The sequence below is a fragment of the Astatotilapia calliptera genome, chromosome 6, assembly GCF_900246225.1.
Source record: "Astatotilapia calliptera chromosome 6, fAstCal1.2, whole genome shotgun sequence".
NCBI lineage: Eukaryota > Metazoa > Chordata > Actinopteri > Cichliformes > Cichlidae > Astatotilapia > Astatotilapia calliptera.
The window spans coordinates 4,621,443-4,764,535 of NC_039307.1; the positions used below are offsets into that span (position 1 = coordinate 4,621,443).

Here is a 143,093-nt window from a genome sequence, read left to right on the forward strand (position 1 = left end):
ATTGTAACAGTCTTTTTCTTTGTTTGAGCAAAAGGAATCTTGACCGTCTCCAGTTAGTCCAGAATGCTACTGCAAGGCTTTTAACTAAGACATGAAAAAGAGAGCACATTACACCAGTGTTACGCTCATTACACTGGCTTCCAGTACATTTTAGAATTCATTTTAAAATCTTGGTACTGACTTTTAAAGCTTTGAATTGTAATGTATTTTATGTATTTCTGTTTTATATTACTGTGAAGCACTTTGTGGTTTTTATCCTGTGAAAAGTGCTATATAAATAAATTGATTTGATTTGAAGATGATGTGATATCATTCACGAGGGATACATTTGACATATGTTTCACATATTATAGACCAACAAGTTATTTATAGCAGTTTAAATACAAGCAGTCAGTTTTTGGCAAATACCGGAAATCAGTTTTTGGCAGACAATCACTTTTTGGCACAACACCTGTTCAGCCAGCCAGAGAACCCCCGGCCGCCCCGCTCCGATCGGTGCCCATGCAATCCCCAAAATGTGCTGGCATGATGTCGGGCAGCATGGGTGCGAGCAACTTTTTTTTGCCGATGCCCATGATGCGACCCACCACGAGGCAGCCAATGTCCATATCAAAAACCGCTGCTGTCTGTACCACGTTTCTTGTTAAGGTAAAAGGTAAACTGTTCTGCAGTAAATCAATCGACCACCAGATGAAGACAAACACTGTGACTTCCACAGATGAATCTAAATACTTTCTGATTTTGTGACTGTAAATTCATCTTAAATATTAATAACTTATTGTATACTTAAGTATACAGTATTTACACATTTACCCGTTTATCTTTATTATTTGCAAATGTTATAGCTGTTTTTGGCTCGAGTTGTAAACAGAACAAGCACTTCCTGCAGCACTCATCATTTTTGCCAACATTTTGAGTTGTACAGACATGCTGCTTTGTGAAATACTTCTTTTGTTGTGCTTTAAGAATACTTCAGCACCAGCAAAGATTAATTTTACTGTTAATGTTTAACTTCAAATCCTGTTGTGATCAGTATTCGTGGTTTTCAGGGTTTTTATGGCCAAGAACGGTGTTAACGTATACAGAGCAACCTTGACTGAGACTCTCTGTTGTCACTGAGTCCAGATCAGTGCCCTTGTTGTTCAAATGTTAATAAAAAAAAGTATTCTTGCAACTGCACAGTGATAAACCTGAGATTACTGCCTCTTATCACATAATGTAAATAGCCTTTTAAATAAAGGCTAAAAATTAAATGGACCCCTTTTACTTTTAAACTAGTGTCAGGTTAAAGGTTGATTATAGTTCTAAAAGACAGCACACACATTATAAACACTCTCAAACTTCAGTTACAGTTTTTCTTTTAAATTTTACATTTAATTTTAATTATTTTTTTTTATGTTGAGGCAGTCAGTTTTCATTGATTACGTTTCAAATTTAACCGCATACAGTCAAAGCATATTTTCAATACCAAATGCCCCCGGCCACTAGAGGGCCTGGACGAAACAAGACAAAAATGTAACTTTCAGTGTTTTCACACACTCAGCTCTTTATAGGACAGCTGTGGCTACAACCGTAGCTTGCCTCCACCAGTGTGTGAATGCGAGAGTGAATGAATAGTGGCATTGTAAAGCACTTTGGGTGCCTTGAAAAGCGCTATATAAATCCAATCCATTATTATTATTATAGAAACACAGATATAAGCATGTTGATACTGTATTAATGTTACTGTGTGAATGTGATTCCTATAAAACCACTTCCCAGGTATTTTATAGCTTAAAGAACTGGAGAAGTGAACTAGAGGAATGTTCCCAATGAAAAATCTAAAGGTCCTGCTGTACTCCACCATTGCTTCCCACAATTAGAAAGACAACATCTGACTATATTGCTGGCAGTTCACCCCACTGGTACACAGAAATACCCTGCAGGTGTGTACGAGAAAAGAGCAGCATGAGAGCAGGAAGTGGTTTTTATAGTCAGTTTCCTGTAGCTTTGACAGGAAACTGACTCTTAACTGTCAACAGCTTGTAAACTCTCAGGTAGCTGATACCACATGGATACTTATGTTTATTTCTCACAGATATCAGTTTAGTGGTCTTACTAAAAAAGTAAGACTGGGTCCAGAGTCTTCCATACAATATTTTTCACGTATATTTGACAAAAAAGATGTTGTCCTTGGTGGTTTATTTCATTCAAGTTACCAAGAAAATGAATCTTATTAACTGTATAGGGACTGGTGATTTATTAGATTCATTAAATATCTTCATATTACACATCTTGCCTAATATTGTCTCACGATGGATTTCTACTACTTTGTAACATGCAAAACTACATTTCCCTTGCTCATAATGTGACAGACTGAATCTGACAAGTAGGCTTCCTTTGAGGTCAAGGTGGACAACCTAAAACACACATTTTATTATAACATCTGTGGACATTTCTTTGAGTTTCACACAAATTGAATGCAGATTTGTTTTATTTTTTTTGACAGAACAGGAAGAACGGATGACAGGAAGTATTAAATGAAAACACTGAACTTCTCTGTGTCATTTCATGAGGAAGCCAACAGCCCAGAGAGATGGGAGTAGTGCAGCAGCACAGCAACCACAGGCAGAGCAGCTAAGTCGCGTGTTGTTGATCAACGTTTTTGCAAGACAGGAAATGAGAAACAGACAGTTAGAGGAGATACAGACTACGCTGTCTTCCTTTTGCACACGCAGCAATCTCCAAAGCGGCGGTAAATTAGGAGGGAGACAGGTGAATTCTCTTGTGAAGGTTTTTGATGCGACCTTAAAAAACAGAGAGAATTTTAGTTACACCCTAAAAGTGTGAAATGGGCACTGAGGAGAAAGATCCAGAGCCTGCAGCTCAGCCAGCATCAAAGGAGCAGGGATCACCTGAGAAGGAAAATGAGCCTCCACAAACATCTGAGACCAGCGACCCTCTCAACACATACAAGTGGCATACTGGCTCCAAGGGAACCCTCAATGAGCAGAAAGAAGAAGGAGAAGGAACGCCGGCATCCTCCACATCCACCATGGAAAAAATTCAGAAGGCCTCTAGCAACAAGTGGAGCAAGATGCAAAACTGGCGCAAGGCCTTGAGCGAGGACCCCGGAGAAAAGAATTCATCCAATGGGAAAAGCAGCGATGCAGCCAAGCCTGAAAAAGCCTCCGGAGGAACAAGAAAGAACCCCTTCAGGAGGGCTCTGTCCGAGCCTCCTGGGTCGCTGTTTGCAGCCCTCTCTACTGCCAATTCGGCTCACGCAGGTTCATCCTCTGCTGCAGCCACTTCTGCTGGCACAGAAGCCTCGGGGGCTGCCTCCAGTGACCCCTCACAGAAAGGGGGCGGAGGGGCACTTTTTAAAAAATATCTTCGGAGTGTGTCCCAGAAGCTCAAGAAGCCAAAGCTACAGCCCCGCAACAGCACGCCATCCCTTGCAGGTAAGACTACTACAACAAAAGTACAGCGTACACACAAAGCCCTGCGCATTAAGGTCATTACTCAATCCAAATATTATGTGAAATATCAGAAAATGTTTCCTATTTCCTATTTGCGATCACACGATTTGTGATTTCTTGTTAAGTAGGTAGGACCATTTAATAACACTCAGCAGTATGAGTGGTATGGGTGACCTCTGTCAAAAGTGCATCTGGAAATTTCATCTGCAATGATACTATTAAGACTATTTTAGCATCTGGCTCAGTATTAAACACATGTAGAAATAATTAAAGAGAGAAGCTGAGAATTTAAATAGGCTTACATTATGTGAAAATACATTATAAATATAAATCATTTATAAATCACAAGTAAAAGAGTGGATCTCAGAAATGTTACAGGTTATGAAAGTGATGAAAGAGTTAAATACAGCCAAACACCAGTGAATGACTTTGACACTTCCAAAAATATCTTAAACATCAGCAAACAATTTAAACAAAATGTTGTAAAGATATTTGAGCCATTACCCAGTAAGCTAAACGATAGTGTGATCTCGGATAATGTGACAAATCTGATGTCTATTGATGGCTATTTAAAGTCCCCTAACCTCAAGAAAGCTCTTTTAGAAGATTTGTAGATGCAACATTTACATCCTCAAATAAACAGTAAAAAATGATCAGTACAAAGACAAAAGGAAAGTCTGTAACTGTTGGAATATTTTCTAAACAAACAGTAAGTATAGGCCGAGATTAAAACATTAGTAGTAGCAGCAGTAGTGGTAGTAGTAGTAAATCTGTGAGGCAAGTGTGGAGTCATTGGACAAGCTTAAAATCTAAGCCCTGCGCCCTTCAAGTCTATGTTTAAGGGCTCTCTCCTTGTAGGTAACAGATTTCTCTCCTTCTAAAAAGCAGAACCCAGACAATCGTCATTATCTCATTTCAGACATGAATCATTGCGAGACCAAAACCGCCAAAACAGCAGAGAAATGACCCAGAAATTCAAAGTAACTGAAGAACTGCAAACCAGCACCCACACTTAACTAGATTCACTAACCAACTTCCCCAGCGCTGAGAAACAAATGCATACTAAGAGGTACATGGCTAAAAATGTACAGCAACATAATGTGTTGTTGTGACACAGACGTTTCTGTGCCCCTTATATGAAAATGGTAGGCAAATCCAACCAGAAGCCTACCTGCTGTTCAGATACAAAATATGAACTCTAGTCAGATTTGCACGCACTCCTGTACTTGTGCAGAAACTAAAAAGGAGTGCCCTCAGACAGCTAATACAAATGATGTCTGAACATTTGTCTAATGACATCAGAAACCTCAATCCACCTCAGGACAGATTCAAATAGTTGTACCTATACAGAAGTTCTCTAGACGTCTTTCATCTCAGCTGACAGGAAGTGAGAGAAACATCTGCAACACACACAGACAGATCATGCAGGTGTGAGCCAAATGAGGCATGGCTGCATGAAGAAGATACCATATTTTATTATTAAAAAGAACAAGAAGAAAATATAATTGCTTTAAAAACAAGCATTACTTTCCTGCCACCTTCTGCTCTCCTGGGCTTTTATGCATGTTTTAGTGATGCAATATTATCTTTATGTTCTGCTGGCGTTTCAAGAACAGCATATACTTGATAGTAAGATAATGTAAGCATTAAGACGACATAAAAGCACAATGAATGTTGACATCGAGTAAAAAAAAAAAAAAGACACAAAAAACCTAACGACAGCCCACAGGATGTGCGCAGGCCTTCATGGCGTGTAATAAAAAAGAGAGACCAATAGCGTCAGTGGCCAAGGCAACACCTCAAATGGGAGTGGCCAATCGCTGTGTGAGATAAGTGTCATTACCAAAAATCAAAAACAAACCAGCCCGGCAGCATACGCCTCCAGTTAAACAGTATCTGTACATCATAAACAATTTACTGTCAGTTCTTCAAAGTGAGAGAAATCAGCACATATTTAGCACGTGATTACATGTGTATACTGACCTTACATGATTGATCAGTATCAAAATGTGTTTGTCTGTGCAACGTTTACTTGAATTGCAGGTTTGAATGAGGTTGTGCCGACACCAGCCGGACCCTGCGAACTCTCAAGACTGCAATGGGTCCCGCCTCAGGAGGTCCCCTTATGGGACATCAGCAACTGTTGCCTGGAAGATGGGCAGATTCTCATTTCCCCAGAGGAAGAGGTACCCACAGATAACAGCATGTTATTTACACTGATTTCAAATCATGTTGTCATAACCACGGAGAGTAAAAAATGCCCGTTTTTGTGTGTCCGTCTTAGCCAACAATGTGGACTCGAAACCGTGTCAGCAGCTGCTTGTCCAACCTCAGCATGCAGAACCTTGTAGACATTGACACAGGTCCGTATACACATGCAAAGCAAACAAAATGATGTGCAGATTAAAATGCAATGAAGAAAAATCATCAAACACCCCCCAGCTTAACTGTTACTGACATCAGCGATGACTATTGCACTATTTCCGCAGAAGACACAGAGGAAATAGCTAAATGTTTGTTCGTGGCAATGTCTGTAAGATCGCTTCCTCTGTGTTTTTTTTCCCTCTGGGGAAGATAGCATCAAGACAGGGTTTTAGCAGTCCAATGAAAACTCGCAGAAAGACAGAGCGAGATGATATAGTCGGTATCTTCCATCCATGCAGTTTATATATTTTGCTTAGAAGAGTGGAGGTGCTGCACTGTGGAGGTGTTCGATTCTGCACCGACTGGCTGAGTGACTCAATCGGCTCTTTTGAAGACGACAGAAAGGAAATGATAAAGACACAGAGACTGAAGTAACAGGGCTTTTGCACACACCTCTGGACTAAATGATAGGATTTAAACGCTGGATTGTTTGTGGTGGGAATTTGGGTAAGCAGCGAAAAGAAAATCGGACACCTGTGTTATCTTGTAATTAAACACATCAATATCGCTGAGTATAAATAAGCAAAAGAGGATATCATGATCTCCAGTTAGAGATATCAATTTTCTGACTAAAAGGTTAAAATGTTCACACAGAACAGGAAAAATCAAAATGGGAACATTTACGTTTGTTCTATGTAAAGCTGCAGTACACTATGTGTTATTTAGTGACATATGTGCAATTAGTTAACTTTACTGAGATAGGTCTAGCTATCGGATTACAGCTTTAAACCACATCCTGAAATGGCTCATCTGAACCCATCTGGAAATATTAAAACTTTTTGCTTGATGTTTTTGAGAGTCTTCAGTAGAAGTTATTTGTGTTAGATGAGTGAAAAAACACTCATCTAACTGCTTGAAAATTAGTCATAAGATGGTGTGCATAACTACTTATTTTACTGCTTTGTTTTCATATCAGCAAAAAATCACAGGTTATTTAACCCCAGGTGCTCTCATATGACCTGGAAGTCACTTACCGTAATGGAACTTAGCCAATTTTAATTGTATTAATATTCGTGGTATTCCTGCTTCACCAGCACACAATATCTGCTCTAAAGTTAGCCTGGCAACCATTTGATTTGACGCCTGGAAACAACTGACTCACAAAAAGGAAGAAATACGTAGAAGTACTGACCACAAACTCTAAATGGAAACAATGAGTACTGCCTATAATTTCATTTAGTTAAGCCAACTTGTCCTGCCAACACTAATGAAAAACTGACAGAGAATTCCATTTTCATCCCAATCCCTAGAATGCAGCCCCGACCATGGGGGCCAGCTTGGTCCTCGACCAAAGGCTCAAGATGGCGGTGTGAGGGTGAGTGCAGTATGCGCCAGAGACAATCTTTGCGCTAGTTTTCCTTTTCCTGTTGATACAACACATAATTGCCCAAATGCACTGTGTTTGCATTCTTCACCCGTAGGGACTGATCAAGCGACGTCTTGAGAACAAAGCCAAGAGGAATAGCAACACCCAGCTAAACCAACAGGGACTTAACAAAGGACGCAGGTAAAGTGCACTGCTGTGTTTCTCAAAGCAGATATACTGCACTCCATATCCACCTTTGGTCTAAAGTAACTTCTCTCATTGTCTTTCATAATTTAAGGCCAAACTCTTATCTTCAAAAAACCCTGCCTATAATTCATCTATCGTGTTCTTAATCACTTCTTCAACAATAAACTAACCGATCAGTTTCATAGTAAACCTCACTAAAGGTCCAAGAAGCTTGCAAAGAAAGCAACTGGATGTCTTTAAGTTTTGGAAACTTAAGAGTTCAGCATGACCTGGTTGACCTGGTTGAGAGAGAACCTACACACACATAAAACCTCACTAAAGAATAATTCAAACATGTTGCAAATAAAACTTTGCAAGATGTTCTTTTTAAAAACAACCACAGTGTTAATGTAATGTGTCGATGGTAAAACAACCTGCAGGTAGTGAAAGTGTACATTGTGAGTACCTTTGACAAATCTCCATCTCGTTTTTTTGACTGAATTCTTCCACTGTGTTTAATTTTAAGGCTCTATGAATCCCGAGAGTCTGTGTCAATTCCAGTCAGTCCAGTGGGGACACTAGATCTGAGTGCAGACACCAGCACCGTCATCAGACCGGTCCACAGCTCCATTCTGGGGGAGAAGTACTGCTTTGAGGTAGACTTTAAAGGGCACTCCCATAGATTCATTAACGAGTACCGTAAAGTATTCCAGTACCACTAACTGTTAGTTTCAATGTGCTATAGGTGATAAACTCTGAGAACACCCACTGCTTCGGCTGCTCCTCGGCTGCTGAACGTGACCGCTGGATTGAAGATCTGAGACGAGCTGCACAGCCCAACAAGGTGAGCTTTCAGCCGCCGGTCCCACCGGTCACGCAATATTCAAATTGTGTTGTGCTACTAATAACATTCATTATATTCACAGGACAACATCGAGCGCACAGAGAACTCGCTGAGTCTGTGGGTTAATGAAGCCAAGGATCTGCCACCCAAAAAGCGTTATTACTGTGAGGTACACCTGGATGGCACCTTGTTCGCCCGCACGACCAGCAGAGCTGTTGGCAAGCTCCCAAACCGTTCCAGCCTGGCAGCAGATGGCTCCGCTGGATCTTCGGGAGGCCTGGGGGCCAGTGGAGGTGCGACTGGAGGGTGCCAACTGTTCTGGGGAGAATTCTTTGAGCTCGACAACCTGCCTTGTATCTCCCAAATCAGCCTGCACCTCTTCCGGGAAGAAGACCCCAAGAAAAAGCGGCATTCCCGAGACGACTCCAGTCTACACCCTCTGGGAAGCGTGACCATACCTCTAGCTGACATTCGAGGGAGGACCTATCAGGAGAAGTGGTACCCCATCACTCCATATAAGGCGTCAGGCTCAGCAGGGAACAAAGAAGCTCTGGGGCCGCAGGCTTCACTTCGCATAAAGGCCCGTTTCCAGAACTTGCAAGTTCTGCCAATGGAGAAATATAAAGAGTTTGCCGAGTATGTGACTGTGGATTACGTAGAAATGTGCAGAAACTTGGAGCCACTTCTGAATGTGAAGGAGAAGGAAGAGCTGGCAGGAGCTCTGGTCCACGTACTCCAGAGCATCGGCAAGGCCAAGGTAAAGAATGAGATTAAATTTAAAAAAATTTTAATGCAATTTATGAATCAAACGTTATTTTTTCACAATATGTATCAAAAATACAACCAGAAGCATATTCAGAAGTAAGTTTTTATTCCTTAGGAATTCCTCATTGATTTGGGCAACGATGAGGTGGAGCGTCTTGGAGAAAAAGAAGCAATGATCTTCAGAGAGAACACACTGGCCACTAAAGCTATAGATGAATATATGAAGCTGGTTGGTCAGAAGTACCTCATCGACACACTAGGTAGGGCAGATCAGTCGTAAAGGTGGCTGCTTGTATTCAATCGTACTGGGTTTTCCTGAACTCTATGCTTTCTTTTCAATGCAGGAGAATTTATCAACCGTCTATATGCATCGACCGAGAACTGTGAAGTTGACCCTCGTAAATGTCCTGCGGCTGAACTGTCAAGCAACCAGAAGCACTTGAGGGAAACCTGTGAGGAGGTGGTGCAGAAGATCATTGAGCTCCATGGGTGAGAGAAATCAGCTTAACATACAATAAATGATTTGGGCATCTCTCACATTCAGAGATCTCATACTTGACATGCTTCTTTCCACTAGGCCTTTTCCTGAAGAGTTAAACAGGATCTTCTCCAGCTGGGTGGAGGTGTGTGAAGACCAGGGCAAACCGGAGATTGGCCATCGGCTCATCTCTGCTTCCCTCTTCCTTCGTTTCTTGTGTCCTGCTATCCTCAGTCCTTCCCTTTTTGGTCTGACGCAACCGTACCCGGAGCCAAACACCCTGCGTACCCTTACGCTGACAGCCAAAGTCATCCAGAATCTGGCCAACTTCACCTTGTCAGTAGTTTATGTCACGTTTGTGCATTTGTTCCTGAGCAGATTGTTTGCTTTTGTTTGTTTGTTTGTTTTGGCACACTGAAAGACATAATCTGGGAATATGGATAAAGATATTTTTTTGTTGCACATGTACAATAACAATAAAGGGCCTGAAATAAATACCTAAAGTAAATTAAATTTGTTGTTCTTACTTAGGTTCGGGGAAAAGGAGGAGTACATGCTCTTCATGAATGAATTCCTGGAGCAGCACTGGGATGGAATGAGAGGCTTCCTACAAACGGTGTCGAGTGGAGACACTGAGATTGCAATGACATCCTTTGATGGCTATGTGGATTTGCCTCTGCGTTTGGCTGTGCTCCATGGACTGCTGGTGGACATCATCTACCAGAAGGACCAGGTAGGCAGGCAAACATTAGTCCAGTTTGGTAGTTAGTTTTAAAGGAATTGTGTGACTTTTGTATTGCATGGCTCCACTAGCTAGCTTAACCACAGTGGAAGACAATTTATAAGCAGCTATCAGGGGGATACTTATAATTATAGAGTTTATATGAAGATTTCATTTCATTTATTTATTTATTTATAAAGCACATTTAATAACAACAGGGAGTTGACCAAAGTGCTGTACAAAATAACAATTAAACAATGACATTAACAACAACAACAGGTAAGAAAATTAAAAGAAAATTAGATAAGATAAGATAAGATAAGATAAGATAAGATAGAACTTTATTAATCCCTCGGGTGGGTTCTTCTGGGAAATTCGACTTCCAAAAAGCACAGCAACGACCGAAGTTACAGTTACAGAATTGTTATATATATATATATATATATATATATATATATATATATATATATATATATATATATATATATATATATATACACACACACACACATATATAAATACAGAGACAAATATAAATAAAATATACAAAGGGGATAAATAGAATAAATAGGAATAAAAAATAAAAATACAAGTGAATTGCACATTTCAAGTATTGAGTCTATTGCACTGTTGACTATTTACAAAAAGTATTGCACAAGGTATTGTACAGTGAGGTGAAGAGGCACTACAGCTTAGTTGTTCCCCCCTCCTTTGTCCTCCTGTTTCCCCTCCCTCTCCCCTCCAGAGAGGAGTTAAACAGTTTGATGGCGTGTGGGACAAAGGAGTTTTTTAGGATAAAAGAATTGGTAACTCTCATACAGTTTCGAAAGCCAGAGTAAAAAAATATGTTTTAAGATGCGATTTAAAAAGAGTAACAGTTGGGGCCTTTCTAATGTGGAGAGGTAGATCATTCCACATTTTCGGTGCCAAAACCGCAAATGCCTGATCTCCTCTATGAACCATCCTAGACTTATGTAAGGTAAGGAGCAGGTGATCACTTGATCGAAGGGCTCTAGAGGGCGTATAAAGCTGCAAAAGGTCAGACAAATAGTCCGGTGCCTGGCCATTTAGCACTTTATAAGTCAAAAGTAAGATTTTGAATTTAATTCTAAAACGCACTGGAAGCCAATGAAGGGAAGCAAGCACCGGAGTAATATGTTCTTCACACGAGTCAAAAGGAGAGCTGTAGCATTCTGTACAAGCTGGACTGACTGATACCCACATATAGATCACTTCAGTTATACATGGTGTACTCACGCACTAATTCTACCCTTTAAGATTGTGTTGACAAGATGGAGGCTGTACAGGACAAAAAGCTTTTGCTGTGGCCCCCAAGTGGACTATGGGGGTACTGCAGATAAAGTCACAAGAATGACATAAATAGCTGGATATTATTAGAAGATATAATTTTTTATTTTTCTGACACCCCCCCCCCCCCATTTTTTTAATCTGTCAGGTGACCTAAGTAAAACTATTGATAGTGAACTACAGACACAGAAGGAAATAATCTTATTCTTGTGATCAGAGCTCTGATTAAAGATAGGGTTTGATTTTTGTTATCTAGTTACACAGATTTAAGAGATTCACAGCTACCCCTTTATCCCATATAAAGATTTGTAAACAGAATCCTAATTCTAACACTGGTAGGTTAAGGGATTAAAAGGCCTTGTAGAAAAAATGTGGTGTGTGTGGTGTGTATCGCTGTGTTGTGTGGTCATAGATGTAGTTTTTCTCTCAAGTTTACCAGAAGCAATTATGTATCCATTCACTATATAAATATACTTATTTCATGCTTTGTGTATAAGTGAAGGTTAACATGCTACTTGTTTCTCCCTCAGCAAACAGTTGACAAGCTGCACCCTCTGCCTTCAATTCTGAACCAAATAACAGAGTCACTAGGCCCTGAAGCACCTCGGATAGATATTAACAGGTATGTTGATTTGTGTGATTTGTCCATCATATTAGTTCTGTTGCATGTTACTAAAACAGTGGTATTCCTGCAGCCAAACAGGACACATCAAGCCAGCGTATATTCCACCTAAGGACTTGAGCAAGTACAGCCCTCTCCAGTCGTCTCTCCAGCATATTCCTCAGGAATCCAAAAGCACACGTGACAACAGGTCAGTTTCAAAGGGGCACAGTGGAGGTCAGACGCAGCTCCTCCCAATGTCAGTGTGGAGGAAGGACTCTCTCAAGCTATTCAATTACAAATTCAGTTTGGGTCAGATAGATTTGATTTTTTTATTCCATTTAGGATCCTTTGTCTGTGCATTTTAAACATTGTATAATGTGTTCATTGGCATTTAAATAATTAACACTGATCCGTTTATTCACCGTGGATGTCAGGAGTCAAAGGAGGAAACCGATCGCCAGAACTCAGAGTGCCCCACACAGACGTCCGGCACAAGTAAAACGTGAGATGAAGAGGCAAACGAGCTCCGAGGCTCTGCCGACATCTGACCAGGAACAGGAGGCGGAGCCCAACCAACCACTTATCTCACCACCAAATACTGTGAGTATAAACAGGAACTGTGAACTGCCTGTAATAGCAACTGAGCTGCGCAGCTCATGTTCTCGTGTTTATGCAAAAAGGACTTCAGCTTTTCACAGAGGAGGCTATAGTTCATACTCTAAAGCCTTTAAACAATAAACAGCCTTGGCCATTTTTAATGACCAAGCATGACTAGATTTTTTACAGAAATAATATGAATCTGTTTTTGTTTATCACATCTCTACTGTATCTTTTGTCTGTGAAAGAAATGTTGTAATATAATTACAACATTAAATGTTTAAAGACACAAATTACAAAACATAATTACATTTATCTTCTTAAGTCTTGCAAAAAAACTTTACTTTATTGTAATAAAAGTAGAAAAAAATTAATAAAGTTACATCTGAGTCATATTACAGTTTGCATACGTCATATATCAGTGTAACAGCAAAATACAGATAAATTTGTGACTCTGTAATATTCTAATCAACAACAAAGTACGGTTGTTATCACAGTCAGGCTGTTTTTTTTTTTATCTGTTGTTACTTCCTTTCTTTTGCTCAAGTTAAATCTGGATCAGATTGTTTCTAGATTTGTAATATTTGAATATTTTATGCAGAAACACTCAAAATATTCAGATTAATGGAATTCCTGAGAGCCGTACATTATTGCAGTACATTGCATTGATTGGAAGTGGACAAACACTTATACTTGCCACACTTATCGGCCAGGTCCAAGTTTTATGAGTAGTGGATAAAAAAAATCATCATAGGAAACATTTTTATGTCTAGGAATATCACAACAGCATACATAAACACAGATCAGGGGTCTTAAGTAGCACCTCTGAGTCACGCTTCTGTAAGTGCACACATATTTTTTCAAGTTTCACTGAGAGGAATAACGCAGGGAGTTTCTGCTCATGTTTTCCCAGAGCGTCTCTGTCAAGCGTGCACCTGCACCGGTTCCCTGGATTAAACCCGGGGACCCCAACCCACCAGGCAGCCACACCCGGCAACCGAGCGAGATCAAGACTGAGAATGAGCAATTCAGCTTACTGGATAAGGTATGGCAAGCCTCCTACATATTATAGTGACAGTGTAAAGTGTTTGCTTTCAATGCTACAGTTTATATGATGTCTACGTGTAATGACAGCATGCTCAGGAGCTGTCAGAGCTTCGCCTGGGCATAGAGCAGGTGACGGAGCGCGAGCTGGACATGGCTAAGCGCCTGGAGGACTTCATCATCCAAAGTCAGGACCAGAATGCAATACTGCAGGAAGAGGTCAACGAGCTCAGGAATGTGCTGGCTATGCGTGAGGAGCAGCTTGCCAGCGCCACCTTCAGGTTAGTCTGTGCATTAACGTGTGTGTGTGTGTTCCATTTGAAAGTAAACACAAGGTGTGACTAAAGAAATTGAAAAAATCTTTATCCAGTTTAAATTTGGAGGATCTCATACTTAAAACCAGAAGGTCGTGCATCTCTGGACAGTGTTGAGAGCACCTACTATTTTAGATCTCTCAGTGACAGTCATGTTCGATCAGCTTGCACTCGTGCAGTGGGATCTCCCTCCACGTGTCGAAATCTTCTGACCTCTGAATCCTCTTTCTCACACTACACAAAAAGCTGCACACTTGTAAATCACGCTCATGCACCGCTTCAGCTGCTCCAGAGCACTGGCACCAAGGCATCATCCTGTCTTCCCTAAAGTACTGCACCTAAATTCTATAGCTACCTAAAATTTGATCCCACAATGAACCGATCAGTGTCGAGCACACACATTTGGTCTCTAGAAAGGTCAAGATCTGAGGTGACCACACGCAGAAGAAACAGCCAAATTGAAATCAGGAAAGAGTTTTTAGATTTGAGTTTTTTATCGACCAGTTCTCAGAATGTTTTGATCACACCTCATATATTCTGTTTTTAAAGCATGCATTTTGTTTGTGCTTTATCCTGTTCAATCTGCAACCTCAGTGTTTCTCTCTTAACAGCATGTCTTCTTATCTGTGTGTTTTGCAGGCTGGGTGTGATTGAAGAGGAAAGGGAGGAAGATGAGAGGAAGCTGAGTGTTGCCATTGCAGCAGCCGAGAGAGTGAATGTGCTGGTAAGTGAGATGAAGAAAGTCCACTGTCAAAGAACAGTGCTTGTAAATAGTTCACTTCAAGATCCACATTTTATTCTCCTGAACCCCACAGAGCAGTGTGCGCTGGTGCTCCCTGGTGGGCTATGATGGTACTGCAGGTCACCTGCATTTGTTATTCCTCATTTATCTGCCTTGATTTGATCTAGAGCACAGGTGTCGAACTCCAGGCCTCGAGGGCCGGTGTCCTGCAGGTTTTAGATGTGTCCTTGATCCAAGACAGCTGATTTAAATGGCTAAATGACCTCCTCAACATGTCTTGAAGTTCTCCAGAAGCCTGTTAATGAACTAATCATTTGATTCAGGTGTGTTGACCCTGGGTGAGATCTAAAACCTGCAGGACACGGGCCCTCGAGGCCTGGAGTTTGACACCCCTGATCTAGAGAGTATCCGGTATTTTGTCAGTCATCATGAAGGAAGTCCTTATTCTTAGCCTAATGAGTTGATCAGAGATGAGGTTTAAGGGTCCAGTGGGATGCAAAAGATTTTCGCATTTTAAATTGAGATAGAAAAATAGAACCAAACCACTGATTTTTAAAATTTTCAGAAATCAAAAACTTTCTGGTAAAAGAATTTATGTCCATAGAGAGAACGCTAACATAAAACAGTTCACTTAAATTATTAAGTAGTAACATTTAGTACTTTTTTATATAATTATAAATTTAATGGTTTTATTTTCTGTTCTGTTCTGACCTAGTTAGACTATTCTAACATGTGCAGCTACCGCAGGCTTTGGAATTTAGCCTAGGAATACCTACTTTTTTACGCTCTATATGAAATTTAATTTAATTTATGAGCAATATAACTGCATGATATTTATAAATGACACTTTGAGTCATGCTACCAGTAGAGGTGGTCACCTCTCTTTGCAAGCCCATTCAGTGGAGGAGTGAAGACAGCCAGAACTGGCTCAGAGCATCTCAGTCCAGCCCTAGGGGGTCCTTAAATTAAAACGTAGCAAACTAAAAGGCAGAAATATATTCATTAGTCTCTTAAAAACTGTGATGGAATCTGCTATTTAATAACAGAGGGTGCAGGTTATGTTTACTATGCAGGCAAACACAGTCTGCCTCAAATAGTAGAAGCTACCTGTATTACCTTAATCATCAGCAGTCACTGAATTCTCTGAGATTTGTGATTGTTTCATAAACAACAGTGTATTTTATGCCTGATTAAATTAAACCCTCAAAATATTTAACAGAATGCCGGTGACTTTACTTTAGGGGGAGGCCAAAACCTTATACAGGAAAAAGCCCGGATCACTGCTGATAGATAAACATCCTCTGCATATTTCAAACACTGCCTCTATTGTTATCAGTAGGCTAAAAGATTACAGTTTCATATGCTGTAGACCCATAAAAACTGAATATTTAAAAAGCAGTTAAATGCAACTATGCTGATTAAGTTTTATAAGAAATGATCTGAGAGTGGTTTAAGTGTATTTGATGCCCTTTAAACAAGCTAATTTGTATTTCTTAACCAAATATGTTCCCTTTAAGGTACTGGATATTTAAAGTTTAGCGACAGTGGTTGATTTCAGCATATTAACAGCTGTTTTTAATGTGCTCACACAGGAGGAGCAGTTTGCAGGTCTGCTAAGTGACCTTCAACAGCTCAGCGAGGCGTACAAGAGCAGCCAAAACAACACACAGCATCCTGAAAAACCACTCAACACCACCTGAACCCTGAGAAAAAGGGTTACGCTTTGGGCTTCATAGTTTTTATACACATACACACACACACACAGCCTGATGCCACAATCATGAATTCCTGGTTAGATATAAGTTTATTTTATAAAGATACCCATAATGAACTCCAGTTAAGGTGAATATGAAGGCTGAAGGATTTGTTCGCATTTCCTCTTTCACTGTATCTCTGCTTGTAAACCCTTTTTTTTAAATAAAAAAAGCTGCTGCCTAATGTTTTTCTATTTAAGGAGTCTATTTTGCATTTGTCATGGTAAGTGGTCTATTTTGTGTCTATTTTAATCAAGAATAATCACTGTAACTTGATTATGATTATGGATTTGCAGGGACAGGTAACCCCAAAATCTATAGTTTTTCTTGCCTGTAGTCATAGACTGTATATAAAAAAAAGGAGAGCCACTATGATGTTACCCATTGGTTAGTGAAGAGTGTTTTCTCTGTCACCATCTCAGTGTATTAAAACTGTATGGGAAAAATCCACCACAAAGCCAAACAATCAAACAGAAAAGTAATACAATTCTAACAGAAAATAAAAATTAAAAAAGAAAAAAACAAATGAAGAAAAACACTTTAAAATAGGTTTGTAAAAATTTTAATGTGCAAGAACCTCCTGCCCCCAGAAAGCTGCATTAGTCAACTTTGCTGTCAGATAGAATGACAAAATGTAGCCTGGTAAAGACTACAGTATACATATTGAATTTAGCAGTGGGTAGTAGTGTAGAGCAAGTGACAAGGAAAGGACAGCATCAGCAGACGGGTCAAATTTCTTTTAAGTGTACTATATTTCCTTGCATGTCCATTCTACCATTTTAAAACAACCCCGGTTGTCAAAATCTCACTTGTTTTATATAGAATTTTACACACATCTCAATGTCATTATTCTCTACCTTAGAAATAGGTTAGACCAAACAAGATAATCGAAACAAATAAACAGGAATAAAATTATTCATCCAATTGACAGACTCGTTTACACAGCTAAATGATTTGAAAAGTAAAACACTGCATATAGTACAACTCAAACGTTACTTTAAAGAAAATAAACAATACTATCAAAAGGAAAAAACCCTTCATTTGGTTGTGCCCAGTGAATCAATCACTGACCTCATGACCTTATATAAACAGGAAGTGCTGGGTTGGCCCCTCCCACACACCTGCTTTGGATATATGACCAGAACAAAGGGACAGACAAAGGTAAGTATAGCCAAAGCAACATAAGCAAACATAATTTACCAGAAATTTACCTGTCAACAGAAGAAGAGTCAAATCACCTGATGGTTAAGTAGTATTTGCTTTAAAAGAATATGCGTGCATATAATATAATGCTACCACAAACAAACCCGGGATAGTATTTAGAGTAAAGTTACACCAGCAATATCTAAAATAAAGCGTTACGGCCAACTGTGAAATAACATGGGATAAATTATCAAGATGTTTAAGGAACAAGAGGTAAATAAGTTCTACCACTTTTGGATTTTTGGCTTCACAACCCCCCTTCATGGTTCATGCACGTCGAAGTTCAGTTTGCTCTTCGTGGCATTTCATTCCAATGACACAAAATGCCATCATGTGATGGCGTTGCTGGATCCACTGTCCACCCAGTGTGTGATGACCCTCCTACAGGATTGCCCCCGCCCAAGGGAAATACACCGCTCTCAAGGGCACTGCTTCTGAGGTGCTACTCCCTCTCTGATGAAGAGCAGGCTGAGAAACTCCTCTCTCTCGCGCCTGGGTGATGGTACCGCTCTTGGAGAGCATGCTGTCCTTGCTAGGAACAAATGACGGAGGATTCCTCTTCACCTACCTCTTCCTCTGCCAGCTCCAGTGCGACCTGGCCTTGCCAACTCCCTGCTGCTGGCTGCGAAGGATTACCACTTGCGACTATGGAGCGCCTGGGCATTGTGCAGTGCCTGGGCTTCCCCGTTACAAATGGTGGCCAAATCTGACGGTGGGAGGCGGCCTTATGAGAATTTTCGCCGTCTTAATAACGTCACAGCAAACAATCGCTATCCCATTCCCCACATCCAGGATTTTTCCGTCCATCTTCACGGGACCTTGATTTTTTTTGTAAGATTGATTTAGTACATGGGTATCACCAGGTTCCCATGCGTGCTGAGGATGTCCCCAAAGCCGCCATAATTACTCCGTTTGGCCTTTTTGAGTTTTTGCGCTTGCCTTTCAGCCTGAAAGATGCCACCCAAACGTTTGATGGTCTTGGTCTTGCGCGGGCTGTGTTTCGTTTTTGTATATCTAGATGATATCCCGGCGGCCAGCAGTTCGAAGAGACAGCACACGTCCCATCTGCGTCAGGTTTTTCAGCGCTTGGCTGCATGTGGCCTAATCATTAACCCGTCTAAATGCCAGTTTGGGTTGCTAATTCTAGACTTCCTGGGACACTGTATTTCCGCTGAGAGTGCGGTTCCATTGCCAAAGAAATTTGGGCTGTTCAAGACTTTCCGCTTCCGACATCTATTAAAGCACTGCAGGAATTTTGGGGGATGGGAAATTTTTACAACCATTTTCTCCACAGAGTGGCACACCTGCTGCAGCCGCTATATGGCGCATTGAAGAGTAAAAAGGCTAATGTCTACAAGTGCAAAAAATAGGATGGTTGGTCACCCTACCCCTATGGCCACCCCTATGAAAAAAAATCTGGATGCGCCCCTGCTGCCCGACAGTTTTAAAATTAAAGTGACTGAAGGTGACTAAATAACTGCAAGTGACTAAAAGTGAATAAAGTGTCAGCAGTGTAAGAAGAGTGTAGTTTATGGGTGTGGGAAATGTTCTTATCGGCTGGAGTTAAAAAGCAGAGTGGTTTTGGGGACAAAGGTGGCTCTCCTCCTCTCAGTCCTGCAGGAAATGCAGCGGAGGCGTCGTCCAGAGGGGAGCCATTGAAATGTGGGGTGAAGAATGTGAGTGGGGTTGTTGATGATTTTGGCTGCCTGTCTGAAAACCTGTGCCAGAGTTCTGACAGGCAGGCCAATGATTTTAGAGCACACTGATGCAGTGTGCTGCAGTCTGTTCCTGTTCTGGAGGCTGAGGGAGTGGAAACAGCAGGTGATGGACAAGGTCATGATGCTTTCCAGGAAGGCATAGTAGAAAGTCATGATGGGTGTGCTGACTCCAAAGGAGTTGAGTTTCCTAAGAAGGTATAGCTGTTGGTGGCACCTCCTGAGAATCTCCTCTGTGTTGGCAGAGAATTTCAGGAGGTTGTCAAAGATGCTTCCCAGGTATTTGTACTCCTCAACTACCTCCACTGGCTTCCCATGGATGGTGGTGGTGACTGAAGCAGCCAGATCCCTGTGCATACTGGAGAAGGTCACCACCATCTCCTTGGTTTTGCTCACGTTCAATTCAAATTTAGAGCTGTCACACCACTGTACAAACTCCTGCAGAGCGGGCCCGTGGTGTCATGAGGGGCCTGACAGCAGTGACAGGAGAACTGTGTCGTCAGCATATTTCACCAGGTGACAGTTGGGCTATGTGGATCTGCAGTCATCGGTGTAGAGGATGAAGAGCAGGGGGGAGAGCTCACAGCCCTGGGGGGAGCCAGTGCAGGTGGAACAGAGACCAGAAAGAGACTTGTTGACCTGAACTTTCTGAGTCCTGTTGGTCAAAAAGTCCAAAATCCACAGGATTAGCTGATCATCCAGGTGAAATCAGGTGGAAAGTTTAGTGGCCAGGATATGAGGCTGCAGAGTGTTGAACGCTGATGAGAAATCTGCAAACCGAAGTCTGGCAGAGGAGTCAGGGAGCTCCAGATGTTTGTGGATGGAGTCCAAGATGAAGATTTTGGCATCATTGACACCTCTGCATGCACGGTAAGCAAACTGGAGTGGGTCCATCAGGGGGTCAATTGCTCTTACGATGTGCTGTTTTATGATCTTCTCCATGGCCTTCATCATCAGGGAGGTGAGGGCCACAGGACGGAGATCATTCAGAGACTTTGGGTTGTTTCTTTTGGGGATGGGGATGACTGTGGAGTGTTTCCACAGCTGGGGGACGGTGTGACTGTCAATTGAGTGTTGAAACAGAGTCCAGAACACACTTCCTAGTTGCACTGCACAGTGCCTCAGAACTCGACTGCTGATGTTGTCAGGGCCGGGTGAGCTCTTCTCCCTGGTCCTCCTGAGGGCTCTCACCACATCTTCAGTCCTGAAGGTGAGTGCAGAGCTGCCAGGTTTGAGTGAGGATCTGAACTCTTTAAGCTGGGCCGTGTTGTCCGTCTCAAACCTGGTGTAGAACGCGTTGAGGTCGTCAGGGAGGGAGGAGGGGTTGCTGCCCTCCACCTGGATGGTAACCTGGTATACCACTGGCCACGTCGGTGGTCCGACGCACTTTGTGGCCGATGGGACTGGCCTGAAGTGCCTCTGCGCACCTTACACGCTGACAGTGGCCCATTCATTCGTTTTCATTACTGACACTAGATTGCCCAATCAAACCTCTTAAAAGCCCCTCAAGTGTTGTGAGGGGTCTCTCCCCTCCCTTCGCTGTCCGCTAGTGTGCGCCGTGTAGAAAAAGTTAAGCACGAAAGTGGCCAAAAGGTGGAGTAGTAGGCTGAGAGAAAACAATATAAAAAACCAAAAATAAATGCAGCAAATGTGTAAAATTAAGGACTGCTGCATCAGCTGCGGAGAAATAAGGAAGCGACTGAGGAAGCTGAAATGAACGTGGTGAGAAATTAGATGGAGGGAGAGATTAACAGGATTCAGGCAAAATGAATGGCTACTTTGGTGAAAAGCTAAGTGTAGCTTTTAATTATTGTCACGTGCTGCATGACTAACCCAACAACAACTGTACCAACCTGATTTAAACCTGTTTCAATACCAGTTATTTGGCCGCCTGGACCAAAAATGCCACGGCCGATTTTTATTTTTTTTATTTTTTGTCTCAGTCCAGCCCTGATGGCATCCTTGTCATATGAGTCAAATCAGAACGATTTCTTTAAACACCGCTAATAAATAAAACACAGAAATTCTATTTAATGTGTAGCAGTTATTCAATTTATATGATCAACTTAGCTTCAGGTAAAATATTGAATTCATTTTTGCACAAAATGACTTTGTGGATAAACCGGATCACTGATGGTGCTGACACAGCGAATGCTACTAAAAGTCTAAACAATGATGACTGCACACAAAAACAGGGAGAAGCTTTCCTCCTTCCGTTCTTTTGTCATTATCCCTGTTTGCGTGTGACCTGTCACGCACTTCCCTCGTGTGTGTTAGTTTGGTTTCAGGTAGAGAGATTATGTATGTAACTGGTTTCTGCCTGTGGTCCACTGCGTGTGCGCAAGTGCGCTTTTGAGTCACACGTACAGGGTGGGAGGAGTGACTTCCGCAGGAGCTGTGAACTGCGTACAACACGGCAGCGTAAAGTCCGAAGTTGTTTATCCATTTGGACTGCGTGCTGCACACCCAAACGAATCCAGGTAATGACGGATAGTCCGAATATATTTAAGCGACTTTAATTTTGTGATTTATGTAAAAACGTGTCGCGCTTTATATTCAAATATATTATAGCAGGGTGGTTTATGTTACATTAGCGGATTTTTATTCTTTTAAAAACAAAATTTACCGAATGTATCGAATATTAGGTTCAAGGAAATAACGCGAAAAAATTTACTTTCGTTTTCCGCCTCCTCAAGTCAGTTTCGTTTGTGCCTCACAGGCTCACTCACGTCAGTCCCATCATGGCCGAAGTGGACGAGTCTCAGTTTTCTATCATGAGTCTGGAGGATGAGCTGACCTGCAGCATCTGTCTGAGCACCTTTGACTGTCCGGTGACCATCCCCTGCGGACACAACTTCTGCCAGGACTGCCTGCTCGCCACATGGAAGGAGTCGTACAGCTGCCCTCAGTGTCGGACCCTGTTCGCCACCAGACCCGAGCTGAAGAAAAACACGGTCCTCACCGCCGTCGTGGAGACCTTTAAAGTGAGATCGAGCAAGAACGAACCCAACCTGACTGCAGAGGAGAGCCAAGTGAAGAAAAAGGAGATCCTCCGCTGTGATACCTGCATGGAAACAGAGGCGTCGAAGACCTGCCTCACCTGCATGGCGTCTTACTGTGAGGAGCACCTGCGCCCTCACCGGGAAAATCCTATTTTCCGTCTGCACAGCTTGAGCGAGCCTGTCGGGGACCTGTTGGAGCGCATCTGCCCCGACCACCACAAGCTGATGGAGCTCTTCTGCACCCAGCATGATCGGCCAATCTGCAGCTTCTGCCTCCAGCAGGTCCACAAAGGATGTTCCTTCACAACCCCTGATGAACAAAGGAGCCGGAAAGAGGTGTGTGTTTGTCAGTATTCACCTGAGAAGTTTAAAGAGCCACATCTAAACAAAGATGGGTTTATTTTTCCTGTTAAAACATAATTATGTCTTAGTTTCTGTATTTTCATCAGGATGGCTAGCCTGAGTTTCACGTACTTGAGAAAAGTGGTAGATGCCATGGATGAGTAGTTGTTCCAGTTCCACTTTTCAATCCATCAATCAAAATTTATTTATATAGCACATTTAAAAACAACAGTTTTGATCAAAGTGCGTCACAAGTTAGGAAATAAATAAAATAAGACAAAATTACCAAACAATACAAGACAAGACAAACATAGAAACCAACCAAATGATAATCAAACTATTTTACGTCAGAGCCAGAGTAAAAAGATGGGTCTTTAAACGAGATTTAAAAGACTGAACAGTCTCAGAAGAGCGAATGGCAATCGGGAGGTTGTTCCACAGTCTAGGAGCTGCAATAGACTGGACTTTTGTCCAGTACCTGGATACAGTCTATGGATGTAGCTATCATGACATCTCCCACTATTTATAAGAGTCCTGCAAAGCCTCAAGCTGTGTAGTTTTCCAGATGTCACAGATCTAGATAAGAAACTGAAACACGGATGATTATTGAATAACATATGCCTAGCCTGATTCATCCTCCTTTCTGACAGCAAATAGGACCATAATTCACAAAATGAGCATCATATTTTATTCATTAAGAGCTCAAACTAGCAATTTAAACCAGTGACCAGTAAAATGTGTACTGAGCTGAAGTAAGCTTCAGCTTGGTACTCAGTTGTAATGGAAAACGACTGAAATCAAGTAGAGTAAAGTTGAGTCGAGGCGAGTAGGTTCTAATGGAAAAGAGATGTTAGACATGGCCTTTACTTTTCAGACATGGAAGCTACGTCCATCTTTTAACTCAGTTGTAGCAGTGCCTTGTGGACAACTCAGAACAGATCTTTGCATTCACCCACGCAGATCCTCAAATAGTATAGGGCCTACAAACCGCACTCTACAACCTGATGAGGTCGAGTAGTCATTCCTACGTTTTGAATGTCCGTTTGGAGGCTCAGAAGGATCCATACATAATTGCTACATCATAGTGTGGCATTTCACAGAAACACAGGTGTTTGCACAGAGCCTTACGTTTACCTAAGAGACAAAATTGATGAACCTTAGTAGTCCTTGCACAACTGCAGATGCAGAAACTAAGGCTACGTTCACACTGCAGGTCTTGATGCTCAATTCCGATTTTTTTTTGATCAAATCCGATTTATTTTTTTATTTTTTTTTTATTTTTTGTCTGCTTGTTCACACTACAAATAAAATGCGACAGCAAACGCGCTCTAGTGTGAACGCTCAAAGCGGCCCGCAATGCGCAAAAGAAGACTTCACACACAACGCGCTCTGTTTAGACCCAGACCAAACAATATTGTTTGACTGATGGCCCTTAATATAAAGACGTCGGACTTTACGTTTCCCAATTTTTGCTTTAAGTTATTTTGTTATTTACATAATAATGTAAATAACCTAATAATGATCCTTATTGCTGTTTTAGAGGAGTGGTGCTTCAAAGGATAGTTGCAGATTTCTGTCAGAATCTTCAGATTATACAGTACAAATAAAATGTTCACGTTGTCTTCCCAACAGTTTCACTGGATGGCCAGGAAGCGTTCGCGATGTCTTCTCTGGTGCTAATAATTGGCGTCTGTCTTGTGTCGGTGACGTAAAAGACAGATTTAATGACCGTTCAAACAGCAGTCGCTTTCTAAAACATCGGATATGTATCGGATTCAGTACCACATACGAAAGTGACCCAGATCGGATTTGAAAATATCGTATTTGTGCCGTTCACACTGTCACACCATTATCGGATATGGGTCGCATAGGGTCAAAAAAAATCGGATTTGATGCGCTTTCGCCTGCAGTGTGAACGTAGCCTAATACTGGCAGGTGTCTCACAGTTTGAGAACTGCTTTAAAATATGAATGAGTGGAATTCCTTTTTAGCTGCTCACAGCTTTAAAATTTTGGGTTGCACGTCTGTTATCTTTCGATATTGGTTATGCTGTCATTAGAATATCTGAATTATGAAAAGAGAGACTTGATAACCTGAGTATAACCATAGCATCCATTTAGGAGTTTACCCTCATTGTGAAGCCAGAAAGCCAAGGTTACGGCCAAAGTTATCACTTATGCCAAAAAATTTTTTTTTTTTAATTTATTTTTTTTTTTTTTGTAAAGAGACAGGGCTAAAGTAAGTGACTGTATCATGTTTCCCTCTTTGCAGTCTGACCTGAGGAGCAATTTGGGTTTGCTAGATGGGAAGATTGTGAAAAATGAGACCATCATATTTGAAATGAAGGACATGCAGAACAAGCTAAAGGTAAGACTTCTCATAAGCAAAAACAAAGATGAGGCTAAAGGAACATTTTGTATTACTTTGAATTATTTCTTTGCTGATCCAGTTATGAATGTTTTCTCACTCCTGTCCTCCAGGACTTGGCGACCAGCAGGAAGAGAGCTTTGACAGCTGAGTATCAGCAGATGAAGGAGATGTTGGTCCAAGATGAGCGCGAAGCTCTGAACGCAGTGGACCGAGAGGTGGAAACTGGTCAGACCAAACTCAGAGTTCTTATGAAGAAGTTTGGTGACAACGTTGACAACATGACGAAAGCTAAAGAAGAAATCCACAGCCTGCTGAGTCGCTCTCAAACCCAGGCCTTCCTGCAGGTGGGACGTCTGTGATTGTTAATTCATACAGCTGCTAGTAATGATAACATACTAACACATGATAAAAAGTGAGTAATGGTTCTAAAACAGACCTGAATCACGATAAAAGCAGCCGCACCCTCATGTTGCCTTTCCCCTTCCTGCAGTGTGAGCCGTAATTTACAAAGTGAACAGCATGTTCATTTTGCTTGGCAAAGTATAAGAATACCAACTTGACCCATTCAATCGTAGACTGATATCAGGGTCTGGCCCTCTACTAGTTAAATGTTCTGTGTGGAAAATTGCTGGAAGAATTTCAAACACCCCACTTACTTTGATGACGAATGGCTTTTGTTTCCAAGGAACAGAGGGGGTAACGAATAAGGTCCATGGTGATGTTGGCCAAGAATTTCATAGTCGGTGTGTCTCGAATCTAAAATGCCAAGCAAACCACATTTCAGAACCTTGGACCTTGATGTTTGAGTTTTATTGCTTGAAAATGGGTGAAATGTATCAAATGGGAATTTTAAAAAAAGTTGACCGTTTCCCTATGACCCCAAAAAAATAGCAAAAATTCAAAGAAGAATTCCTTGGCTATCATAACTCTAATCGCTTCCCCTCTGTTTTGGAGAACCAACCATTGCCTTTATTATGAAAAGCTTTGATAGTTTTTTTTTTTTTTTTCCTAAACATGTTAGAATATTTCAGGCTCCTTGAGCTCCCTAAACGGCACTTACGACCTTTAGGCCACAGATCTGTCGGGCTTATGGGGCTAGGTCAGTTTTAAATGAGGTAGTGTTTTAAATGTTGGGTGGCAGCACACCCAACATCGGTTATGGATAGACACTTTAAACAAGAAGTTAGGGTTAGGTCAAGCTGTTGGGTTGGCTTTAAATGCCATTGTTGGTTCGGGTTGGACACCAAACCCAACCTGTTGAAGGTCAGGTTAAACAATTGGGTCACATAATTGAGTTTTGTAAGCTAGGTTTGGGTACAAAGCCTAGGTGACTGGGCTTAGGTTCAGAGTCGGCAGCAGACCATTTAAACTTGAGGGGCAACTAACTGTAAACAGGAGAGTATTTGGCTTACGTCTCTCTGCTGTTCCAACCAAAAACAACCATATACACCTAATATACTCACAGAGAAATGTAACCACCCAAAATGATAAAAGCCCCAACCAGTCAGGGCACATAGTTGCCCCTCCTTGAGCCTGCTTCTGGCGTAGGGTTCTTCCTGTTAAAAGGGAGTTTTACTTTCCCACAGTCACAGAGTTGTTGGAGTTTTCTCTGCTTTATTTTAGTGTCCTAACCTTACAATATAAAGCACATTGAAGCAAATGTTTTTGTGATCTGGTGCGATATAAATAAAACACTCCCTATATATGTTTTATTCAGCGAGACTCGAAACTAGCAAATGAGGTCCTACAATCAGCAGTAAAGCATTTAGAACCAAACTCGTTAAAAGTCAGAGGAGTCTCCGCTTGCTAGGCATTGTCAGCAACGTCTAATCAATATATTGCATGTAAATAGTATTGTTTGGGGATGATGGCTGCCCCCACCTGAGCCTGGTTCTGCTGGAGGTTCCTGTTAAAAGGGAGTTTTTCCTTCCCACTGTCACCACCTGCTCATAGGGGGTCGTTTGATTGTTGTGGGTTTCTCTGTATTATTGTAGGGTCTTTATGTTGCAACATAAAGCCCCATGAGTCAACTGTATTTTGGATTTGGTGCTATATAAGTCAAATATAATTTAATTCTAAACAATTGTTGTTCTCTAACAGAGATGTGATTTCTGATTTTATGATAGTTGTGTTAGAGGGATATTTTAACACAACCATCACAAAAACCCCACATGTGTACACATAGATCTGTTTGTTTATTATAAATGTATTACATCACATAGTAGTTTATTACATTTTGTAAAAGGGGATATGATTATCTTGACTGAGCGTACAACATTGTGTTCCTCTCTTCTCAGGCACCATTTAACCTCCCCCAAGCTATTAACTTTGAGCCTTACTCCCCTAAAATCAGCCTGGACTCCAAGAAGGTTTTGGCATCACAGGCCTTTGCTGCTGCCCTGAAGCAGCATCTGACAGAGATCTTCAAACAGCCCGTCGAGAGCCGACTACCATTAAATACACCAGGTGAGTGCATGGACCCGTTTTGTCTGACGTTTTAAAGTTTAAGGTTCATTGAGGAAGTTTAGTGAAGATGGTGTCCAATTTTGTTGCAGAAGTTAACCCTGATATTTTGGCAGCTGGTGAGTTGTTTCATGTGGGGACCAATGAAAACAGGATTCCAATCAAACTGCTCAAAAATTTAAGGGAACACTTAAATCGTGTATCGGATCTTGTTGAAGGAAAATTTCAAGTTGAACATCTTTACTGAGAGCAGGATAAAAATCACACCAACTATCAAGGCAGTTAATATTGTTCAAGTGTTCCCTTAATTTTTTTCTGAACAGTATATTTTGAAAATACTCAAATTGATACCGCGTTCTGTGGTCGAGGTTGAATACATTAAGTGTTGATAAAGAGTCAATACTGTAATGACTCAATGTTCATGCTTTCATTGAAAAACCAGGTTCAGCCTACACTACTCTGTGGTCTACAGTGGGGTCTCCACTGGGCTCCGGAAATTTATTGGAATATGGTAAGTCAATTCATCTGTCCAGTACCAGGTTTATAAAACAAGATTTTTATAACCGGTCAAGCATAAATGTCTGTTCTTTTATTTACTGCTTCTTCAGAGGTGGAGTCCAGTCCAGGTCACCTTAAACTCCCCAGGTCTCACAGTCCAGGTCCTCAGGCCAAAACAGCCCAGAAGAAAAAGACTCCAAGTATGAAAATGCTTTCATTTTCATTTTGTGTTGCCGTCTTGTGGTTGAACTATATTGTCGATACTGAGCACATAATGATATGTTTGTGGAGATTTTTCATTATTTTAGTTGTATGGTCATGCAGTTTTTTTAATGAACTACAGGTGTACAGGAAATGACTTTAGCCTCTGCATTTACTGATGTGACTTGTACAGTACCACCATTAATAATGATAAATTATTCAGACATTTTATATTCATGCATTATTTGTAATTTAACTCATAGTTCAAAGAATTTAGTTAATTCACTTCATGAAATCAGTCCAGATTTGTAGTGTTTGATAAGGAAAAATGTCATCTTCCATTTAATTGGCACAGCAACTCAAAAACCAGCAAAATGTCTATAAATGTTATTCATATCTAATAAGACTAAAATAGATTTTATTGTAATCCTAAATTCTGTTATTTGTTTTGACTTCTGTGATTTGCAGTCAGCACAGAGGGCTGTCAAAGTCTCTTATTGTGAAAGGCAATGACAGGAAGAAGCACTTTTATTGCACAGAAATGGGTTTCTGGTATGGGTCAGGCAACAGCCATTAAAGAAGTATTCCTCTACATCAGTGATTCCCAGAGTGTGGGCTGGGACCCCCTGGTGGGCTGCAAGAAAATGTAATCCCATTACATTAGAAAATGTATTGTGTGACCCAGTGGCACTTGGGTTGCACATTGACCTTTACACTTTGCGTATGACTGCGTGGCATTATCAATTTATAGCCAACAGCCTGTGTTGTTTATGGTTATTGGGTTTTTTTAATAGCATTTTTTAGTAAATACATCTTTTTATCTATATTTAGCATTATCTTATCTTGGGGCAGCACGGTGGAACAGTGGTTAGCACTGTTGCCGCACAGCAAGAAGGTCCTGAGTTAAAATCCACCGTCAGGCTGGGGTATTTCTGTGTAGAGTTCGCATGTTCTCCCCGTGTTTGCATGGTACTCCGGGGACGCCATTAAAGACACGCAGTTTGCGGGGATGGGTTAATTGATTAATCTAAATTGCCCATATGTGTGAATGTCGGAGTGATTGTGAGCGCGACTGGTTGTCTGTCTCTGTGTGTTGGCCCTGCGATAGACTGGCGACCTGTCCAGGGTGTACCCTGCCTCTCGCCCTATGACAGCTGGGATAGGCTCCAGCAACGCTGTAAAGGATAAGCGAATGATGGATGGATCTCTTTATCTTGTATTTTGATCAGTGAAAATTTAGATTGAGTGGGAGAGATGGGATTTTCTTGTTTAAGTTGGCTGCAGAACTCTTGACTTTGGGAATGACTGTTCTACATGTTTGCTTCACATTTGTACTGCGCTTAATTTGAAGCTCCTCTCTAAATGAATGGGAGCAGTTCCATACTGTAAATTTGTTAGTCAACAGGATAAAAAAAAAAAAAAAACTCCCACATATTTGGAATCATCATTCATTTCTGATTTAAAAAAAGCCTTTAAAAATATTTATACTTGTAATTTAATATTTGTACTTTCTACTGTGCACATGCAGCTGTCTGCAGCTTCATTAGTGGCTCATTTCAGAATGCTGATGTCTGACTCACCCACTGAGCACACAGAAAGCTGAGGCAAAATATGCTTTCCTATATCATTACAATAAAAAGCAGATATACCTGATATCACTGTTTACATGGGTGAAACTACACAAATGGCTCACTTGCTTCCTGGTTTGACTCTTGAATGAGGGGGGACAAAAGACCGTCGTTGCTGTTACAAAATCCTCCCACAAATTTGAGGTCCATGCCGCTCTTTCGTTTAAGAGTTTGTCTCTTAAATCTGATATATGCACATTTAATTTTATAAATACTTCTCTTGTTTTTCTAGAACCCAAACCAAAAAATCCTCAGACCACTGGGGACGGTATGGGTGATAAAAATACTGGCCGTTCAATGGAAAACCTGTTGGAGTTTGGAGGGAAACCCAGAGGCCGTACTCCTGCAGCTGAACCTAAACAGAAACCAGGTAAACATCAGATTTTTGCGTTTTATGCTAAACCTTGCTTAAAGCTCAGAAATGGACTAGTTTATGGGAGCCTGTTCCTGTTGTTTGAGATCTAATCGCATTTGTCTTTAATTGTAGAAACTACAGATATTCCCCCAGACATAAGCACAGCTGAAAAGAGAAGTGAACTACTGAAATGTAAGTGTAGCAGGTGTCTTTCCATCATGTGGTAACAGCAGCTGTGGCTGTTGTGAAATGATCTTTCTTTTTGTCCGTTCCAGATGGCACAGTACTCACCTTCAATCCAAGGACCGCCCATAAACGCATCGCGCTGACTGAGAACTTCACTAAGGCCTCGGTGTCAGACGATCACATAAACTACCCCGACTGCCCCGAACGCTTTGCTGTCTGCTCCCAGGTGCTCGCCTCCAAGGGTTTCTCTACAGGGCGCCATTACTGGGAAGTGCGACTGAGCAGCAGTAACTTCGTTGGCATAGGCTTGGCTTACAACAGCATCGACCGCAAAGGCCCCACCAGTCGACTGGGCCGCAACGCCCAGTCCTGGTGCGTCGAGTGGTTTAATGTCAAGTTGTCAGTCTGGCATAACAGCAGCGAGACCGTGCTTGTTAATCCAAATCCAAAGCGCGTAGGCGTGCTGTTGGATTGCGAGGCCGGCACTGCTACATTCTACAACGTGGCTGACAGGGCGTATCCCTTCCACTCCTTCATGTTCCCCTTCGCTCAGGCTGTCTATCCAGCCTTCTGGATTTTCTCGAGTGGCTCCTTCATTACTTTGTGCAAGCTGCAGCAATGAGTTTGCAGTCAGCCAGTCGGCTCTTTGTTAAAGGTGCCCAGTGGAGTTTTCTTGTAAACACGTCACTTATTGTCACTATGTAACTATACGTAACTGTAGAATATTCATTAAATTTTTTTTAGGTCTAAAAGTGCAGGAAAGAAATTTTGCAAAGCTAATTTATTAAAATGCATTATGTAATTAACAAGCTAATTATTATGGTTAACAAGCTGCCTTCTACTTAACTGCATGTGTAGGTGTTGGTCGCTGCATTTTTTTGGCTTGTTGGATTCATGAACTGGTTCAGTAAATAACCATGAAACTAAATTGAGGCATCATAAATTCTATGCATCAGTGCTGACAGTAGTTAGAAGCTCCACAGGGCACCTTTAATCAATCGCTCGTTATTACAGACTTAATCTACATAAAATTATATACAATTATTTAAATGGAGGAACAAAAAAAGATTGATTAGAAAAAGTAATTAGTTAGCAATAATTTTTTGAATGTTTTAAACACCAAAAAGTTGAACCACGATATTTTTCACATCAGGACCGATTATAGCTGCTCTCTGGGAACTATTTGTTCAGCTGTTGTTGAAGAGGAAAATGTTGTCTTTACACAACTGATTAGCATCTTTATTGACGTTTGATCAGGTTAAATATCACTGTCTCATAGAGATTTCTGTTACTGCTTTTCATGTACATCAGGGGTGTCAAACATGAGGCCCGTGGGCTAGGATTGGCCAAACAAAGATTCCAAACTGGCCCACTTTGGAAAATGTGAAGAAGGGCAAATATTTTGGACTCTTAACTGTATTTTCATAGGTTTTACAGCTTTTGCTGCGGGTATAGACCTTCCCCATGCCGATTCAGCTACATCAAAGTACATGGGTAACTGATAGACATGAGTAGAAATGTAATTATTTTTACAATGGGTCCACATAAAAAAAAATGCATTTTCTGTGAATTAATAAAAAATATTCTGTTTTATAATTACAGTCTGGGCAGTGAGCAATGAGCGCCTTCCTGTAATTATACACATTTATTAATTTTCATTTTAAGCCCAGAGACATGCTGACAGATTTCTGTTGTTTGCTGCAGCAGGACTTCCTTATGATGTAGAAAAAGAGATGTGCTTTTGAAACTGCATCTTTATACTGACAGAACTGGGAGTTTCACAGGTTCAGCCCACTTAAGATCAAAGTGGTCTGTATGTGGCTCACAGTGGGAAATGAGTTTGACATTCCTGATGTACTGTTGCTCTAGTTGCCAAATCTTGGGGCCGTTTCCAACTTTTTTTGAACCTCTGACCGCCCCATGTCCATCCACCCGTTTACAATAACGATGACATTGCCACAGCACGTAATGTTAATGCCTAAGTTAGGCAGCAAAGCATTCTTGTTGCAATCAGTGCTGTCAATGCACTCTCCTGCTACTGAGTGATAATTTCTTGGTGGTATTTGAGGGTAATAAAACGTTCAGCTACACGTGTGCATCCAAATACTTGCTGTGCAATGCGTGTAGCTGTACTTGCCAATCTCAAAATGGCAAGTGGGAGAACAGAAATGCTCGATTTGAGACGCAGAATGTGAATGTCCTGATTAGTAGTGCTTTCTGCTAATAACGTCTGTAAGATCTGAGGAATATATGGCAGCGGTTTCTCGGTCCTATCTGACAGTACTAGTAGACAGAGTTACGCAAACAACCGAAGTGGGTATCAAGAGTTAATAGCATGTCATATCTGATGTTATTAACTTTTATTATCTGTGCTGGATGTGATATTCAGCAGCTGATTCATTTAAATGAATTTGTCTCAAAACGCAGGTAATGCACTATATCCTGTATTTTTCTAGTGACTGTGAAGCAAATATGTGTTCAAGTCACTTTAAGAAAAGTATTTAAAAACAAAGTTTGCTTTTAAAACTGCATCAAGTCAAAATGAAATGTCTTGGTGTCGAGAGAAAGCAGGATAGAAAACAACATCAGACCTAAACTCAAAAGATAAAAACCATATAAATGTATGTTGGTTTTTTTTAATGTATACAATAATTTCACTTTCAATGGTGTCAGGGTTTCCTTGTGGTGTTTTTATTTTTCGGAGAGTTTATTTATTTCCTGCTTTTTCTGCAGTTCTTGCAGAACACACACATACAGTGTGTGTCCTGTGCAGGTTATGTATCGTGCACTGTTGAACAGATGTGACTACAGCTGGATCAAGCAGGGAGTCTACCTGTGACGCACATGTTTGCATAGTGTTTCGATATCAATTCTGCATGTGGAGACTTTGTTTTAGAGTGTGGGAACTGAGGTTCTAAGACTGGGTGATGCAGCGGTTTTTCATGATATGAACAATGTGTGGTGACTTTAAAGATTTGCCTCAGCGTTACGTTACAAAAATGCTCAAATCTGTCCAAACTGTAAACGAAGAAATTATTTGTAAATACCTGACATCTGAAGATTGATATGAAGCTAGAGTGACTTCCATTTGTCAGTTTCTAAAATATGTTTCTGTGACATGATTGGCTGCTTAATGTGCACAAGCACCGCACATGTCATGGAAATTTTATCAGCATAAGAGAATCTATGCTGTAGCTTGTATCACCCAGCTCCAAATGCTCACTTCTTTCAACTGATGGGAACAGAAGCCATGTTTCCTCTGTTTTCATCATGTTCTGAAAGTCTCTCTCCTCTTTTGTATTTGGGTTGTTTTTATGGCAAGAGTCACCGATTATCTGCAGCTGATCAGATCCTGGATTTGATCTTGGGATATCATGCTTGCATGGGATGCCCCATAGAAATAAAATGCTATACACGTTTTTCTATGGTAGGCATACTAAACTAACAAGCCATCAGAAAACCTTGTTGGCTTTAAAAAGGTGGAGGAAATGTAGCAAAACGTACGGTTTCAAAGGGGTAAATTATTTGTTGTAGCAAAGTTTACTCCGGCCTGTAAGAACAACGACTCTCTTCCTGATGTGGCATACTCCAGTCCACCAGGTGTTAAAGTGTTTAATATAGTGATCACTTTAAGAGTCAGACGTGCATCTTATAGAAATGAGACTAAGTGTTGAACATCTTCGGTGTGCTTTAACAGTGAAGTTTGTGGTTCAGTCACAGCTCCTAACTTTGTTCTTTTTGACAAAGTTGGACAAACTTTACTATATTTAAAAGGTTCAAAAGACACTTTTGTTCAGACTGAGTGATAAGCAAGGAAAGGTTCACACAAACAGTGTGCAATCCATAAACTAAGTATAATTTTAGGTTGTACACTGATATTGGTGTACTGGATCTGATCCTGTGTGGTGCAATCAGCTTATCACAGTGGAGAAAGCATAGAAGGGTTTAAGAAACTATCAATACCTTTCCTGGACCGTGGTGACACTTGTGTACTCTTACTACCTTACGTTGAAATCACATAATAGTGGTGTATACAATTAATCAAAACATTTTTTTTTTTTTTTAACTTCCTGTAGTACTTTTCGAGTTTAAGCAGACTCCAGGACTGAGATGATTTGTTCTGTGTAAATTAGTGAATGTCAGCTTAACTGTAGTCTTTGCATCACACAGAAGTGTAGCAGTACGTGTGTTTCTGTAACGCTTCAGTGGTTAACCATCTTGTGCTCTTACTGTCTTTGAAAAAGTGCTTGTTAGTACATTATATTTAAGGTGTTCATGCTGTATTCTCTTGAATTGCTATATTGCATAATCAAAAACTGCATTGCAAGTTAACCAGTGAATATTGCTAATAAAGGGTTTTTCTGATTCTCAAATGGCTTTGTTTCTTTTAAAGACACTTTAAGCCAAATAAGATGCAGGTCAAAGAATTTTGCTCTTTTGCTGCCACATATCGACATCACCCGCCCACATCTCATGTCTAGTTCAGATGTTAGACCTGAGGCTGCCAGGAAGAGCAGCTGATTAATGCTGCCCTGTTATGGATGCCAGACTGTGGATTATATGGCGCTGATTAAGGCAAAGTTCTGACAACAGCTGCTTTTTTTGCACAATGTATATAAATGTGAATTTTACAAATTTTAAATAATATTTTTAAGACATTTAGACAGAGAATTATCTTCAGTTTGGATATCCACTTTGTCATAACGCAATCTTTCCCTTTCCTGTCATGATTTTCATAACTAACCTTTATAAATATTATTAAACACTATTATTTGTCTATTGTCACCTTGAATACTTCTCAAATGTATTTAAGCTGCTGTTTAATTGATCCTGTTATTCATTATAAACACTCTCAACCTGTGTTATATATTCTTTACCTGCCTAGTAGCTCCATATCCAACATCCTTTATCCAATATACACCATCCTTCCTCTGACACACACGCTTATCTCTCTAACTTTGACTACAAAACACTCAACCTCAGCTGTCTCGCTGATGTATTAATTACTAATCCTTCGGTTGTGCTCACGCAAACTTAAAATCTTAGCCTCTTCACCTCTGCCACCTTCGGCTTATCTTTTTTGTCAGTGCCACTGTTTCCAGCCCAGACCCATCACTGCAGGTCTCACTACCATATTTAAAACCTTCCCTTTCATTCTTGCTTTTATCATTCATACAAATCACCCTGACACTCATCTCCTCCCACTCCACCCTGTCCTCACCCCTCTTATGCCCTATCTGCTGCTGTAGATGGTTTACCCCAGGTATTTAAACTCATCCGCCTTCACTATTTTGACTCGTTGCATCTTCATTGTTACATCTGTCTCCCTCTCATTCACACACATGTATACCGTATTGCTACTACTAACTTTCATCACACTCCACTCCCGGGCATACCTCCACCTCTCCAGGCTTCAAGTCTCTGTGTGTTAACAACTAAAAGTACTTTAAAAAGTACTCATCTGAAGTATATTTGTTTTCCCATCCTTCCACCATCCAGTTTTTCTCCAAGATTGTATGAATATAACTAATGATCTCTTTAGTCATTTAAACATTAAAGCTTTTTCAGCTAATGGGGTTATTATCACAGCAGTATTCTGGAAGATCTTAAATATGTAAGCAAAAAAACCTGCATAAATAAAGATATAAAAGAGCTGGAGAAGTCATCAGTTAAAACTCAGCTGGCTGTCTTTCAGCATGTGATGCAGGGCCAGTGTCCTGTAGGTTTTAGATGTGTCCTTGATCCAACACAGCTGATTTAAATGATCTTCTCAACGTGTCTTAAAGTTCTCCAGAGGCCTGGTAATGAGCTAATCACTTGATTCAGGTGTGTTGACCCAGGGTGTTAACTAAAACCTGCAGGAAACAGGCCCTGGAGGCCTCGAGTTCCCCACCCCTGTATGCATTCATAGCCTGTTCCTTGTATTTATATATTAAATTAAATAATGTAATTAACAATCAAATGTTAAAAATGATTAAACATAAAGATCTTTCATTTTCTTTCCTAATGCTTGATTTCTTTGACAGCGCCCTAAAACAGGATATCAAATAAGTTAATATATCTGTCTATTCATTTATTCATTGTTCAGGTTGAATCTGTGTTTATGAAAAAATAAATATTCAGGCAGATGTTGTGGTGACTTTGTCATAAATCCTGTTACCGTAAACATAATAATGACACACGTCCACTTCCATAATAATTCCGTAATACACACGCCCCCCACTGCCACTACGGTAAACCCCAAGGCACAATAAGCACGGATTGCACACATTGTAAACAATACAACAAGTATTGTTATTTATGGTTATTTATGTGCAACGTCATGAACTTTACTGCAGTAAAATGACTGTTCTCGTAGTACAGAAGAGGATTAGGGCCACTGGAAAAAAAAATTCTGACTTTTTTCTCTGAATTCTGAGAAAAAAGTCAGATTTTTTTTTTTCCAGTGGCCCTAATCCTCTTCCGTAGTTCTGAGTTTTGGTGCGAGTGCGTTTGCCGTTGTTTAACTTCCAGAGGGGTTGGCCTTCGTTGATTATCTGATGTAATGATAAGTTTCGTTTGTGCCTCGCAGCTTCATTCGCGTCAGTCCCATCATGGCCGAAGTGGACGAGTCTCAGTTTTCTATCATGAGTCTGGAGGATGAGCTGACCTGCAGCATCTGTCTGAGCACCTTTGACTGTCCGGTGACCATCCCCTGCGGACACAACTTCTGCCAGGACTGCCTGCTCGCCACATGGAAGGAGTCGTACAGCTGCCCTCAGTGTCGGACCCTGTTCGCCACCAGACCCGAGCTGAAGAAAAACACGGTCCTCACCGCCGTCGTGGAGACCTTTAAAGTGAGATCGAGCAAGAGCGAAGACAACCTGACTGCAGAGGAGAGCCAAGTGAAGAAAAAGGAGATCATTCGCTGTGATACCTGCATGGAAACAGAGGCGTCGAAGACCTGCCTCACCTGCATGGCGTCTTACTGTGAGGAGCACCTGCGCCCTCACCGGGAAAACCCCATTTTCCGTCCCCACCAGCTGAGCGAGCCTGTCGGGGACCTGTTGGAGCGCATCTGCTCCGACCACCACAAGCTGAAGGAGTTCTTCTGCAGCCAGCATGACCGTCTGATCTGCAGCTTTTGCCTTCAACAGGTCCACAAAGGATGCTCCTTCATAAGTCCGGAGGAGCAGAGGAACCTGAAAGAGGTGTGTCTGTTAGTATTCACCTGGCAGTTCCTTATATTCAGGATAATATTAGAGTTTTATGTACAGTTTGTGGTCACAATGAATGAAAATCGGAACTTAATGGTTAATTCTAAAATGTGTCCAAATGCTAGCAGCCAGTAAATTTAGGTTAGACTTGTACTTCATATTAAAGGAGGGGCCTGTCTTTAGCTTTCCCCTTCTCAGGTCATAATCAATGGCTCCTCTAATCAACATTCCAATGCCAGAAATTACCTTGTACGACGTTTTAGTATCCTTCCTGATATAAGCCGCCTGATATAAGGTCAAAGCGTACAGTAGACATACCGGTCCACCTTTTACATTTTATTAGCTCTCCAAAGAGTGAAATGGACACACTTTACAATGATACTGGTTTACACATTTATGATGGGAAACAGTTATTATTATTATTATTATTATTTATGGTCAAAATATGACAATCTTGCATATGAATCAGAATGAATCATTTAGTTGTTGGATAATCCCCACGGGTAAGTCAGTTGATCACACCCTACTGCGTTGTCAGCTTTTAGCAGACAACGCGTTCAAAGTGCGAGCAGGGCTCTATGACAGTAGCACCCCTCCCTGTGTGTTCAGTGGAGTAGAGCGCTGTTCCTCTTTCCATTTGCTCTTGTTGGTTGTCAGCTTAAGGTGGTGCTCAGTCATGTGCTTCACCTGTCTGTAATTTGACATAATAGAAGAAAATGTCACTTTCACACACCGCTCCTCACACAAGAGCAGTTTTTATACATTAAACAGGTTCAAGCCTGTAGTGATTGGCTGTGCAACTGTTTTCAAACTAGGACAAGCTTATTATAGTAAATTCTAAATTCATCCTTGCAGCACTGTTTGTCAAGGTCAAGGTCAAGTTTATTCATGTAGCACATTACCAACAGTCCATGCTGCACGAAGTGCTTAACAATGTAAAATGCCACTAAAATAAATAAAATGCATAACAATGATGCAGGAAAATATGAAAACAACATAAAACTCTTTATCTCCAAGTCTGCAGCCTCCAGCTCAGCCTTCTTGCCTTCTTGTCAGTTCAAACCTTCTCTAAACAATACATCATAGCAGGTCTCACTGCCTTTTATCACAAATTCTCTCCTGACTTTCCTCTTCAACCACCATTCATGCACTCACTTCTTCACCTCACTTGTGCACGGTCTATTGCATTGGATGGTTGATCCCAGGTATTTAACCTCATCTACCTTCATTATCTCCTTATCTTCATTGTCCTTGCATCTTCAAGCATATCTTGGCACGGCTGCTTGGGTTTATTGTTTTCTCTTAGTGTAGTATTGCAAGCCATGGGTCTTTATCAGTAAGATAGCTGCAAAACTGACCATAATTTAGACTTCTGGCTAAGATTGAGAGTTTAAGCAATGACTCTTATGACATGGGATGGTATAAGCAAAGGGCTCCCTGCTGAGAAAACAGTAAAAAGAACAAGTTTTTTTTTTACTTCTCAGTAGCTTTTACACTTTGTAAATCCATCCACCAGTCAGAATGGATCCTGTTACAGCAGACACGATAGCCCACTATCTCTGGAATGTGGTTCAATCCTGTCCCCGTGTATTAATGTCCGATCAGAGACATGAGATGATGTCACTGTATCGCAGAACTTTATTTATCGCTGCCACACATTAAGCACACAACCTTGCTGGTGAGTAGAAATGTGCTTCTGAAACTGATGCAAGTAGGAAATAATATAAACATCTCTTTCAATAATTCAGCATCTTTCAGATGAAGTATTACAGTTAAACCACAATAAAATGTAATGTTAACCATGGGATAGAAGCAGATAAGAGCAGGATAGACACAGAATCAGAGCTAACTTGTATTAAATCTCTTGTTTGTGGATCAGCACGGCCCTAGTGGACCCAGGAATTCACTCAAGTGCCGCTCTGAAACATAAAGCTTGTCAGCACAGGTGCACATGTTATCACACTAAATTACAACAGATAAGACTTTCTTGCAATCACTAACTTTACACAATAACAACAATCAGCTTATTCATAGAAATGTAGCATGTGAAGCAATGCTATCACACAAACCAGCATTATGGAGGGTCTCAAGTACCAAAATTATTTTTTTAAAATTATATCTTTATTTGGAATGGACATAGCAATATATGAGAACAGAGTCCTTCCAGGTTTTTCGAGTTAAGTCCAGGAGAGCAAATGTTAAACACAGTGATCGACAGGTGCATATTATCCCCTAATGGATTTCAAAATTAATTAATTGTGTCATTAATGAATTAAAATAGGAAATAATTAATTAAATATGTACATAATTAATTCAATGTTCATTTCATTTAAAATATTTACTAAATTATTTATTTCCAATATTAATTAGTTAATGAAACAATGAATCACTTAATGATGTATTTAATTAAATTATTTTGGCACTCAACACCCTCCATACCATAGGTGAACACTGATTGACTGCTGGATCATTTCTATTGGACCCTGTGGGGATCATGCTCCTCCCATGCAGGTAAGGCGTGGGCTGACAGGAGAGCTTTTTAACAGATTCTTTGAAGCCTAGTTCAGTCCTCAGGTTGTATTATTGACACTCCTAGTTTAGGGTAATGGATCTTTTTTCCCCTCAGCATCTAAACACACGTCTTTATTCAAGGCGTCACTTTCTACAGATAACACTGATCTCATTGTAAATGAAGTTTAACAAGTATGTAAGTGTTACTTGCAATCTTCTGCAGGCCCACTGAGCAGTGTCTGTATGAAATTTGTGCGCTGAAGCTGTTCTGTGTCTGTTCTTATAGTCTGACCTCAGAGACAAGTTGGGTTTGCTGAATGAGAAAATGGAGAAGACTGAAACTGTTGTGTTTCAAATAAATACCATGCAGAGCAAGCTGAAGGTAATTTCCATAGATTACTTGTCATATAATTTAATCAGCGACACATGTGTAAATGCACTGATAAAACCTCATTATTTTCATATTTTATTGTGTCTGTATTTATTCTGCTCCAGGATGGAGCAAACAAAAGAAAGACGGCGCTCGCAGCTGTCTATCAGCAGATGAGGGACATCTTGACTCAAGATGAACGCGAGGCCCAAAATGAGGTGGACCGTGAGCTGGAGCTCGGTCAGATGAAACTTCGGGATCTCATGAAGAAGCTAGATGAAAACTGTAATAAGATGGGGAAAGCCAGAGAAGATATCAACAGGCTGCTGAGTCAATCCCAGTCTATGGCTTTTCTGCAGGTGAGTCAAACATTATCACAGGAATGTGAAGCAGGAAAGAAGAAAAGGGTGGAAAACTTAAACTGAAGAACAAGACAGAGCATTTATGGTACTAGATAAATAATTAGGGATTAAAAATCATGTCACAATAAACAGCGTTCCCTGTCTCTTGTTCCTCACAGGCTTCATTTGAATTGCCCAAAGTTGTAAAGATTGAGCCTAAAGTGCCTCCAATCAATCTGGACTCCAAGAAGATGATAGCGATGCAGAGCTTTGCAGCAGCCCTGAGGGAGACTCTGATGGAGATGCTTAAACAGCCCACTGAGGCCAGATTACTATTATTTAAAGCAGGTCTGTGTGCAGGCATGCATTAGCAGGTTTTGTTCAAATTTTGTTGCAGAAATTAACACTAGCACTGGTGCAATTTGGTGAGTTTGTCATGTTTAATATGTTGGCAATCAAAGGAAAGATTGAAGACTTTGTGATAAAGGGTTATGATTTTTTTTTTCTTCAAGGATCCGAAATCTAGTCCTCCCTCTCCTCAGTCACCTCCTCCAGCTAATCCAGGTGACACAGACATTCCCAGGCCAGCCAAGAGATGTAATCTCCTCAGCATGTCCTGGGTCTGCCCCGGGGCCTCCCTCTGCTGGGACATGCCCAAAACACCTCACCCAACAGGCATCCTTGCCAAATACTATGGAGGTGCAAAACATGGTCCATTCAGGACATCCATATTTTCAAACATGGTGTTCGTTATGGACAAACTGATTTGCAAAGAGGTCCAATAACAGAACACCACTCAGGTTCAGGAGGGTGGGCCCATGTAGCTTTTTGGGCTGCACCTGGAAAGGCCCAATGGCCCAGCCAGCAGCCACTCTCTGTCAAGCTCCCTCTCAGGGCTGCCTCCCAGGTGGGGCCCCAGTAACCATACACTGGGCAGGGTACACTAGTCCCACGAACAAGAAGTAAAGTGCTGTTTAAATGCAACCGTTTACCCTCCACAGGTCAAACTGCAGCTCCTGTCTCAGGACCAGCAAGACCTGAAAGTACCGGAGCTCAGCCAGAGTTGGGTATGTTCTTCTCAGGAAAGAAAGTCATTTAAATGCAACACATGCAACAAATAAAAAATTAAAAAAATTAAAGAATAAAATGCTTCTAATCTTTTTTTTAATGCTTTTTCAGAAGTGGAGTGCTCTCCTGCTCAGCCCAGACTCCGCGAGTCCAACAGTCCAGGTCCTCAAGCTCAAACAGCCAAAAAGAAAAGAACTCGAAGTAAGGAACATGTGATTTTTATTTTTTTTTAATGAACCAATAGATGGCACACAGTCCCTCGACAGTTTGTTTCCAGGACTTCTAATAGAGGATGACACCATATACAGAATCCAAGTCAAACGTTTTGGTGGTGGTCGGTTCTAGAAGCAAGTCTATTTTAAAGCCCTGCACAAAATAAACTGGGAGAGATCCATTATTGTAATTTTAATGTCATCAGGACATAAAAACTGCATAAACCCAAAGAAAGGTTTAAAAAGCTTTTTTCCTCTGCTTGTGCAGCTGTGCGCAAACATCTGTTATGACTCTGTTCACAGTGACGATGTGAAGAATTGTTTCAGTGCCATATCTTTTCCTGTGTCACATCTGTGTCAATTCTTACTGGTAATGAACTCTGTTTTTCCACACACAGTCCTGATGAAGATGTAATAATGAACCTATATAATAAATATGGAGAATGTCGGGTCTTCCCTGCCAGTGTTTAGATCTGATTTATGCATATTCAGTGTTATAAATACTTCACTGCCTTTCTCTACTTTCTAGAAACCAAAACAAAGCCTAATGAGTCCACTGGCATTATGGGAATTAAGAAAAACGCCCGTTCAATGGAAAACCTGCTGGAGTATGGAGTGAAAGAGGAACCCAGAGACTGTTCTCCTGCAGCTGAACCTAATCAGAAACCAGGTAGACAGACATCAGATTTGAGCACTGTATGCTGAGTTGCTAATGTAGTCCCAGCACCACAAACAGACTTTAGAACAGGTGCCATTCATCTTCTGTTATCTCTGAGCTTGATGACAAACTTGGTCTATGTCTTTATTTCACTTATTGCAACTCTGACAGCTGTGTGGAAAGCAAACAAAATCATCACTATCACCATGTAAATACACCCCAACTTGGCACAAGCTACAATTCCAGTTTTACAGTAACCATGTCCATTTTCCAATATGGCAACACAAATGATTTACTTTTTTGTCTTTAATTGTAGAAGCTCCAGATATTCCCCCAGACATAAGCACAGCTGAAAAGAGAGGTGAACTTCTGAAATGTAAGTGTAGCAGGCATCATCCGCTCATGCAGCAACAGCAGCCGTGTCTGTTTGTTTTTTAAAATAAAATGGTCTTTCCTTTTATCCCTTTCAGACGCCACAGAACTCACTTTCGATCCAAGCACCGCCCATAAACGCATCGCGCTGACCGAGAACTTCACTAAGGCCTCCGTGTCAGACGAGCACATAAACTACCCCGACTGCCCCGGACGCTTTGCTGTCTGCTCCCAGGTGCTCGCCTCCAAGGGTTTCTCTACGGGACGCCATTACTGGGAAGTGCGACTGAGCAACATTAACTTCATTGGCATAGGCTTGGCTTACAACAGCATCGACCGCAAAGGCCCCACCAGTCGACTGGGCCGCAACGTCCAGTCCTGGTGTGTCGAGTGGCTTGATGTCGGCCTGTCAGTCTGGCATAACAGCAGCGAGACCGTGCTTGCTAATCCAAATCCAAAGCGTGTCGGCGTGCTGTTGGATTGTGAGGCCGGCACCGCTACGTTCTATCGCGTGGCAGAGAGGGCGTATCCCTTCCACACTATCAAGTTCCCTTACCCTGCCTTTTTAGAGGCTATCTATCCAGCCTTCTGGATTTTCTCAAATGGCTCCTCCATTACCTTTTGCAAAATGCAACAATGAATACCATACACAGTCAGATGGTGCGATTGTTGCTATAATTAAAGGTGTCCTATGGTGTTTCAGTTTTCAGTTTTTCAGTTTACTAAGCAACCAAAAGCTATTGTAGCCATATTTCCTCCTGAAGTAAAAACAAAAAATAAGTAATTTATTTTAATAATCCAGTTTATCAAAAAAAAAAAAAAGAAAAAAGAAAAAAAAAAGGCCTGGTAAATGGCCTGTATTTGTATAGCGCTTTACACATTCAGTCATCCACACATTCACACACTGGTGATGGCAGCTACATTGTAGCCACAGCCACCCTGGGGCGCACTGACAGAGGCGAGGCTACCGGACACTGGCGCCACCGGGCCCTCTGACCACCACCAGTAGGCAACGGGTGAAGTGTCTTGCCCAAGGACGCAACGACCGAGGCTGTCTAAGCCGGGGCTCGAACCGGCAACCTTCCGATTACAAGACGAACTGCCAACTCTGGAGCCACAATCGCCCACAAAATATTAACTGCTTTGCGCATAATTTATATCCATTGTTACCGGACAGCGTTCTTATTCACTGTTTATCCAGGTGCAGGTCTTGGCTGGCACATTTGTTGGCTCCATTAACTCTATCAGTGGAAAACCATGAAACCTTACAGATCACATGCAAAACATGTAGTAATGTGCTAATATTGGTCAAAATCTCCTGCTTCTTAAGCACTGGTCATCGATTCTGCATCAGATTAAGATCTGGTGTTGAATCCAAAATGGTGATTTGATCACTTTGAACCACTTATGACACAGTGACCCATCATGCACTGGTCATCACCAAATTGCTTCCAGATCTATGAAGTCACGAGGATGTTTTATCGTATGGTCAGTGCACGTGTAACACTATAAATACTGTGTTGTTGTTTAAATTTGACTTCTTTTCCAATAAAACTCTTTAAAATGCTTATGATTGCGCCTCGCTATATAATAGAAACATGTCAAATAATAAATAAACAAATAGTGTGAATAAAGATTGAAGCAAAGGGGTTTCGAGTTTTGTGTAAATTCATTATTCTTTCTTTTGCATTAGGAAGATGATTTGAGTTTTAGCTTTGTACAGTCTGGTCTTTTGAGGGTCTCTGAGATTTTTTACTTCATGGTGTTTTGTTTTGCTATTAGGTTTCTTTCATGGCTTTGTCTCATCCCCATGTTTTGTCCCTCACTCCCCCCCTCTCTGTGTCTCCGTCATGTCTGTCTTCGGTCTGCCTTACCAGTTTCCATTTCCTTCGCGTCTCATCCCTTGTCTCCCCAGTCTGTCACTTGCTTCCATGTCTGTTAGTCCCCTTTCCTAATGTCAAGCTTATGTGTCCTTTTCTGGGTCTCGATGTGCGTGTTACTTCCTGTTTTATTTTGCGGGTTAGTCTGTTACTCAGATCCAGCTGTGTCACGTCGTTGTCTCCCTGGCTGTGCGTGCTCCTTGTGTCTAAGTGTTCACTGCTGTTTCCAGGTCACCATGTTTCTTGATTTCTGTTCTGTCAGAGTTTCAGCTTTAGTGCAAAGGTTTAAAAATGGTATTAACTGTTTAGGAATTAGACCTATTTTTGTACAATAAAACCCATTTTTAGAGGCTCTGTGATAACTGGACAAACTAACATGATTTTTACTATCAAGATTGCTTTTTAATGTTTGGAAGAAAATCATTTGCAGTCAGTGCCTGCCAGCACTCAGCTAGGCATAACCAAATGTTGCTTTTCCCATATGTTTTGGGTTATTATCTATTTGCAGTGTAAAGGGTCCACTCCTTTTTACAACATTTGGCTGAATCTGAGCAGGGAGTATAACTCCGTATACCTCACAATTCATCTTGTGGCTTCTATCAGCAGTCACATTATTAACAGCGAGCCAGCTCCACTGACAGTCGTACAGGCCTGTGCCATAATGTTGCCTCCACCATGTTTGACGGATGATGTCGTCTGTTTCAGATCATGAGCTGTGTCTCCTCTTCTTCATACTTTTCCTAACCTGTTGTTCCAGTTTCCTAGTGTAACCAGTGGTTTTCATCTTGTTCTAAACCGTCTGGATTTACATTTATGAAGGCATCTCGTGATTGCAGACCTCGACAGTGATACAATCAAGAGTGTTCTTGGTTCTTGGTCAAGTTAATTATCCAGGGACTTTTGAGTCTCTGAACATGGAGAACTATGCATAAAAAATTACTGTAATTTCTAAACAGATAATGTAATATTCTGATTAACCCCCTGAATTTAACCTGAAATTCAAAACTTCAGTCACAGCTTGATTTATTTTTCATTTAAAATCCACTATAGTTGTATACAGCGGTAAAGTCACACAACCTCTGTAACTGTCCAAATACTTGTGGATCAGAGTGTAAGTAAGTGTATTTGGTAAATTATTGCTACAATTCATTTATTCTAGTTTAAAAAAAGATGTCTTCTGAATTCACCAGTGATTACTAGTAAAAAAAAAAAAAAAAGACAAGAAAAAAAACACGTCTTTCTTTTCAGAAGGACAGGTGGCATAAGGAGCAGGTACGTTTTAGGTTAAAGCGGGCACACGACTCTCTTCGAACAGACTTTTTCACCGTTTTCCATTTAAAAAAATGTTTTGAATGTGTAAAAAGGGATGAGAAATAACTCATTTATTTCTCACAGCGAGAATCAGAATGTGTTCATAAAAAAAATTATTTGGCTCTGACGTGCGCTCGGAGGGTGGAACCTGTATCACGAGTCCTGTTGCGCAAGCTGGAAGACTGTTTTTTCTATAGCCAGAAGAAACTCTAGTTTTCATCACGCGCAGCAGAGGCCTGTGAGTATAAAGCGGTCTGCAGTGTTTTGTTTTGCAGACAGCAGCTCCGCGTGGATTCTTTGTTATTGGTTATTTATGTGCAACGTCATGAACTTTACTGCAGTAAAATGGCTGTTCTGAGTTTTGGTGCGAGTGCGTTTGCCGTTGTTTAACTTCCAGAGGGGTTGGCCTTCGTTGATTATCTGCTGTAATGATAAGTTTCGTTTGTGCCTCGTAGCTTCATTCGCATCAGTCCCATCATGGCCGAAGTGGACGAGTCTCAGTTTTCTATCATGAGTCTGGAGGATGAGCTGACCTGCAGCATCTGTCTGAGCACCTTTGACTGTCCGGTGACCATCCCCTGCGGACACAACTTCTGCCAGGACTGCCTGCTCGCCAGCTGGGAGGACTCGTACAGCTGCCCTCAGTGTCGAACGGTGTTCGACACCAAACCCGAGCTGAAGAAAAACACGGTCCTCATCGCCGTCGTGGAGACCTTTAAATTGAGATCGAGCAAGAGCGAAGACAACCTGAATGAAGAGGAGAGCGAAGAGGAGAGAGGCTATGAGAGCGAAGAGGAGAGAGGAGAGGAGAGCGAAGAAGCGAGCGAAGGGGAGAGCGAAGAAGCGAGCGAAGGGGAGAGCGAAGAAGTGAGCGAAGAGGAGAGAGAAGAAGAAAGCGAAGAGGAGAGAGAAGAAGAGAGCGAAGCGGAGAAAGACGATGTCATCCGCTGTGATACCTGCATGGAAGCAGAAGCATCGAAGACCTGCCTCACCTGCATGGCGTCTTACTGTGAGGAGCACCTGCGCCCTCACCGGGAAAACCCCGTCTTCCATCTCCACGAGCTGAGCGAGCCTGTCGGAGACCTGTCGGAGCGCATCTGCTCCGACCACCACAAGCTGATGGAGTTCTTCTGCAGCCAGCATGACCGTCTGATTTGCAGCTTCTGCCTCCAGCATATCCACAAAGGATGCTCCTTCTTAACTCCGGAGGAGCAGAGGAACCTGAAGGAGGTGTGTTTGCATTCACATTGACGATTATACTGTATTAAACACTGACTTATGTACAGAGTTAACTGTTTCTCCTTAATTCATACATGTTTTAACTTATTTAATTTGTAATATTATAAATCAATATGTTGGTGTGTATATCTTTAAACAAAGATGACAGTCAGCTGACTTCCTGGAGAGGAAACATTCCATCTGTATAAAAAAGATGGAAGTGGGTTCATACCTGAAAAGGGACCCTTGTGTACAACTGTTTGTAAATGACAGCCAAGTTCAAGTCTTCCTTGCTTTAACAAGTTTTTCTTAGTGTTGTATGCCAGGCATTGAGCTGTGTCTGCTTTGATCTCAGGCTGTATATTTAACACCACTGCTTTAGGCTGATGGATCAGGTTGTATTACACTTCTTTTTCCACAATATCTGATTCAATGACTTTGGCCCACACATCTCTAGTCAAGGCAACACTAGAAACAGATAAGAATGACCTCATTATAAATAAAGTTTAACAATTCAAAATATTTCCGCATGTAAGATGTAGTGGAAAAATGAAATAATGGAATAATGCAGATGGTGGACATGCAGTCAAAGCATTACTTGCAAAGTTCTCCAGGCCCTCTGAGCAGTGTCTGTATGGAATTTGTGCACTTAAGCTGTTCTGTGTCTGTTCTTATAGTCTGACCTCAGAGACAAGTTGGGTTTGCTGAATGAGAAAATGGAGAAGACTGAAAATGTTGTGTTTCAAATGAACAACATGCAGAGTATGCTGAAGGTAATTTCCACATGTCATACAGAGACAAAGTAAATGTGCTGGCAGTAACTATGAAAAACTCACTGTTGTCATATCTTATTGTCACTGTTCCAGGATGGAGCAAACAAAAGAAAGACGGCACTCGCAGCTGTCTATCAGCAGATGAGGGACATCTTGGCTCAAGATGAACGCGAGGCCCAAACTGAGGTGGACCGTGAGCTGGAGCTCGGTCAGATGAAACTTCGGGATCTCACAAAGAAGTTCGACGAAAACTATAATAGGATGGGAAAAGCCAGAGAAGATATCAACAGGCTGATGAGTCAATCCCAAACCTCTGCTTTTCTACAGGTGAGACGAACACCCGTGGAAAACTTAAACTAAAGAATAAGATAGAATGGGCGTGGTTAAGTTAAATAATTAGGAAGTTTAAATAAAAACCTTTCTTTTGCCCCCCACAGGCTTCAGTTGTGTTGCCCAAAGTTGTAAAGTTTGAGCCTCACGTGCCTCGAATCAGCCTGGACTCCAAGAAGGTGATAGCGACGCAGAGCTTTGCTGCAGCCCTGAGGGAGACTCTGATGGAGATGCTTAAACAGCCAGTTGAGGCCAGATTACCATTCTTTAAAGCAGGTCTGTGTGCAGGCACGCATTAGCAGAAAATGTAAATTTGGATTAATATTCTAAAAGATTAACGAAGCCAATCATTTTCACGTTCTGATGCAGATCTTAACACTGGTGCATTTGGGGATTCTGGTGAGTTTCTGTCTTGTGGAAAATACTGTTGAGGATTTTCTGTTAAATGCTCATGAATTTATTCTTCTTCAGTGGTGACTATTTCTTGGGAAGTATTTTGGGAAGCACTCTTTAAATGTAACCTTTGTTTTTAACAGGTGAAACAGCAGCTCCTGTCTCCAGGCCAGAAAGTGCTGGAGGTAGTGAATCCCAGCCAAATTCTGGTAAGTTTATATCAGCGAGGAGTTATTATAGGATGATATTTGAATACAGTAACATGTGAACTGAAAGAGTATCTGAAAACATCTGCCAATATGACTATCTCCTAGTGTGATACAGGTATTCACTGTAACTATAATTTTAAAGACGATCTCATGTTAATAATACACGTACGATAACGTGGTCTTGTTGTACAGCTATAATTACTGACTACACCTCCCTGCACTTGTTATTTGAGTGTATTTGCAAGAGAAGGCACACTGTGTAAAAAAACGTATATTACATTTTTATTTAAAATACTGCAAATCATATTGTAATATCGTTAATTTCCTTCCTCAAGCACATACGTGAAAACTATTTAAAACATTACAAGCACTTTGTGACACGTGATTCTTTACAGTGTGATAAAGATGTTCAGAGTGCGTTCTCATTTCACTGTTTCATTACTCAGCAGCGCCTCAGCAGAGAAGCAACCCCTCGTTCCAAAGTCCACTGAGCAGTCCACCCATCCAGCCGTACTACCAGCCGGTTCCCATCCCCGTTTTTATTAGACCACAGCAAAGATGGAATCCACCCCATTATCCACAGGCCCAACCTCGATTGCAACATTTTGGGCAACCTCGATTTTATGCCCAACAAAACACAAGTAAGATACAACCTAAAATCTCTCTCTTACACACACACGTCTGTAATGACAAAAATCATATATGTCTGTGTAAACAGCTTAGTCTCCAATCACCACAAACGGGACAATGTGTTAATTAATTGGTGCCCTAACAGCTAATTAAAAATTCAATGACACATAATACCTACCCTTTGCAAGCCAGCTTATAAATAATGAAAGACAGAAGCAAGATGAAGCCCCATTTTTTTTAATAAACAGTATAAGATTTATCCAGGATATGACTTGTTACACACATTGAAGGAACACCTTTGTTTTATTTCAGCTTGATATGAAATCACATCTACTAAAAGTCAGTGTGCTTAAGGCAAACTCGATCAATCTGATAGTGCATTTAGTGTTTTAACAACTTACCACTGGGCATGTCTCTGTTCTGAAAGACAACCATGATCGCGCAGTCAGTTAAACATGTGAAGAAGGTGTGTGAAGACCTAGACAGGGATTGGTTCTAAAATTACCTTACTTCATCGCCCATACTCACCCAGAAGCTTACGGACATTTGTAGATGTCCTTCATGGTTTGACAGTAATAGAATGCAGCTAGGCACTTTTACAAGCTATTAGGCACACTTTGAGGCCGAGTCCTCCCATAACCAGTAAACCCATCATAAATTATTTAAACTTTCAAAGTATAAAAGACACATGTCAAAACAAGCCTTGTGCCAAAGTGTTGTCTTCATTCCTGGCAGTCATTATTAAGATTGAGGTCATAAACTGATCGACCGTAACATTAAAGCCAGTATTGTGTAGATCCTCATTGTGGTGCAAAAGCAGCTCTGACACATTTGTGTTTGCTGTGGCGTCTGGAAAGATTCAGCTTGTTCATGCAGATGCTCAGCTGGATTTTGGTCTGTGGAGTTTGGAGTTTAAGTCGATGGGCTGAACTTTATTATGTTCTTCAATCTGCTCCTAAGCAGTTTTAAAGGTGTGGCAAATCTTCCTGGTGGGGGAGACCACTGCTGATGGGGAGTGCTGTTGCCATGATGAGGAGTGCTTACTCTGAAATGTTTAGGTTGGTTGGCGCACGTCAAAATAATATCCAAATGAATGTTTGGACCCAAAGTTTAAGAACACTCAATTGATTAACTGCAATAAAAAGCACACCATTGATAACAGTGATAAGTCCTCATAAAAAAAAGAGGAATTATGGATTTGATCAACTGGTCCCTGAATGAAATTGACACCCTCTTCTCAACGAGAAGCCTGAGCTCAGGTGAGTCTGAGTGTCCTGGAGGGACTTTCCCTGCTGGATACACGATGGACGGGTGGCATAACTGGAGGGTCGTGTGCCTGGCGGGACTGTCGATCGAGGACATTGAAGTTATCTACTTTTTCGGAACCATGATAACAGGGTTTTTGCTGATCGGAGCTGGCTTGGCCCTGGCTTATCGAAGATTAAAGAAAGCGGAATCGGCTGTTCAAACCCCCACAAGGCTGCCCGCTGTGATTGAAATGATGGGATGAGTCATGCGTTCTTAAAATGGGCTCATTGAGCGCAGCACGGATAAGATCTTGGAGAAGCTTGAGGCTGCCGTGAACGCTCAGAATAAGACCTCTGAGCGAAAATTGGATTACATCCTTGAGAAGCTCACAGCGGTTGTGAGTTCTCAGAATCTGCTCTTTGAGCGCAAGAATGACAACATCATGGAGAAGCTCACGGCTCTCCAACGGGAGATTGAGAGACCAGTGTCGGACTGTTAGAACAGCTTTGAAATTCCAATGAGTTGTTTGCACTAAAGTAAAAACCACCATTATTTCAAGGCTGGATCTGAACAAAAAACTCCCTGATAACAGACTGTTCTTCCTATCCTACGCAAGGCCACCGGGGTTGGCTGGAAGACTGTTTACTTAGTCTGGCAGGGCGAAGGACACTGTCTCAGCTAAACTCTGGACACACATACACACACATATACATACATATGCAGCTATCCTTCCCTGGATCCAACGCCTCCTGCCATGTTTACCTCCCTGTCGATGGAGACAGCGGCTCAGCTGGAGGCGCGAGGAATTGCAGCGTCTGCGACCACTGTGTACATTACAGTTCAGTGTGCCGTGCGTGTCTGCAGCAGTCCTCAACAGTGAAGTTAACAGCAGCAGTAACCAAAGTTCTGGAACCTTTCCAATAAAAACAGCTTCTCATTGAGCAGATGTTGTATGTTGGGTTTGTAAATGTGCCTTTAAAAGCAACTTCACAAATCAAACATTTATAGTAATTCTAGCATTCACACTGTTCATTTTAAACCTGACAAAATTTAATTCAGTATGCCTGTGTACAGTTCAGATTAGTGGACGCGTTGCACATCTCCTGTGTTAACGACAACCGACTAACTGTGGAAGACGTTTTGCATATTTTCCTTTAGATCAAGACAGAAAGCCGCACAGTGCTCCTGGAGGAGGTAAACCAGCCGGGAAAGGATCTGATTTCACCAAGAAAGATAAACCAAAAGGCCATCCTCCTTCTGAGAAATCAAGTATGAAGCACTCACATCCTCATGTGTTATAAAAAATGTCAGACTGCCAGTCAAATGATCAATAACAACACTATTCCACTGATTAAATAAACAGTACACATAACAAGAAGCCCTCTGAGTGCAAACCTCACTCTCTGGGCAGTGTTTACTTTTGAGGGATTATTCCATTTTGTACTTAAGAACTATATAGGAGCTAATGGCTAATATGTATTCATTTGTAAATAACTGGCCATGTAAAACGTGGGCTTATATAATTGTGTACCGCAGCATAAATCATCAGCTCATTCTGTTTCTCTTGACAGTATTTTTTTTTTCAGTATTTCTTTTTAAATTAAAGCACATTTTGCAGTCAACTTGAAAGGAAGGCAGATGTGAAATGTAGAAGTGAGGTGAGAGGTCAAATGTGACAAACTGTGTGCAAACTATATTGTGATATTTAAAACAAAAATGCTTCCAGAAAAGGTTCCAGCTTGTTGATCTGACCATGGGTTTCTCTACTTTTTGATATTTAATAAATTTAAATCAGATTAGTTTAGCAAGTGTCGCTCATCCTACATTAAAGACAAATTACTAACTACTGTGTTTTCCTTCAGATCCAGACAGGAGGCCGCACAGCGCTGCTGGAGGGCATAAGTCTTCAGGATCTGGGAAAGGATCTGATTTCACCAAGAAAGATAAACCCAAAGGCCATGCTTCTTCTGAGAAATCAAGTATGAATCAAATCCTCACGTGTTATAAAAAATGTCAGCCTGCCAATCAGATGATGAATAACAACACGATTCCACTGATTAAATAAACAGGACACATACAACAAGAAGCTCTCTGGGTACAAACCTCACTCTGTGCGCGGTGTATAGTTTTAAGGGATTATTGTATTTTGTACATAAAAACTGTGTAGGAGTGTTATTTGTTTGTTGATTTGTTTAGCAAGTGGTGCGCATCCTACATTAAAGACAACTGACTAACTACTATGTTTTACTTCAGATCCAGACAGGAGGCCGCACAGCGCTGCTGGAGGGCATAAGTCTTCAGGATCCGGGAAAGGATCTGATTTCACCAAGAAAGATAAACCCAAAGGCCATGCTTCTTCAGGAACACAACACTCACGTCCTCATAGAAATCAGAAGAAGTAGAACCAATATTTGATTTTAATCTGAAGCCTGAATGCATTATGAGATTTGTGTATATATCTTATCTGTAGCTTGCCATCACCAGTGTGTGAGTGGGTGGATGATTGTGTATAGTGTAAAGCGCTTTGGGGTGCTCAGGACCAAGTAAAGCACTATACAAATACAGACCATTTACCATCTATCGGATTCTAATTTAAAATTTATTAACAACATTTAAAGCTCTAGAAAGCCAGTCTCTTTCCTGTATTAGATAAGGTAGTTGGCACACAACTCCACTCATACTTAACTAACTTGATCTTTGAATTCACACATCAATAATGTCACGCAGTCTGCATATTTCCAACTGTGCAACTGTCTCACTCCACATGCCACCATGCCACTGCCATTCTTGTTCATAGCCTTGTTACTTCGCGGATTGACTACTGTAATTCACTTCTTTTTGGTCTTACTCCAACATGTCCAGAACTCTGCTGCCCGTATTATCACCAGGACCCCTTCTATTCACCACATCACCCCCGTCCTACAGCGGCTTCATTGGCTCCCGGTCAAATATCGCATCAGTTTTAAAATACTTTTGTATAAATGTGAGGCTGTTCATCATCTCTCCCCTCCATATCTCTCTGATTTGGTTCAGATCAACTTTCGATCTCGGTGTCTTAGATCCTCTTCTTCTCTTTCTCTCTCTGTCCCCTCCCCTCATCTTGCCACCATCAGGGCTTTCAGCTGCTCTACTCCTTGACTTTGGAATTCCCTTCCTCCTGACATAAGAAATGTCACTTCCTTTTCTCTTTTTAAGTCTAGACTCAAAACTCACCTGTTCAAAATAGCTTATCCCACGTAACCTTTTCCATTCTGCTATTTTAACCCTGTTTTATGATTTTGTAAATTGTCTGCTTTTATGCTTGCTTTCTAATTTTCTGCTGTGTACAGTGTCCTTGAGTCTTCTGAAAGGTACTTTCAAATAAAATGTATTAGTATTATTAGTAGTAGTAGTAGAATTACAGACCTGCTGAGACCTTATTGGAGCAGTTAGCCTCCGATTTCTGGTCAGGTTCTTTGAACTGTTCCACACCGCTCTTTTAACTCTGTCTTTAAAAGTGCTGTGCAATCATCATCATCATCATCATCATCATCATTATTATTATTTTTATTACAGCTTTGTTTAGTCTTGGATGATGTGTGATTAACACTTGCATTAATACTTGATTTTGGCCTTGGTGGAGACCATCAGTTTTGTTTTTCTTAAAGAGTTTGGGATCCTCTCCTTTTACATCAGAACCTTAAAAATGACACCCAATGTTTCCTTTTTAAATAATGATTTGATGATTAAAAGGATCCAAGATGAATATTACGTGAATAAAGGTCAGCACAAAACACAGTGTAAGTGTTGTAGCTGCTGTTTCAAACTGTCTCTTTATCAGTGTTTGCAAAACTGGTCAATGATTAACGAATTCAAACATCATGTGTCATGTTTGTTAGTGTGTATGTAGCTGCTGTTGTAATCTTTGACCAGAGATCATGGCTGCTGCTTTTCAGATGTCTATATAAAAGTGAATAAAGAGACAAACACGATTGGTTTATATATGAAAATATTTATGGGAATGTCATCAAATTCAAAAGATCGCTTCATTACATTCATTTCAATCAAAATGAGTTTCTCTCACCTGTAGTAGTAGTAGTAACCCATCAAACCCTCGCTACGATTCTTTTTGTAAACAGCTTTGTTTGACATGATTGTTTGATAAAAGCTTTCCCCCCCCTCAGATGGCGTTTCTGTGTTTAAAGTTTTTCTGTTGTTTTTCTAATGGAGTCATCTTGTAATAAAAATTTGTGATTTTTGTGTTTTCTGCAGATGTCTCTCACTCTTTATAATTATTATAATTTTACCCATGTCAAAAAGAAATAGCTATATTCAAATATGCAATAACTAAGTAATATCAACAGCAACAGTGAAATGTAACAATTGAATTTCAAATGCAAGAGCTGAGCTCTAGTAATCTAATCCCAGTGATGGACAGCTGCACAGCTTCACTCAATTTGCCTTAGACTCTAAATAAATACTGTTCTGTGTCTTCATAAATAATAAACTATAAGCTATGACTTGGCAGAATTCAAAACAACAATTAATGTCACAGTCATATCTCCCAAACAAGTTCATTAGCCGCGCTAGCATCACAGGGAGTGCAGTTCCTTGAATGACCACTTGAGGCTCTATTCAAACGAGAGTGCCGTGTTCGAGTGTCCAGCTTTGCCGCAGAAGAAAACACGTTCACAGCTTGATAGAAAAAATGTGGAGGGTTTCATAACAGCTGTGCAGCGGGTGAATTTTATTAAGGCTTATAGTTTGCTTTGTTAGCGCTGTAACAGGTGGATGTCAACACAGACGGCTGTAAACAATCGCTGTCTTCTAGACTTTACCTCAGATAATCGGATTAATGCGATGGAAAATGTAGTTACACTGAGCATGTAATCTTTTCACTGCAGTTATCTTACATATAACTTAGCTTGCTGCTACAGTCCATCCAAGAAGGTTGTGCTTCACTTTTTATAACTTAATTATATTTTTTTTAATTTGTAAATAAATAACAATGATAATAATTTTTAAAAAGCATGTCATAATAAGGGCTGTTTTTTGCATGTTGCACTCATATTTAATTAATAATTTAATTCAATTTTATTTATGTAGAACCAAATCTAGATAGCAGTCGCTTCAAAACAAAGCACTATAGATTCAACAGTAAAGATCCTAAAGTGTACAGAGAAAACTGAGTCGACCCCCTATGAGCAAGCACGACAACAGTGGGAAGGAAAAACTCCTTTTTAACAGGAAGAAACCTGCAGCGAGCAGCTAGGTGTATGGGGGGGAAGACAGGACAAAGAACTGCTGTGGAAGAGAGCAAGACAATGATAATAATAATACTAATAATAATTAATGATTAAATGTAACAGTATTTACACACAGAACTTGGTAATCAAGCTAAAAATGTGGCACTTCACCCTCTCATACAAATATGGCGACTTCTGGCTCAAAATAACCAAAAAGTCCAAATGCTAAAATTTAGGTGACATGACAGTACCAATGTCCATATTTTATATGTTTGGTAAGATTGAGCTAAAGTTACAGAAACGCTGGTGGAATCAGCAGTCTAATTCACGTTTATTAAATTTTAATTGAAAATATGTGTATCTGATGCAGCCATGACACTCACTGCAGCTGTATTCAGCTCCAAGCAAGGATGTTGGCATGTTGTTCCTGCTATGTTAATTATGCTAATTATCTATAAACAAAAGTATATATCGAATTAGCATCATGCTAACATTTCTCAGGTTGTGTTTAGAGTTTGAAAACTGTAGCTGAGCCTGAGACAGACACTTAGTTTTACTGTTTTGAGTATCACATCATGATCTGAAGTGCTCTAAATCAACCAAACATTAGGATTCATTGGAGATGACTTTCTCTACAAAACTGTAGTGACTCCTACAAAAAGCAGGGTGTTTTCTCTATAAATATACTAGAAGCATGATGCTAGCGTGGCTAAGGACCTAGTGGCTTTAAAACCCTGTCACATTTAAGCAGAATTCAGTGCAACACAGACAGCTCTGGTAAACATGGATGACAAGGTAAAAGTTCAAGCAGGTGTCCTTGAGCGACAACATTCGCCAAACAAATAGAGGGCGATGAAACCATGCAGTTTGGTTATGTGCCAGGGAGGTGCATATTTTGAAAGCAGTAGGCATCGCGCGGCAAAACTCGTATCCCTGTTCAGCCTTCGGAGCAGCTCCGGGTTCAAAACGAAGCACAAACTAACAGCTACAGACATTCCTGATATGACTCCGAGCAGCAGACCACCTCAAACAGCAAAACACAGAAACACAAAAGTCCTCCTGCAGAAATTCTGCTGAGTACAGAATAAACAGGAATTAGTATTTCACCTGAACATTACATGGATACGTACATGCGTGTAATGATCCTAATATATATGAAGACCACTCTATTATCCTGTCTACAGAAATACTGTCTTAAGTGGGCCACCTTGTGGTGACTTTTGGGTTAATGGGAGCATAATCTCAACAGCAGCTATTACGACGATTGGCAGTAACATCAAAGGTCAACATCCTGGGCAGTTTAAGGTACTTATCAGTGTAAATGCCAAAAAGTGCAACACAAAATATGTAAACAGGAGCAAAACAGAGGAAAAACAACGGTTCAAAATGAAGGCAAAATGGACCCACTAAACTACGTCTACTTGGCAGTACTTCCCAAACAGGCCTCAGCAACTCTGGCTATTTCCTGTAGCTCATACAGGAATGTCAACCATAGTTTATACACTTTAACGTATTATAATTTAACAGTTTGGCAAATGGCAGTGCACTTTAACGTAAACACTGATGTCTGCTGATTGATAACACACTGCGGTTTTATCAGAGTCCATGCCCCATCGAGTCCACACATTTCAAAGCCTGTGTGACTAAAAACCTGCCAGCAGTGTGATGATGAGGATCCTCAAAGATGATAACACATTTGACACATGAGCCACTGGGGCCTGCCAGCAAACGCAGGTCTTTCACTTTTTGTGCTTTTTGTGAAATACAAAATTTGTGGGAAATAAAGCATCAACCAGACAGCGCAACCTGCTGTTCTCTCAACAAACACAACGTCATCACCTGCTGTTGATTTAAACATGGCTTTTAGGGGTCGGTTAAACCTGGGCAACCTGTTAGAATGGCTCACCGATACCTGCAGGGCAGCACGGAGAATTCAATTGTAAATACAGAGTAATAAATACAGTATCGTCGTCTATAGATTATCTATGGCACGGAGGATCAGTGCAATTAAAGAGCAATCTGTCCAAGGAGAGACTGCCTGAGCTCTGAGTTAAAAGGGGAGTGTGTAGATAAAAGACCGAAGAAACAATTCACGCCAGCTCAGTAACAAACTAATCTTTCTCCGTCTGTGAGCTCTCTGAAAAGATTCTAAATTAAAACGTCTGTTCTAATCATCACGATGTGACTACAAAGACCTCGGAGGAGGAAGACTAATGCAAAGGAGGGAATAATGCAAACTAGGCAGAAATAAGTAACGAGGATAACAAGAGCTTTCACGTCACACGATGTTTGCGGCGGGTCACGCTTGAGCAGACGCCGGCCCCGCCGCCCTGGGTGAGTCGTGAGGAGTTGGGCTCTCCGTCTCAGAGGCGCTGGTTTCATCGTCATCATCGTCCGTCTGCTCTGCGCTGTGGTACAGCATAAAAGCCTGGGTCTTATGGGTGATGGTGATGGTGCAGGGACCCTGCGCCCACGGCTCTCCATCCACCTGCATGGGCATCGTGGAGCTCTTCAGAACCAGCTGGAGATGGAAGAGCAGCGCACAATGAAAAAATGTTAGCTAAATCATACATAGGCCTATAGGTTAGCTTAGGCCAATCATTCACAGTCTAAATAGCGATCAAGTATACAAACTGGTGCAACAGTGTGTGCTCATGCTAAACACGACCAAATTTTTAAATCTATGTATATAAAAGTGATCACTGTTTCAGGTTTTTTTTCTACTATTGGCTCTGTAGATGACCATATATAGCACACAGGCACACAGCTCCAGATGTGAACACAGATGTACAAACCTTCTGTTTAGGAGAGACAGCCAATCAGAAGAAAGTTGACTTATAGGGAGACATGTATAAGATAAATAAGACTTATTTTGAACTGTGATTAATGCAAAGCTACTCCAGTAGAATCCAATAATACAAATGTGTAGCTCAGAAAAGGTTTACTTTATTACCTTTAATAATAACAACTCAACGTGAGACTAAAATCAGTAACTTTCATCTTTGTTCTTTTTTATTTGTTGTGTTTTTTTTCCTTTAACAACTTTATTTCAGATCAGATTGGCAACAGTCCAGTTTAAAGCTTTCCTCGCCATTAACAGCCTGTTTTTTAAATCAGTATTTATTTTTTATATGAAAGATTTTATATGTATTCTCTTATTTTTATTTTTTTTTGGAAGGTATGTGTAAGTGCCACCCTAAAGTACCTTCAGAGTCCACCAGGGGGCTTCAGAGCAAGCTTAGGCAAACACAGGATTTGGCCATTAATAGCAGTATTTTAAGCTTTATTTCTAATTCTTCTGATTGAAGCCTGTGAGAGCAAACAAAACAAAAAATGTTACTGATATAGATTATTTTTCTTCTCATCTATAACTCTGTTCCTCCATTACCTACACCCTCAGTTAGCAGCGATGCTTTTAAAATGTATTTAGTTAAATATGTGAGATATTCAAATACCAGTAAAATGAGTTTGTTGTTGTGGGTGCACTCTGGAAGCAAAGTCAAATCCACACGCAGGTGCGCCTTTGCAGTTTTTACAAAATGATGTTTGAAAGTAGCTGCTGTAATCTTAAGGCTTTACACAGCAGGCGTGTAAAATCTGTGCAGTGCTGGAGCCATTTATTCTTTTTTTTCCTTTTTTTTTTGTTCTTGGTTTACTTTTTATCTTGGGTTATTTACAAGGTTTATTTTTAGGTTAATAATTGCTTAATTTTTTGTTTTGTATCTTTGTAAGTCAGACAGGAAGAACTGTAAGGACATTTTCTGTAAGTAAAAGGACTAGTATAGGACCAGCATGCACTGGGGTGGGCCTGTGGTTTTTTCCAGAGCTGGAGAAGCAGCAGGAAACAACATATAATGAATCTTTGTTTGTTGCTTGCCAAACTGGATAAATAAACCGTAAAAGTTTTGGACATTGGACTTTTTTTTGCCTGCGTACAAAATATCACCACAGTTACAATATTTATGTAGTTAAATATGTGAGGTATTCAAATACCAGTAAAATGAGTTTGTTGTTGTGGGTACGCTCTGGCAGCAAAGGCAAATCCACACGCAGGTGTGTGCATTTATAGTTTTTACAAAATGATGTTTGAAAGTAGCTGCTGTAATCTTAAGGCTTTACACACCAGGTGTGTAAAATCTGTGCGAATATTTCCTGTGTTACAAAAAATGCACAAGATTAATTATTCTCAACTCACTCCCTGATATCATGAAATATGTTCAAAAGCATGCATCAGGGTATCTATTCTGCAATAACGCATCGCTTTTCCACTACATGCTTGGTGTGTGAAGGCCTTAATTAACAGTGAATTTTTTAATGAACGCTCTTTATGTCACAATGTAAAAGGAGAATGAATGAAGGTGAAATCAATCGAGGGTAAATGGACACATGCAGGAGCTCAGTAACAAAAGCCTAATCAGATTAGTCACAATTAGATTGGATTGAGGCGAATGGCAGTGAAAAGTAATTACTGTCGTTCTGCGTGGCCAGTAAATGAGGTAAACAGGAAGCCTTACTCTGACAGTGTGAGCCTGTCCCAGCCGTACAGGGTTGGCCAGCTTGACCTGGATCTGCGCACAGTGGAAGGAGCCAAATACACCCACCACCTCCAACAGGCCATCATCCAGCCTGCAGAGACAGGAAATAGCATGTTTACTTTCCATAGTACCGGTAACCTGAAGCAGTCGGTGCCAGATGGACCGTTTATATTTTCCTGACCAATATGCTCTTAAATGACCTACCGGGTAGGGGGGCACGGTTCATCTCCCATACCCTCCCACAGCCTGCAGCCTCCGCCCCAGTAGCCGATGTTACAGACTATGATGCCCTCCAAACTGGGAAGCTTCACCCTTTCCCCATCCAGTTCCAGCTGTGGCAGGAACACATGCAAACACACATAAATGTTTCACAAATCTTTATGTGTTATAAAAACATTTTTTAATAAGGATCTCTCTTACAATGTCTTATATTAAACAGCTGTAGCTACGATACACACTGATCAAGACATTTGTCAGTAAAACCACCTCAAAATGGGCAAATATGTCTGAAAACGTTGATCAAAACATAGAAAACATCAACCAGGTAAGAAAAATGAGACAGTGCAGACTATAAAATGTCTAATTTGTTTTTACACATTAAATAAACAAATTAATTAGATTAGCATTATTACTGGCAGCACTGGAAACAAGGCTCTTACTAAAGTTAAAATAAACATCTTTACACCTGCAAAGCTGAGTAATTAACACTTCTTGATTCCGAAATGTTGAAACCTATAATTGAAAAGCTGTCAGGTTGTTTTTTTAACCTTTGCACTTTCATTAAAGTGTAATCAAGACAAGTGTGAATTTTTATTAAAGCTTGGCTACATAACAGCACCAAAAACATCTAAACACCCATTCAGCAAACTGATAAAGAACTGGATTACTGCACAGCGTCTTTGGGCTCTGTGACAGGAGACTCTGACTAATCGCAAGTGAGCAGAGGACTGAAGGATTCAAATCCTGTGTGAAGATAATTATTTCTAAAGTAAATTCACATGTTTGTATTTTGGAACTTTCTTTTCATGTCTCATCAGAAGCTTTTGGACCGACTTGGCAACACTGGGACCAGTCGGCTTATATACAGACGCTGTTTTAATTTTAATTTGGATATCTGCCGATACCGATATGAATCCGATATCGTGTTTTTTAATCAATAAAACAGTTTTTTTTATATATATTGCTGCATTTTGTATAAGATCATACTCAAGTTTAAATAAACAACAACACTAAAACTATTCTGTTATACCTGTATGTAAAAAAAACACAACTGCACCCAAAATATTTCATAGTTCAGCAAAACTGATCAATCTAATAAATTTAAACCTGCTCTATCCTCCCTATTCTGGTATTTTAAAGAGTCCTTAGCAGAAATATTAAGCAACCTAACTAACAGGGTTGCAAACTCCCAGCAAAAAAACAAAAAAAACAAATACACACAGCCGCTCTATCACGTGAGCACACTGCTCCGACATGCTACGGTTATGAGCCGAGTTACACCATGTCGCAAGTTTTGTGAGGTGCTTTTTTGATATTTAATGGATCGGATTACATTTTTTTTATTTCTCTCCGATATCCGATCCAGTAATTTACGTCAGTATCGGACCGATACGTAATATCGGATCGGTCCATCTCTAGATGAGACACTGGTTTCTCTGCCCCCTGCTGAAGTCACAGGACAACCAATTCACATTTATAGAGAAAGCTTGATATGGCAGTGACTTACAGTGACTCGGATTCTCTTTATGAGCTTAAAACAAAATTTGCATAATGCTTCATCACGTGCACAAGTCCACCGTACCTCGATCCTCTTATCCAGATCTTTACATTCCTGCACTAAACAATCTCTGGTGCCATACAGGAAGTACACAGCCTGTGGGAAGAGGAAAGTACTCATTACTACAAAATGAAGCTGCATCTTTATGTCTCTACAAAAAAACAACAAAAATAACAAAAACAGTTACAGGATTAAGAGGTTTTTGCATTCATATTTAAACCCTGAGCCTGCTTTGTTTATTCAAATTACGGACCTTATTGATGATGCGGCTGGAGAAGAAGGAGGGCGTTTTCTCACGGTGTGCATGGAAACTGAGCGCCATCAGAGCGTCGGGCCCCACAGAGAAGTAGTTGTTCATGGACAGAACCTGAGGAGGAAATCCAGCGTCTGCTTTATAGTACAGCTGAGTGCTTCCGCGGGTCAGGCATTGACATGTCACGAAAGACATTGGTGTTCATCAATCAGCACAGAGAGAAAAAACTCACCTTTGGTTTACGAAAGTAGACGCCTTTTGATGCTACCTGAACTTTCCATCTGAAAATAATCATGAAGGTGTTTAGCGGAATGAAAACAAACACAAACGGGTCAAAACGTTGGATTTCAGGAATCAAAGTTTTATTTCTATTTGGACTATTTACATTTCCTCACGTCTCAGTACTCATGCTGACTGTAATAACATTACACAGCTCTAAATTTTTAAGCGTAAATGATAAAACATAAATATCCTTTTCATTTGTAATTCACATGCTTTTGAAAGTGCAGCTTGTGACATCAGATCACAAGTGGAAAACATTAAATCCAATGTAAACAACCATGAGGAGACAATGTGACCCAGCCACTCAAACCACTTCTCGAGGTCAAGTGAGACGCATTTGACCACATCTGATTTGCAGTGTAAATGACTACAAGCCCACACCACTGACTGAACATGAGCTACAGCCACCTGATGACGACCCTACAGAAGGCCCCAAGCTGAAACATGTTACCCAGTAAAGTTTTTTCATATTCAGCAACGGTTGCTGGAGTTCTGACCTTTTCGTGCTTTACCCTCTCACCCAAGTACCTCTGGAAGGAGGCTAAATTGTGCCAGAAACCGAGGTTTAAGTTTTCTACGAGAATAACAAACGCTGTACCCCTTGATTTATGACCTTAGTAAATACTTTCCTGATGAGTTCATGGTTATGGTTAAAGGTATGGATCCTATTCAACTCAAAAAGGACAATAAAGTAGGGTACATCTTAGGGGTTAGCTAGTGGATGATCATGATGTTGATGATCGACAATGGTCAAAGTGACTCACCAATTAATTTCCTAATATAGAAAGAAAATGTAAACACTAGCCGTCAACTAGAAGACACATCTGACCGCTTTTGTATAGATATAGTCGCCAAAGACACAGGACACAGGGTGTTTTAATTCCCCAAATACCTAAGAGACTACAGTTTTAAAAAGACTGGTGAACCTGATCAGTCTGTTCAGGCATTTCTGACTGATCCTGAGGAGTACCTGTCATCAGTATCAACACCGCTCACCTGTCCATTTTCACCACTTCAGCATCGAGGATGTTACGGAGAACCTGCTCCACGGGGATCTCTCCAGCATAGCCAGCTCCCCAGCCTAAAGTGTTAGAGAGGTCATTTCCTGTCCCCAGAGGCAGGATGGTCACCCTGGGGATGAACTGGTCCTGGCCCTGACAAAAGAAAGTAGAAAAGTGTCAAAGCGAAGAAGTAATGTGTAAAAGAAAGATCGCTCTTTTTTCTTGAGCGCAGAGACGTCTCACCTTTAGCTTCATAGCATCGATGGCATCGAGCACCCATCCCACTGTGCCATCACCTCCACACACCAGCACCTGGACACTGCCGGGGGGGAGGAGGGTGCACAGCTGGAGGGCTTTGGAAGGAGTCAGCTGAGATAAGTCAAACACCTGGAGGTGAAGCAGAAAACAAGATTAGTTCCAGGATCTGAAAAAGAGCAATGACAAAGTTTGCTCTCACTGAGACAAAAGATGCAGGCGAGCTGCAAGCTGACCTGCACCGGGTTGAGGAGGGTGCGAAACTCCCCCAGCAGCACCTCCCCCATGTTGTTCCCACTACGCGTGTTAGCCAAGACCAACACTGGAGTCCAGCCGCTGCCACAGGAAGAGCCGAGCTACAAGATACAAGCAGAAAACGCATTTTTAAAACATCTCCGGAGCACCCGACGTAGGAGCACTATGACGAGGCCAGTCGTGACTTCAACACCTTGCTGTACTCGTCGGGGTGCCTGCGGCGCAGCTTGTTGACACGGTAGAGGTAGTGAGGGGGGATGATGAGGTTGTGGAACTCGCCCAAGTCGCACACGTCTCCATCCGTCAAGCTCTCCATGCAGTCATCGTGCACTGTGGTCTGGCACCACACACACCTGAAGGAGGAGCAGGGGGAGCGAAACTATAAGAAAGGTGATGAAGCACATAAAAAGAAATACTGCCAATGAAAAGAAGACCCTGAACTGCTCACAAAGCGGGGGATGAGTGTCATGCTGAGGTGGGGTCTTTTAAGATTGAAATTTGCTATGTTGAACAGCAGCAGGAGCCCATTAGAGGTGGTTCCGTTATTACATGTAAACCCTAAAGTCATGTTGAGTCGTGAGAAAACCCAGATTTAAAATTCTAAAGAAGAATATATCGATGTGATTAAAAACCAATCTACAAATATAAAAAAGACTAAATAACCACAGTAAAGAGTGAGGTCTTTTATCATCCAGCTCTAACTCAGGAAACTTGATCATTTTTCTTTTAACTCGTGGGTGTAAAAAGAGGCTTTTGGTTGCAGAAACACGGCTGCACATCTGTTGCATCCCTTCAGCGGTTCTCGTCCAGCCACGCTACCTGATGTCGCAGAGCTTCGGCTGGGTCCCACACTGCTGCTTGCATACAGCACAGTAACTGGCCAGAGGCACATTTCCGCGGACCCAGCGATGCTCCATGGCTCCTTCGGGGCTGGAGGGGGCCATGATCTCCTTGCAGGACAGGCTGCGGTCGGCCCGGCGCAGGCACTGCTCGTCGGCGCACACGCCGCAGCAGTCGCAGAAAGCGCCTTGCAGGATGTGCTGGGAGCACACGCAGCAGTAGGTGGGCTTGTTGAACAGGTCGGTGTAGTGCCAGCCGTGCTTGCTCTTGCGAAAGAAATCCTTCATGTGCGATTTCCTCTTGGAGCGTTGTGCGCTGCACCACAGCGTGATGATGACCGGAACCACGACGGCCACGGAGGTCCAGAACAGTAGAGTCCACTCCTCCCGGGAGCCGCAGTCGTCCTGCGCCTCGTCCCCTTTTCCGCACATCGCTGCGGGACCGTGGCGAGACGCTAACGAGCGGAAATCAGTAGAAGGCAGATAAACGGCACCTAAAGGAGACCGGACACGCTCCACAGCTCCACGCGACGCTCATGATCACAAACACTAGCCGGAAGCTGGTTCTGAATCCAGCTAAAATATATTTTCACGTATAGGAAGGTGTAAACAAGAGGACAGAGATATGACGTTAAAACCACGAGCCACCTCCTGATAGAGCATCAGCAGAGAGTTTTCACATGACAAGATGATCAACCCACGGAGGAAAAAACGTCATGACTTACATACTGCTGGGTAATTTCAGTAATAATGATTCAGCAAACTAAACGCTTATAATAGATGACACGAAGCACAATGTAGGCCTACAATATTTGTAAAATGTTTAAAGTTTTATATTATAGAAGTATTTATCATATTTAAGGAAGCAGGGTGGTTTTCGTGGTTAGCACTGTTGCAAGAAGGTCCTGGGTTTGAATCCAGCATCTCTGTGTGGAGTTCTCCCCGTGTCTGTGTGGGTTCTCTCCGGCTTCCTTCCACAGTCCAAAGACATGCAGTTAGTGGGGTTAGGTTCACTGGTGGTTCTAAAATTGGTCGTAGGTGTGAAGGTGAGTGTTAGTGGTCGTCGGTGTTTGCCCTGTGAGGCTGATGACCTGTTCACTCAGTAAATGTATTGTGTTTCATTTCACCACTGGCCATCCTCATGCTCTTGGTCAGCTGTGTTTGGCATTATAAGGTTAACAGTACTTTAAGAGGAACTGGGATCCCTGAGGGGTGAGACTATTTTCCGTTTCCGTTGGAATGTGAGCGAACACGGAAGTAACTGAAAGTCGACATCTCACAATTCAAATTTCATCTCTGATTCAGCTGCCCCGGCTTGCTAGCAGCTGGTTATCAGCACGCATGCGCCTTGCGAGCGCAGAGCGCATTAGATAATCGCGTCGAGAGAACAGAAAGCTCTCTGGGTCCCGGGAATTAATCAGAGCAGTGACATTATGAGGCCGTAATAAGTCCACGTGGTTATTAGGACACGTGCATTAAGTTAAACGTGTAAAGGGAGTCGCGAGGAAATGGTAACAATGACGCACAATGACGTATTCCATCGAACGTCACCGGAGGCACTCCTGTACAGCAGCTAAATAAATATTAAGGGTTAGATTAGGATGACCAGACTTCAGCAAACTAAATGTAGGCAGGGGAGAGAGAGTGTGGGACACTTTACCCGTGATGCTCAGAGATATTTGAAACTAACACAAAAGTTGGATTTCGGGGACAGAATCGATTTATTTCTCTCTGAGAATAACGTTTAACATTGTTCATAACTGTATTTTAGCTGCTGGTTTATTGAGTTTCGTTAGGATGCATCTGTTTGTATGCTACGGGCGCACCCGTGAAACTCAAATAACTGATTTAACAAAAAAAAAAGAAAGAAAAGAAAATAGGAAACCCTGATCCATAATTCTGCGAGAATCACATTCAATCGGCTCAATCCAGTTTCTAGAGATTTCCCATATTTGCTGCAATTGCACTTCCTTTTCTTTGTGGCAGTTTTTTTTTAAATGAAATTTTAAAAAAAAAACCTCTTAACTTTGCTGTGATTCAGATTTTTTATTTAGCGCAGACATCGTATAAGGTTAAGCTGCAGGGGTAACTTAACATGGAACACCGTCCGAATGTGTGTGACAAAGGATAATGAATAACAACCCTGCTGAGAACGGCTAGACTGCTACTTCACCTTAATTAGTGACTATTCAGTCATATCACTGGTGTTTTGGAGAGTAAAAATTAGAAATGCAAAGTGGAAAAACTGAACGAGAAAAAGGCAGAACATGCCGACTGGTCTCCAAATGGGTTAGACGGTAGAAACAGCGGATCCTCCACTTCCCATGATGCCGTCTTTCACATGTCCGGTCATCGTGGTTATTTCCTCTGACTCGCCTGCTGCGCCACACAGTACAGACTCTATTCACAGGTCAAGCAAAGTGACGTTTCAGTGTACTTTGTGTGGAATATTCTTTAAAAAACAAACGCGTTTATTTAATAATGTTGTCTTACAAACATTTTTTTTTGTAAGAAAAAAGGCAGAAAGAAAGGGGAAAATAAAACGTAGTTAACAGACGGATACATGTAAATATTACATTATGAATGGGGTGCACAGCTGGTATGACATAAAAATATAAGAGCATCTAAAAACAAGACTATAACTATGCATATGACTATGCTTGCAGCACCATCTAGTGGACAGACTTTTACCTGCAACCTAACCTAACACCTACGTTTAATACATTGAAATAGACTTATTCTGCTTTTCCTTGTTTTTACATCTTTGCTGTTCCTAGGACTGCGTTCTTCTGGACAGAGAGCTCGGATGTTGTTCCTGGGATCTGCTGAAGCCACTAGCCCAGCTTGGGGGTCACTGCACTGAGCACTCCGATTACCACTGGGACCACTGTTGCCTTCACCCTCCACATCTTCTCCAGCTCTCTCTCCGTCCTTGGTACTTCTGCTATGGTCGTTTTCCTCTGCTTGTCCACTACTACTATGTCCGGTTGGTTAGCCATCACCAGTTTGTCTGTCTGTATCTGTGAGCTAGACCCCAGCCTCTATGGATCTTGTGCTCAGAGCTTGTTCCTGTGCTGCTGTGATTAGTGCCTCTGTGCTGTCTTTCAGAGCAGCCACTGGTAGGATTGTTTTGCTTTTGTTTATAGCCTGGATCTTGTTTGTCCCATACAGCTGACGTGCCTCATCTCTACAGGTATTTGGTGGTTTCAGACTGCTTTTTCTACTTTTTGCTCTATATGATGTCACTGAGAGGATACAGAAGCTCCGCCCAGCTGGCGTGCAAATCTTCTGTTTACATGGATCAACTGATCATAACAAATTTGTCTTAAAGGGGGAGGATCTAAAGCAGCTTGTTTCAGAAAGAGGAGGAACTGATGGGGTCTACAAAAAGCTCAGCATACGATAATATGGATAATTTTTAACACTCAATCATGCAAAACGACACTGTTAGGGTACAATAATAAAAATAAGGAGCTGTAAATTAGTTAGTTATTCACAGGAACTGTTCACCTTTAAAGCATTAATTGGTAAACTATATATCTTTACATGTGCTAATGTGTCACTAATATTTACAGTTTATTTGAAACCTTGGTAGTCTGAGGCAGTGTGTTGTGGCCAGAGTCAAGGAGGAAGCAGAGGAGGAGGAGGATCTCCTCTTTTCACCCCCTCTGGACTCTGGTCAGGACCTCAGAGTTGAGAGGGCTCAGGCAGGAAAAGGGCGAAAAAGAAAAAGATGAAGAAGCTGGTGGTGTTTTTGCTTTGCGTGGTCCTGCTGACCATTTAGACAGGTAGGAAATTCTCAGGGAATTGACGCATGGAGGACAGTGACCTGTCACATCAGAACACCTTTTCAGGTGCTCTGCGTCTTGTTTTTTGCAATTGTGAGGGAGCTGGTGTAGTTATATCCTTAGACGTTGAAGAGTAATGCATACCATTGTGGTAAGAATAGGTTATTTTAAGGGTAGTTTGCTGCACCTTCCTTTTGTTGTGGTAGAAATATTTACATAGATGTGCAGAAGATCTTTATTTGTATTTTTAGCCCAATCTTTTTGAAACACTGTTGTATTTTATAACAATTGACTTTTGGCCTGATTTAAGCCAGAAGACTTACATGTCATCAGGATGGTTTATTTTTGTGGCAATCCACAGGTGGACGTACACCGTGAGTATTTTTGCCACGTTGCTCTGAGGCTCCAGGCAGCACCAGCAGCTCAGGCCTGTGTTGACAGAGTTTCACAGCAGCTCCCTGTGGCAGGAGAGGAACAGAAAGCCTGCTGGGGTAACATGCTGCATGGGCTCGACTCCCTGGGGAGCGAGGGGGCTGAATGGGCACTTTGTTACCTTCCACCAAATACCCTGCTTCCTAATGCAGGCCCGGGCTTAGAGAGAGAGGGAGACAGAGAGCCCTCACTGGTGTGTGTGTGTGTGTGTGTGTGTGTGTGTGTGTGTGTGCGCGCCTGCCACTGGGGAATAAACAGCCTCACATAGACACTAGCTAAATAGATCAGGCCAGCCACAGCTCACGAGCAGCAAATAGTGTGAGAGTTTTATTTATGGGCCTGAGTACAGCTTTCAGTGAGAGGAATGCTATTCTTATTGACCACAACTTAGCTGCCAAGAAAACAGATGTCACAAACAAAATATCTCAGGCAGAGGTTAAATTCAAAGCAGGCAGTTTTAGTTCCTGAGTCTAAGAATAAGCAAAAACAGAGAAAGCTGCCAAAACACAAACACTGACTCACATCTACAAGGCAAGAGCAAAACAGTCTTATCCTAACCTGCTAAACCTTCTTCTACAGCACCGAAAGAAGTCAACGTAAGTAAACGTTTACTTCCAAACTCTTATCTTTACATTTTTTTCCCTTTAGATGCAAACCTCATAATCAAGGAGAGCGTAGCTAAGCAGCTGCTCCGTACCAAGAGGCAGGACCGGCCAAAGAAGGCTGGCTACCCCGATGAGCCAATGAGGGTAAGGTCCACTCAGAGCAAAGAGCACAGTTAGTATATTGGAAAAAGCACAGATTTAACCAAGAGTATTGAACCTCTTCAGCTCTGTTGCCACAGTTTGTGCTGTCCTGTTTGTCAGCAGGATAAAAGCCGAACATTGCAACACAGTGTAAGTGCTGCAAGCAATTTAAATTTTGGTTTTTCTGGTAAATTTGAGACCTGCTCATGTCACTCGTCCATATAATGAATTCATTCTGTGTGTGTTTTAAAGCTTTTAGTTATAGTGTTTAATCACATTTATGCGGGTTAAACAGTTTTAAGTTGAAGATATAAAAGCATAAGCAAATCTGTCTTATCACTTTGTTTCTAGACCAGTCAGCACTGACTCAGGTGAGGAGCTTTGCAAAGGCAGTATTTTTAAAACATTCATAGACCTTCAGAGAACATTTAAAGCGTGTTACAATATTTTATAAAACATTTATTATTATTATTGTTTATAGTCTGCTTAGAGATGGTAAGCGTTAAAGCTTTGTGAGTGTTTTTATGAATGAATTTTTAGAATTTTTGTACATTGCAAATACTTTTGAGTTCACCTCATTTTATTAGTCTTTGTTTGTTTAGTGTAATTTAGTGACTCTTCCTGCGTTAAATCACATGCAAAATTAAAATAAGGTCAAAAAAGGTCAAGTGGGACAAGAAAAATATATATGTTAAAAAAAATTAAAATAAGGTAAAAAAACAAACAAATGAAAATTAAATAAAATATAACAAATAAATACAATATAATTCCATCTATTGTATAATTAAAGGGAATTTTACCTAGGATCATTTTTCAGAATATATTCTATGTGTATATTTATAATAAACTGTGTCATTACATATTATTTAATACATATGGTACCTGTAAAAGAAAAACAACAAAAACCTTTGACCCTTTCTCTGTGGGACAAAGAGAGCACGGACACAAAGGTCCGAGTCACCTAATCTAATTTACAGGTTACAGCTGAGACTCTGAGCTTGTCGGTTCCTGTCAGTACCTGAGCTTCTTAAAGTAATCTCTCTGAAAGCACGTGCACTGCTTTTATTACATCCCCCAGCTCTGTACAGGACACGTGATATCACCCTCGGTTTACTCATCTCTGTCATTTTATGTTGTGCTGTGTTTCAGTTTGCAAAATGAGCTCCAGCATTTTTCTTTCGTTGTTTCTTTCAGTGTGCACTCATCTGTCTTTTGGTTCGTCTTATTCAATGATGTCAATCTTCTCCCTGCAGGAGCATCTGCTCCACATGCAGGCTCTGGATCTGAGGGCCCGGGAGACCAACTTGGAGCACTGGCTGAACCCTCACTGCTACCCACGCTGCGACAGAAACTATGGACACCCGGTTTAAAAGGTGGCAAAAGTCGCCCGAAGTCTCAACTTTCACTTCTAACCCCAACTGCAAACTATTCATGAGTGACTACAGCACAGTGCATCTACACAGCAACAGACCCCTCAGTTTTCATCTCAGTCACCTTTTTAGACACCTTTTATTCCCTGATGGCTAAAGCCCTTGTCTCTTTTGAACTGAATGACTTGTTTCTGTATTGGAAGTTTGTCTCTGCTGTTGTGTTAGTGCTCTTCCTGTTTTTTGCGATTTTATCAAGACTGTTTGGCACAACAGGAAACCTCAGAAAGCTGTGAGAAAATATCTCACAGCCAGGGCTCTTTTCTTTGAACACTATTAGTTTTCTTGCTTAACTCTTTTCAAAAGTCAAACTGGCTCACTATCAGTGGTTAAGAATGACAAAATCAGGCTTATTTGCCAGTTCTGAGTTAAATTGTGATAACGCCAAAGTGTCACTTTGACATGAAAGAGGATCTGAGTTCCCTGTGATAAAGTTTCAGTTAAGGGTGAAGTGATGTCCATGTGGTTTGGTCATAAAGATAGTAAACCAAGTTTGGTGGCCTGCTTGAATCTAAAACTATACCTGAATATTAGATGTTAATATGAATATTAAGACTGATTTGTGCCTCACTTCACAGTACATATGGATTTAAGGGGATATAGAATTTTTTTTTTTTTTAACTACACTGACAAACTTGTTTTTAATCTGAATTTGTTTTCTCTCTCTGCAGTAAAAGGCCTGCTGTGACTGACTGACCATGGACTGAAGCTGGAGTCTCTTTTCTCATTATCTTTCAATCTAATGACCAAAATATGCATGTGTTGTATTATTTCTAGAGTGAATTCTTTGTAATTTGCTCCTTTACGCCTTTATTTCTGTAGCTGCACAGACTGAAATTTGTTAATGAATAGAATAAAATAAAATAAATCACAAGCTCCAATAAAGTTGTATTTATTTGTTTGAATAAGAGCGAGACTGCAGACCTGCATGCAGATCTTAATCATTTCCTTTTTTCTGAAGACAGTCGACTGGATTCTGGTTTCAGTGACATAAAAGTTTTAGCGCCTCAAGTTATTTGCATATTAGATGGCGTTTTTTTCTCTGCTTAACACCTTGAAGCGGAGGCAGGCCAGAATGTTTTTTCCTTAGCCGTGTTCGTGCGTCTAAACGCCCCCTTCACACACCTTTCCCCCCGTCCTCACGCTTTGCTTTACAAAAGCTCTAAGAAACATTTTATTTCGTTTTTGGGGAAATGAAACAAACACGAAGGATTTTGCTGTTCTGATAAAGTATATTTGTGTGATAATTACCGGATTTCAAACTTGGATAAACTGGCTGACCGGATGCATAAAACTAAATGTGGGACAAAACGTGCGCGCGCAAGACGGCAGTCCACACTTGTAGCTGACAGAAAATTGAACACAAGCAAACGTTGAAAGTGCACCATCGTTCACCTGACGCAGGGCGAAGGGAGGCGCACGCCGTGAACAGGTCACCACTGTGACACCTCAGAATGACCAGTTAACCTAACGCGCATGTCCTCGGGCTTTGAGAGAACACAAACTCCACAGACAGTCGTTCAGAAAGTTTGAACCCACATCAGCCACTGCACCACCCGCATCATGTGGAGGACATATACAGGCCTGCTGTATTCGCCCCCAGTCTGTTTACGTACAGAAATTACGAATGAAGCTAAAGAGGGTTTGTTTTTGTCATATTTTTATAGGCGACATATGTATGTTTTATTATTATTTTATTCTAAAAACCGATAAAATTGATTGTTAATGACCTCACCCGTTTTCCTGTCTGACCGCGTCGCTCCTGATTTTACGCCACACACGTGCGGTGATTGAAGCGCTCCAATCTGTACAGTATGAACGCCGTAGAACCCGCGATCGGTCCACGTGTGAGTAGGCCTGTGTCGCGGATGAATAAAGCAGAGCCCCGCTTTATATTGCTGTGAAATGTGTGCACCTGCATGCGGAACAATTTACCCGTTTCTCATTTTTCACCGCACTCTGAGGCTGTTGTCTGAGGCCTGTCCTGGCGCAATCGCATACACAGAAAATATCATGAAATCAATCAAAAACATTAAAAATGTGTTTGCTTTTAAATATACCTTGAATAAAAATGGAATAATTATTGGAATGACTGGCTGCATTTGGTCATTTCAATCGTTTTCTTTTTCTTTTTTTAATAATAAAACTAAGCGGTCATGCAGCCATGTAGAGTCACGACGCATACAAAAATTAAACAATGAAAGCAGATTCACGGACTTTTATTGACCAGAGGGGGGAGAAATTTGTGCTGTTGCAACTCTGGAGGGAGAATCATGTAGGCCTCCCACAGGACTGTGCGAGCCGGGCTGGGTGATGAGCCCGAGGCCTTTAACTTTTGGCGCAACTTTGCAGAAATTTCAATAAATAAAAATAAATATTAAACAACGCGTTGAAATCGAGAGATATTATTATATGTGGGGAATATAAAACTAAGCCCGGCGGTTAAGTCGTTTGTCGGGTCTAATTGATGGATCTAAGCGGAACCCGGAGGGCTGACGATGGTTTAAAAACAACACAAAGAAATGAGAAATTCAAATGATTTATTGAAAAGCGTCTAAAAAGCAGTTTGACAACAACCTCTTTTTTGTCAGTTACAACAAAGCTGTATGATCGTTTTTCTATGAAAATGTAAAATATAGGAACTATGTTAATGGAAAATGTTATATTAACTTTGGGAAAACTTCAGAGAGTGTGTTGAATTTGTTAATTTACTTTAGGTTTTAGAAATCTCCGAGGCAAACTCGGTCTTTGAAGACAACATAAAGATTTTTTTCTAATACTTTTAAATTCAAAGTGCTTGAGTTAATTTTTAAATATTATTCCAGGATTTGAAATCAAGCGAAACCTTTCAGTCAAATCAGTTCAAATAAAGAGAATTATTCAGACCACAACCTGAATTAAATATCCTCGCTGCACAGCTCAGGTGGGAAGAAACGTGGAAAAAATACATTCTTGTTAGTTTTAAATGCAAAATAGTAAAAGTCACAAGGTCTGTACAGAAAGTAGCCACTCGCTGCAAAGGAAACATGCAACTCATGTTAACCATTGCACAATGTGAAAGGGACTTCATTTGATTTGGTCAATACATTAAATAGATGTCCAGCTTTATATTATATACACATATGCACATTATGTTATTTGCCTTTTTACATTACATACAAAATCTGCGTTGCTTGATAATCCCACCATGTCCTATAAACTTCAGATCTGCTGAAAGTCAGAAAACAGAGCATCAGTCAGTCATCTTTTGTCCTTGAAGAAGCCTTTAGAAGTGCTGCTCTCCTTGATGGTGACCGTCAGGAAGTTGGTGGTCACGTCTGTCACCAGGACCTTCTCCACGTTGCCGAGAGACGGCCTCCACGTCACTTCGTCCAAATCGTCGTCGAGCCGCGTTGGGGACGGCCTGTCCAGAAAATAAGGCTTTTCCATTTGGGGGAGCTTGGCGGGACGACTCAGACTCATTTTGGAGTGGTGCTTGAAGTGTGCAGGTACCAGGTAGGCGGAGACGTCCTTTATTCTGTGAGTGTCCATGTCTGTTCTGTGAGGATGCAGGCCGCGGTCTGAGTACAGCTGTTTGTAGGAGCTCTCCCCAGAGCGCTGTGTGTGGTGATGGTGGTGGTGATGGTGGTGGTAATGATGTTTATGGCTGTGGCCGTGGTTCTCTGGATGTCTGTGGGCCAGTTTGACCAGCCTCATGTCTTCGCCCCCCTGGAGCTTAGCCAGTTTGTGAGGGCCGTGGCTCTCCTGCTCCTCCCCTCTCCTTTTATGGTGCTCAGAGAAGACCTCATTAAACCGCGGCTTAGGCTTGGGACCTCTCTTTTTAGGTATGTGGATGAGGTCTTCTGAACTAGTATGAAGCAAAGACTGCTGGTGCTCACGAGGGCTCAGTTCAGGCGGTCGGACGCGTACGCTTTCTCCACGGTTGACGGTACTCGGTGGGAAGATGGTGGGCACGACAGCTCTCAGGCCCTCTCTGGCCCTGGGGGTGGCAATCGGTTCTGGGGTCGGGTAGGTGACGCGCATTCCTCGGACTGCTTCGCTCCTGAAGTCATAGGACTTGGACTTCACCTTTGCCTGAGCCTATCAGAAAATTTTTGAAATTAGTATTTTAAGAAAATGACACCATTTTTCATAGCGAACATCAAACTGAATCAGTTAAAAGGAATTCATTCATTCTTTTATCGTCTGCTTTTTCTATTAATTTGTAAAATGTAATTTAAACAGCCTATTGATTGCTTCTACCTACACCTGTCATATTGGACTGCTAATAAACTAACTATCGAAAGAGTGGATATTAATCTTACATCAATAATTCACAGCAATAACTAGTTTCAGGGCACCATGTTTATTACTCAACTTCTACCAATCCCCTTTAAACGAGCCCTGTCAGTGGAGACTCTGGCATTTTGTTCAAGACAAACTGCCGCTCATTAAGCAATTTTCACGGTTCACCGCTCTGAACAGATGAAGCATCAGGCCGTGATGTTTTCCTCGGCTCATTGGAAAATAACATGTAATCATAAAATTTTAATTAAATAATTTATTTCAGACACATATCCATTTCAGTATATAAACTATTTGTTTTATATTTTTTAATCTATTTATAAATTACACAACAGGGACAACAAATGCATAAACGGCATGTGTTCAAGAAAAGAAAAACACCTCATGTCCTTTAAAGTAGAGTAGTTTTATAGTTCTTACAACTATATTTTAGAGGCAAATAAATTTGTACATTAAAATTCAAGTGAGATTTTTTTTTATTACTGATCTACAAAATTGGAGAACTTAAACATTCCTGAATTCTAATTTATTACATGCCACCTGGAGCTTTTCCATTTTTGCTTTAAAAGTGGCTTTAATAAAGAGACAACAGACCCAGAGCGTGTAAAAAAAAAAGAAGAAGATGGAAAAACAGCCTGGCTGTTTGTTAAACACATTTTATTTAACAGGACACAAAGAGTCCTTATGTAAGCTATAGTCCATTAAAACAGCTGCATAATATCTGATTTTTCTCTTCATTTAGAGAAGCAGAAATAACCAGATACATGCCAAACTCTCTGGGTCAACCCATTTGTCAGGACCTAGAAATTATTTTATCATATATATTCTAATGCCTGGTATCACCACAAAATTAACAGTTCAATTTCCCCAGTTGAAAAAAGCCCCCCTGATGGGACACCTTTTGCGATGTGCTTCTGGCCCTATGGGGCCGCTTGTTTGACACCCCTGTCTTTAGGTAGTCAAAGCCCGTTTTAGCATGTCAATACATCCCCATTAGGCAATAAACAAACTGAATACACTCCCATTCATGGGTAGGCTGTCCTAATTATGCATAATTAGCATATTTAACCTGCTCATTCACTAATGCACTCAAAGAAAAAAATTAAGAAGCCACAATCTACAGAAGTGAAGAGAGCGCAGGAAGGGTTTGTTGGGGCTTTATTAGAGACACGCAATAAAAAAATAAAGCAAGCTGCCAGCTTTACCTTAAGCAGAAACGTCTTGGGTTTTGGTCCTCTCTTTTTGGGCCCGTAGAGCTCCCTTTCACGCTCCCTGTGAAAAACCAGACACCCATTTTGAGTGTCACGGGAGCAAAGTGCACCGAGGACAGCGTACAGTTACCGAACACTCACTGGCTCTGCCCAGAAAGGCCACACAGACATCTTACCTCTGTTCAAAAGCGGCGAACAGGCGGGAGTCCAGAATATTTTCCTCCGGTTCCCAAGTGCTGTATCTGCGAATTAAAAACGCAGAGTTAGACAGAGGGAGCGGAGACTGACACACGGCGCTAGCCTGCGAGCTAAAAATCTCCACCGTGCTCAGTTTTAATCCCGCTGTCTCGCTAGCTGTGATGTGCTGTGCTAACGACAGCCACAGCCGAGACAGTGCGGGCAGGGCAGCCGCGGGGTGAAAACATAATGAGGCTCAGTGTAGCGGGACTTACTTGGGAGACCACCCCTTCCATTTCACGAGGTATTCAATGCGACCCTGCATGCCATCAGAAACAAACAGACAGGACTTGGTTAGCTCGCAAGGGTTAACAGTAGTATGAGAGTGCGGCGGTGGTGGTCTTATTCAGCATTCTGGGAGAAAAGAGCACGTTACATCTCCCGCCTACCTTCCTGATTCTGCGTTTGATGATAGACTCGGCAGCGAACACCCTCTCCCCGACGGCAGAAAGCTCCATGTTTACCCCAGTGCTACCTCCCGTTAGCTGGGTGGACGCTAACGCTAGCAGAGCAGATATTTTTCTCCAGTCCCAGCCACTCTGAATTCCCGACAGACCATAATACTCCCGAACAGAATGGACGTCAGCGCAGTTTTTTCACAGCGTTGCTAAGGAACCGCAGTCGGTGGAACCTTTAGGCGAGCACCCATTGGTCGAACCGTTGCTACGTGCTCTGGTTGCTAAGTGGAGAGGAGGAGCTTGCGCCTCTGCGAATTCTTCGGGGAGGGGGAAATGGTGGCTTTTTTCCCCGCGCGGCGAGTGAATCATTTCGCGCAAGTTATGTGCGCAAAAATGCACGCGGTCTCGTTATGCGGACACGCCAGCCTTGTCAGGCAAATAGAGAGAGAGTAGGAAATAACGAGGGCGCCTGAATTGCGCGCCAGCGCGTAGGTAGTTTCCCCCATTTGCGTTTGGTCGCTACAGCAGCGTATTCATCAGCTGATGAAGCGGAGGTTATTTTTTGTTATTCCATAAACACCAAACGATCGCCTCCACGTCCTCCCTGCGTCAGGCCAAGTGCTACATATCTGCCCGGTCCGTTCACGTGATTTTATCTAATTATTCTCTGCGCGTTCACCTTAAAGAGAAAATATTGTAATTATATTCAGCCGTCTGATTTACCGCATATCACACGCCGGCGCTCTGTTGTTTGAAATAAATGCAAAGTGGGTGATACATTTAAATCAAATACATGCCTGTAATGTTATAAAATAAATTTGTGTTTTGGTAAGAGGTCAGTCCATTGGATCTCAGCGATTAAACTGAACCTTTCAGTGACACTGATTCATCAGACGTTAGGAAAACAGCTGTCACGGCCCAAAGATAAGCAGTAATAAGACGAATTTTCCAGGAAGAGATCTGGGAAAGCTTCTCGCTGTGTGAGGTTTAAAGGCATCTGATTGGTCTCTTCAGTGAAACGGGGGGTTGTGATTTGTTTCTTTGAATTATGAAACACAGCCATCTTTGAATTTTTGTTTAATTTTTCCCGATAATGAGATTTCTCAGCCCAGATAATCGGAAATTATGGATAAGCTCCTGCGAGGCCCCTTGTTTTTAACGCACATCAAACAAAAAGGTCAAAGTTAAACCGCAGTTTTCACTTTTCCTTTCTCACAGTGAGGCGCCCTTCCGCTCATAAATCCGATCCCTGTTTTCCCATACAGTGCCACATTTATGTTACCCGCAAAAAAACAAACAACAAATTAAATAAATTCGATTATTTATGCATTTACTTTGGTATCAGTGTAATGATAAAAAAATTATAAAATAAAAATTTATTTAAAAACATTATTATTATTATTATTATTATTATTATTATTTTCATTAGACTGTTTTTATATTTATAATTTTTTACTTGCTCATTTTTTAGATTCGATTTTATTAGGTTGAAATAGTAAGAATAACTACGTTTATATATATATATATATATATATATATATATATATATATATATATATATATATATATATATATATATATATATATATATATATATATATATATATATACATACATATATATATATATATATAAAGAGCGGTTAGTCTTGGCTGAATCATTTGAACATCTTTGCTGAGACTGGCTGATCTTTCTTCGTCAGTTAAAAATGAGATGAAATGAATTCCAACACAAGGACAGCGGCGATAAAGGGAAGCGAATGAGTAAGTAACTAAAAAAAAAAAAAGATGGCCATACAATCTGGTTATTAATTATGCATTTAATTCCTCTTGGGTTGGAATATTTTTAAATAAATTAAAAATTTTCAAAAATGCCTCAGACTCATGACTCATCATCTAAATCTATTACGTCTTAGCAGCAGGTCAGGTTAAACTTACCTGCGATCATTTACTGTTAAATATGTTCAAGCACAAAACTGATGTAAATTCTTTCACATACACATTTTATTTATTTTATTTATTTCGTCCTTGAGCACCACTCCCAAATATTCTTTTAGGAGTCATTTATGTAACGCTAGGGTAACCACAAGAGAGATATGATTTTCGAAGACAGAGAAGCTTGACAATGTTTCAGAAACGTAACATTACATCTATCCATTCAAACTCTGGCTGTGGTGAGCTTGAAGAAGAGGATGAAACTGACCTCTAGCCCCTTCCAAAACGAGTCTGCCCCAGGACCCCTGCTCAGCAGCACACCGCGGGACCGGCCAATTAGCAGCCAGCCAATCAGCAGCCAGCAAGGGATAAAATACGGATCTGAAGAAAATGGTCTCCCTGCACCAAAGAAAGAAACACCCCGCAGAGCTGACAGTGTAAAAATGCAGCACCGATGTCATTTCCTCAAGTGCTGGATATCCAGTCTTCCCTTTTAACCTTTTCTGGCTGTGCCGGATTCATTCAATCACTCTGAGGTACATTGATTTAGAGGGAAGAAGCGTTTTTAGAGAGGGATGAGAGAGATGGCCCAAATCCACTCCCGTGCACTCCTTGCTGGGGTTTCGGATTCTAACGGGAGTTCACAGAATTCCTCTGGGACGAGCATTGGTGCCATTTATCAGGAAGCTCTGCAGGGCTGCTTGTGATGCTAAGTCATCAAATGCATTTAAATGCAACTTGCATCTGTTTACAGGGAAATTATGCAACATGCAATGGCGTTTTTATGTCACACAAACTGTGATCGGAGCCTCTAAAGAGGAAGCAGACAAAGGTGGACCGTCCTGAACACGGCCCAGACACAAATCTTTCAGCTCTTCCAGGTGTGCGTTCACAGCCCAGACCTCCTAGTGTCCTACATAAAAAAGGAGAAAAATCTGCCGCACAAGGGTGTGAGAGTGTTTGAGCAGGAGCATCAAATACCGGAAATCATCATGGATTATAATCCCACAGAGGGACGGCTGGACGACATGGGCAAGCTGGTGAATGGCTACAGCTGCAAAATGAGAACCCTACGGTATACTTGTGATATGTTTCAACATCTTAGACATCCCAGCGTGAAATGCTTTCATCATCTGGATATATCCAAAGTCACACTGGAACACAGGAAAGCTCCAGAGCAAAGGATTTTCTCGAGGAGCCTGGCAAGGCCCTGGTGCAAACTACAAATGCGGAGAAGACAAATTCAAGAACAAGCACTCCGTGAGGAGCAGGAGGATGATGCCTTCACTAACAATATATTCTGTGTGTGCGTGCGTGCGTGCGTGTGTGAGTGGGTGAGAGAAATCCATAATTTAACTTCGCATACTCTCAACGAATAAGATGCCCTAATTCATCTTAAGTAAGCTGCACTTAGTTTTTCTAAGGCAACAAGTTTGCATAAATTTTTTTATGAGAACTAATTACATTTTACAGTATAGGTCTCTGCCACACACACACACACACACACACACACACACACACACACACACACACACACACACACACACACACACACACACACACACACACATTATTTTTTTAGACCGACATAATGTGTTCAATTTAATAACATTCCTCATTTATATTTATTGAATAATAAAACACGTTTTCCTTTTTCTTTTTCACGTTTCATCACTTTAAAATATAAACACTATCATGTAAAGCTAAACATGTAGGTACATGGTAAACAATATGCTGCCTTTATTGCTTTAAGCGTAATAAAACAAATAACTGAGGTTGGTTTAAAATCTCAATCATGCGCGCAGGTCCAGCAGGCCCACGATCACTGACTGAGGAACAAAAACATGAAAACCACACGGGGGTGAGGAGGCCTCACATCGGGATAATTAAGAGCAGAGATCGACTGAGCACCAACAATTTCGGGGAAATTTAAAACTATCCGGAGCATTTGTCGTTTTAAATTCCTAAACTGTTGCTAATAAAAAGGTGTGACTACAGGCTGAGTGAAGATGCCACGACGCATTAAAATTCCCCAAATTTCTAATAAACCAAATTTAAACATTTTTTCTGTTCTTCTCAGTTTCTGAGCGAAAGGATCTTCGAATAAAACTCATTACAACCGGCTCAAAATCACCTGAAAGAGCCAGAACAGAAATTGACTAGCAGTAATTTGGTGTTGCGCGCACAGAGGGAAATATTTACCATTTATGTAAGATAATTTCCCCCGGAGGTGAAACCCAAAGGGAATGGTCGAACACCAAACCCAAACTAAATATTTGAAAGATGCCCTAATCTCCAAAGCATTACTCTGGATCTGTAGGCTGCGGTGAGTGACATATCAGAACCTCTTAAAGGAAGCAAAGCTCGGATTAAGCCTTTAGCTGGCCCGGTGATTATTCCAGGCTACAGGTTCTGATCCATGCTTCGGCTTTTTTTTCTTCTGAGCGCAGACAGAAAGAGAAGATGGGCGCACCTCAGACTCTGGATGCGATTGGTCTCGGCGCGCCTGCAGTGCAGCAGTGCCGCCGCCATTAAAACACCATTGGTTGGCTTGTATCCGGGCAAGACGCGTGTTCCCGGTGTGCGCACAAAACAGGAATCCCCGGCTACAGCACAAAGGGACTAATACGAAAAATAGCGCAATAATAACCAGACATTTCAGACATCCAATTGACCAAGTTCAGTCCGTTCTGTGGAGCTTAAGCATTGAAGGAATCCTGCCCCAATTAAAGCTTTCCCCCATTTTTTTCACTTGTCTGGGGATTTAAACGTTTACATTAGACCCAATTTTTAGCCTTTATTAATTTCCTTTTTCCCATAGGTAATCGCACTAATGGGCAGTTGAAGAAAAAACATTAGTTCAATAAGGTACCATGGCAGGTAGTCAATATTCTTCATGGTTCTCTTCATTTTAAAGCTGAATTCCTTTCACGGATTCCCGTCATGTCTCATGAAAACTTGATTTTCGTGCAGGCTCAACCGGTTTCAAACCAACCGGGCTCGTACAGCCTGCAGGGTGAAAATGATCAGAGAACAGAGAATAGACCGAAATCAGAGGCGCGGGGCTCCAATTCACTACTTAGGGAAAACACTGTGGATAATTATGTTACGTTGACACGAAAAACAAAACAAAAAACCACCACCAGAGTCTTCATGAGTTCACAGTCTTCACAAGGGCTGAGCTCATCTGCCAGTCACCGCTGGATGACTGGAGCTTTAGTCACTTTGTTCATTGGAAAAGGCAGGGGGATCCCAGCAGGCTGCCTGCGTAAATGAAACTATTAGTCTCTAATGTTTTTATGTGCAATTTACACTCCAGTTTCTATTCCTACCCGTTTCCCCTTCAAACAACTTTTTTTCTGTGTAAAAACGACACAAAGACTCCTTTATGTGAGCAGCTTTAAAAAGAGTTTCAGAGGAATATTTGTACCAGGCTCATTGGTGGGTTTGGGACAAAACCTGAGAGGATGTTTTTCCCCATTTTACAAACGGAACTAATGTTCACATCATAAAGAGCTAAAACAGTCGGGTTCAGTCAGTAATTTTGTCACGCGTGGAAATTTCTGTCCAGTTCACAGCATTTAAACCGGATCTAAATTTTAAAAAGGGCAGGCGGGTCAAGAGGTTTGTAACTGCGCTGATGTGTGGCGCAGTCCAAAATCTGCACTTAAGGATGTGTGTGGAGAAAGTGCCGGCCCACTCGAGACTCCCCTCGGAATAAAAGTTTGGCAATTCAAAAAGCACGTGTCTTCTGTGAGACGAGCCCTGGATCTGTTCATCACTCACACGCAAAATCAGCTCAACCTGACACAAATCAGGAAGAGAAACAGCGCAAATCCTCCGTGCAGCATTTTGTGCAATTCTTCTTTAGATGATTGCAGTAAGAAACCAACTTGTTTGGTGTCTGTCACATTTTTTTTATTAGATTCTTTACACGAATAAGCGCAAACAGCCATTACAAAGGAAGTAACTTGGTCTTAGATCCTGCGGGGAATTTCCCGCTGTAGCTCCTCAGCTGGAACATCGCGGTAATAATTTGCGGGCTGCTGCTCAGCGTTTCGGAGAGACGCAAGAGAAGAGCGCGCACGGAGGAGGAGAGGACAGCCATTTTCTCTGTCGACGCTCATATTAATGCGCACAGAAAGCAGTTTTATTGGCGGGTTGGAGCAGAGGAAATGGTCGAGAGCTGCCATCTCTGTCATTGCGGTTGTCGGAATGTCAGATTTCATCGCTTTTCTAAAGATTATTTATGCACACACATTGTCGGAAAATACGGATATCGCGCATTTCCCCTCACAGCAGACGGATAGATGATGCATTCGTGTGGCAAGACAAAAATGTTTCGGGCAGCTTTAGGACTGAGCTCACCTGCACGAACCAGCTCCTTCACTATATGCATGCATTAAACAAGAAACGTGAAAATAATACCCCGCCTCTGCCATTAAAGCTGAACCTGTAGCGAAGAAATCAGTTGCCTCCTGTTGAGTCTCTCAGCGTGGCAGCATGATTTATCAAAGAAACACCTGGCGCGAACAGCTGTTCAGGTCAAAATTATGAGCTTTAAATTACAAACGTACTTCTTTAGCATTCATTTCAGCACAAAACAGACGTTTTGTTTTTCAGTCAAAGAATTCAGCGATTCAATATATTCAATATTTAAGGTCTTTCTTTTACTGTTGCATAATTCAGGCCTGTGATCGTTTCACTTTAAACTCAGTTGCTGATATAGGACAGAATTAAACTGCAAACTTCTGTAAAAAGCAGTTTTTTATGTGAGTTAAAATAATTTGCACATATACAAGTGAAAAGGCCTGACTTTGAGCTCCACTATGGCACACATGCTGGTCCAAAACAGCCTGTGGGATTGTAGGATGCTCATCTGAAAATACACCCCGGCTCTGTAATCCTTGTGGCCTGCAGCCCACACGCACGCACACACAGAGACAGACAGAGCCAAGATCAGATTTAGCTTCTTCTGAGGCAACCTTTTAAGACAACAGCAGCCGTCCTCTTCCTGCTAAAACATTCAGCTCTCTGAGGGAAGCCGAGGTCGCATCACGTGATTAAGGGTACCAGGGTACCCCCCCTTTGCTATAGGAGCATGGAGAATAAACACATCAAACACACTCAGTTGCAAACAATTTTATTATTGCAAATTATGATGCATCATAAGAAGCCATTATTTTTTCCTCTGCACACAAAAGCACACGGTGCTCCAGGTTCTCACAGAGCAGCTCAATCCACCTCCAGCAGTGCAGGAAGAGACACAGGGGATCAGAAGTGATTATGAAAAGTGCTTTTACACACTTCTAATTGCAGCTCCACTGCAAACTATGTCAAGACAAGCCTCTGGGATCCCATACATAATAACTGCACTGCCTTCACTGAACACGTCAGGGTGCCAAAGAACAGAGATATGAAAAGTTGAATCCAGAGAACCCAGCTGGTGGTATTAGTCTGTAAGATTAGAGAGCTCAACTAGCAGATTTGTGACTGATGTCATTCAAATAAAAGAAAAAGAAGCCACGTTCAGTCAGTGTGCTGCTGCAAAACATAAATTATCAGAGTCACAGGCGACTGGTGCTCGGCATCAGAGAGGCATGGCTTAAAAAAACAGAACAGAAGCAAACATCGAGCTTGAATAATCTTCCATTTAAAAGCCTTTTTAACAATGCAAATCATATTTATTGACAAAAAGGCGCTTCATTTTTCTTTATTTGCTTGTTTAAGCATGCCTAATGGCATAATCTGTCCAAGCAGCACGCATCCTTTAAATCTGTCCATCTGTTCGCGCGTGCGTGCGCGCACACACACACACACACACACACACACACACACACACACACACACACACACACACACACACACACACACACACACACACACACACACACACACAGTGTAATTTACCAGGATTCAATATAATTTTCTTCCTAACAAAATTCTCCATATAGCCTACATTTGTTTGACATTATCTGACATGTAGACGGTTGACTGTATAAAACGAGTTACATCCATAGAAAAGTGAAGCGTATTTATTTACACGAGTAAGTGCATCTTTAATTACATCCCCTCATTTGCTCGATCTAATTTTGCAGTTTAGGTTTCAAGAAGATACTGCATGTTATAAAATCTCCAGAAATAACAACAGGTTGAGCTTATAAGAAAGAAATATGCAAATAGACAGTTTCTCGTTAGCTTATAAGAAGAAATATGCAAATAAAAAGTTTCTCTTGTTATCTGAACTACCAATATACAAAATGAAAACAACATCAAGGGTCGATTTGTACATTCAAGCATCCAAAAATACAAATATATGTCATGTACATTTATACAGATGAACAGCTGGTACCCAGATTGTTACGCTGCTATGTACTCCTTGAACGTAACGGTGAGGCAGTTTGTGGTAATGTCCGTGATGACTATATTCCCAAGGAAAGGTTTGAAGGAGGGAAATGTGTCCTCCTTTTTCTGTTCGTGGTTAGAAACGGACAGCGACTCGGCGTTCTCCACTTCTGCAGGTTGTTGTGTTTCAAGCTGAGTTTCTGTTTGTGTGTCAGCCTCTGTTTGTCTTTCCTCCTCTGTGTGTGTTAGCGCCTCGGGCTGTGTGTGCGTTTCAGGCTGGGCTGCCGTGGGAACTGGAGCTTTAGGCCTCGACTTGACAATACTCAAGTCAATGGGCTCCACTTGGTCCACATACCCACAATCCTGCAGCCCGGGGTGACTGTGGTGTCCATTTTGGTCGATGTTGATGCTTTGGACAGGTGATGATGCTGTGTTGGGAGCGCTTATGCTCCTGGAGCTCAAAAACCTTTTACTACCCTCACGTTCCTCACCATCTGTGTCAGAGAGGTGTCGCTTTAGCCCTTGAAACCCACCTTGGCCTTCTCTTTTGTCCTGTGATGAGGGGACTCCCCTGTTCAAAGGCCGGGAGAGCAGATTAGGTTTGGTTGTCAATTGCAAAGGCTGATCCTCTGGAAGCTGGCCCTGACCCCTGACCTCAACATGTTTATCCTGTTCTGTCACAGTTAGCTCCGCTTTCAGGGACGGTTCCTTTTCTTTGGGGCAATTTCCATTAAATCCAGAACTGAGAGACGTTGCTTTGTCTACGGGGCTTTTAGCAAATCCATTGATGAGGCCGAGCTTTTTGACGAGCTTCATCTTTTCCAGGTGCTTTTCCGCACCATTGTCGGTGCCTTGCGGTGGCTTTTCAGCAGCATCACACTCGCCGTTTTTCACTTTAGCTGCTTGCATCCCGTTTTCCATGTACTTGCTCATGACAATAACAATCCGGCCATTCTTGTTTTTGTTCTTCACAATCTTTAGTTTGCTGCTGCTGACACCGTTGGGCTGTGGTAAAGCGTCCTCCTTAGGTTTTGGCTTCTCTTGCTCTTTGTGTCCGTTGAAGTTTGCCGGAAGCTTCTTCAACTCCATGGTGATATCCTTCACTTTGGTCAGACAGCCCGAGTCCTTGTCCCGAACCCACTTTTGCTGCAGCACCGGAGGAAGGTTATACTCTTTGTTAGCCAGCTCAGGAGCTTGGACGTCTATCTTGGGTTTAGCAAATATGGGCTCGTGCACCTTAATGTCTGGCTGGTAGTGATGATGCTTCTTGCTGTTAAGCTGATAGTAAAACTTCTTGCCGTTAGCCTGCTGCTCAGCCTCACGCTCCCTGCACAGCGGCTGGTACTGGTGGTGCTTCTTACTGTTCAGCTGGTAATGCTGGGGCTGCGGACGAAGCATCTGGATGGGACTGGCGTTCTGACAGCTGTCCTCATCCAGGGACGCCTCTTGTAGGTCAGCCAGGATACTGGACCTCCTGGCAAAGGAAGGCACCTGCGAGCAAACACAGTAATCAGCATTATTAAAAACGCCCAAGCCCCATCGATAAAGAATCAAATGATTTGTGTTGTTTTAATGAGCATTTAAAATAAAGAGCATCCCTTTGAGCTGGGAATTTGATTAATGATTAAGAGTCTCCAGTTTCTACACACGTGTCTTTCCTTGGGTACAAAAAAAAGGCTTTCATGGGGCCCACGAGCTGCAATGAAGACACTGTGCTTGGAATGTGTGACGGGGCTCCAAACGAGCACAAGGTTTATTTCAGAGGCCTTGGGTCCATGTTGACACAGCCCTCCTACAGATCCCTTGCAGCTCTCTGAGCCACCAGCCCGGCCATCACAGTGACATTTCAAAGTGTCTCCCGTGGCTGTGACCTCAGCTTGGAGGAATGTCATTGGCTGCTTTGTGTCCCGGCATTGACTTTATCCCATGTGTTACCACCAACACCCTCCTGAGAGGAACAAAAACATGCCTCCGAGGGGATCCCTTAGCCCTTTGGGCCAGTGATTGATGCATTAAATGTACAATCGCAGTCACCTAACTGCAACTGTTAGGTCAGGAGACAGATTCCTATAGAATTTAATGAAGATAACGTCCCTCGCTCATTCAAATTTTCACTCCGTAAATGAGCCAACACCTAAATTTTTACAAATGAAGCTTTGTTATCTCATCATACAGGTAAAACAAAACCCTGTGGAGTAAACCATGATGGGTCATCTCAGTTTAAAATAGGGAATACTGATATATCAGCCAAATATCTGTAACAACTTGACTGATACCCAAATACATTTACAGATGTCTGTGGCCAATATTAATCTGCTGTGTCCCACGAGTTTCACGTTAAAAAGATAATGTGAAGTGGCTTACAGACATGAAATTATGCATATTATACAAAGATGCTTTTATTCATGTATAAATAACAACAAGAACAAAAACAAAATAGAAAAACATATTAACCACATATTTATTTGGAACATCTTCATCTAGCATGGCTTTCATAATCACAACTTGAAAGCCAAAAAATTTGAGTGTGAAGCCCAAACGTTTAACAGGCGGGGTCTAACAAAAGGAGCTTTGAGTTGCATTTTGGGGAATGTAGGCTTTAATGGTACCAAAAGCTTTAGCCATGTTAGAGACGAAAACGTTATTTTATTTTTTTTTAGTATCACAACTTTCATGACATGTTTCATCATTTTCACATGATGAAACGTGACATATTTCACATGTTCTTTAATATTTTCTGAAATTTCCCTTAGAGAGAGAGGTACAAATAAAAATGAAACTTAAGCATCATTCATCATTACTGATAATCAAGATTAGCATTTAGAATCATGTTTTGAAGTATATTTCAGTGTGTGAATGCGCTGTGTGTAAACAATGCTATTTGAGCTGCTGCCTTTCTGGTGTTCTGGTTAATAAAAAACAGAAAAACTGAAGTCCTGTTTCCTTGTTATATGTTTTTTTTCTTACCTGGACCAGAAGATGTTTTGGCTTGGGTCCTCTCTTGCGATACCCCATCATCTGCTCTTGACGTTCCCTGCGGGAGAGGAATAGACCAGCCAATCAGTGAACCATGACACAGAGATGAGTTGCAGTTGCATGGCAACACAACGTCATGGGTGTCCTCCTCATGCTCTATTAGAAAACGCTGAGCATGTGTTACACTTCCTGATGTAAGGTGAGCATACATTGTTATTTGTTCATCATATATTTACCTGTCCTCGCCTTTGTTTAAACAGGATCAAATGTACATTTATCCTCAGCTGCTACAAAAGCTAAACAGTCAGTTTATACTAACACTCATAATCCAGTAAACAAACTCTATCCACGGTGGAAGATAAGGGCCAACCCCTCTCTGACTTTCCTCAGTCTCCATCCAAGTCCCTCCAAGACAGTAATTCAATACCGCAGACAGGAGTGATGTCAGATTCCTCCCCCACCCTCCCCCCCTCACATCTAATTACAATGACGACTCAGTGTATTTTCATAGCCTGGCATTCAGACGATTTGGCTCCCCCGAGAGGCACGCAATTAGTTTCAATAAAATCCCTCCTCTTTGGAGCAAGCGAGAGATAATTGCGAAAACAGCCGTAGAGTGAAGTCGATGTTTTGCTTTAACGTGTGACCTGCGCCTGAAAGGTTGCTGTAGGCAAAAGCTGAAGGAGACTGAGAGAGAAGCCAGTGACAGTTTAACACAGCATGCATTTAGGAAATTCAATTACACTGCCCTTCACACGGAGCAGCCTGGTCAGCCACTCAGGAGAGTATTTAGTATTTAGCCAAACAGCTAAAGTCACCAAGGTAGCCAACGCTAAAGGGTAATATTTGAATTTTTCTGATATATACGTTTACTAAGATACTATGTAGTTCCTTCAATCTTGCTTTGCTTTTGCACCGTCATCACATCATGAGCCGATTACTTAAAGATGTGAACCATAATGTAAACTTTCCCCTCGACTCCAAAATACACTTTGCTTCATGTTCCTTCAGACAGATATTTAAACTCTACCATGCACGATGATGTAATGTGCAGAATGTGACTAAATTATTTTCACATTTGTCTGCTGAGGCTTTTTTGTGCCATCAGAAAGTCTGACTTTAACATGTGTGCAGGCAAGCTGGATTTATAGCACTAGAAACTGTATAAATGCAAATCCATAAGCAATTTAAACAATGTGAAAGATGCAGATACTTTAAATAAGCAGTACACCTATACAACTAAAGAAGTATAAAGTGACATCATAACTCTGTCTCGTAGATGTGGACTGATCCTAGTACTAGACTTCATTGATTTTTAATGGAGATCTTTTAGTTGAATACTAAGTGTTATTCATCTCTGAAAGCTGGTGATTGGTGTCTCGTGTCCTCTGTATTTGTGTTCTTAAAAGTGGTGCACATCAGAAAATCCAGGGGAAAAAAGTCTAACCTGCAAAAAAGTAAAGGGATCAAACAACCTTTGAACAATCATCATTCACTTATACAGTCATGCTGTGGAAAATGACACTGGTCATCTGGTGAGTGGATGGCAGGACAGCAGGTAGCACTTTAGCAGGATAACATGATGCCGACACTCAAATAACTATCAGGTAACAAAAAGTAGATGCGCAACAAAGTGGTTCAGTTTGATCTGATAACCCTAACCTGAGCTTAACCCTGATCCAACTCTGATGACACAGGGTTTAATCTAAAGACAAACATTAAGGCTTTTCTGTTAACCAAACTCTCTACACTTCTAAAACTTACAGGGGAACCTGCTTTACTCTCTGGGGATGGGTGACAGATATTTTATGTGCTGTGACAAAAACTGGAAATGTAAGATACAGTGGATTAAAACCTGTTCTATCATGTTTTTCAGCAGCTTGTGAAGCTTCTTTATCAAACGTACCTGTCTTGAAACGCATCAAGTAGTCTTGGGTCCAGGATGTTCTCCTCTGGTTCCCATGTGTTGTATCTGTCCACAGAGGAGAGACAGAGAGCAGTGAGTGCACCCTGGCCAGTCAAAAACGGCTCACCATAACAGGCACTGGCTGAAGATACCCAGGTGACAGGACCTAATTCAATCTATCACTTATAAAATCTCCCTAGAGTCATAATTGTGGGCGTGCATGTAAACAACATGCTGAGACGCTTGTCCTCCCTGTGGATACACGTGTAATAAATCATGGGTAACTTTTACGCACGGTAATAGGGGGAGGAAACAACGGTCCGGCCTCCACACAAATCTCGATACGTGGCATTTCTTAAACATAGTGTTCAATTATAGACATGTCTTCCTCTAACTGGCACACTGGGGATTGCATACATTGGGAAACCACATCCATCATCGGGGCCAATAAACGCGCCGAGTGCCCAGAGCAAGAACGCGCAACCCCCCGTACGCGCGCCCACGCACAGAAAAATGCAGGCATTTACACTTGCGCACACTTTCTGTTTTGGATGTGGCGTCCTCGTTGAGTGTATTTCTGTTATCAAGTGCACTCACCTTGGAGACCATCCACGCCACTTGACCAAATACTCAACCCGTCCCTGTGAAGGAGGAGAAACGGGATAATGAGCGTAACGTTACTTTACTCCGCGCTGCACAGTCATCTTAAAATATCGAATAACAATAATAGTAATAATAAAACAACATATGCTCCGCTGAAAGCAGAAGTGAAAAAGAAAAATCAGCCTCCTTTCCAAGTGCATGTGTGCAAAAATGTCCTTCGGTGCTCTTGTGACAAACCTTTCTGCTGCGCTTCTTCTCGATGCTCTCCACCGCAAAGACGTGCTCTCCCGCGGCGGGTAGCTCCATTTTCCGATACAAGAGAAGCCGCTCTTCTGCTTTCCCCCCCCTCTCTGCTTTTGTTATCGGACACCTTATCCTTGCTTTCAGCCCGTTTTTCCTCGCTGCTCCTCTGATGTGAAACACAAGACTCCCCCTCCTCCTATTTTCACTGCACCGCTTCCCTCGCTTTCCCCCTCTGAGGATCTCGTTCTGCAGCCGAGCTCGAGCTGCAGCCAGAAAACACTTCATGCAAATAGCCGTTGGTGTGACGTTACATGAGGGGGAGGTTATTGGGGGCGGGGGTTGTTCCCGTGCTGCATTCGGAGACTGTCGTAAAAAGTGTAATCACGACTTCAACGGCGCGTAAACAACATGAAAAAAGCTGTAAGTGGCTGATGTAGAGGATGTCTTTGAGAAATTTGGCGAGGGATGAAAACCAAGGCAAAATCTGGTAGCTGAAATTTTGTTGTGGGCTAGTTTATTGTGCCAGGATATTAACACCAACCAGACATGAATGGCGTTTACTTTTTTCCTGTAGAAAAACAAAAACATGACACTAATTTTGCCTACATGACAGTGTCTAAGCTTGTACCTCTCCGGCCTGTTGGTAGGAAGTTCTAATATCATTAAGTCCTCCATGTCTGACTGTGGGGAGATGCCAGTGTGTGAAATCACCTGCTCTTCTGTTTGTCTGGGCGGAAAATCACCTTGACAGATAATAATAAACTTTCTACCTAAAGCAAGGGTGTTCAATATGTGGCTCTGGGGAACAGATACGGTACAAACTACCATATAGGATGGCTTTACATCCAAGTGAGAGAAATACAGTGATGTCTTTACCATCTTTGATTTGCTTTCTAAATAAAAAAACCAAACATTTATATAATTACAACGTTTTTTTCTTATATTTTGATAAACTGCTGGAAACACGAATAGTGAAATGCTGTGATTATGTGATTATTTAAATACATATATACATATAAAACTTTATGTATGAAGGTTTCGCGTTCTTGCAGAACCTTTGTGATACACCTGTCAGAAGACGCATTGTTGACATTCCACTTATCTTTAAGATGTAGCCTGATTATTATCTGTTCGTGAGCAATAGTCTCCTTATACTGAAACAAAAGTGGATTATTATCCCACCCTTTTATTGGCCCACGTGAGATCAAATTAGACTGTTTGTGACTAAAGAACTAACGTGAGGGTGACACGCCTATCAGAAAAACAAGTGCACTACACAACGTGACTGGGGTAGTAAAGGTTACGAGCCAAAACAAGAGCCTGAACGCCTCACCTCCCTCCCTTGTCGCTGAACGCGAAGCCAGATCTAACTGGAAGAGACTGCTATGAATGGTGAGTGTTTTATCCTGAAACGTGATGGCCCGAATGTGCTGCCTGAATTCAGCATCTGAGCAAGGCCTTGCAATTAATGTTGTATTTGCAGTCACAGCACATCAACAGTCCGAGTTTATACGAGATATTTTTTCTTAACTTTGCGCCTTCGCACTTAATAGCACCTAAAGCGCTATCCAAAATGTGTTTTATGAGGGCCACACGATGAGGTGGTTAACTTAAGATTGTATGCCTCAAAATGGAAACCATCCACCTGAAAATACACAACAGGCCCAACCAAAGTCAAGGCCAGAGCCCGTCTGACATTGATTTATCACCGCCACCATAACAAGGCCTTCTCTATTACGGCAAATGCCAGTGAAACGGGAAAAACACATTCCCATCCGAAGCCCTGTAGTGTGGATAATGCGGCATGAATCGTGACCCTGTGTAAAGTTAAATTGCGAACAGAGCCCCTACGCTGCAATGCGCATTACAATGAATAGATTTCCATATCTTCCCTGAGTCAAGGTCACACAAAGAGATGACATTTCGCATGGCAGCGTGTCGCGGGGATTTTCTGGTGGATTTTCGCGTTGTTAGAAGATAGCTCCTGGTTGAGTGGCAGCCGATGTAGGTCATCCTCTTACTCTAGCCCTCAGTTTTAACTCCGGAGGGGTTATTTCTGACTGAGCCCCGACAAGACAGGCACCAGCCGGTTCCATTATTGGCACGGACAGCCTGTGGACAGCCTGAACCAGCTCGGGCCTGAAGCTGAGGGGGGCACACGGACCTGCAGCACCAAAGCCGACGGTTTGTGCTAGAAATGGTTGCGCTTATTTACACCTGAGGGAAGGTTGAGGATTTTGATATAATTAGACGGACACAGAGGGAGGTTACAAATAACATGTGCTGTTCTTTCCCGCTGTTGGCACACGCAGCTCTCTGTTCACTGTTATTCTTTACATTTAATCCGAATCTGAGGGAGGAAGTCATTTCATAAACATCTATTCGAAAACAAAAGCGTAAAAATGTCACTGCAGCCCCGGCCGCATTGTTTCAGACGGCAGGACTAAATAAAATTCAGCAGCGAAAGGGTTAAAGTGTAGAGTTCCCGCAGGCTGCTGCGCTGGGCCTATTGCAGGCAGGCATGGCGGTCTTTCCTTATAAGGCAATGGGCGCAAATCGGCAGTGAAATATCGCCTGAAACGAACGAACGAACGCAGCGCACTCGCACTTCTCTGTTTTCCCCCCAAAAAGCTTTTCATATGTACAAAACATTCAATACTCATCAAGTCGGCCCCTCTGTGCTGGGCTGCATAGCAGCCTCGGCGCGCGCACACGTACAGCGCCGCTCGTGCGGTCTGCTAATTCATCTGCGTCACTCCTGAATTAAGGATGAGCAGAAGAGCCGAGGTCGCAAATTAGAATCTGGGGGTGAAGGTGAAGGTGCCAGTGCCATAACGTGCTCGCCAGAGAGCTTCTACCAAGCGTCCGCGCGGCCGTGCACGTGTCACCTGTCTGCACTTCAAACCTGATGACGTCAAAACCTGCTGAAGATCAAATATCGTATCTAGGTATCATATTTGTCTTCGAGCAAAAAAGGCTGCTGGCGCCAAGTGTTGATATACTACATATTTTTTTCTTTTCGTTTTTTTTTTTTTTTTGTCTCGTGTTTTGGGAACATGGGCACGTGCTCCAGGGGTGGGTGTAATGTGATGGCGCACGTGCGTGTTGGTTATTAACGGTATCTCGGAAACTTTACCTGAGCAGCACCGCGCGGCTGCATTTGCGCTTTTAAAATTCGCCAACGGAAGGAACGAAAACCAGCGCAGTCGTCGGCAGTTTAGCGCAAATAAGCCCGTTTCTCTCCAGCTGCACGAGCGCAGTTTATTTAATATTTCGGCGTTAATTCCTCCCACAGCCCGGGCTCCGTTTTATTTTAAAACCACCTGAGAAAAAAAAAGTGACGCAGAGAGAGAACAAACTGGTCTCGCGTGATTGGATTCGCTTTTGTCTCGATCTCCTTCTAAATTCATCCTCATGCCAACTTTCTGTTTAAAAAAAAATCTAATAAATGCATCAGGATGCTGCAGGGATATGTTGGAAGTTTCTGCCACATTCCCATTAACAAAAAAAAAAAAAAAGAAAGAAAAACGTTTCTGTCTTCCTTCGTATGTGTGTGGACAGGAAAGTCCTTTAGATGGAAAAGCCCGACGTGCATGTGCCAGTCAGATCTATGAAATCAGTGCTTGTGAGAGGACAGGATGAAGGGAGCGCACTAACAGGAGAAATCCACAGGAAATTACAGAGAAATTAGCTCATTTTGAAGTTTAGTTTTGAAAGGAGAACGTTTAAACCCACTCCTGCCCAACCCTTCACTCTTCTCCACCTGTAATGAGCTGCTTGTTCAGTCTTAATAGATGCAAACTTTAAGTAAATCTGCTTGTTTTTATGAGTTAGAAGGAGTACTTCCCCTCTGCTAAAAAACTAAAGCGCATGATTGCAAGTCTTTGTGTCACACGGTGGAGGGGGGTTGAAGTAAAATAATGACTGGATTCATTAGTGACAGGGTGAGTGGAGGGGAAGAAGTGACATTACTGTTACAAGAAGTGAAAAACAAAGAAAAAAAAAAGAGAAAATTCTTCCTCATGCATCACATAAGTGTCTTACATGCATGATTTATATGAAACCAATGTAAGTTTGAAGTATTCAGCAGGTGAATCGGCAGGTGGACACGAAAGCTCATATTCATTTACAAAAATCCTCCAATCCCCAGCATTTGATGACGCTCTTTCTCTGAGTGGGAACATCTGATTAAGATGACATTTCCACGTAGGAAGACATGATGCTCTGCCTGCATCACAGCGCAGTGCTGCAGATCCAATAACAGCAGAGGAAAAACAGGAGATGGAGGGATGAGGTGACGTTAAAGTCCAGAAGAAAAGATTTGATTAACGGCAGTGAAAGGAAAGCTGAGATCCAGATGTGTAGTTTCAAATCGACTACTGTTTGTTTGACTTCTGAAGAAAGAACTTGGAGGGGAGATTCAGGTTTTCTGGAGTTTCCATAAATAAGTCGTCTGACCTTAACCTCAGAGGCATTTAGTAATCTTAAATCAAAATATTTTCTGGTGAAAGGTCAGCCAACCACCACGGCTGACATCCTTTAAGTACATATTAAGCACATAAAGAAAAGTGCTGCCTTGGAACTAAAAGCTTTACAATTATTTAATCAATTGAAAGGTTTCTTTAATGTAGGAGAAAAGCAGCAGACGTCAGACTCTCTGCTGAGACTGGCTATAGAAAAAGAAAGGATGACAGACTTCATTCACCAAATGATTCCAGACTTTTGAATTGTGCAGATTTTCACAAAGTTTAAAAATACTTCTGTTTTTTAAACTGTTACCTGAAACCAAACCGTTTAAACCAACACACGTTGAGTATAATGAAATCTGCATTATTGGTACAAACTGCTGCAGTTTTGTTGTTGCCCACAGCCGAACAGCCCAGTCTGTCATCTCTCTATTTCACTGCGCGTTTCCTTTTCAGCTGGGATTCACCGCAGCTTCTTTTTTCTCACCACACAGATCAAATGAATGAGTCAGCGCTGCACTACAGACAGGTTTTAATGCCATTCTCAGCCTGCGCTCGTGACATGTTCTACCGTCTTTGGTAGGCAGCGACGGCTGGTGGGAGGGAGACAAAGAAAGCATGATTCATAATGTTTTAACGTGAATGGACACACTGATGGTTCAATCCCTAATAAATATAGCGCGTACAATATGTTAACAAAGATTTCTTCAAGGAGACTTTCACATTTGGTTTGATGTATAATTTTGTAAATATAGCACATTAACTTTGTAGTATTTTAAATCACTCGACACGTGTCTGACAGTTTTAATTCATTAAGCGACTCAGGTGTTTGATGTTTGAGTCTGAAGTAATTAATTAATATATTTTACTGCTTTGGATTTCATGAAATGAAATCATCTAAGACGTTTAGAGGAGACAGGAATGTTTAGTGGAACTGGTATAAACTCTGGGGAGCCCAACCAGAAAATTGTTGGTTTAATGCTTTATTTTAATAACCCATCATGTCTTTTTTTTTTTAATCATCTAAAGGTTAAAGGGCCAGTTCAGCCCAAAAAGTCAGATTTACATATATTTCCCCTGGAGTTTCTTTATTCACCTTGGTCGTTTTAGTGTGAGTTGCCCAGTTTTGGAGATATCGGGTATAGACATGTCTGCCTTCTATTGAATGTAATAGCTCTAAATGGCTCTCGCCCAGTGGTGACCGGGTGCCAGAAGTAGATTTGGAAATTCCAGCTGCCGTGTTTTTACCCAGAAATCACAACTAAAAATTGAAGAAAAAAAGAAAAAAACTTATTTCTTATTTTGCCGGTACTTTTTTTGGGGGGGGGGGCTTGTACTCTGTTATAGCCTTTTATCTTATATCTTATGTTTTAACCTTGTTGTGAAGCAGTTTGGTGTACCTTCGGTTTTAAATGTGCTATATAAATAAAGTTGTATTGTACTGTAAAACAGCAGTTTTTACAAGCAGGAACCCAGGCCCAGGTAGTCCTCACTGAAGGCAGCTAAACCTTGACAAAAGCAGTATTGAGGATAAATCTGAAATAATATAAAACAACATCTCTGGTTTGTTTTTTCTTGTTCTTTTTACAGTGATGATGACTTTGCAAATAAAATACCGGCATTCAGGTAATACATGCTGACACTGACCTGCTCTCTTGATGAGCCCCACTTACAAATGATTACTAAAGGAGATATTAGAAGTGCAGCTAAATCGCAGCACAAGCTTAAACGTGTTGGTGAAGCTGAGTGCTATCAGCATACTGCTCACTTCATGCCATAAAAAGTAGCTCATGGTATCTGTAATGCTCACAGAAAGAGATTTTACTGAACCCTTCAAAACTAGAAGTAGAGCTATATTTATTATTTTTTTCCCCTTTGAAAATGAACCCTTTAGCCTCATATGGCCCCATTCATTCATCTCACGAGCGCCCGCCATGAAACCAGAAGTCCAGAGAGTGGGTGTTCTTGAGCATTTTGAAGTTCTTTGCACAAGTGTCTCCAGATGTGTGCATGGACCCTTCCTTCTGCAGCATGATACACTTGGTAGGGTGTAGTTTGGAGAAAATAGCTGGATACAGGAGGATGATTTCTAGAAAGAGGCACTGGTGCTTTGAGTTTTTAAACTAAACTGTATGCCGGTTGTGTGTTAGCTGGAGAGGTGTAGTCCTGCTCATAATCATTTTCATCTTTCAGAAATTTGTCTTTTCAGACATCTCTGATTTCACTGAGGTGTTGTATGGTGCAAAGGAGTATTTGTTGAGAACACTGTTCCAAGCAGAGTTGGATTCTGGATTATCCTTGTGCAAAGAAGGTGGCTTAAGAAAATGTAACATCTCTTATTTTCTCATATATTCAGACAGTTACTGCAAAACATCATTTGGTGCAGAAATAAGAAATGAGGTGGTCCTTAATGCCTCTGTGGGATTAAAGCCACGGAAGGCAGATGCTCTTTGGACTAAAATATGTTGGTCAAACAATAAAGTTGCTCTTTATTGTTTTGCTGGAACCTTATCCTCTTCAGACTTTGTACTCATCTAATATGCACCTTAGAAGTAGCTGAAGTTGTGCCAGAAACCACTGCTCGTTTTAAAGTTTTGAGCACCAAAAAGTGAGTGTCAGTCAGATCCATGATATTCAAGAGGAGGGAGACAACTCTGCAGTGGATATTTCCAGAAGTGCGCAAACCAAACTACCTAAATTGATAAGCAGCACTCAAGGCGAGAGGAAAAACATGACCGTTTGATTTTGGAGTGAACTGTCCCTTTAAAATGAAAATTAATTATAGCTTTTAAAGAAATGTAACCCAGTAAAAAAGTACTTTATTTTCTTCTAGAATAAAGTGGAAAAACTCTAATAAAGAGCGTCAAAGCCACTTATTGATGTGCTGTGATTTTATAGATGGAGAGAAACAGCAACCCTGTCATAAACGCCTGTCTTCAGAGATTTGTCTCTGTGGGAGTTACTGTATGAAAGCGAAATGAAATCCTGAGAGCCTCTTCTAAAGAATCTGATTTCCCAGCGCGTGTTAGCGTGTGACAAATGTTTTTAACCTGCTGAGGCGACAGAGTCAATTCGACGGGATTCATGGAGTCGCACGTGTTGTCTCTTCTTCTGAGCATAATTCAAAAGGATTCAGAGATGCAGAAATCGAGCCTCGTGCATAAATCACTGGCATGTAATTAGAGACTCAAGACTCCGTCCTGATATGCAAGTTATTTTTATCTGGATTGTAATGATGTGGAAGCTAATAGGTGAGCGTGACTCAGGGGTTAAATGAGTCTCTTGAGAGGCTTTGCTCAGGCTTTCTAAAGAGACCTCATGCTTACGTCAGCAGCGGCAACCTGCCCACGACGCAAGCTGTGAGCCTCTCCTGTGCATTTTAGAGTGGAAGCAGGAAAGATGTGCTCCGGCATCGCAGTGACTCAGCCTCCCATCTAGACATGTAATTGATAAAGATGTGTGTGTTTGTGCGTCAAAGGCAAGTACCAGTCATGAGCAGTGACCACTGTGCCGAGTGACTCACAGCAGCAAAGTGTACATAATGGATGTTGCGCGGATAGTGACGTGAGCTGAGCCTCCCGCAAACATCACATGGGCCTGAAACTTTTTTATCAAATCTTTAAATTTTCCAGTCAGTCCAGAGTTCATCTTCCATCCTGCCTGACTCACTCAAAAGTCCATAAATGCGAATATTGACTTCAGTGTGCAGTTTATGACTAATCAGCTCCAGTGTACCTCCTTATGTCCTCGTACAACAAATGAAAGCAAGAAGCTGCCAAAAAAAATAAGAGCAAGTTGAACTGTTAAACTGCCTCCTAGGAGATGTGTAGTGGCATCCTGCTGGTTCTTTGTCTTTCACACTTCCACCTGATGCCGCTGATGCCAATGGAAAGCGGGATAATTATGTATTTGGCAGGGAGCGGCGGAGCCGACATGTGTGTAGTTGGCGGGGAGGCTGGAGGAGGGACGGGGACAGCAGCTGAGTGCAATCATCTGGAGCCTGGCCTTGTAGTGGACACATGGTTTCATTTGATGATCTGGTCAGCAGGTCATGAGAGGAGCAGACGTGGGCATGTTTAATACAAACACACATGTGCTTAGTCAGAATGGGGCAGGGAATTTGCTGGACTGCCCTGGCAGGCATCCTGGGAAAATAAAAGCATATGAGGAAGCTACAGTGAAGTGCCAAACAAAACACAGCTAATGCATGCCATAACAAGACGCTGACTAATTTATAGCCTCAAAGTGAACGTCACGCTTGAGTGAAACTCTATAAAAACTAGAAATATCAGTTTTCATTGTCTCTCATACCAGTGGATTGTCTTGTTTTACTGGTAGTTCTCAGGTATTGTCAATGAATAATAACATTTAATTAGCTTTTTCCATTGTGGAAGGCATGAGTGGTGCCTTTTATCGTTGCTATCAACCTGTAGTGTTAGGTTTAACTCTTTTTTTGTTTTTGTTTTTTAAATGGTATTTTAACCTTTTTGGTAAATCGAAATCTTCTGTCTGGTGAACTCTTCTCCCGAGTTCCCGTGAGTCGTTTGGTACCGGGCCACGAGAGTTGAGACTCGGGTGTGAAATTTATGGTTTTCAGGGTTTTTATCGTTAACTCGGTTTCCCTGGATCTTTGCCTTGTTGTAGTTGTGTGTCTTATTTTTAAAGAAATATTTACACGTTACCATAGCGACCAGAGAGCATTAAGGGGCAGAGAGGAGGATGTTACTCTCAATGTTGTTGGCACATTTCAGGAGGACGCTGCTAACAAAATTACACAATTACACAGTGAATTTGCATTTATTATTATATTTACAAAACACCACAGTTTTTGTCTTGGTCGTATCATTTTATTTTGTTGTATTTATCTTCGACACCTTAAGGCCGGTCTGTGAAAATATTGTTGGACATTAAACTGATCCGTGGTGCAAAAAAGGTTGAGGACCGATGCTTTAAGGTGCTCTCAGGCCAGATGAGATCTTCTCTCCAGCTTGCACGCCTAGATAACCTCCAAAGGTAGGCAGCCAGCAAGCACTCTGACCAGACTCAAACCACCTCAGCTGGCATCTTTTGGCACCCTTAATGGCGAGTCTAGCCACCCAACAGTGGAAACACTCATATCTCATTTCCACAGGTGAGTGTTGGAATGTAGAAGAACTAGCAAATCAAAAGTTTCAACTTCCAACCACACCAAATCTGCCTTTCCACCTCATGCTCCACCTTTCTCATTGTTTGTGAATAAGATTCCTCGCTTTGAGCTCCCTCGCTTTGGGCCGCCTCTGTACCCCAGCCCAAACGGAGTACTTTCTGCATGTGCACAACATGCTTTTAAAACCTAACCTATCCCCACCCCTAAGTGGGTAGTGAGCCAAAATGGACCAATCATGGGTTTAATTGCATTACGATGTGTACATGTTTTTTTCACAATTATACTTCATTTAATTCATTTTTGTTTCCTTCTTAGCTGCTGACATTTCTTTTAACAAATTCGGAACTAAGAACTAATTACTGAGAAAATATAATATATATTTGAAATAGTTAATACGAACAAACATCAAATTAAATTCTCAGGATCTTTTATTGTTTTAGGTTCACCTTTTAAATTATTTATAATGTGAATATTTCTGATCAGGAGTGTTGAAAAACTATGGAGGACATAAACGCTGAACAGCAAAAGTAAGGAATTCTCGTCAGAAAAAGCTCTTCAGGCTTTCAAAGTTTCAAAGTTGGAGGCACGACGTAAACGCTACGAGAGGTGAGAGAGACGAACAAATGTGCAACTTTCAGGAAAATGACCTTTGTCTTTGAACCAGAAACAGTTGCAGAGTTTAAGAAACTGTCAGAAAAGTAAGGAGGAAAAATAAAGTTAATCTCCCTGAAGGCCTTTCTTCTCCCAGAGAGGGAGAATGGCAGGTTGGAGGCCATAATGGAGAAGACTGGAGCTGCATGCCTGCAGAAGATCGATGACAGACTGTAGTATAAAGTGAACAGACTTGAGGAGCTCAACAGAAAAGACTTCTAGAAGGTATAAAAACTGCTGTAACTTCACAATCTCTGAAAGCTCTGGAAGTCAAAAGGATAATGGTTTGAAAAGTTTGTTTGCAAGAAAGATTCTTTCAAAACCCCTTCAAGAAATGTCTCTAGTCAGGAAAAAAACTCAGCAAACCAGGCAATAGGAGACCTGGTTGGTGAGGAGCAATCCAAAGAGGAGCTGGATAACCCAGGTCAGAGATTTGAACAGAAATAGATGAAAAAGGATTTTTGTGGCCAGTCAGCCACCGCATTAAAACCAGATGAAGTTAACGACAAGGACCAATGTATTGATAGTTTGCTAATCGGGGTGAGCGCATCCTTGAAAACATCTTGTGGTGGGATTTTCCCAGTGTTCATTATATCTATTAAAGGATAACCAGTGAACTGGCAACAGAGGCATGGCTGCCCAAGGCTCACAGATGAATGCTGGGAGTGACGACTGTCCAGTTCCACAGAAGAGCGATGCCAGAAAACACACAGCATTGCAGCTTCCTGCATACAGAGGCTGCAGAGCTGCAGACGTTGTGGTGAGGTTTAGAGGTGGATGAAGTTCGCATGTGAGAATCAGAACTGGACCGTGGAGCAATAGAAGAAGTGAATTTTGTGCACCGTTTACCTGGGAAAGAGACTACATCGAGACTGCCAGAGACAGTAGAGTTCTTGAGAACCTTGGTATCTGACATGTGGCTGTTACTCTCAACAGGTACAATCTACAAAAATGTTGCAAAACAGTTACACCCTTTCAGGAAAATAACATTCCCAGATGCCTGTTTGCTTTATTAGCATAAAAAAAAGCATATCAAGTCATGCTATCTCCCAAACATTCTTCAAAAGTGGCGTGAGGAAATTAACAAAACAAAAAAAGATCTTGATCTCTTTCCTCAGATCTCTATCAAACTTCTATGTATCAGTGAATCTGTAAGTATTATGACGGTGGTGTGAGAGTGTAAAGGAGACCAAATTGTGCCTTTGCATGAGAAAATAATTATTTTTTTTATGTCAAATGTACTTTAAGAGCAAAGTTTGTTTTTTGTTGTTTTCTTTTTAAAGATTTAATAGCCACTGTGATTTCACACCCTTGTTAGTGAGGTCCTGTCCTGAAGCATCTGAGCTGAGCATTTTTGCCATCTTGGTGTTATGAAACCAGACACAATGAGCGAAGAGTGAATCTGAGAAGCTGAGGGAACAAAATGTACAAAATGCACATCATGTGTTCTTGAATAAGACTTCAAACTGGACGTGTTTCTTTTAGAAATCTGATAAACACAGATCATTATTATCTGAGGAACTTCTGTCTATATCTGATTGATTTGCTCCCGTATGAATGCAGAAAGAACATCTGGTTCTCAATTAGAAAGAATTTCCACATCCACACGATATTTCCTCGTGATGTTTATGGACACATTCAATTTTCGTTGCACTAGATTTATTTAATTATTATGAATTATTATTTGACCACATAATAGCTATGACACAGACACTATCAAACCAAAGCTTGTTTTAAAATCATAAAAACTGGGCTAAAATCTGCACTTCTGAGACTCTTAAAATTCATGCCAACCACTGAGGCTGTGTTTCCATGTGCGTGCCTCAAGATGAGTCTGAAAGACTGAAAGCTTGCCTAAGAGGAACCTTGAAGCCGGCCACATGAGAGGATGCTGATATAGGAGCGGCCTCCCTCCCAGCTCCTCTGGCAGCCTCTTCCCCTGTTGGAGCTGCTGGTGAGACAGCTGGAAGCCAGAGCTACTGTGCAGGCTGATGAGGCTCCAGCTTGGAGATAACCGCAGGAAGGCGCAGTGTGAGGAGGCAGTGGAAGAGGAGGAGAAGAAGGAGGAGGAGGACTATCTATCTCAGCCCTCAGGACATAACCACATCTCACTGAATCCATCCAAGGTGACAGTGAGAGAAGTGTTGGTGCGTGGTGGGCCCTGGGCAGAGGCAGAGGGGAGGGGAGAGTGGAGGGTGAGGGAGCCGGTACCTGCAGGATGAGAAAAGAGGAGGAGGAGGGTAGATTTTCTCACTTATTGGCTTGTGTTTATTGCGTGTGCGTGTGTGATCATGTGGTGTAAATGTTAAGAGCGGCCCGCAGCCACGCTGACAGTGCACTGCAGGGGGTGATTAGGGCTGTGCCATCCATCTCGCAGGCAGACTACAGCAGCAGCGCAGCAGCAGAAGAAGCAGAGGTGGAGGGAGAGAAGGGGCCCGTGTGGTAGATGGAAAGGGGGAGGATTACTAGCTAACACTGATTAGCAGGCAGCTTAACGACATGCTGTGTTTTCCATCTCATCATCAGCACATGACCTGGGGCTGACTGGGGGGAAATGAAATGGTATTTTTGATTATTTGTAGAGAAAAAAGGGAAAGTAGAGAGCTGGGTATGAATATTCAATTCAGGCCATTACAAGATGTCCTACTTGGATTAATAATAAGACGCTGTATTAAATGAAAATTACTATTTTTATGTTATTTCATACATATTGATTGGTTTGTGAGTTTGTATTATAAAATGTGTCTCTCAAATTTTACAGCAAAAATTACAATTTATTTTGTTGTTCACAACATTTTGATTCTATGATTGATTTTTGTCAATACTCAGAGAGTACTGAGGAAAAGCAGCAAGCTACTGTGTAGTCTCACAGCAAAATACAATATTTCTTCTTTTTGAAATAAGGCAGACTTGACTCTCTGTTGATTCAGTCTGCCCATAAATCATCTGAGCAAAATTATGTTAAGTTCCATTGATTTATTTAGCACACAGTCAAAATCTAAATCTAAAAATCAGAGTGATGTTGCAGACACCACTCCTCTCACTCATCCCTGAGGAATCATCCCTGATTCCTCTCCTTGTGTCCTCTTCTTGCATCCTCTCCCACCACAGGAGGTGAAGAAGAGACATGAGTTGAGGCACCAGCATAATAAAATAAACTCAGACATCCTGGCTTTGGAGCCGTCCATTTAAAGCAATTTCAGTAAAGTATAGCACCATTGCTGCATCGTCGGCCTGCTGTTTTGTTACTGCAGAATTTTATGAGCTCAGATGTCAGAATTTTCATGACAACTTTTGCATTTTGCTGTACTTTACTTTATTTCACATTTCCTGTATAGATGAACATTTTTGTCTTTATTCATTACACATGCAAATGGTGCAGGATGGAAACTTCATCATGATCTTGGAACAGAAGGGACTGAGACACACACACACACACACACACACACACACACACACACACACACACACACACACACACACACACACACACACACACACACACACACACACACACACACATATATTAGTGCTTTTTCAGTCTTTTAGACGACAAGGTGCTTTAAACAGGCCACATGTTATCCACATTTTATATGCTCACACACAAACTCATTTAAATTTAAGACCAAGGGGGGTCAGTGCTAACCCAATTGGCACATTTAAATAACTAAGACAAATTATGAGGGAATAATTGTTAAAGTGTCTTGACTACATGTTTTGTACAGTCAGTCCTTCAGCAGCAGGTACTCGAGGTGATCATTTTCAGTATGATTTTATCATTTTATCATCACTGTTCTGGAAGACTTTTGAGCCACTCTTCTCCATAATGTAGCTACAGTTCATTTTGGGTTTGTGGGCATTCGTTTACATACAGTTCCCACCACAACATCTCAGTCAGGTTGAGTTCTCGACTTTGGAAAAATAAGATAACCAAGGTGTTACGTTCTTATATAGATTTGCTGCAGTGCTTGGATTCACAGTCCTGATACCTCACCCACCTTTAGCCAAGTTTTAGCTGTTGGACAGATGGCCTCATATTTGACTCTAGAATACTTCGGGGTACAGAGGAGTTCATGATTGACTCAGTGACTCCATCAGAGGCGCCAAATCATCACCCCTCGACCATGCTTGATAGTATTTATGCTTTGCAAACCTAGGGTGTGCTGCCATGTTCTTTTTAAAGAGAAGGCGCTTTCTCCTGGCAACCCTTCCAATCAAGCCATATTTTTGCAGTTTTTCTAACCATGACATGGTCTTACGTTGAGATGTCCACTCCTGGATAAACAGTGGAAGACAAAAGGACACAAAGATTATGTCTTTGTGTTACTAAAGACCCAAATGCTCAGGACCTCTGTTATTAAATTGGTGGCCACATTCAAACATATTTGATTATCAGCGCCTGGCTGCTGCTTTCGTTCTTCTCCCTGTGAAAGCAGTAAAGGTGTATTTATTTTTTTCATGGGCCCTGTGGAAAACTTTCTTTTTCAGATGACTGAAAAAGCAGTGTCACGCTCTTTCATGTGTCACAAGTAACAACACTTCCAAAGAATGCACGTATGCATCATTGATCATAGCAAGCTTCCTCTGTTCTCCCGCCTCGTTTGAGACTTCAGAGTCACAAAAAACAGAGAAATAGGGGGAAAAAAGCCCAGGATTCCACACTGTGGAGATTTGTGGTGATATAAATGTTTAAGTTCAGATTATTTATTTAGTAGTTTTTTAATGATTAATTACACGTTGTAATTGTACATCGTGCCTACTGTAAACCAGAACATGCATGCATAGGTTGCTGTACTTATATTACACTAACACTGTAATACACTGTTTATGGAGATTAGGATTAGGAACATTTGCAGTATAGTCATAACAGCTGACGGGATTATATTTTTAATGCTTCTGTATTATTCAGTGTTATCTGCACATCCTTTACAGAGAAAATAAATGCCAGTATGATAAGACGGGCACTTCAGCTTCAACTTCATATTTTATACTTCTTATGTCTATTACATAGGGGATATTTGTATATTAGAGCTATTTGTATTAAAGCTTTTACTGTCTTGGAGCTATCGTGACCACATAATTTCCTCTGGAATTAATAAAGTACTCTGACTCTTATTCTGATTATTATCACAAAATATTTTTATAGTAAAAAACTATTGTAGTAAATTCGCAATTTGCCTGCAGTAAAGTACTGGCATAGCCACAGTAGCAGGATAGTTACCAGTACGTTCCTTTATTTTTAACATTAAATATTCAGTATATACTAAATGCTTGATTTATAGGTTTAACTGACGTAAAGGACATTACTGTCATTTAAGTAAAAAATATGTTTTTAAATGAGTAATGACGTATTTCCTAATTTAATACGTGATCATCTTGGCTGCTTTCCAGTGGCTGAACAGGCCGAGCATCATGTAGCGCACGGTATCAATCCTCCCCTTTATTGCATTAAAATACAAGTCAAAAGCAAATATCTTAAAATGAATGAAAGAGCGAGCTAAACCACTGTAGTCATACTACACAATCTCAATTCACTTTTCGGTTATTTTTTATTAAAGTGAGTCACTGCATTCAAATGGCCTGTTTTTATAGCACGAGTGTTCTGCCATACATGTTATTAAGCCAGCACTGTTCTCTCAGAGATGAATGTGATTGTGGCACGGTGGTGACTGAGTGTTGTGCTTAGGAGGATGAATGGCAGCGGCGGCTCTGCGTTTTCTGGCTCATTGCTTCGAAATGACTCTCCTGGTGTCATTGTCAACGAGTGCTGGGAGAGGGAGGAGATCTTTATCTTTTCTCTTTCCTGCTCCTCGCCTCTTTCTCTCACTCTCTGTTTAGTGTGGCAGCAGCTCTGTCTTTTCTCTCTCACATCACCCTCTTGCTCGCTGCCAGCCTTTCTTTCCATGTCTCCCTCTCAGAGCAGCGAGCCCCCACGTCACTGCTTCCCTGGAGCTGTTGGAGTGGGGGATGGGAGCTGAAGAAGGACAGAGGAAGGGAGGGAGGGAGGTAGGGAAGGAAGGAGGAGGGAAGGAATGGCGAACAGATAGTCTGCCAGGCTCGTGAGGGGGCGGTGGAATTCTGCAGGTTGCCTCGGCGAGCCAGTCGATAGCGCATTGAGCCACTTAGCTGCCGCATGCATGAACCCTTTCTCTGCCCTTCACCTGCTACGCAGAGGAGAAAGACAGGAGAGAGTGTGCTGGTGTTGTGTATCTGTTTACCAGGCCCTGCCTCCTTTCCTTACTGTTGCTATGCCCGCCAAGCTTTCCTCTCTAGCCAAGCACTGCAACAGTGGAAGACTTACCACCAGAAATTCACAATAGCTTATGAAACAATGGGTGCTTGATTTAAAACAAAGGCAAATTGATTCCACTAACTGAAATAGGCTGGCAGATTTTATCAACTGCAGCCAGCATGTTAATTATTGTTAACTCAATGAGATGGTTGTAAATCGTTTTGTCTGATAAACCTGGGCTATTTCATTGCAAGAAAAAAAACCTTTTATAAGCATTGTAACGATGACATTTATGTTTGTCTGTTAGTGGCAACGATCAGCTTCGGTTTAGTAAATGTGCACAGCGTGTCAATCTAACCACACGCAGAATAAATGGCTGTATTTAATGCTATTGTAGTGCATTACACTGGAGGTCCATACACGGATTACCACATGTTAATGCTACACGGATTTCAACATTTGTTAAAAATAGTATATTTAGAAAACTGAATGTTTTGAGAATTAGTCGATTAATTTATATATTATACTGTCGCACGCTGTTGGTTAGTTGTGAATCTGGCAGAAAGAATAGAGAGTCTATGGGAAGGCAAACCAAAATCTCAAATTAAACAGTCACTGGCTGTGTAATTGATACAGTTCGGCCTCCTGTGGAGGGATTCGATGCCATTGTGACAGCAGAGGAGCAGCAGTGCTGGCACTAAGAGACCGGGCACCGAGTGAAGTTGGCTACACCCTTTCACATCTCCTATGCAGGAAAAAGGTCCCTGAGTCAATGTTTGGCTAATGTATACAGCTCAGACTGAATCTTCCTGTAAACACGTGAAAAGAAATGTCCTGACCGTTCAGGCAGAAGTGTCTGAGAAGCCAGTTATGGGTGTGTGGTTTTCACTGTGGTCTTTGTTTAGATTAAAGTGTATTTATGACTCTTGAAGACTGACAGTGTACATAGTGTAACAGAATCTCAGCGCTTTCATGTGTCGGAAAAACAAATGCAAGATCGAGGTTAATGCATGGTGTAGTTGTGAGCTGCTTTGTGTTGATGTGTGACCAAACTGTGTGCTCAGGAAGTGTAGATACACAAGCTCTCTGAATAAGTATGTATCATATATCCAGCGCCTGTGGTTACGTGATCCATACATGTGTGTATTTAATGGAAAGACTGGCATTTATATAGCACTGCTTAGTATTACCGAGTACTCAAAGTGCTTTTGTTTACATACCTCATGTCACAATCATCATCTATTATAGCCACACATTCATGCATGGATTGATTCTTGCTTTAAGCATTTTATCTGTGTCACACATACAGCAAATGTGGAACCACCAGTTAACTTAACATGCATTTGTTTGAATGGTGGGAGGCCGCTGAAAGGCCCCACCTGACCAGGAGATTTAAACCAGGAACTAGAAATTAAACCATGCACTTAAGAAATATGTGTGTGTGAGCCCCATAATATGTTGATTTTCTGTCCATGGATATACATAGAAGTAATACTGTGTTACTAATGTCATTAGCAAGCTAGTTAGCCAGGCACTCTAACAGAAGTGAGGTAAATTTATTGGTTATGTAACTGCATCAAATACACCTTCCTCTGAACTGTTTGAATGCTAACCCAGTTTTACTGAGATTGTGGTCCGTGTCAGAAAAGAAAGTGCAAAGCTGATATGAGGCAGGTGGCAAAGGGGGTGGTGTGTCCGTGTCCAAGTATGGTCTAGTCAGACTCTCGTACAAACCAAAAAATATTGACTGTATTATTTCCATGACCCTGCAACAGACTGGTGACCTGTACCCCTGCCTCTCACTCTATCACAGCTGGAATGGGCTCCAGCCTCTTCAGCAACCTTGAAATGGATAAGTGGTTAAGGAGATGGATGGAAGGACGGATGACCACCATGAAAACCATGAAGACGTGCTGATGTCATAATAGATCGTATATCATAATATTTAAGTTCTGTGTGTTTAAATTCGAATACATTAAAATGTATTAATTTAATAAATGTATGTCCATTAAATATATAAAATGCTTTTATGAAGTGTTACAGGTTCATAAATGGGTCATAGTCCATTGGTAGGTGGTTGCTAGGCAATGGGATGATGTCATAATATGCGATACAGATAAAACTTAGATGTGTCTGCGTGCCAGGTTTGGTTGTTAAAGTCCTGATCATGAGGGGGCATTTTTGCTTGTTTCATTCTGCTTTTCTTGGTGGCTATTTGTGTGGGTCTTTCCCTTTCAATAAACCATTTACACAACACGCAGCTAGCTCTGTAAGATAAAAGGATGTGTGTGGTATGACCATTTCACAATGTAATCCAGACTTGTGGAGCATTAATCGTTGTTGCTCTTGTTGTTCTCAGGTTCTGTAATTTCTGCTCTAATCAGTGAAGGGGTAACATGTTAACTAATCTACTTAGTGCTAGAAAACCTGGAGAAGGACGTCCAGCAGAACTTTATGAAGCAAATCTAGTAGAAATCATCAGACATCAGTTTTTTAACCACGCTCTGTTACAATGAATACGTGCTAAAACAACAGTTTAGCATTCCCAGTGTTTATTGAGGAATATCCCCTTTGCTTCAGTCTAATGAAGCTTATGCTAAAGCTCAATAAGAAATATCTATATTCACTTGAGCAGAGCATTCCTGAGCCCTTGGGCTGCTGGTCTATTATTTACTTCACCCTCAGTCAGTGCAGTAATTTTCCTTCTGAGAGCTAATCATTCTCTGTTCCCTGTGCTTTAAACCTCAGTGCTCTTCATCCCCATGTTCACCCTGTCACTCATCCAAGTCTCAAAGTGCTTCATCTCCAAAAACACCAGCATCCACACTCACGGTGGCGTGCCCAGTCCCGCTTCCTACTCTACATTGTTGCTTCATCGTAGCAGATCATTACACCAACTCTGTACCTCAATAAATGATGTTTAAATCTTTCAAATAATCTCTCCTTGTGTTTGTTAAACTCCACGACACACCTGCTATGCCTAGGTTGGGAAACTCGGTTATGATTGGGCAACCGCTGGTCTGCAGCAGCAAACAGCAAATTAAACAGCACTCATACACAAACTGATAATTTGGAGCGTGCACACTCATGAATAAAACACACAAACACACCAGTCCAAGTTTCCATCCATTATCCACCCACCAGGAGCAGCAGACGGGAGCAGGAGCACATCACGGCTGGAGTAAGTTGGATTAATGTTCTGTGGAAACTTCACATCTATGTGTCAACCTGCCCCTGTTTTTATTGCTTTTTTTCTCTCACCGTGTGCCTGCACTCAGCCTTTGAATATATTTTCCTCTGTTATAGAGTGGAATAGATGTGTGAGGATAATATGCAATTGTATTCGTGGGTGTGTAAGAGAGAGACGGAGAGAGAGCGAGAAAGAGAGAGAGACTATCTGCTTACTTGTCCAATGTCATGCAAATTAAAGCTGCGGGCCTGTGCTCAGGGAACAAGGCCATTGATTGGAGTACCTTGCACTGTTGCTGTGTGCCACTCAGTGATGTCCTGTGGGGGAGCAAATTTGCTTATAGTGATTGAATTTTAATTTTTTTGGAGGGTGCTCCATGGTGTGAGAGGAAAAAAAGACAGATGGGTTAAGAACAAGAAGAGTAATGACACACGGAATGAAAGAAGGCAAATGGCTGCTGGTTTGAAACTGTTTTAAGGTGATGTTGTTCTACAGATTTTTGTTTCTGGTTTTCAAATATATATATATATATATATATATATATATATGGTAATATTCTACCATTATTAGACTGTGAAACCAAAACTAGAAAAAATGTATCCAGCTTTGCGGCTAATTATGAGCTTATTCTTGTGTTCCATTCATCACCATTGTTACCAAAAAAACAATTAAAGCCAAATCCTGAGCCAGACTGGCTGCGGTTACATGCACACATCGATTTGTGGTCATATGTGTACATGGGATGTGATTTTAATACAGTGTTATGTTACCATGCAGTGAACAGCAGGACATTGCTGTATTGTGCCATGCATTTGTCTTCCTTAACGGTTATCTTATCTCTTTGGCATGTTCTTGATCAGCTTAATAAAGATGGATATCTGTCATCTGTTCTGCTTAATCTCTTATTGCTCCTCAATTTTTAGGAGTTTGGACTGTGAAGTAGCATAACATAAGCAGCATGGAAGGTGATAAGACAGCATCTGCAGACTGTTCAAGTTTCTTTTAAGTGTTCGTTATTTTCTGGCGTCGTCTTTCAACAATTGTTTCACAAAAACATAAGAACCTGTGAGTCAAAATCTCACCTGCTTTATATAGAATTCCACTCACACCTGGATCTCATTAACCTCTACCATTGGGAAAACAGGGTAGACTAAATAACACAGTCTAGACAAAGAAACAGGAATAAAATAATTTTTCCACTTAACAAACTCATTCACCCAACTAAACAGTTTGAAAAGTCAATCTCTTCACCTAATCTGACTCATGAGGTTATTTTAAATGAAATAAACAATTATACACAAAAGAAACACCCCTTCATTTGGTTACACCCAATTGACATGATCAGTGACATCATATCCTATAAAATCAGGAAGTACTGGGGCGGTCCTTCCCACATACCTGTTTTACAAATAGGACCTGCTCAAAGGAACAGACAATGGTAAGTATAACCAAACTACATAAACGAATGAAAGATTCAAATCAATTAATGATGAAGTGACATTTAGCTTTAAGTACATTTGCACAGATGAAATGAATATAACCAATGCTACCACAAACAGACCCGGGATAGTATGTAGAGCCAAGGTTACATGTGCTGTGTTTACATTAAAGCATTATGATAGACTATAGGATAACAGAACACAAAATAACAATATATGCAAGTGACAAATGGCAAATGAATTCAGTCCTAGCCACTTTGTCACATGGACTGAAAAAAAAACTAGTTCCTACAGAGAACTGGTTCAGTGTGGAAGCATTTTTGGACAGACGTAAGCTTCCCTTCGCAAATTTACATCAAGACAGAGGACACGTGAAAAAGAGTACACGGTGTTTGTGAAGAGATTCTTTATTTTGACTGATAAGCTCATATGGAAGATTTTTATTGTGTTTAGGCTTTTAAACTGATAAGAATCTGACTTTTATGCTCCATGTAAACATAGTCCCTTCTTCATTACATCTGTAGCGCTAGATTATTATACTGCAGTCCCTGCATATTCCCATATGCACTTCCATTCTTCCACCATTATTAAAATGACAGTTCATTCCAACGTCCCATATGCACATTTTCCTCTGGCCTTTAGTGCTATTTGTTTGACTTTTTTTTTCTGTGAGTCTCCCAGTTTTAGAGTTACGCACTGCAGAGATGTCTGCCCTTTCCAGATCAACAGGTTCAGGAAGTTTGTTGTCATATACACAACAACACATAGTGGTTATGCTGAGCAATGAAATTCTTCTTTTAGCGAGTTCCTTTCACTAAAGTTAGATGAAAAAACAAAAATAATAAATAAACAAATAAATGAAAAGAAAGAAAAGAAAACAAGTAATATGTACAGAAGGAAGTGTAGTCAGAATATAAAGTGCAATTAGATATGCATACTGTTACAGTGATGAAACATTCACAATGTATGTGTTTTACTGTATAAATGTCCCACTGTACACTGCATGGTAACACAACACTGTATTAATATCACATCCTGAATTTTTGGAATTAGACTCATAATAATAAAAAGTGAAAAATAAATCTGGAAAAATCTGCTTTGCAGAAATCACGAGTGTCACAAACATCAATACTATCAATACTATATCGTAAATATCTGTTTAGTTGTGCTTTCTGTATGTTTTTGTAGAGTTTTCTCGTTCAAGCCTTTCCTACCTTTGTGCATTTGTAATTTAAGCTTATTATTATTATTATTATTATTATTATTATCATCTATAGAGCCATTTCAGGGTCATAGGGGTTCAAGCTTATTCCACCTGTAAAAGACTTTGAGGACACTCTGGACATGTCGCCCATTAGTCTGTTAAATGTTATAGTTCACAATAGCACAATTAGAAAAAGACTGAATAAGTATGGCTTGTTTGAAAGGAGCTCTTCTCTCTGATAACACAGCAGCGTGGCTTAGCTTTGCAAAGTTGCATCTGAGCAAACAACAGGGCTTCTGGATCAGTGTCCTTTGGACAGATAAGACCAAAGTGGAAGTGTTTAGCCACAATGCGCAGAACCATGTTTGGAAAAAATAAAATAAAGCACATCAGGACAAACACCTCATACCAACTGTGAGCACGGTGGTGGAGGGTGATGATCTGGGCTTGTTTTGTAGCCACTGGATCTGCACAGCTTGTTATCATTGAGTCAGCCATGAAGTCCGAATACCAAAGTATTCCAGTGTCAAATGTGAGGCCATCTGTGTGACAGCTAAGTGGGTCATGCAGCTGGATGATGATCCCAAGCACAGCAGCAAATCTACAACAGACCAGCTCAAAAAGAAAAGGGACGGGGTGATGCAATGGTCCAGTCAAAGGAAGGAAATGCTGTGGCAAGCTGCACCCACAAACCTTAATGAGCTGAAGCAACATTATAAAGAATACTGGGCCAAAATCATGTGAGAGGCTGATAAAGTCATACAGAAAATTCAGTGTAGTTAGATTTTATTCATACGACGCCAGATTACAACAACAGTCACCTCAACATGCTTCAGATTCTAAGGCAAAGATCTTACAATAATACAGCACATGGAGACAGTGGAAAGGAAGAACTCCCTAAACGATTACTTAAATAATGGCGCAGTCAGTGGACATATGTCATATGTTGTTGTTCATCTGAGAACCAGATTATTTTGTGCAATGTCCTGATGCATGAAACCTTGGAACTGAGTAAAGGTGCGCTTTATTTGTCAGGTGACTATAGTTTAGTAGACTAAAACAGTCTCTTTATGAATGTGCTCACAGTGTTTTTTGGTTGTTTTTTTTAATAACAAGGAAATGACTTGCGGAAAGAAATATTACCGCTGTGTTGCCAAAAAAAACCCCCAAATCATGCAGTACTGGAGAAGCAGCCAAAACTGGGCATATCATACAAAACTCTCTAGACAGATAACGGCACTACAGACAAATGGAAAATATGTAAATTTGATACAGAGAAAAACTGTCCGTCACCAAAATTTGCATTAGTCAACTGGCAAAAATAGTTCAAGCAATGATCCAAACCACTATTCCATCCTGGGGTTTTAAAGAAGTGAAACTACATTTCATTGAACTATTTTCAAAGATTTACAGCATTGTCAGCAACAGAGCGCTGCATATGCATTTACATCCATTTATGAATAATAATTAATAATTTGTGAAAACTTACTATGATTAAAAACAGCCAAAGGGAATTTACACCAAGTTCCACAAACACAAGCTGGTTAAATTTCAGTTTCAGCATCAAAACAACAAATTTAAAAATGGAAATTGATACATAATAGAGAAGAACAATCAATGGAAATTTCAAAGAGGAAATAAGGGACAAAGCAATTCAGTACTGGTTCCCACTCTGAGTGCCCTTTCAGTGCCACTGCCTCTCTGCTGCTTGTATTAATCACTGTTCTTTGCAGCCCTCATCCCTCTCTCTGCACCCACTGTATTCAACTTGACCTTTTCCTTCTCTTGGCCGCTTCCACTAAGAACCCAGGAGCCTTTTGATATGTGGGAACATTTTCTCCAACCAGACACCTCGCACCCTTGGTTACTCCATGGAGGAGAGAGGAGAAAAAAGGGGGGTAGGTGAGAGATAAAGTGTGAGAGAGACGAAAAAGGGAGCGTGAGATGGAAAACGAGGGTGACAGAGAGGGATGGACAGAGAGTGGACAGCTTATTTAATTTATTTATTAAGGGTTTGGTCACAGAAATGCCAAATTAAAGTAACGAGGTAAATTAAACACAAACGCGTTCACCTGTACTACATTCCCTCCATCTTGTGTCACATAATACTTCAAAAACGCTCTCAGCATTTTTTTGGATTAGTGAGAGAGTGTGAAAGAGAGAGATCACTAGCGGTAAAATAAAGCATTAGATCTTTTTAAACAGACATTAGTGTGAGAGATGGTGAGAAAAATTAGATTTGATTCAGTGGGAGATTTTAAAATTACACTTGAATTTCATTCTGCAGAGAGATAAGAGAGGGAGAGAAGGCGGAGATCGGATTGAAGCATTAACGCTAAATTAGCAGGAGTGGACCTGGGAGAAATTAGATTTCATTCTGAGGCTGAGGGAGGAAAAATGGGAATTAACCCTCAGATCTGTGGAAACTGTCGAGCATGGAAGAGTGTGCGAGGAAATGGGAAAGGGAGAAAAAAGGAGGAGGCGGGGGTTGTAAGAAGGAATTTTGAAAAGAGAGAAAAACTCTTCTGCTTTGGCAGTGACTGCTGAATGAGGCGTCCTCTCCATCCCACTCTCTGCTCACCTCTCAGACACTCCTCTCTGTCCCCTCGCTGTGTAAAAGACCCCATAAATAACCCACAGACCCATCCGCACACACAGACAAAAGAAAACAGGACCCTCTCTCCTGCTGCTGTCTCACGTCAGTGTTCTCTGCCGTCTGCTGCTATGTGGAGTCAGTAAGAGCTTGAAAAACATCATTAAAAACCAACAGCTTCCTTTTGACGTGCTCGCCATCCTCCGCCCCCGTGCATTGTTGCGCGTTAATCATGTTAAACAACGCAGTGTTTGCCTTCAGCGCATTCTCCATAAGCACAGAACAGGTGGCCTTTAAACGGGGGTCAGGCTCAGTCAGGGATCAAAAGCTTGTTAAGCACAAGATGAGAGTGGGGAAAACGACAGAAAATAAACATTGACTCTCGTGGAAGCTTCTGGGGTGGGCAGGGTGATGGACAAAGAATGGTCACCATGTTTAAAGGCTCTTAACAAAGCCAACAACGTCTATCTGTCAATCCCTAACAAGCCAGCCCCTCCTGGGGGTCTTGGAGCAGACGTTTTTAAGATTTATTTTGGAATTTTAAGGCATTTATGTGGGAAATTTCTGGGGTGGACTTGAACCCACTCCACAGTAGTGTGAGGTGGGTTCTAATGTGATCCCTTCTTCGGGGTTTTAGGGGTTTTAGAAAAGATCAAACCTAGTAGTCCAGCCTCCTCTATAGAGGTCTGAAGGTAGCTTCCCAGCAGAGTATGTTTGTGTGGGATGATGTGGGCCACATCATGAAGACCATATTTTATTTGAAGTTGACCTTCCTACCTTCCTCACCAAATAATGAGAATGAAAGGAAGTTAAGCCTTTACATGCTTATCTATTCCGCTTTTTGTCCCATTAACCTTTAAAACTGTTGCTGAAGGTTATTTCAGTGTTATTTCGCACTGTAATCATTTGGCTTTCAATAGAAATGCATTCATCAACTGGTATATCACTGTTTGACCTAAAGGTTCGTCATGATCCAAATTACAGTCTTTCAAAGTACATAAGGGGGCACTGAAATTTAATTTCTATTTAATTCCTGGTACGTTTGCTTCTCTCTGCTCTGTCGTTGTTCATTTTTTATTTTTGTCCAGTTAAAGAAGGCTTTACAACCCAGCAATAGAACAAATTACACACATGAACACGTGACAACGTGATCACACTGCCTTTGCAACAGCTAAGTGGCTGCACGAGTAAGATGGAGCCAGAGAAAGAGTGCTGTCTGCAGATTCATAACTTGGAGGCCGTGTGCAAGTCTGCAGATCCCAGCGAGTGAAAGAGAGACAGCAGCAAATTTTTACTGGACACGCTCACACAATATCACACTCTCACAGATAAGCATGCGCATGCCTATGAGAGAGCACACACAAGGGAGTTAACACTCGTAGGCAGTCATAAATATGGACAGACATACTCTGGCACATTCAGAGTGAGGGAGAGAGGGTGGCGTGGAACCAGGAGGTCTTGGCTGTGTGTGCTCCACGTGTCTGAGCTGTCCTTGGGTTTCCGGCCTTCACAGAGATCCTGCTGATTTATGGGACAGATTCCAGTGTGTGTGTGTGTGTGTGTGTGTGTGTGTGTGTGTGTGTGTGTGTTCATAGTTGTTTAAGGGAAAAGGTATATGGTCCAAATATGCAACACAATAAGCTGTTCCCATATATGCTATTGCTATTATGCAGGACAAAAATAAATACATTTGCAGGAAACATTTTAAGAAGCAGGTCTTGACGTACGATCAGGTGATATGTCTGTGCAGGTTCTTGGTAATCTAAGGACCGTGGAAAGAAAAGCAACTGGACTTCTTAAAGTTTCTTGAAGACCTTTCACTTCTCATTCCAAGCTCATTAGAGTACAAGCAGATGCAAAACCTCATCACAAGAAGTGAGTGTGTCTGCCAGTTTTTTGTGACTCTATGAAGTTTTGTTACAATGCCACCAGTTATGCATCCATGCACCTTTCAGGTGGACTTCATGCATACTTCAAGGAAGTGTAACAAGACTCACTGCTGTGCACGGTGTCTGCAGGCGTTCATGTCGACAGCATGAGGGTAAAATCCTCAATCAAGTTCCTTTACTTGTGTCGCTCACCTACATGGATGCTGACACACAGGTTAGGAAGATGGGATCTAGGGACACACCCAAAGAGTGTAAAGAGCTGCAGATTTACCTCTCCTATTTTCTCTTATTGCTTAGCAGTGTAGGGACTGAATCATGTAAACCAGGGTCACGCTCACACCAAGGAAATCAAGAGTATGGCTAGTACTCTTCTTCAGGTGATTTTTTTTATTTTTTTAGTGTAACTCATCCATCTGGACCTATTGGATATAAATGCAAGCTGTCTGCTAGGCCTCACCATTGCTGACCCCAGGACTCAGTGGGCTGCAAAACTGAAGAGAAAGTTTAACAACCAACCAATTTAAACATTGATGACATTATATGGTGTCGGTTGCACTGTGCCAACACCATAAACTCAATATCATCTTTAAACCGGATACGTAAGCCTTGCCTTACCTCAAAGGAGACGCAGCTTGGTTTGAATCCTTGTTATACTTGGCTATCGCGGAACGGTCATAGGAAATACTTACATAACACCCCCATTTCACTACATATCGTACTGTGTATGACTGTGTACGTGACAAATAAAATTTGAATTTGAATTTGAATTTAACCATAAATTTAATAGATTACATAGTTGTGATTAAAGTGAGATCTGCATTTTGTCTTAAAGATGGGGACTTGATAATTACAACTTTATTAACTTAACTACTCTATCTTATTTTAGCTTTTAGCTGCAGTTTTATTAATTGCTCAAAGGACTCATGTTACACACTGGTGTACCCTTCATATCATAGGTCGATACTTTGTTGATGCCACAAGGGAAATTGTTGTGTTTCAGATGGATAAGAAATAAAAATAATACATTAAATAAACAGCACGTTAAAGTAAAAGTGCCACATGTGCATAGTGAGGGAATTATACTGCGATATTTTTGAAAGTGCAAAAAATTTACATGCACAACAATCACAAAAAACACATTTGAAAATGTCATTTGTAAAATATGCCGCTCTGTTGCAAGCACACCTGTCCTTGTTTGTGATTGGTCAGAAGCTACAAACACTGTCTCGGTCATGTGAAAACCTTTATGATAATCACCTTTATGTGACTGTTTAATCTGGTTGACAGTGTCACAGTAAATGATCCCAGATGAGGAAAATATATCCTGGGTATGCTGAACTTGTTTTCTACAACAAGAGAAACACAAGGGAGAGAAGCACACACGGGCAATTTATGCAGACAAACCACGGAGACGCGGAGTAAAGCACAGGTAAGCTCAATCAAGACAGTAATGAAAGTGGGAAAAGGAGCAAAGCTGAAACGCTGAGACCCACAAAAGGGATTAAATATTCAACAGCTGGAAGTGAATTGAAAGCGGGACCGAGAATGAACTCGCTGAAATAACATTAAGATATAAACAGGGGAACACAGCAGGCTCAGAATGAAGCAAGGAGTAAAGATTACAACAACAAGCAATGATCAACACAAAGGCCATGACAGAGTAATACAAATATTATATCATTAAATCTCATTTAGCTGTTTCTGACACTCTCGGAGTGGTCCTGGCCTACTCCACCATCACAGCTGCCAGACATGGGAGGGCGGTCAGCTGATGCAGCTCCTGGGGCCTTCAAGGCTATGAAGTTGGTCCTTCTCTCTGTCACTTTTTAATAAATGTCACAAATTACAAATGTTTAATAAATGATCTTTTATTTAAGTAATAAATAAACAACACGGATGCCCTCCTACATTACATTTGGACAACTGAATAACACACGGCCACTGTAAATGTTATTGATAACACAATTTCTTGCTTGTCTGCTATGAAAAAGTCCAGTGCTAATATGTTATGAGTAAATATTTATATTTATTATTATGTAAGAAAATGATTCACATTCTGGTAATGTTTTTAAGTGTACTAACTTTATTCTTTAAATGACCGGTGGCTTTGGAGAGCCTAGACTTTTCTTCACATGCATTTCTCTTCACTGTACTGGCATTTGTCACGTGTAGCGCGTGCCAGGGGAACGCTTTCTCCAATTTGCATACAAGGTCATTAAAAATATATTTTCTTCATTGCATACAGAATCATTAAAAAGCAACTATTTGCATAAGAGTGCAGTGTGTGGTGGGCGCATGTGAATAAGATGTGTGTCTGGAAATGTGTGTGAGTGCGCGTGAAGGCAAGACCATATGTTTGTTTGTATTTTTCCACGAGGGGTTTGTATTTGTATTCAGGTCTGTCTCTCTCGCTATCTCAGACACACACACACACACACGCGCACACACACACACACACACACACACACACACACACACACACACACACACACACACACACACACACACACACACACACACAGAGGCCTGCAGAGGGAGAAATAGTGGGAGATGAGAGGCAGAGGAGCAGTGAAGCGTGAATTATGGATTTTGAAGGATTTCCCATTGCTGCAGGAGTGTGGATATGCTGAGGGAAACTGAAGGGTTAAGCCAGAGAATTAGTGTAAAAAAAAGCACACACAGTGGGTAAGAGGTAAGAAAACGAATATCTGCACAGGTTGATATAAAAGAAAAAAAATTAAAAAAAAACATCCATGGGAGCTCTTGAGGGCAGGTAAGAGAGAGTGGGGAGGTGAGGGCAGTTCCACACTTTTTTTTTTTCACAACATGGACTTTCTGAAGCGCCCCCTCCCTCTGTCTTCTCTCCTCGGGCTGCTGTTTGAAACGAAGCAGAGTCAGGTGGTGAATGCTTAACCATGTGTGGCAGTGGATCAAAACTGTTTTTTTCTAAAAGGAAGCGCTTTAACGCAGGCAGTAAAACTCTGGATAGCTGATAACCCGCGCACATGTCGACACACACATCTGTTCACACACACCGGAGGCGTTATCGGTTGCAGATAAGATTTACTGCCATATGTTAACTGCCAATCTAAATACATTCCACTCTTCTCCTTAACTTTTCTGCATTGTTTTCTGTTTTTGTGCTAGTGCACCTCCAAAACCCGCGACACAGACACGCACACACAGGCACGAGGCTCTTCTGGTCACGCTCAAGGCCTGGCAATGCATCAGTGTCACTGCTACAGGGTGTCTGCTCCCCCAGACACGCACATGCACACGGAGCCCATGAGGAGCCTTTATATCCTTAACAGCTGTCTGCTGGGTTGCTGCATAATTTAATAACAGCGACTGCTGAAGGCCACAGCCTGAGTCAGGTACTAGTCCATTAAATACTTTGGTCTCATTGATGTAATTTCCCGCAAAGTTTAGTATGAAATGAGCGAGTTGAGCAAAGTTAAAGCACATGCGCAGTAACTCACCAATAAAGTGTTTACTGACCCCTCAAATCATTTTATCAAGTTCCATATCCACCTCACATGTGCAGTAAATGTCTAATCTGCAGTAATCACTGATACTTGATGGCTGCTGGCTACAATAAAAGCCCCAAAATGTAACCCACAAATATGGTTGAAACCTTGATAATATCCGGTCAAAAAACTGATTGTGGTTTGAGGGTAAAAGCTCCTCCGGACGGACAGATGTTGATGTTTCCATATTATAGTTGCCAGGTCTGACCACCTCTTACAAAGCAAGAAATATTACATCCACCAAGGCCTTTAAGGTCAACTTAATGATTTATTAGTCTAAAACTGACCAAAAAAAGTCTTATAACTTAGAAACTATGATTCTTACAAGTGTGCTGCATAGTTTCAACATGTAGAAAGTATATTAAAGGTCAAAATAATAATAACCCATATAGAGCTACTTAAAACTATGCTTCTTACTGCCATTGTTTGAACTAACAACATATAGGCATATAGGGAATGACATATGGTATTCTAAATATCATGTTACTTTGGACCTCTGACCTCTTCTTTAAGGTCAAATAAGGTCAAGCATTCATAAAATGTCTGTTATTGTTAAAGCTATGTTAAAAATTCTACTGCCTTTGTTTGTGTTGGCAACGTTTAGGAATTCCACATTATAGTTTTTGACTATTAAGTTCACTTGTACATGTCACATCTGCCTTTCTTTCAAGCTGACCTCATTTCATATCTTTAAAGAGAATGAGCTGTCAAGTTAGTTAGAAACATACTGCAGTATAATGTTGTATAACAAGCTCAAGTTGTTCGTGTCTGCTTATTTACAAATCAGTACCAGTATTATCGATGACCTACTCCTACATAGTCCTTGTGTAATCAAAATAAACATCTGTCATGCTACCATTATCTGATTTATACTGTACTACAAACTTCAGTATAAAAAAGTAAAATTAACATGTACAGTGTATTCCTTTAAAAGTAAGTATTGCCCAGCGACTGAGCTGCAGAGGTCTGTGCTCTTGGGGTGCTTCCTGTTCATACTGTGTCTTTGTTTCAGCGTTGATGTTTTGGACAGGCATTGGAGGTTCAGGCTCATCCAAAATCGCCACTTTGCCTTAAATTTGCTCATACAGCTTGTTAATGAAAGGGCTAAACACTGATATGTTACTGTATATCTGAGGAGGATGCCGACAGCCAATCATGCCGTCTGCCTTTCCAAACATTTGTGAAAGAACAGGTTTTTCTAAAGAACTCAATGAATTCATGCGTGGCCCCGTAAAGAATGGCATTTCAACAAGTCAGCTTGTGAAATTTCTTCTCTCGTAGGTATTCCACGATCACCCGTAAGAACCACAGCAGCTCAGCCCCAAAGTGTCACACCACATAAAGTTACAGAGCAGGATCACCAAGTGCTGAGGCGTGTACAACATTAGCTGACTGAATACCTGTAATTAAAAACCTCTTTTGGCATTAACATCAACACAAAAGAGAGCTTTTGTGAAAGCTTCATGCCATGGGTTTTCAAGGATTACCAGCTCCGGTAAGTGTAACGTGTAGGAGTCCCTGTAATTTGCGTCCATTTAGTGTAGCTTCAGAGCATGACGTCAGTAGAAATTTGCAAAACAAATGTAAATATGCTGAAGATAATTCAGCGCTCACAGTCCAGTGTCCTAGCATGTGGTAACTTCATAACAGATTTCTGCATGTAGAGAAAACGTCTCTCCCATTCAACTCCTGATTTGCCTCTGCAATCTAAAAAAGATAGTTTTGCATTTTATAACTGTGGCCACGTTCCTCTATGAGCCTACACATCCATGCATGCTTGTAACACATGTATGTGTCCCAGTTCATGATGTGGTTTAAAGTACCTCCGTTATCTTTTGGGTTAGTGTGAACATGCCCTCTCTTTTATGAACTTCCATCCATCCATCCATCTTCATCCGCTTTGTCCGGGGCCGGGTCGCGGGGGCAGCAGCCTAAGCAAAGAGGCCCAGACCTCCCTCTCCCCAGCCACCTCCTCCAGCTTATCCGGGGGAACACCAAGGCGTTCCCAGGCCAGCCGAGAGATATAATCTCTCCAGCGTGTCCTGGGTCTGCCCCGGGGCCTCCTCCCTTTTATGAACTTATTTTATTTTATTTTTTTATGGCACTGCAAAGTGACCTGAGGCAAATGTCACCTTGTCAAAGCCTTAAACATGCCGTTCATGCTTGAAACGTCCCAGTGTGGCTGAAATGAAATCAAGTCTACACAGAAGAGTGGGAATGCTCCAAAGCTGGAATTCCTCCAGTTATTGAAAATGCTTGGTTGCAGTTCTTGCTGTCTGAATTTCTGTCTGAAATTTATTATAATTATTTCATTTTACCAGGTTTAAAATCTCATTTACACCTAGACAAAAACAACAAATTCAAAGAAGAAATTACAAAGGTAGAGAAAACAACTGCGTGAGGCCTGGAGAGTAAAGTATTGACAATAATGTGTTTATTATTCATTTAAAAGAACATGGCTCATGGTGACATACCCCCCAGCAGCAGGTGGGCGGGGCTTCTCTGCCTATTGGCAGAGCTGCAAAGATCTGCACTTGTTGTCTTGACGTAATACAGTCAAAAACATTTTGGGAGTCTGAGTCATAATGAGTCTGAATCCTGAGTTTCTTGTTCATAGAGTTTGCTTCTAGCAGTGCACATGACAGTAAATAAAGAAAAGCATTAAAGATTCTTTTAAGTAATATAACAAGTAAAAAAAGGGCAGTGTTGTTTTTGAACTGCTGCATAGCAACGTACTGGTTAAGTTTTGCTGTGCACGCGGACAAACTTAAAAATATTCTTAATCAACGGTTGAAATGCATCATAATAACTTTGTTTTTCACAAGACTGTATCACATGACAGCATGAAATCCTGGCAAATAGTTTTCCAGCAGCAGTGTCAGTCTGATGTGTTGCCTGTTAGGAGACAGGAAACCGTAACAGAGAGCATATTTGTAGATTCCCCAGAGACACTCACTCATAGCATGTATGTTAAAACAGCAGGTGTTGTGTAATTTCTGCCAGTGGCATCTTAGTAATAGCTGCACATATCCAACACACACACAGAGAAATACATAATGTTTGTTCTGTTAACAAAGCTTAACGGACAAAGTGTGTCACCGTTTCCCACCGCTGATCCACTGAGTACACAGACAGTCACATGCACACTCAAACGTGAACACTGTTTTGCTGTTTGTCCCGCTTAATGAGCACTTAAGGAAGGATGTGACTAAACTATTCCTCATCTTGTGACTGAGGAGCTGTAGTTCCTCTCCATGCCTTTTACCTTCACCTCTTTATGGACAAATAAAACAAAAGTAGAACGTATCACAGATAACGACTCCCACATTACTGAACATTTAGTTCCTGTTATGTGCTGTACTCTTCAACAAGTACTGCTGCTTCAGGCAAAACATGGACATTTGAGTCAATTGTTTAGTGAAGATTTGCAATGTGAGTCATGTTTAAATCCGCCTAGTTTACTTTTGGGAATAAATGAGAAATGCTCATATGTTTAAAGATCTGCATTTACTCCACTGCTATCACTGTTATTTTTGTGGGAGCTGTGTTCTTGTTGAACAGACCTAAAACCAGCACCTGAGTTGTAAATACCCCTGTTCCACTGACGCAGTGCTGGTGCCCAATCCAGAAATTATTCCATCGATTTCCTACAAAAAAAACCAAAAAAACCAAAAGAGAGACTGGCGCCACAACATTGCTGGTGCCCAAGGTTTAAATTGCTGACTTAATTTGCTGTTTTTGGGATTACAGCAAGAAATTCATCAAGGACTGGCAGATATGGCCAACACAGAGTTTATTCTATGATTTTCTTCCTATGGAAATGAACTGTGTAACATTTGGTTCTCAAACCGGACACCAAAGGCGCCAAGGAAAAAGTGGCTCAGCAACAGCAACAAAAATCCGTTGGGCATCTTTCTTTGCCTTTAGACAACAATTCTGATGGCAAAAGAGCCAAACGGGACAGGCAAAAAAAAACAAACAAAAAAAAAAACAGCAACAAAAATAGGTTAAGAGGTAAGAGCACACGTCATACATACATAAAAGCTCTGAACTATAGGAAATATGGAAAATTCTGACATCTTCTGATGTATTTAGCTGCCATGGAGGAAAGAAAATTACTGTAGGAACCAGGAAGTAAATCATTTGTCCAGCAAAAAAAGCAATTTGATACCTTAATCCAAGATGATTATCACTTTAATAGGTGCACAAACAATCTAGGTAAACACAAAACACACCTTTGAATAGACAAGTAACTTTACTAATAACTGTACTAATATGTCTGTGAAGGTTCTCAGTCACTAATGGAGGTGGGGCAAACAATCACAAACTACGGGAACTACAACAGGAAGTAAAATTAATAGGAATGTACAAAGACCAGAGATAACAAAAAACAGGAAACGCAACATCATGGCAAATTAAAGTAACACCAGAGACTGACTGGCTAGTTGTGGAGTAGAATATAAGATGTGTTGAATGCTTATGCTTTCAGTTAAAATTACATCAAAACAAACACACACACACATATCAGGCTAGAGTGAATTTTGGAGTAGACTAAGCACAAGTTGTCTTCTGACTGAGCACAACATGACGGTGCACTTGATTGGGGCCACATCCTCACCCAGTTGCGCCATTTTCGCTTTGAGGAAGTGCGCTGAAGATACAGGACAGTTCAGAGCTGAAGTAGTTCAAACAGTTGTGCAGAATTTTTACAATGATGACTGTCAAGTTTGTCGCTACTGAGGAGGCTGCTGTATCAATGTGTCTTAAAAATCTGAAGCAATTGAGACCTCCGTCTTAACAAATGGGTGAGCAACTGACGGAAGGTGCTTGACTCCATCCCAAAGTCTGAACTGACAACAGAAACAAAAACCTGGATCATGACAAACTTCCACTCAACAGGGGCCTTGGTCTCAATGGGTGTGTTGAATCAGACACTTTCAAATTCATATGGATGCTTATGGATCAGTCAGCTACCTTATCCTGCGTAATGCAAGCAATGAAACACAATGTACATTCATGATGGACAGTACAATGGTACTCAAGAATCTCCAGGGTGAGACCATGTGTCCATTTGTGGCAAACAGAGTTTCAGCTATCCTGAAAGGCTCTGCAGACAACCAGTGGAGACAAATCAGCATAGACAGGAATCCATATGACTGCGCCTCAAGAGGGCAAAGAGTTGACTAATTAATGAGACCCACTGTTTCTTGCACTATTTGTTATGAGAAGATAAAATAGGTGCTTACCACTTTAAGAACTTGGGGGCAGTTGCGCTGGTTTAGTGAGTGGAGGGGCATGGCTGAGAGGTGAGGAGTCTCACAGAGACACAAGTCCCTTTGGGGTTCAGTAATTACTTCCTCCAAACCATCAAAGTGTCTTTTGGACCCCATTCCTACAAGACTGCTCCTACCATTAATTAATCTTCAGTCTTAAATATGATCACCTGTCTCTATTAATTGGCTATGTACCACAGGCCTTCAAGCTAGCACTAGTTAAACCACTACTTAAAAAGTGTTCACTTGACCCAACTGTCTTAGCTAGTTATAGGCCAATCTCCAACCTTCCTTTTACTTCGAAAATTCTTGAAAGAGAGCAGTTGTCAAACAGCTAACAGATCATTTCAGTCAGGTTTCAGAGTTGATCACAGCACAGAAACAGCTTTAGTGAAGGTTACAAATGATCTTCTAATGGCCTCTGACAGCAGACTCATCTCTGTGCTTGTCCCGCTAGACCTCATGTAACATTTTATTAGAGCATGCTGTAGGTATTTAAAGTACTGCTCTGCAGTGGTTTGAATCATATCCAGTCATATATCTATCTAGATCTAGATTCCTATTTGTTGATGTAAATATAGTCCTCTTCACACACTATTGTTAATTATCACCAAAATACTTGTACTTGTGAGTGGGTCATATATTTCAGTTTTTCTTTTTTTAATAAATCTGCAAAAATGTCAACAATTCTGTGTTTTTCTGTCAATATGGAGTCCTGTGTGTACATTAATGAGGAAAAAAATGAACTTAAATGATTTTGGGCAAATGGCTGCAATATTACAAAGAGTGAAAAACTACTTTCTGTACCGACTGTAGCAAAGAGATTCATATGATAACTAATGATTGACTGTCTTTGACATAAATTTGCTTTCACAATGGCTATGTCCATCTTTCTTTTACAGTCTATGGTACAACTATGTTTGTTTTTTGCTCACAGCCAATCAATCAAAGACAGTTGTTTCTGTCGTGAGTCATTTAAGTGAACAGCATGCATGTCTGTGCACGTGTGTGTGTGTGTGTGTGTGTGTGTGTGTGTGTGTGTGTGTGTGTGTGTGTGTGTGTGTGCGTGTGTGCGTGTGTGCGTGTGTGTGTCATGTAACAGGTAGGACAATCGGACAATCAATGGAGCAAACACAGGTCTGGATCAAACTGACCTGAGGCGATGTCAGACTGCACTGAGCAGAGCCATCAACCGTTGCTGTCATACTGGATGAGTCCTCAGCCCCACTGAGGCTCTCCAGAGAAGTGTGTGTGTGTGAGGAATATAATCATAGCCCCTTAGATACACTTAAAACTCAGCCAGACGTGACGTCTCTAAACCACAGAGAGACTTGTGTGTACACATGTGTCGGGTTTTGAGAGTGTGTGTGAGAGTGCCGTTCAACGTCTTTCTGTCAAGTGTCTCTGGGAGAAACAGACTGTGCTCACAGCTGGGGGAAATTAGGACAGGTGTGTGTGTGTGCATGTATGTACATCCTTATGTGTCCTCCCTCCTTTCTCTCCTTGTTTTGTTTACTTCTCTCTCTGGATTCATCCACAGAGCTGGAGTCACATGACTCTCCCGGTTGGAGTCCACAGTGAGTCAACGCAAATTCTTATCACAATCAATCCTTTATGATAATGGTTTTATCTCAAAGTTACACCACACCTCATCCTTAAGTCAAGAACCAATGTCCTTACAGTACTTTGTCGGTGTGAGGTGTAAAGGTGGATTGAAAGCCGAGAGTCAGGTGGCATGAAAATGGGGCAAGGGTTAAATCAACATTGTGTCATGCCAAATAAAATCTTAAATTTGAGCAAAGCAAAGACACGTTTGACCTGCTGTCACGTGTTTTTTTACAAAACCACCACACACCTCTGTTTTTACACAACCTTTCTCTATATTTGCCCAGTTCGCTCATCCACTGCTTTCTGTATATAACACAAACACTTCCTCTACAGTGACAAGAGATTTCAGACACTCACACGTTTTTCTCTTTAAGTAGCTAAAACATTGATTTGATCGCCGCCGTCAAAACTCTGCCAACTTTTCAATGCACCAATTTGGTGAAACTATTGATGACATTCAGGAACTTGTAGTGAGACAAACTAATTTAGCAACATGAATGGAGCAGAGTTGAACTGTTCTCAGCACTGAAGTGCCCAATTTAGGTAATCACCAGTGGGATTAGCTCTGACTGACACACGAGGAGGTGATAATACAATGCAGGGTTCTCTACACATCCAGGGCTTGGATATCTGCCAGTTACCAATCATCAGCTAAAAAGCTGCATACCACAAGCAAATCTTTGTGTGATTTTCTGTGGCACATTTTCAAAACAAGTTTTGCCAACATCAGAGAACAACCTCGGCTTCACTGCTTCCTTTGCAGCAAAGGGAAATTTGTGTTGTTGACTGTTTCATATTTGCATGTTTGCACGGAAGCTAAGATAGAAAATATAATTTAGAGAAATAAATTTTAAAAAAGAGCACTAACTTAAATTATGTTCAAAAACATTAAACAAAGTTACAAAAACAGACAAGCAACTTATTTTTAGTCTTTGTTGGTGAGGCCTTGGTTTACTTAGATTTGAGTCTACACAAGTCAGTGATAACTGCCTCCAAACTGGGATGTGTTTGTCTTGTATTATTTGAGAAATACTCCTTACACCTGCCCCTAGGCTGTGATAACTTAGCAAGCTGAAACTAACACTGAAGCTAATAAATCCTAAAATGAAACATTTTCAATAATAAAATAATCTAAAATGAGATCAAACTAGAACAAAATAAAGCATTCATATTTGGATCTCAGTGCGACACCAACAGCAGATCTGCGGTGCTCATCTATGAACCTGAATTTACAAGGTGTTTTTCTGTCTTTACTACACCAGCTTCCTCAGCAGTGCACTGGTTGCTAGTGAGAGAGCAAACACAGCACGATCTAACAGCTAACGGCAATGTGCCAGTAGTTTGGTGGTATTTCACACTTCCTGTGCCAGCAGCTTGTGTTCAATTAGAGATGTGCATGGCTAACTTTGTCCATTTGATTCTGCAGAGTTTTCAATGTTTTCTGAGAGATTTCGGTCTTTTAGACTAATTGACTAGTCTCGTATTTGCTTTCATTTAAAGAAATTATAAATTATTCACCAGCTTCTGTCTTTTATTATGTTTGGCTTAACCATCAACGGTCAGCTCAATTAATATTATATCACTTCACCTGTTTCTTTTCAGATCCACTCCCAGGTACAGGTGTGAGGAGGTACACTCACAGGGAAAGAAGTTAACAAGCCTGTAAATGTCAGCATTGTGCAGTAAAGACTCCCACAATCAGCTGCAATAAGACTAGGAAAAACAATTCTAAATACTGTCTATTGTTATTTGTGCATTTTGATAGTGTTTGCTTTTTTCTGTTGCAGAAAATAGGAATCATTGTTCTTACACTAATCAGTTTTCTCACCCATGCCTAATCCCAACACCTTTCACCCTTGAGTCAATGCACCAATTATCAGCACAGCTTTAACTCCAGCTTTTTAAGCTCCACAATATCCACCATCTGTCATTTCATCTCTCATTTATTTCTTTGTCTATCTCAATCGGCAAATAAATAAATAAAACACACAAAATGCAGCTGATTTCTGGACATCCTGTCACCATGTGACTGTGCTCAGTGATGCTGAGAGTGAAGGGACATCTGGCTAAAGGACAGTCATCCCACCCACTGCAACAGTGCACAAACAAAAACAGTGTTCGTGCTCAGTGTGGCATAAACACACACTCCATACTGCAGCACAGAGTCACATGTGCACACTCACATGCTGCGCTGTTTTCTGACGTGTGTGTGTGTGCGTGTGTGTGTGTGTGTGGAGAGAGTTGGCCTTTGTCACTATTCCCTCACAGTCCAAATCACATTTCTTGCCCTTCTGTGTGTATCCTTCCATCGTTGTTAGTGATGACTCAGAGGAGTGGTGAGTCAAAGCATCTTCCAGGTCTCTCTCTCTTACACACACACACACACACACACACACCCGTCCACACGGACAATATTTACCGTCTGTTTTTCGCTTTACTGGAAGCAGGTTCCCCTTTTCAGACAGAGAAATATTTTTGTTTTCGTTCTCTGGCTCTCTTTGATCCGCTGGACTCTCTGGGGTGTTTTGTATGCCCATGTGGATCTTTGTGTGTGAGCAAATGTCTGTGTGTGTTTGAAGTTAATTAAAGTTCAGAAGAGAGCTTTCGAGGAGAGCGTTAACGGCCAAAGGCTGTTGCATAAAGTAAACATGCATAAGCATAGTCACATGCACACAATGCATGGACACGCAAAGACACACACACACATAGTAAAGCTCCTCCATGTTTTAACCCTTATAAGTTCTGTGAGAAGTTGATTTATGGGCCTAAGACAGTTGAGATCAGATATAAAACTGTAAAATATGTACAGCTTCACTGTGTTTGAAGAAGTTAGGGGCATTTCCCCTTTACTGTGTTGAATACTAGTTTATTATCTGTTTAAACTCATCTTTCGGACTTTATCTTAAACTGTTAGAAATTGTGACCAAGGCTAAAACTAAACAAATATACTGTAGTTGTCAGTGTCTGTGTGTTTCTCATAATCGTTTTCTACATTTTGATATATTTAAAAAAAAAATGCTGCTGGTGCCAAAAAGCTCCACAAAATTGCTAAGCCTGTAGCTGGCAGGGGATACAGCAAGTCTCGGTTTTTTCCACAGAACAGTTCATGTTCTACTACTCATGGTTCACAGATGTTTCAAAATGTGGGCTGGTTTTCAAAAGGTACCAAGAAAGAACTGGGTCTGACGGGCACCAGGGGAAAACACAGACTGTACATAAAAGACGGACATAGCCACTATGACATCATCTATTGATTCTGGACTGAACTGGACGACACAACAAAGAACAGAGGAAAACTCAAGACTTAAATATACTATTGGGATACGGGCAGAGTGGAGACACCCGAGGACCCCCCCCCCCCCCCCCCCAAAAAAAACACAACAAAAAAACAAAAACAAAAACCCACAAAAACATCACAGTCCAGACCTGTGATGGGGGCATAGTAAAAAACAGCCGGTACAGGTCAATTTTTTTAGCTAGCTAAAAAAGATAACAATTTTATTGTTATCTTTGTTATTTTTGTTGTGTTGCCAATTCAACATAGGAATCCACAGGACCTACTTTTTGAGTCAGCCTCAAGTCACCCCCAAAAGAATTGTAAATATTTATTAAGGAGGAATAAACCATCATAGGCCAAGGAAGTGAGTGTCATAACACATTTAATGTGTTATTGCATGTTATTGTTATTGTTGTCTGTTTTATTGTTGAGTCTTAACCTTAAAATACAAAGCACATTCCTTGTTGGGATTTGGCTCTAAAATTGAATTGACAAATTTATAAGTAGTACACTTTAGTACACTTAAAAAAAAAACCTGGAAGTTATACCAGAAACATTATAAAACCTAATTTATGATTCCTATTTCAGCACTCGTGAATGGTGCACACACCAAAAGTTAAAGCTTATTGGGAACCTCTTGATTTTTGTAAGTTGGTGCGTGCAGTGGTGCTCGGTTACAAGTCAGTGTATGAGTCTGTTGTTGTTGTTTTTTTATGTCAGTACAGGAGCTTAGAGATGGTCAGACTGCAGAAGAGGAGATTCTACAATAACTGGTAAAAAGTGAGACTTTCTGCAGAGAACTGTTTCGACTGCATATACTGCTGTCCCAGCAGATGTTCCAGATAAGGTTTATCTTAGTGGTAGCGTCATTGTTCAGGAGAAAATTGCTGCGATTCGCACTGGAATAAATAGTTATAAAGCTATGATGACACCAGAAATGAGAGAGTCATTGTGTTGCAAAAACCGTCAGCTCAAAGCTGAAGGAGTATTTTGCAGCAGCAAAGATGGCGGTGGAGGCGCAACTTCCAGGTGGGAAAAAGCTTTTCAGAGCTTATTGTAGCGCAAAACCACAAATCTTTTTAAAATGACTTTTTAAAACTAGATTTGATTTGTGATTCTATGAATGCTATTTTTATTAAAATTAGTATAGTATAATTACTGCTGTCACCTGAAGGTGTTTCAACAAAGCTGACAAGCTGAAGGATTTTGGCTGCGCTTCCACCATCTTTGCTGCTGCCAAATCCTTCCAGAGTTTTCAGTTCAGGGTTAATTGAGTTTCGTGTCTCTTTCTCACAATGTCGCTGTGAGGACATCAAAGTCAGAGTCAAGGAAGTATTGCATAGTTATGGGACTTTTTTGAAGGACTTGGCATGCACTCGCAGCTGGCTTCATCTCACTGTTCCCACAGAGGTGAATGTTTTCTGCGCCTCTTCGGAACTTTATTGGATCGTTAAGGTGATGGAAGGAACAGATAAAAAATCTAAGCTCACTACAACAAGCTACGTGACTTTTAATAAACACACATGCCACGACAGAAACCTCTTTCCTCCTGTCACCTTGCCACAAACTCAAACGTCACTAAATGCGTCCAGTATTTACTTTCCCTTCATGTTGCCTCTGTGTCATCGGCTCGACGCATTTTGCACAGTGCAGCGACAGTGTTGTCGTGCACTGTGCACCATTGGCAATAATTGTTTTTGGAGTACAGTATACACTACATCCTTTGTGAAACCACCTTTGAATATGGAGAATTGCAGGACATGAAATTCAAATGTCCTAAATTTTTAGAGGGGAAGAATTCTTGACTCCTTGCCAAATCCATTGTCCAAAGCAATGTCATGCTTATGCTTAAAATACTGCCTCCTTTAATAAAATATTACAGCTTTCCTTCTTTTATCTGACTTTAATATAATCAAATTTCATGACAATAATAAATAATGTCTTGCCCTCTGTAATGCTGACAGACTACTAGTGTAATAACTCAGCTGAGTGGATGGCCTGTATCCGACACGGCTAATGCTGACCCCAGAGCAGCCTCATGCCTTTTTCCTTTTTTTTCCTGCGGCATAGCTTTTCAGAAATCTTCAAGCTTAAAATTTTCCACTATGGAAAATCCATTCTGAAACAGAATAGGGCTCTGTGTTTTTATTAACACACGATGTTGGAAAAACACGAGATAGTTAAAACCTGCTTCCAGCGTTAAATCACTTCCACCATGAACACCAGACAATCGGCCAACGCTCCCTCGAGAGGGGTTCGGTTTGACCACAAACCTCAAAAATGTTGGGGTAATCATAATGTGTAAACCATTTTAATCAAATGCACCACACCAAACACCCATATATCACACACGTAACCTCAAAATAAATCCTACCGAAAGCAGTCACTTGGTGGGATCGCATTTTTGAACGCAGGTCCAACTACAAGTCTTGTAATTTTCACATTTTTTCTTTTTCTCTCTGTGGATAACTTAACAAGGGCTGGGAAGAGGCATCCGTCAAACAAACGATACAACTTCCCATTAATAAATAAAAGTGACATGAAATCTATCTTTTCTGAAGGGATGTTGAAATTCCCCTTCTCGAGTGTCTGTCTCCCTTCTTCTCTCCTCCTCTCGCCCTACAGGCTTTCAGGTATTTGTTTCAGATTTGTGTACTTGTCTGCAGAAAGTGGGATACGGTGAATATGTCTGTGTGTGTGTGTGTGTGTGTGTGTGTGTGTGTGTGTGTGTGTGTGTGTGTGTGGGGGGGGGGTATGGTGAACCACTCGGCTTTCATTGGGGGGGGGCAGAGAGGGAGGCTTTAACATGCAAATCCCTCCTTCTGCTTTATCTGCCTCCTCTCATATCATTCATAGCAACATGGATATGGGTCGTAATAAGGAGGACACACAGGTTAACAGCACTGAGCAGTCTCAGTGAGTTCGGTTGACACAACCTCCACGTGTACACACACACACACACACGCATGCACAAACAGGAGGAGCAGTGTCTTATCAGAGGGAATCAAGAAAGTGTATGTGTTAGCTTAAAGCCATAAACAGACGGCAGCAGGACAGGATGATTCAGCTGATAAGCTTCGTTGGACTGTTGGCAGCCTGAGACTTTACATGCTCACTTACACACACACACACACACACACACACACACACATGCAAAACCTCTCTCCTTCTCTTTTATGTTGACACTGTGAGGCTGATTTCGATTTATGAGCATATTAGTGCCATTACCCCAACACGTGTCAAGCCACTGCTTCACTAAGGAGGCAGAGTTTCACGTTTGACTGCACTTACATATACATGGACACACACACATACACACACACACACATAACTGGGTATAGAGAATGACAAAGGGGGATGGTGGTATATGGTTGTTTCCATATTTTTAAGAACTTGTGTAGCTGCAGCCAGAATTGAACTAATTTTGGATCAAGAGCCCGAAGAGGAACGCAGTCCAAGCCTCGAGGCCAGTTTCACTAAAATAGATTTTGGCTATGGCTCAGATGAATCACTCTGCCTTCAGATAGAACTCTAAATTCATCCATTCATCCACACAAAGTTTAGTCATTTACTATCTTGAGCAGGACTGTGGTACAGTGAAGTCTAGGTAATTTAATGGCAGTCTGGGTGGCAAATGTCTTACTGCTCAGCTCTGTTTACCTTTGCAGAAATCCCACAGCTACAAGGACGTTTTACTCGGAAAATTCAGTGCAACAGCAATAATAATAATTTAAAAAAAACCCTGGGATTAAAAAAAGAATAAACAAGAGTAAACGGTGTGTAGGAAAATTCCTCCTGAGTCAGTCTCAGTGAAGAGCAGACCTGCAGAGAAGCTGTGGCTTTTTAACGTGGCAGGACAGCTGCAGTTACTGCAGTGTCGAAAAACTCCTGACCTTCTCATTTCTCTCTCCACAACAATGTTAACAGACCACAAATCGTGAGCCACGGTTCCTCTTTGTTTTCTTGATAAGTGCCACTAGTCAAAATAGGTGTCACTGATTGTTACCATGGGAACATCAGTCTTTGGTGTGTTCACACAAATTAAGGTTTGCCTCCTGTTACTTGTCCGAATACGGCCGCTGAAGTGTTTTTGGAAACCTACCTACAGGAGGGGTGGAGCAAATGATTACAGTAAAACATTTTGCTGACTATAAAATGCTTTTCTACTCCAGTTAAACACTCAAAGTCACATTCACCCATTCACAATGATTCATTCTGTGCCTTCAACCACTTTCTAACCATCACACAAATATTCACACTCCAACAGATGCACTGGAAGCAATTTGAGGTCAGAGTCTTGCCCAGAGATACTTCGACAGACGGCGATCAAACCACCAACCTTCCAGCTCACAGACGACTAACCTGAAGGTCGCAGCAGAGCTGCATCACATTTTTCCAGCTGTCCACAAATGGTGACACCTGAGAACACTAACTGGACTCATTGACTGGTCCAGTTCTGGTCTCCACATGAATCCAGAGCAGCTTCAGTGTGCTCTACAAAAGACAGGACATCCTTAGGTCATCGGTGACTGTGAAGGCCATAGCATATGATTTACATCATTTTTGCATGCATCAGAACATTCAGGGACACACAGCGATGAAGGCAGTGTGATCCTGGAGGAGATAGCTCCCTGTGCTTGTTCTTTCCCAGCACCTGCTCCTTCTTTCTGTTGCCTTTCTCTAGTTTTGACAAGTGCAAACAAACCACACCAGCAAATTACCCCCCAAAGCATAACGGAGCCACCGGATTCCCTCGCTGTGGAGGTCTCATTTTTCCTTTAGCTTGTCACCCTCGACTCCAAGCGCCCGATTTTTGTTCTTGTTGCTGTGTTACTGAGGCTTTTGTAACATCTCCGCTGCATGTTTTCCTCAGTGACTGTCTATATCAGTGGTTCTCAAACTTTTTCTGGCATGTCGAACTTCACACTGAATATTTTTTAGTTCAGTTATTATTAACAATAAAAAAAAATCCAAGTTTTATTTTTATGTAATAAAAGTCAAAGAAAATCTAATTAGGTCCCAGAACTTAAAATAATCATGCAAACTTGCTGAATTTGAAAACATAAGTACAGCTTACTAATATGACTAAGTTCAATCATAATTGTTCAGTTTTTTTTTGTTTGTTTTTTTGCTCCGCTGTTATAAATCATGCCATCAAACTGCTCTCTGTAGACCCAGAGTAGGGGTCAGGATGCAGATTAAGGGTTCAAATTTTTATTTCATTGGAATTGGAAGTCAGTTCAATCCAAACGTCATCTACAGTCCATTTATATTTTGAGGTAACATAATATGCAACATTATATATGGAAAACCACTGAACGCCTATGAGGAAGAGACTTCCAACAGAAACTGGTTCATGGGGGAAATAAACCAGAAACTACAGGAGTGAGCAGACACATCATTCCATCATGTGAAGTTTCCCCTGAGCGGGAAAATACAGGAACTGGTTACTTATAAAAAAAAATTAAGCATTAATGTTATAGGTTTTGCATTTTCTTTACTGTAAATGATCTTTTTTGTTGTTGTTTTGGATGTTATTATTTAGAGTTAAGTGAGCAAATCCAAACGTTTCATATTTACCTGCAGTTTATGGCATAAAAGAATATAAACAAAAAGTTCATCTCTGCCAGAGAATGAAAAAAAATGATCAATAAAAATTATTGAAAAAAGAAGAAAAAAGAGAGAACACACATAAACAATAGTTTGATCTGCAATCACAATAGTGAAAAGGATTTTCAAATAGCCTCCATTAACACTCGAGGGTCAAAATGATTAATTTCTAAGAATTTCAACAGCCCCCATAATTTTCCCAAACAAAATGAATTAAATATCTTTAATACCTTAACTTTTACTGTTGTCCTATAGTTTATTCTTGACTTAAAAAGCATAAAATTTACTTAAATAATTGATTATGTTTTAGTTTCCTTTTTTTTTTTATCACTTTCCAATGTTGTATTAATAACTAGAGTCAGTTTAAAAAACAATAATCCCACACTTAAATGAGACAAGGTTTAAATCAGAGCCATTAATATTTAGATTTTTGTGATTTTTAGTATTTAATCTCTTTGTTTGTTTGTTTTAGTGCAAGCACCTGAACTGTACACTCATGATTGTGAAGTGCAAATGAAAGGAAACCTTGTAAAAGCAGAACAGACTGCAACAAGATGAACATCCAAAGGTGCTAAATATACTCCTGCAAGTAAACAAAGTGCAAATCATACGCGAGTTAAAGCTGAATGTTATGCATTGCTCATGCAAATGTCGCACTCACTCCACAGACAATCTTGGCACCAGTTCAGGGATTTCAGCTGTAGGTGTTCTGCATTTAATCTGTTGAAAAGAAACCTTACTGAACTGTGGAACCTGTACTTATTTAAGGAGAACAGCCAGACTGCTTTTCTTTCATTTCCTTAGCACCCTTTGGACCCATTAGTGCCTCAGCAGCATTTAAATATAATAACCTGCTGACCTGCTGACCGTGTTCTTCGCTTTATCATCACACTGTACCCATTTTCTGATGGCTGCTTCCAGGAGAACAATACTCCATATCACAAAGCTTTCTTTACCATGACATTATACTTAAATGGCCTCCACAATCACCAGCTCTCAATCCAACAGAGCAGCTTTGGGATGTGGTGAAACAGCAGGTTCACATCGTGGTCGTGCAGCAGCTATCATGTCAACATGGACTTAAATCTCTGAGGAATGTTTCCAGGGGCTTCAAACCAGTACTAGCAAAGTGTAACTAATGAAGTGTTTGGTGAGTGTCTGTGCCCTTGTGACCCACAAGCACAGTCCAATTATTAGCCTGAAGGCATAAAATTGTGTAGATGGAACCTACAGGGACAGTAACGGACCTTTACTGTTCCATCATTTCTGAAAGAACAGTTTATCTGCTCCATCTCCTTTTAAACATTTGCAGCTTTTTGTAGTTTGCTCTGCAAAATTACAAATAAAATATTAACAAAACAGCATGGCTTTGCTGCGTCTGTGCCAGAGAGGTTTGCCAGAAAAACCTGTCATGTGCTTAAAGTGAAGATAAAAGTTTTAAGTTCCTTAAACTTCAAACATTTAATGAAAATGATTTGAATTACTGTGACAAGGATCTGTTCTATAACAAGAAACAAATAAACCAAATATATAAATATATATATTACTAAACACTTGAATGACTGTAACACTTTTGACACCTCTGTGCACAAGCAAGCCTCCCTAACGATGCTGCCTCCATTGAAACATCAAACATCCGGACCCTGACAGGCACACACCAGAGACTCCACACACACACTCGGACATGCTAAAACAACAGTGTGGCAGCCAGCGACCACCGTGCTGGTAATAATGAGGCTGCAGAGCGGTGCCTCGGGCCGTCCCTCCAGCCTTGAGCGGAGGGGAAGGAGGGAAGGAGGGGGTAGAGCGAGGTCTGGCTGTGGATCCCTTGGTGCGTGGGGATGCATCGCTGGAATCATTTAATTCATACCATAAACGTGACAGGGTTAATGAGTGGCAAAGAGAGCCTGGGGACTGAGGGGGGTGCGGGGTGGGAGGGGCGGGCGGGTATAATATTTGCGTGTTTGTTGTTGAAATGGCATGAACATGACCGGCTGGGGCCAAGGTTGCTATACCCTGCAGTCATAACTAATGCTCTTTAATTCTGAGTCTGGATGCCACAGCTTAGCCAGAAACTCCTGGAAAATAGCCGAATGGCAGCATTAGAGGTAGGTTTGGTGGTGCCGGTGAAAGGTGTGTGTGTGTGTGTGTGTGTGTGTGTGTGTGTGTGTGTGTGTGTGTGTGTGTGTGTGTGTGTGTGTGGAGAGAGAGGCACAGGGAAAGAAAGAGACCGAGGTGGCTCAGGAGTATCAGGTTTAAGGAAAGACAGATGGTGAAGCCCGGCTGTATTTTTTTTTTCTTTGGATGTCATCGGTTCTTATTACCAGCTCAGAGTCTAAACACACACACACACACACACACACACACACACACACACACACACACACACACACACACACACACACACACACACACACACACACATCGCTTTGTTTTATTAAAAAAGAAAACCTTGCTCACAAACAGACTGCATGCACACAGACACAGGAAAATAAAAACGGCACACACGCAGGCGGAGCTGTCATTCAACGGCCTCTCTGACGGCAGACCCAGCTCAAATTTGGCGATCACACACGAGCGCCGAGGAGAAAGCAGGTGAGGGGGAAAGGAGTGAAAGAGAGGTTAGTACGGAGGACAAAAGGAGAGAAAAATGAGTGAGGACTAAATTGGCTGGGTGGAGTGATGGAAGACAGAGGGGAGCGGGGAGTTAGAGGCGATGGTGATGGATGAGCAAATGGTGGGCGCGTGATGGGGGAGGAAAGGGAGGGGAGGAGGTGATGTGATTTGCGGGTCGGAAGCACCAGAACCCCCCCCCCCCCCCCCCCCCCCCCCCACCGCCTCAAACCTCCATTAACACACTAGCACACTGCGAAGCGTGCAGTTTACACTCTCCTTTGCCCCTGACAATTAAATCTGGCATCAACACAGTGGACTGCTTTCACCATGTAGGTGATGTAGGTGCGCACAATGCTTTCTCGTCTCTCCTGAAGGAGGTTTCTTTAAAAGCTGGCTTTGTCAGCAGCTGGTGCTTCCCTTCTAAGTTAAAGTCATACCTAAAAGAGAGTTATCTGTGACATGATTCAGTTTTATCTCCTTTTGTACCACAAATGAGTCCTCACTAGTCATAAGGGCACATTTCCAGCTGTTTCTTCAAAGCTCCGGCTGCGGTGACGTGAAGGCCTGCGCTAGAAAAACAAAGCCCCCTGCAACCCCCTTTTACCCAGCCACCAGCTACCCCCTCCCTCCCTGCCTCCTCAGTCGTTTCCTCCCTCTCTCCCTGGGGATGCTATCAGGACATGGAAAGGTCAGGGGTCTGGTAGCAGTAACCACACACACTCGCTGAGTGTCACACACATCTACCTGCATGTACAAAGCACCTGCGCACAAACACAATCACTGATTTTAAATTCAGCAGTGTCGTCAATGGAAAGGCTCATCAATAAGTCACTCTGAACTCTGTTTCCTTTGAGAAATGGCGAGACGATTATGGATGCTACTGCCATTTTAAAGTATATTTAGTGCCTAAGTTTTAAAAAGATGTAATTTTTCAAAATAACACATTCAGTTTATTTAAAATTACATTTGGCATGCAAATTAAAAACCTAATCCCAAGAATTTAATGCTTTTTCTGTTCGGTGAAGTGAACCAAATGGCGAGCGCTCAACGCTCAAGTAACCCTTGATTGTTTCACTCATGTATTATCGTCACATTTAAGTCACATGACTAAGCATGCATGTAGAATTATAACATAAAGTGGTCAGACAGATGTCAGTGTTAGGGTAATTAGCTAGTTATTAATTAATTGCAGCATCTCAAAGTGCACCGAGACTGTTGCATGCCTGGTGCAAGGGCAAAATTTCACTCAGCTTAAAGTTAAAGCATGCAAATAAATGTCTGGTGTCAATAAATGTGGCAATCAGAGTGTACTGTGAGGCAAGTTCCACATAGCCCGGTTATCTATGTGTGAGCTTGTTCGACAAAACCTAAAATCCTAGTCAGAAATAACGGGCATCACAATGACGGCTCCCTGTTATCTCAGGCTTGAAAGGCCACGTTTGGGGTGTCATGTGACTCTTCTTCTGAACAGAGCGTCATCTACTCCTATCAGAGAGATTATCACAGAGACAGGTGATAGAGATCTAAAAATTGTGCAAGTAAACTGCAACACTTGTGTTGCCAATGAGACGAGATAGTAATCCTGCAGAAAATGATTCATCTTGTGAATTCACGAGCGTCACGAGGACACAGAGGAGAGAGCATTTATTAGATCTTACAGGTCAGCTGTTTATCAGACCTCTGAAATTTTAACCTGCATACATTTAAACATCGCAGGTTAGTCACTGCGTTCAGGTGTGACGCCCTGCCGCGTGATAACGGAGGCGTGGAAATCCCTTCAGTCTGTGGCGAGATCAAAGTGAAGTTTGTTCTGTTGACTGAATGGGTGATAAACAGCATAAAAATGCAACCAATCAGTTTTATAATCTGTGGTTTTACTTGCAGCATCTGCATTTACAAAATACATTCCTTCAGCAATAATCTGTACACCACTTAAAGGATTGTGCAAATAAAATAATTTGAAATTGTGGCATTTCCAGACAATTGTAAAGTAAAACTCAGAACATAACCTGCTCTGGATAAGTTACCACGGTGACGGTGCCAGGTAAAAACAGAGGCACCTTCATGACGATGAAAACTGATCTAACCCTTTAATCCCACGTCATCGTACACCCTTCAGATCACTACTGCTCTAACAAGTAGCACAAGAGTGAGCAGCATGAAATACTTTCAGAACAAAATGACTAATAACT

General features: G+C 41.3%; 8 protein-coding genes and 2 long non-coding RNA genes across 12 annotated transcripts; 7 read left to right on the plus strand and 3 right to left on the minus strand.

Annotated features, from left to right (window-relative positions):
* The first annotated feature begins 2,514 nt into the window (after positions 1-2,514).
* rasal3 (RAS protein activator like 3) lies at positions 2,515-16,739 on the plus strand. Its single transcript, XM_026169812.1, has 19 exons — positions 2,515-3,440; positions 5,502-5,644; positions 5,743-5,821; positions 7,133-7,197; positions 7,304-7,389; positions 7,901-8,030; positions 8,120-8,218; positions 8,301-8,975; positions 9,099-9,243; positions 9,328-9,472; positions 9,561-9,797; positions 9,993-10,194; positions 12,021-12,112; positions 12,186-12,302; positions 12,529-12,694; positions 13,605-13,736; positions 13,826-14,016; positions 14,689-14,773; positions 16,384-16,739. The coding sequence occupies exons 1-19, from the start codon at positions 2,831-2,833 to the stop codon at positions 16,489-16,491; spliced, it is 3,507 nt and encodes a 1,168-aa protein (XP_026025597.1). The 5' UTR covers positions 2,515-2,830; the 3' UTR covers positions 16,492-16,739.
* Positions 16,740-17,661: 922 nt separating this feature from the next.
* LOC113023618 (E3 ubiquitin/ISG15 ligase TRIM25-like) lies at positions 17,662-34,881 on the plus strand. Of its 2 annotated transcripts, none has more exons than XM_026169814.1 (10): positions 17,662-17,706; positions 22,183-22,801; positions 25,079-25,174; positions 25,288-25,521; positions 27,475-27,643; positions 28,083-28,151; positions 28,249-28,338; positions 30,200-30,337; positions 30,455-30,514; positions 30,598-34,881. In XM_026169814.1, exons 2-10 carry the CDS (start codon positions 22,205-22,207, stop codon positions 31,128-31,130), a joined length of 1,986 nt encoding a protein of 661 aa, XP_026025599.1. In that variant the 5' UTR covers positions 17,662-17,706; positions 22,183-22,204; the 3' UTR covers positions 31,131-34,881. The 2 variants fall into 2 exon arrangements, with proteins under 2 accessions (XP_026025599.1, XP_026025598.1); XM_026169813.1 differs by lacking the exon at positions 17,662-17,706 and adding an exon at positions 21,809-21,943.
* A 2,087-nt stretch (positions 34,882-36,968) lies between these two features.
* LOC113023619 (E3 ubiquitin/ISG15 ligase TRIM25-like) lies at positions 36,969-43,933 on the plus strand. Its single transcript, XM_026169816.1, has 9 exons — positions 36,969-37,698; positions 40,502-40,597; positions 40,711-40,944; positions 41,106-41,274; positions 41,928-41,993; positions 42,106-42,195; positions 42,736-42,876; positions 43,181-43,240; positions 43,335-43,933. The coding sequence occupies exons 1-9, from the start codon at positions 37,102-37,104 to the stop codon at positions 43,874-43,876; spliced, it is 1,995 nt and encodes a 664-aa protein (XP_026025601.1). The 5' UTR covers positions 36,969-37,101; the 3' UTR covers positions 43,877-43,933.
* Positions 43,934-46,589: 2,656 nt separating this feature from the next.
* Positions 46,590-53,742, plus strand: LOC113023620 (E3 ubiquitin/ISG15 ligase TRIM25-like). The gene is made up of 11 exons (XM_026169817.1): positions 46,590-47,190; positions 47,293-47,657; positions 48,323-48,418; positions 48,512-48,745; positions 48,856-49,024; positions 49,118-49,147; positions 49,285-49,350; positions 49,800-49,991; positions 52,387-52,497; positions 53,091-53,207; positions 53,482-53,742. Exons 1-11 carry the CDS (start codon positions 46,905-46,907, stop codon positions 53,628-53,630), a joined length of 1,815 nt encoding a protein of 604 aa, XP_026025602.1. The 5' UTR covers positions 46,590-46,904; the 3' UTR covers positions 53,631-53,742.
* Positions 53,743-55,203: 1,461 nt separating this feature from the next.
* Positions 55,204-66,317, minus strand: dgke (diacylglycerol kinase, epsilon). Its single transcript, XM_026169818.1, has 11 exons — positions 65,631-66,317; positions 65,005-65,164; positions 64,793-64,912; positions 64,545-64,688; positions 64,297-64,454; positions 63,251-63,299; positions 63,019-63,132; positions 62,790-62,861; positions 61,193-61,320; positions 60,968-61,079; positions 55,204-58,974 (listed from the first exon to the last, which is right to left on the minus strand). Exons 1-11 carry the CDS (start codon positions 66,080-66,082, stop codon positions 58,753-58,755), a joined length of 1,731 nt encoding a protein of 576 aa, XP_026025603.1. The 5' UTR covers positions 66,083-66,317; the 3' UTR covers positions 55,204-58,752.
* A 2,947-nt stretch (positions 66,318-69,264) lies between these two features.
* c6h17orf67 (chromosome 6 C17orf67 homolog) lies at positions 69,265-72,914 on the plus strand. Its single transcript, XM_026169819.1, is given in 4 exon segments — positions 69,265-69,438; positions 70,519-70,619; positions 71,870-71,989; positions 72,715-72,914. Coding segments are annotated over 3 exon segments (273 nt in total). The 5' UTR covers positions 69,265-69,383; the 3' UTR covers positions 71,987-71,989; positions 72,715-72,914.
* A 1,655-nt stretch (positions 72,915-74,569) lies between these two features.
* Positions 74,570-78,430, minus strand: cbx8b (chromobox homolog 8b). The gene is made up of 5 exons (XM_026169820.1): positions 78,165-78,430; positions 77,991-78,034; positions 77,715-77,780; positions 77,533-77,599; positions 74,570-76,123 (listed from the first exon to the last, which is right to left on the minus strand). The coding sequence occupies exons 1-5, from the start codon at positions 78,231-78,233 to the stop codon at positions 75,284-75,286; spliced, it is 1,086 nt and encodes a 361-aa protein (XP_026025605.1). The 5' UTR covers positions 78,234-78,430; the 3' UTR covers positions 74,570-75,283.
* Positions 78,431-86,126: 7,696 nt separating this feature from the next.
* LOC113023624 (E3 SUMO-protein ligase CBX4-like) lies at positions 86,127-94,974 on the minus strand. 2 transcript variants are annotated; one of them, XM_026169822.1, is made up of 6 exons: positions 94,840-94,974; positions 92,175-92,443; positions 91,932-91,975; positions 91,335-91,400; positions 89,420-89,486; positions 86,127-87,943 (listed from the first exon to the last, which is right to left on the minus strand). In XM_026169822.1, the coding sequence occupies exons 1-6, from the start codon at positions 94,841-94,843 to the stop codon at positions 86,468-86,470; spliced, it is 1,926 nt and encodes a 641-aa protein (XP_026025607.1). In that variant the 5' UTR covers positions 94,844-94,974; the 3' UTR covers positions 86,127-86,467. The 2 variants fall into 2 exon arrangements, with proteins under 2 accessions (XP_026025607.1, XP_026025606.1); XM_026169821.1 differs by lacking the exon at positions 94,840-94,974 and having other exon boundaries at positions 92,175-92,577.
* Positions 94,301-111,574, plus strand: LOC113023625 (uncharacterized). Its single transcript, XR_003272597.1, has 3 exons — positions 94,301-94,364; positions 110,489-110,624; positions 111,424-111,574. It is a non-coding gene; the product is annotated as an uncharacterized LOC113023625 (long non-coding RNA).
* Positions 111,575-113,265: 1,691 nt separating this feature from the next.
* LOC113023627 (uncharacterized) lies at positions 113,266-120,752 on the plus strand. Its single transcript, XR_003272598.1, has 3 exons — positions 113,266-113,303; positions 120,278-120,419; positions 120,686-120,752. It is a non-coding gene; the product is annotated as an uncharacterized LOC113023627 (long non-coding RNA).
* The last annotated feature ends 22,341 nt before the right edge of the window (positions 120,753-143,093 follow it).

Coding starts and splice junctions, on each gene's coding strand:
- LOC113023620 (XM_026169817.1), top strand. CDS start 46,905: ATGGCCGAAGTGGACGAGTCTCAGTTTTCTATCATGAGTCTGGAGGAT. Junction 48,746..48,855: donor AAACCTCTGCTTTTCTACAG/GTGAGACGAACA, acceptor TGCCCCCCACAG/GCTTCAGTTGTGTTGCCCAA. Junction 49,351..49,799: donor TGAATCCCAGCCAAATTCTG/GTAAGTTTATAT, acceptor ATTACTCAGCAG/CGCCTCAGCAGAGAAGCAAC.
- LOC113023618 (XM_026169814.1), top strand. CDS start 22,205: ATGGCCGAAGTGGACGAGTCTCAGTTTTCTATCATGAGTCTGGAGGAT. Junction 25,522..27,474: donor AAACCCAGGCCTTCCTGCAG/GTGGGACGTCTG, acceptor CTCTCTTCTCAG/GCACCATTTAACCTCCCCCA. Junction 30,338..30,454: donor TGAACCTAAACAGAAACCAG/GTAAACATCAGA, acceptor CTTTAATTGTAG/AAACTACAGATATTCCCCCA.
- cbx8b (XM_026169820.1), bottom strand. CDS start 78,233: ATGGAGCTTTCTGCCGTCGGGGAGAGGGTGTTCGCTGCCGAGTCTATC. Junction 78,035..78,164: donor TCAAACGCAGAATCAGGAAG/GTAGGCGGGAGA, acceptor GATGGCATGCAG/GGTCGCATTGAATACCTCGT. Junction 76,124..77,532: donor CCAAGACGTTTCTGCTTAAG/GTAAAGCTGGCA, acceptor ATTTTCTGATAG/GCTCAGGCAAAGGTGAAGTC.
- LOC113023624 (XM_026169821.1), bottom strand. CDS start 92,465: ATGAAGTGTTTTCTGGCTGCAGCTCGAGCTCGGCTGCAGAACGAGATC. Junction 91,401..91,931: donor TGGCGTGGATGGTCTCCAAG/GTGAGTGCACTT, acceptor CTCTGTGGACAG/ATACAACACATGGGAACCAG. Junction 87,944..89,419: donor CAAAACATCTTCTGGTCCAG/GTAAGAAAAAAA, acceptor GTTTGCTCGCAG/GTGCCTTCCTTTGCCAGGAG.
- dgke (XM_026169818.1), bottom strand. CDS start 66,082: ATGTGCGGAAAAGGGGACGAGGCGCAGGACGACTGCGGCTCCCGGGAG. Junction 61,321..62,789: donor ATCTGGATAAGAGGATCGAG/GTACGGTGGACT, acceptor TTCCTGCCACAG/CTGGAACTGGATGGGGAAAG. Junction 58,975..60,967: donor GACAGGCTCACACTGTCAGA/GTAAGGCTTCCT, acceptor TTCCATCTCCAG/CTGGTTCTGAAGAGCTCCAC.
- rasal3 (XM_026169812.1), top strand. CDS start 2,831: ATGGGCACTGAGGAGAAAGATCCAGAGCCTGCAGCTCAGCCAGCATCA. Junction 12,303..12,528: donor AAAAGCACACGTGACAACAG/GTCAGTTTCAAA, acceptor CGTGGATGTCAG/GAGTCAAAGGAGGAAACCGA. Junction 13,737..13,825: donor AATTCAGCTTACTGGATAAG/GTATGGCAAGCC, acceptor GTGTAATGACAG/CATGCTCAGGAGCTGTCAGA.
- LOC113023619 (XM_026169816.1), top strand. CDS start 37,102: ATGGCCGAAGTGGACGAGTCTCAGTTTTCTATCATGAGTCTGGAGGAT. Junction 37,699..40,501: donor AGCAGAGGAACCTGAAAGAG/GTGTGTCTGTTA, acceptor CTGTTCTTATAG/TCTGACCTCAGAGACAAGTT. Junction 41,275..41,927: donor ATTACTATTATTTAAAGCAG/GTCTGTGTGCAG, acceptor TACCCTCCACAG/GTCAAACTGCAGCTCCTGTC.